Genomic DNA, 144,179 nt, shown 5'->3' with positions numbered 1-144,179 from the left:
GACGATCCTTGGTTTGCTGTTGAGGAAGTGGTTGAATAAAATTTGTTCAAAATTCATATGTATTGAATGTAGTGGCAGGTGGATGTGAAGGTTTTAAGTACTGGGACAAAGAGTCTGTCCCACACATGTTAGGTGTAGCCACTGTCGCAAAAAGGCTTTTTATACGTGTTGAGTAATATGTTATGAATTTATCCTGTATACTATTTGTCTTTCCTGATGTGAAGGTTTATAAGGAAATATATAATCATTGAAATGGAGATATACAAATTGTGTTGAGTGACACCCTAGGGGGTGTCAAAAGGGGGACTCTTAAATTTCCCTGAAATTTCTTATTAGAGTATGTTCACACCCCAAGGGGTGTGAAAAGGGGGATTGTTAGGGTTGAACTGGCTATTTGTATGCATAACTTATATAATATACTGGGGACGCTATGCTACAATATTAAGTATATGAACTACGGATAAATCAACTGTTGAAGACAAGAAGAACTACAACCGGCGACAGGAAGTGCGTCACTAGGCTGAGACCAGCCTGCACGCCAACGATAGGAGGAGCAAGTTTAAACCACGCTCCTCCTCCCTCTGACAGGCCAGCATTGAGCAGGAACTATCTCTGTCAGAGTATAAAAGCGAGAACAATAGGATGTGTCGTTCTCTTCTCTGTTTTACCCTGCGAGGCAAAACAGCGAGACCGTATATATACGAACCACACATATACCACGCACGTGTTTGCATTGATTAAAGTACAGCTAAATCAGAAGTTACTATGTGCTGACTATTTTGTTCTGTTACCAGAAAAGAACTGTCGCAACATTAACAATCTCCTCTTTCTACATTTCTAACTGATATTTTAATCTGTCACTTGAAACCGCTTGCTTTTGCAGTGCCCTTTTGACAAAGGTGTTTTCCCGCTAATTGCATTATGGAATGAACATTCATGCATAGCCTACTGCTTTGTGCACATTGCTACTGTACGCTTATAATGTGACAAAATAATAGTTTATTAACGTTTTAAGCTAAATGTTCTGATCTGTTGCATCAGACTAATTGCTTTTTAATGTTTTTTTTTTAATGTAGCCTAGGCCAACTGGTTGTATGAATTTGGGCTCTAACTTGACACAACTGTCCCAGAGTCTGTTTGGAATAGGCTATTTCTTGACAAGTTGACCAATAGAATAGGTTAGCTTTTCTACTGTGGGGGATAGTAGATTGACATAAGGCTAGTGATTTTGCTGTTCATTACTTGTATTGTTTGCTGTTTGTTACTTGTCTTGTTGGCTGAGGAAAAGTAAACGTGAACAGTTCTTCAAAGTGCATATCAGAATAAGTAAGAAGGACCGCACATCATTGCATCCTCGACTTGCATGTCCTGTTAAAGGGGAAGTTCATTATAAAACTTGACTGGTTGCTTGTCAGTACCCCAGACAGTTTTCAGGTCCATTGTTTGAGCATTTAGATTTCTGTATTTTTATATCAAAATGCTACACATTGCCCCTCTTTTTCTGACTGCGATGGAGCTTTGTGTCAGGCATGGCTGCAGGCCATCCAACATTCTGCTTACGGTGACACCTGAAGTCATTCATCAGCTGGAGTTGACCGTGCCCATTGATCACTTTATGGCCACTGACTACAATGAGGAGCAGTTGAAACCGGGTTCTTTTCCCACCGTTTTTCCACCATGGACGGGAAAGCTCCAACCATTCAAGGTATGTTGCTAGCTAGCTAGCTAAGTTGCTAACACCTGTAACTAGTCATCACAAAGTAATTTATAACGTTATTTGTTTGCCATTCCCTGAACTCATTTGTGGTGTTTTTAGCTTAGCAACTACTGTAACGGTAATGTTGTCCTGTCCTACTGACTGTTTTGTTTATTTTGCTTTGTGATATAATTCCCTTTTTCATGATAACGTTACTAATAAGAAATAGTATGGCATCACAGTTTTTTGTAGTGCTATTGATTGCATAAAATTGCTCGTCCTAGTTAAGGTCCATGAGTAGGACACAGCCCTAGCCAGAGCTACAGTACTGGGCATTCGGAAATAATTCAGACCCCTTGAATTTTTCCATATTTTGTTACATTATAGCCTTATTCTAAAATGGATGAAATAGTTTTCCTCCTCATCAATCTACCAGAATACCCCATACTGACAAAGGTAAAAAATGTTTTAATAGTGTGTGTGTGTGTGTGTGTTTGTTTGTTTGTTTGTTTGTTTGTTTGTTTAGAATTGAAGGCACACTTAACCAGCATGGCTAACACAGCATTATGCAGCGATACACCATCCCATCTGGTTTGCGCATAGTGGGACTATCATTTGTTTTTCAACAGGACAATGACCCAAAACACACCTCCAAAGGCTATTTGACCAAGAAGGAGAGTGATGGAGTGCTGCATCAGATGACCTGGCCTCCACAATCACCCGACCTCAACCCAATTGAGATGGTTTGGAATGAGTTGGATCGCAGAGTGAAGGAAAAGCAGCACTCAGCATATGTGGGAACTCCTTCAAGACTGTTGGAAAAGCATTCCTCATGAAGTTGGTTGAGAGAATGCCAAGAGTGCAAAGCTGTCATCAAGGCAAAGAGTGGCTACTTTGAAGAATCTAAAATCTAAAATATATTTTGATTTGTTTAACACTATTTTGGTTACTGCATGATTCCATATGTGTTATTTCATAGTATTGATGTCTTCACTATTATTCTACAATGTAAAAATTGTAAAAATAAAGAAAAACCCTTGAATGAGTAGGTGTCCAAACTTTTGACTGGTACTGTAACTATTCATACCCTTTACTCAGTACTTTGTTGACGCACCTTTGACAGCGATTACAACCTCGAGTCTTCTTGGGTATGACGCTACAAGTTTGGCACAACTGTATTTGGGGAGTTTCTCCCATTCTTCTCTACAGATCCTCTCAAGCTCTGTCAGGTTGGACGATGAGTGTCGCTAAACATCTATTTTCTGGTCTCTCCATAGATGTTCGATCGCGTTCTGTCTGAGCCACTCAAGGACATTCAGAGACTGGTCCTGAAGCCACTCCTGCATTTTCTTGGATGTGTTCTTTCGGTCGTTGTCCTGTTTGGAAGGTGAACCTTCACCCCAGTCTGAGGTCCTGAGCACTCTGGAGCTGGTTTTCATCAAGTATCTCTCTGTACTTTGCTCAGTTCATCTTTCCCTCGATCCTGACTAGTCTCCCAGTCCCTGCCGCTGAAAAACATCCCCACAGCATGATGCTGCCACCTCCATGCTTCACCATAGGGATGGTGCCTGGTTTCCTCCAGATGTGACGCTTGGCATTCGGGCCAAAGAGTTCAATCTTGGTTTCATCAGACCAGAGAATCTTGTTTTTCATGGTCTGAGAGTCCTTTAGGTGCCTTTGGCAAACTCCAAGTGGGCTGTCATGTGCTTTTTACTGAGGATTGGCTTCCGTCTGGCCACTCTACCATAAAGGCGTGATTGGTGTAGGGCTGCAGAGATGGTTGTCCTTCTGGAAGGTTCTCCCTCAGAGGATCTCTGGAGCTGTGTCAGAGTGACCATCGAGTTCTTGGTTACCTCCCTGACCAAGGCACTTCTCCCCCGATTGCTCAGTCTGTCGGGCGGCCAGCTCTAGGAAGTCTTGGTGGTTTCAAACTTCTTCCATTTAAGAATGATGGAGGCCACTGTGTTTTTGGGGACCTTCAATGCTGCAGAAAATGTTTCATACCCTTACCCAGATCTGTGCCTCGATACAATCCTGTCTCGGAGCTCGACAGACAATTCCTTCGACCTCATGGCTTGGTTTTTGCTCTGACATGCACTGTCAACTGTGGGACCTTTATATAGACAGGTGTGTGCCTTTCCAAATCATGTCCAATCAATTGAATTTACCACAGGTGGACTCCAGTCAATTTGTACAAACATCTCAAGGATGATCAATGGAAACAGGATGCACCAGAGCTCAATTTCGAGTCTCATAGCAAAGTGTCTGAATAATTATGGAAATATGTTTTTTTTTGTTGGTTTTATGTATGTGCAAAAATGTCTAAAACCTGTTTTCACTCTGACATTATTGTCAGTAGTTGCTAGGAGTGGTGGTAGGAGTCAGGCGCAGAGAGCAGAGGTAAGGAACTGTGTGTTTATTCAATAAAACACAACACGATCGACGCCAACACAACCGGCGTGAAAAATGCAAAATGCAAAGTGCCCAGAACAACAGGTGCACAGCATGCATAAAAATATAACAATAGTAGATCGCCAGCACATCCAAATACAAAACACAACCTGACGCTAAATAGTCCCGCACAAACCTGGGCGGGCTAACCAGGCTTAAATAACCAAAAATCAAGAGAACCAAATGAGGAACAGGTGCAAACAATAAGACATACCAAACGAAAAGGAAAAAGGGATCAGCGGCGGCTAGTCGGCCGGTGACGACGACCGCCGAGCGCCGCCCGAGCAGGCAGGGGAGCCACCTTCGGTGGGATTCGTGACAATTATGGGGTATTGTGTGTTTATTTAATCAATTTTAAAATAAGGCTGTAACGTAACATAATGTGAAAAAGTCAAGGGCTCTGAATACTTTCTGAATGCACTGTATATAGATAAATATATGGCTCTGGCCCTAGCTTGTGCATGAGTTGTAATGACAACAAACTAGCTCAACCTTTACATTATTTAAATTAAAACATTTGGAATATCAGCTCAGCTCATTGACATGACTGACTGTTTTATACCAGTTAACATCACCAATCACTTTTCCTGCCTGGGAGGGAATGGAAGAAGGAGAGGGGTGGTGGAAAATACATGAGGATAGGACAATGAACCATACTGTCTTGGATTTTATCTTTGTTCAATTTCTCACATCTTCTAGCTTTGTATCCTTTTCAAAGAGGGGAACCAATTTTCCTCCACTCATACCTCCTACAGAACATTTTCAGGAGGATGCAAGGAAAGACTAATTAGGACATATTTTTGTTTTGTTATTCTGTTACATATCTTTCAGGAGATCCGAGAAGCCGTGTGGAGTATTCCAAACAGGCCAAGGACTGGGTACAGAAGAGTATCTGAAGAGGAGACATTCAACTTTAGAACCCAATTGATCCAGCAGGCTGTCAAGCGGCGGGAAGATAAACAAAGACCCAGACTTCAAAGTTGACACACCAGACCTACCTTCCCAACACTGCCCCAGTTGAAAAACCAACCAAGGAGGAGCTAGTGGCAAAACTTTTCAGCCTAACTTTGCAACTAACTTTAGTTAGCCTATTGATGGCAGTGTGATGTTGTGGAATGCCATCAATAACATGCTATGCAATCATTGGTAGCTTTGTGCAGTGTGACTCCTATGTAGACCACCTGGAACAGCACTATTCTCCACCTTGGGCGTATTCATTCAGGTAAACTCATGGGCATAGAAATCAGAATGAGTAGAACAGGCTTAGAACCTCTAACCCTGGCAAAGGAAGCCAGGGTTAGAGATATTAAACCTCTAACCCTGGCAATTATATGTACAGGTAACCCTGTACATATAACTAGGAATAAAGGGACAGATAAATTTTACTTTAAATTTAAGTCATTTAGCAGACGCTCTTATCCAGAGCGACTTACAAAATGGTGCATTCACCTTATGATATCCAGTGGAACAACCACTTTACAATAGTGCATCTAAATCTTTTAAGGGGGGGGGTTAGAAGGATTACTTTATCCTATCCTAGGTATTCCTTAAAGAGGTGGGGTTTCAGGTGTCTCCGGAAGGTGGTGATTGACTCCGCTGTCCTGGCGTCGTGAGGGAGCTTGTTCCACCATTGGGGTGCCAGAGCAGCGAACAGTTTTGACTGGGCTGAGCGGGAACTGTGCTTCCTCAGAGGTAGGGGGGCCAGCAGGCCAGTGGTGGATGAACGCAGTGCCCTTGTTTGGGTGTAGGGCCTGATCAGAGCCTGAAGGTATGGAGGTGCCGTTCCCTTCACAGCTCCGTAGGCAATCACCATGGTCTTGTAGCGGATGCGAGCTTCAACTGGAAGCCAGTGGATAGAGCGGAGGTGCGTGATGACGTGAGAGAACTTGGGAAGGTTGAACACCAGACGGGCTGCGGCGTTCTGGATGAGTTGTAGGGGTTTAATGGCACAGGCAGGGAGCCCAGCCAACAGCGAGTTGCAGTAATCCAGACGGGAGATGACAAGTGCCTGGATTAGGACCTGCGCCGCTTCCTGTGTGAGGCAGGGTCGTACTCTGCGAATGTTGTAGAGCATGAACCTACAGGATCGGGTCACCGCCTTGATGTTAGTGGAGAACGACAGGGTGTTGTCCAGGATCACGCCAAGGTTCTTAGCACTCTGGGAGGAGGACACAAGGGAGTTGTCAACCGTGATGGCGAGATCATGGAACGGGCAGTCCTTCCCCGGGAGGAAGAGCAGCTCCGTCTTGCCGAGGTTCAGCTTGAGCTGGTGATCCGTCATCCACACTGATATGTCTGACAGACATGCAGAGATGCGATTCGCCGCCTGGTTATCAGAAGGGGGAAAGGAGAAGATTAATTGTGTGTCGTCTGCATAGCAATGATAGGAGAGACCATGTGAGGATATGACAGAGCCAAGTGACTTGGTGTATAGCGAGAATAGGAGAGGGCCTAGAACAGAGCCCTGGGGGACACCAGTGGTGAGAGCGCATGGTGCGGAGACAGATTCTCGCCACGCCACCTGGTAGGAGCGACCTGTCAGGTAGGACGCAATCCAAGCGTGGGCCGCGCCGGAGATGCCCAACTCGGAGAGGGTGGAGAGGAGGATCTGATGGTTCACAGTATCAAAGGCAGCAGATAGGTCTAGAAGGATGAGAGCAGAGGAGAGAGAGTTAGCTTTAGCAGTGCGGAGAGCCTCCGTGACACAGAGAAGAGCAGTCTCAGTTGAATGCCCAGTCTTGAAACCTGACTGATTAGGATCAAGAAGGTCATTCTGAGAGAGATAGCAGGAGAGCTGGCCAAGGACGGCACGTTCAAGAGTTTTGGAGAGAAAAGAAAGAAGGGATACTGGTCTGTAGTTGTTGACATCGGAGGGATCGAGTGTAGGTTTTTTCAGAAGGGGTGCAACTCTCGCTCTCTTGAAGACGGAAGGGACGTAGCCAGCGGTCAAGGATGAGTTGATGAGCGAGGTGAGGAAGGGGAGAAGGTCTCCGGAAATGGTCTGGAGAAGAGAGGAGGGGATAGGGTCAAGTGGGCAGGTTGTTGGGCGGCCGGCCGTCACAAGACGCGAGATTTCATCTGGAGAGAGAGGGGAGAAAGAGGTCAAAGCACAGGGTAGGGCAGTGTGAGCAGGACCAGCGGTGTCGTTTGACTTAGCAAACGAGGATCGGATATCGTCAACCTTCTTTTCAAAATGGTTGACGAAGTCATCCGCAGAGAGGGAGGAGGGGGGGAGGGGGAGGAGGATTCAGGAGGGAGGAGAAGGTAGCAAAGAGCTTCCTAGGGTTAGAGGCAGATGCTTGGAATTTAGAGTGGTAGAAAGTGGCTTTAGCAACAGAGACAGAAGAGGAGAATGTAGAGAGGAGTGAGTGAAAGGATGCCAGGTCCGCAGGGGAGGCGAGTTTTCCTCCATTTCCGCTCGGCTGCCCGGAGCCTTGTTCTGTGAGCTCGTAGTGAGTCGTCGAGCCACGGAGCAGGAGGGGAGGACCGAGCCGGCCTGGAGGATAGGGGACAGAGAAAATCAAAGGATGCAGAAAGGGAGGAGAGGAGGGTTGAGGAGGCAGAATCAGGAGATAGGTTGGAGAAGGTTTGAGCAGAGGGAAGAGATGATAGGATGGAAGAGGAGAGAGTAGCGGGAGAGAGAGAGCGAAGGTTGGGACGGCGCAATACCATCCGAGTAGGGGCAGAGTGAGAAGTGTTGGATGAGAGCAAGAGGGAAAAGGATACAAGGTAGTGGTCGGAGATTTGGAGGGGAGTTGCAATGAGATTAGTGGAAGAACAGCATCTAGTAAAGATGAGGTCAAGCGTATTGCCTGCCTTGTGAGTAGGGGGGGGGTGAGAGGGTGAGGTCAAAAGAGGAGAGGAGTGGAAAGAAGGAGGCAGAGAGGAATGAGTCAAAGGTAGACGTGGGGAGGTTAAAGTCACCCAGAACTGTGAGAGGTGAGCCATCCTCAGGAAAGGAACTTATCAAGGCGTCAAGCTCATTGATGAACTCTCCAAGGGAACCTGGAGGGCGATAAATGATAAGGATGTTAAGCTTGAAAGGGCTGGTAACTGTGACAGCATGGAATTCAAATGAGGAGATAGACAGATGGGTCAGGGGAGAAAGAGAGAATGTCCACTTGGGAGAGATGAGGATTCCAGTGCCACCACCCCGCTGGCTCGATGCTCTAGGGGTATGCGAGAACACGTGGGCAGACGAAGAGAGAGCAGTAGGAGTAGCAGTGTTATCTGTGGTAATCCATGTTTCCGTCAGCGCCAGGAAGTCTAGGGACTGGAGGGTAGCATAGGCTGAGATGAACTCAGCCTTGTTGGCTGCAGACCGGCAGTTCCAGAGGCTGCCGGAGACCTGGAACTCCACGTGGGTCGTGCGCGCTGGGACCACCAGGTTAGAGTGGCAGCGGCCATAATAAACAGTAATAGCAGTGTATGTGATGGGTCAAAAAAGTTGGTGCAAAAAGAGCAATACAGATAGTCTGGGTAGCTATTTTGTTAACTATTTAGCAGTCTTCTGGCTTGGGGGTTGAAGCTGTTCAGGGTCCTGTTCGTTCCAGACTTGGCGCATCGGTACTGCTTGCTGTGCGTGATGCAATAATTTCCATGGTTATGTGGAATGTTCATTCAAATGATGCTAACTAATGTGACTCATGCAATGGAATGTATTTTTTGTAATGTCAGTTGGGTTGATTCAACAAATCACAGCACAGATTGATGGGTACACGTCCTGATTTTACTTTACGTTTTTACTTCCGGCTTTGCTCCTATGGGTACTCTCGCAATGGCCGGCAGTCCACCAATTATACCATCATTGTCTTGAATGGGAACACCCGTTCTATTCAATGAGGGGATTCAATTTATCAAAACATACCCGGGAAGGTATGTTTTGCCCCGGGTGACGTTTTGGAACCCAGGCGTGAGCCAGCACATGGAGTAATGAGTCAGCTTCTCATCCAATGTGTTTTGAGAAAGAGAGAGGACACGAAGAGTATGCAATTGGGATCTTCCCTGTGTTTTACATAACCCCACGGTCCTAAAGGTTTTTAATCCGACCATAATCAAGCTCACCTGTTGGAGTGAAAACCTACAAGACGGTTGGTTGCTCTCCAGGAACATGTTTGTAAATACCTGGTCTAACTAATGCTGAGTGACACTGTGAATGGCATAGTAACTGTGTAATTGTTGTTTTATAAAAACATACAATTATTTAGAGTTAGTTTTTTAACTACAAAATATATTTCTTTAAAATGTTATTCGTATAAGACGCTATGAGCCTCCTCAACTTCCTGGAATCCAATGTAGCTGCTGTTGGGGTCAGGGTAGTTGGATGTAATTGCTGCCACCACAGAAGCTGGGAGTACCTGTCGTTGGCCTCGACCTAGATTTTCTCCCCTTAGCATCCACGCCAGGGTGAGCCGATAAGAAACCAGTCTGTATTTGGTCCCATGTTTTATGAGTTGAAATAAAAGATTCCAGAAATGTACCATACGCACAAAAAGCTTATTTCTCTCAAATTGTGTGCACATATTTGTTTACATCACTGTTGGTGAGCATTTCTCGGCAAGATAATCCATCCACCTGACAGGTGTGGCATATCAAGAAGCTGATTAAACAGCATGGTCATTACACAGGTGCTCCTTGTGCTGGGGACAATAAAATGTGCAGTTTTGTCACACAACACAATGCCACAGATGTCTCAAGTTTTGAGGGAGCGTGCAATTGCCATGCTGACTGCAGGAATGCCCACCAGAGCTGTTGCCAGATAATTGAATGTTAATTTCTCTACCATAAGCCACCTCCAACATCATTTTTGAGAATTTAGCAGTACGTCCAACCGCAGACCACGTGTATGGCGTCATGTGGACGAGCGGTTTGCTGATGTCAACGTTGTGAACAGAGTGCCCCATGGTGGCTGTGGGGTTATGGTATGGGCATAGACAGATTCTTTCACCTTTATTGGCTCGGGGATTTGACCAGCAACCTTTCTGTAACTGGCCCAAAACATTACCCGAAAGGCTACCTGCTACAGGACTATTGACAGCTCTCTTGGTATTGTATACGTCAAGACTGTATAGTGTTAGTGGTCAAGTGTGAGGCTGTTTCTCATCCTCTTGTGTGTGTGGGTTTACAGGCTAATTAGGATATTATTGGTATAAAAGCTAAACTGGCAATTGCAAGTAACATGTTCTTCTCTACTACCACTTGACTTTATACTTCTTACATGGTTTGGTAATAAAAATGATTCTTGATGTAGACCCAGACTGTGAAGTGTGCTTCCCACACATTCTATTTCTATTGCGCGCATCCATTCGTTCTAGCCTCTGTTTACCTAGCCAGTGTAATGGGATTTTTAATGATTGTCGCCTTTCTTATAACTAATTTATGTGTTCTATTCAGGTGATTTCAGACACCTGGGAGCCAGAAATCTTTCTGATTGAGAGGGGGTCAAATACTTATTTCCCTCCATTAAAATGCAAATAATTTTATAACATTTTTGACATGTGTTTTTCTGGATTTTTTTGTTGTTATTCTGTCTCTCACTGTTCAAATAAACCTACCAATAAAATGATAGACTGATCATTTCTTTGTCAGTGGGCAAACGTACAAAATCAGCAGGGAATCAAATACTTTTTTCCCTCACTGTATGGCTGGTGGCATTGTCATGCTGGAGGGTCATGTCAGGATGAGCCTGCAGGAAGGGTACCACATGAGGGAGGAGGATGTTTTCCCTGTAACGCACAGCGTTGAGATTGCCTGCAATGACAACAAGCTTAGTCCGATGATGCTGTGACACACCGCCCCAGACCATGACGGACCCTCCACCTCCAAATCGATCCCACTCCAGAGTACAGGCCTCGGTGTAATGCTCATTCCTTCAACGATAAACGCGAATTCGACCATCACCCCTGGTGAGACAAAACTGCGACTCGTCAGTGAAGAGCACTTTTTGCCAGTCTTGTCTGGTCCTGCGAGGGTGGATTTGTGCTCATAGGCGATGTTGTTTGCTGGTGATGTCTGGTGAGGACCTGCCTTACAACAGGCCTACAAGCCCTCAGTGCAGCCTCTCTCAGCCTATTGCGGACAGTCTGAGCACTGATGGAGGGATTGTGCGTTTCTGATGTAACTCTGTCAGTTGTTGTTGCCATCCTGTACCTGTCCCGCATTTGGGATGTTCAGATGTACCGATCCTTTGCAGGTGATGTTACACATGGTCTGCCACTGCGAGGACGATCAGTCCGTCTCCCTGTAGCTCTGTCTTATGCGTCTCATAGTATGAACATTGCAATTTATTGCCCTGGCCACATTTGCAGTCCTCATGCCTTTTTGCAGCATGCCTAAGGCATGTTCACACAGATGAGCAGGGACCCTGGGCATCTTTCTTTTGGTGTTTTTCAGAGTCAGTAGAAAGGCCTCTTTAGTGTCCTAAGTTTTCATAACTGTGACCTTAATTGCCTAACGTCTGTAAGTTGTTAGTGTCTTAACGACCGTTCCACAGGTGCATGTTCATTAATTGTTTATGGTTCATTGAACAAGCATGGGAAACAGTGTTTAACCCCTTTACAAGGAAGATCTGTGAAGTTATTTGGATTTTTACGAATTATCTTTGATAGACAGGGTCCTGAAAAAGGGCCGTTTCTTTTTTTGCTGAGTTTTATATCATAAGGCCTTACTTTGATGGTCAAGTTTCACCCTAACACAGGAGTTAGGAACCTCTTGGTATTTTTATAAACCAATTTCTGTGTTCATGCAAGTGGCTGACTGTACAAATCACCTATCAGTAGTTGAAATTTGGCAGTATGCCCAGTCCGTGTTTTGAGAACAAACGACCGGGTATTGAGGACAAACTAACGATATCTCAGCTTCAAGGTCTCTGCTTAGAGAGGAGCAGCCTCGTGAGGTGTTGGTCTGTCACATGTTATGAAACAGTATTGCTCGGTCACATGAATGAATCAAAATGCTAATGATTAATTAATTATGCTATATCGTGCAAATATAACTTGTCTGTGTATAGCTGTATATAAAACAACTGCTGGGACTGGGGGTGGGAGTGCTCCAGATTGACACTATGGTGCATTGAGTTGGTTGGAACCTCTCCAGCGCGATGACAAACAATGATTCATTTAAGATTGACTTCAAATGTCCCTGTGCAAGAAATTGCCACAACACCAGCATGTCATCACTATCAGGCAAACTTGTAGGTACATTATGGGGTGTAGGCAGGATACTCTGATATACAGTTGGAAGGGTGTCATTAGGTAGGCTATTTATTTTCATTTTACAGAGTAATATAAATATCCTGTGAGTAATATTAGCCAAAACACTTATGCTCAGCCAAACTGAGCAATCGGGGGAGAAGGGCCTTGTTCAGGGAGGTGACCAAGAACCCCATGGTCACTCTGACAGAGCTCCTGAGTTCCTTTGTAGAGATGGGATAATCTTTCAGAAGGACAACCATCTCTGTAGCACTCCCCCAATCAGGCCTTTATGATAAGTGGCCAGACGGAAGCCACTCTTCAGTAAAAGGCACATGACTGCCCACGTGGAGTTTTTCAAAAGGCACGTAAAAGACTCTCAGACCATGAGAAAAAAAGATTCTCTGGTCTGATGAAACCAAGATTGAACTCTTTGGCCTGAAGGCCAAGCGTCACTTCTGGAGGAAACCTGGCACTATCCCTATGGTGAAGCATGGTGGTGGCTGGGTCATGCTGTGGGGATGTTTTTTAGCGGCAGGGACTGGGAGACTAGTCAGGATCGAGGGAAAGATGAACGGCGCAAAGTACAGAGAGATCCTTAATGAAAACCTGCTACAGAGCGTTCAGGACCTCAGACTGGGGCAAAGGTTCACCTTCCTCCAGGACAACGACCCTAAGCACACAGCTAAGACAACGCAGCAGTGGCTTCAGGACCAGTCTCTGAATGTCCTTGAGTGGTCCAGCCAGAGCCCGGACTTGAACCTGATCGACCATCTATGGAGAGACTTCAAAATAGCTGTGCAGCGACGCTCCCCATCCAACCTGACAGAGCTTGAGAGGATCTGCTGAGAAGAATGGGAGAAACTCCCCAAATACAGGAGTGCCAAGCTTGTAGTGTCATACCTAAGAAGACTCGAGGCTGTTATCGCTGCCAAGGTGCTTCAACAAAGTACTGAGTAAAGGATCTGAATACTTATGTAAATGTGATATTTCATTTGTATTTTTGTTATACATTTGCAAACATTTCTAAAAACCAGTTTTAAATTTGTCATTATGCGGTATTGTGTGTAGATTAATGATGAAAAAAAACAATTTAATGCATTTTAGAATAAGGCTTTAACGTAACAAAATGTGGAAAACGTCAAGGGGTCTAAATACTTTCCGAATGCGCTGTATAAACTGCCCAGAATTGTTTTGGTGTGAACTTCCCCTTTTAATAGGAATTACCGTCATCTAAATGTGATTTGTGTCATTCTGAGCACCGTGGGTGGACGCCCTAACCATATAGGTTCGACAGATTTCTCAAGTGTCTGGTAAATAAAAATGTTGACAGTCAAAAATCTGCCGTCACATTTTCCCAACGGAAACTCTGCTCAGTAAAACCAAAGCAGCACACCGCCCAACACCCAATGGCCTTGGAGCAGGTCGATTTGAAGAGCAAGGTTGTCTTGTGTATGGGCTGGATTTATGTATGCATGAATGTATGATGTGAGCTCATCCACAAAGATCCTATATAAATCAGTTCTATATGTACAATAATTATATTAGCTTGTCTACAGTGGTGACATACTAATGGACGGTCATCCTTAGGGAGAGAATGTTAACTCTGTTGGAATTAGAATTTTCCTTTAGACCCATTTTGAGTGGGCCTTTCAGAATGTTCGATTAATGACTTCTAGTCACGTCACCTCTTGTAATCCAGTGCCTTTTGCAGTGTTAAACACATTTGACAATGTCATTCTTTAGTGTGTCCTTAGTGCGGACCGGTTATTTGCTACCAATATGCTAAATAGCAACAACAGTTGCAGTAATGGTTATATTGAGTGTCTCCAACGTGCTTCCATTTTAAATAGGGTGTACCTTGAAAATACATAGACCCAGGTGCAATGAAATGTGGTTTTAGCCCAACCCTGATTATCCAGGGCTCTATTCAATCTGTATAACTGAACCGTTACAGATTGTGTGATAGAAATGTAAAGTTAATTTCTGATTGAGCCGACATATGCAGCGTTTACCGTGAATGAGGTCTCCAATTAACGCGAGAACTTTGCCTTTAAAATGTAATTATGCTGTAATGCTAAACTTCCGTGATATGGATTGAATAGAGCCTGTAGTCAACTTTTAATTGCTCAGATTGATTAAAATAAATGCATTGCACACCTTATTTTCACATGTTTAGGTAATAAAACATCAACATGGTCATCAAGTTAATAGCTTATTACTCACATCATTCACTTCTCTGAGAAGGGGGACTGATTTCCCCATAAATATAGAAACAAATCTGTCAAGATGTTTTTTTGCTGACTTTATTTTCTCAATGTATATGTGGATGCAACGCAAATATGCAAATTCTGTCAACGAGTGATTTACTTATTCAAGCCTTTTCACCCACTTCTCTCTCGCTCTCTTTTGTCCTCTCTCTCTTTCATATGTGTATATATACTGTATCACAGGAGGTTGGTGGCACATAATTGTGAAGGACGGGCTTGTGGTAATGGCTGGAGCGGAATTAGTGGAATGGTATCAAATACAGTGCATTCAGAAAGTATTCAAACTTTTTCCACATTGTTACTTTACAGCCTTATTCTAAAATTGATGAAATAGTTTTTTTCCATCATCAATCTACACACAATACCCCATAATGACAAAGCAAAAACAGATTTTTTGAAATGTTTGCAAATTTGTAAAATATATATATTTTTTAATTGACATTTACATAAGTAATTCCGACCCTTTACTCTGTACTTTGCTGAAGCACCTTTTGGCAGCGTTTACAGCCTTGAGTCTTCTTGGGTATGACACTCTCTGTCAGGTTGACACGCTTTGTCAGGTTGGATGGTGAGCGTCGCTGCACAGCTATCTTCTGGTCTCTCCATAGATGTTCGATCGTGTTCAAGTCTGGGTTCTGGCTGAGCCACTCAAGGACATTCAGAAACTTGTCCCGAAGCCACTTCTGCGTTGTCTAGGCTGTGTGCTTAGGGTCGTTGTCCTGTTGGAAGGTGAACCTTCACCCCAGTCTGAGGTCCTGAGCGCTCTGGAGCAGGTTTTCATCAAGGATCTCTCTGTACTATTTTCATCTTTCCCTTGATCCTGACTAGTCTTCCAGTCCCTGCTGCCGAAAAACATCCTCACAGCATGATGCTGCCACCACCAGGTTTCCTGCAGACGTGATGCTTGGCATTCAGGCCAAAGAGTTCACTCTTGTTTCTCATGGTTTGAGAGTCTTTAGGTGCCTTTTGGCAAACTCTAAGCGGGCTGTCGTGGCTTTTACTAAGGCCCGACAGCTCGACAGCTGGAGCGCTGTCAGAGTGACCATCTGGTTCTTGGTCACCTCCCTGACTATGGTCTTTTTGCTCAGTTTGGCTGGGCTGCCAGCTCTAGGAAGAGTCTTGGTGGTTCCCAACTTCTTCCATTTAAGAATGATGGTGGCAACTGTGTTCTTGGGGACCTTCAATGCTGCAGACATTTTTGGTACCCTTCCCCAGATCGGTGCCTCGACACAACCCTGTCTTGGAGTTCAACGGACAATTCCTTCGACCTCATGACTTTCTTTTTGCTCTGACATGCACTGTCAACTGTGGGACCTTATATAGACAGGTGTGTGCCTTTCCAAATCATGTCCAATCAATTGAATTTACCACAGGTGGACTCCAATGAAGTTGTAGAAACATCTCAAGGATGATCAATGGACAGGATGCAGGGTCTGAATACTTTTATTTCTGTTTTAAATATTTATTACATTTGCAAAAACTTCTAAACCTGTTTTTGCTTTGTCCTTATGGGGTATTGTGTGTAGGTTGATGACGATTTTTTTTTAGGGCTAGGCCCTTTTTTCCCTTCACTTCCTGCCTGAATGACGTGCTCTAAGTAAACTGTCGGTAGCTCAGGCCCTGAAGCCAGGATATGCTTATAATTGGTACCATTGGAAAGAAAACAAGTTGAAGTTTGTAGAAATGTTTAAAAAATGTAGGAGAATATAACACAATAGTTATGGTAGGAGAAAATCCAAAGAAAAACCAACTGGATTTTTTTTGGGGGGGAGACCATCCTCTTAGAAATGCAAGAGAATGGACATATTGAAAATTAGCTCCCTGGCTGCAATTCCTTATGGCTTCCACAGCAGTCTATGGTCAAGGTTTCAGGCTTGTAACTTCAAAAACGAATAAGAAATAACAGTTTTAGTAGAAGGACACAGTCTTGGAAATTCATGTTTGGGCGCGCCATGAAGACATTATGCACCTGCTAAAGTCGGTTTCCTATTGAACATACTTCTTTCCGAAATAAATATTATAGTTTGATTACATTTTAGGGTATCTGAGGAGTAAATATAAACGTATTTTGACTTGTTGAAACAAAGTTTAGGGGTAGACTTTCGGATTCCTTTCTCTGCAAGTTGAACGAGTGGATTACTCAAATCGATGGAGCCAACTAAACTGACTTTTTGGAAACGACACTACGTTACAGCTGGGACCCTTTGGATGACAAATCAGAGGAAGATTTTCAAAAAGTATGTGAATATCTATTTGTTATATGTGAATGTATGAAACCTGTGCCGGTGGAAAAATATTTTGATGTGGGGCACTGGCCTCAAACAAACGCATGGCATGTTTTCGCTGTAATAGCTACTGTAAATCAGACAGTGCAGTTAGATTAACAATAATTTAAGCTTTCAGCTGATATAAGACACTTATATGTACTTAAATGCTTAAAATCCATAATATTTATGATTATTTATTTGAATTGTGCGCCCTCCAGTTTCATCGGAAGTTGTCCCTCTATCCATTTAGAATAAGGCTGTAACGTAACACAATGTGGAAAAAGTCAAGGGGTCTGAATACTTTCCGAATGGACTGTACATCAAACTCATGGTTTGATGCAATTCCATTTACCCTGTTTCAGCCATTATTATGCGTGTCCTCCCCTCAGCAGCCTCCACTGAATATATATATATATATATATATATATATATATATATATATATAGTACCATTCAAAAGTTTGGACACACCTACTCATTCAAGGGTTTTTCTTTATTTTTACTATTTTTTACATTGTAGAATAATAATGAAGACATCGAAACTATGAACTAACACATATGGAATCATGTAGTAACCAAAAGTGTTAAAGAAATCAAAATACATTTACAACGTTAGATTCTTCAAAGTAGCCACCCTTTTCCTTGATGACAGCTTCACACACTCTTGGCATTCTCTCAACCAGCTTCATGAGGTAGTCACCTGGAATGCTTTTCCAATAGTCTTGAAGGAGTTTCCACATATGCTGAGCACGTGTTGGCTACTTTTCCTTCACTCTGTGGTCCAGCTCATCCCAAACCATCTCAATTGGGTTGAGGTCTGGTGATTGTGGAGGCCAGGTCATCTGATGCAGCACTCCATCACTCTCCTTCTTGGTCAAATAGCCCATACACAGCATGGAGGTGTGTTAGGTCATTGTCCTTTTGCAAAACAAATGGTAGTCCCACTAAGCGCAAACCAGATGGGATGGCGTATCGCTGCAGAATGCTGTGGTAGCCATGCTGGTTAAGTGTGCCTTGAATTCTGACAGTGTCACCAGCAAAGCACCCCCACACCTCCTCCACCATGCTTCACGGTGGGAACCACACATGCAGAGATCATCTGTTCACCTACTCTGCGTCTCACAAAGACACGGCGGTTGGAACCAAAAATCTCAAATTTGGACTCATCAAACCAAAGGACAGATTTCCACCGGTCTAATGTCCATTGCTTGTGTTACTTGGCCCAAGCAAGTCTCTTCTTCTTATTGGTGTCGTTTTGTAGTGGTTTCTTTGCACCAATTCGACCATGAAGGCCTGAGTCACACAGTCACCTCTGAACAGTTGATGTTAAGACGTGTCTGTTACTTGAACTCTGTGAAGCATTTATTTGGGCTGCAATATGAGGTGCAGTTAACTCTAATTAACTTATCCTCTGTAGCAGAGGTAATTCTAGGTCTTCCTTTCCTGTGGCGGTCCTCATGAGACCCAGTTTCATCATAGTGCTTGATGGTTTTTGCCACTGCACTTGAAGAAACTTTCAAGTTTATTGAAATGTTCTGGATTGTCTGACCATCATGTCTTAAAGTAATGATGGACTTTCGTTTCTCTTTGATTATTTGAGCTGTTCTTGCCATAATATGGACTTGGTTTTTTACCAAGTAGGGCTATCTTCTGTATACCAGCCCGACCTTGTCACAACACAACTGATTGGTTCAAACGCATTAAGAAGGAAATATATTTCACAAATTAACTTTTATCAAGGCACACCTGTAAATTGAAGTGCTTTCCAGGTGACTACCTCATGGAGCTGGTTGAGAGAATGCCAAGAGTGTGCAAAGCTGTCATCAAGGCAAAGGGTGGCTACTTTGAGGCTACTTTGTTTTGGTTACTAAATGATTCCATATGTGTTATTTCATAGTTTTGATGTCTTCACTATTACTCTACGATGTACAAAATAATAAAAATCAAGAAAAACCCTGGAATGAGTAGGTCTGTCCAAACTTTTAACTGATACTGTACCTTGCGTTGGGTTGGGTTAAAAGCGGAAGTCAAATTTTAGTTGGACCTTTTGTACAATTGACCAATAAAATAATCTTAATCTTACTTAATCTTAGAAAAAAGATGAGAAGAGATGAGAAGGATTGAGACCTATATGTCTCCGGTAAAAAAAAAAGAAATACATATATAAAATGTCTTTATCTCCCTCCCTCTCCTCCTATTTTTCTCTGTCTCTCCTTGTTTTTAAGATAAAATAGGATTAATATTACTTTATTGGTGAATTGCAGTAAAGTAATATTAGGTCCAACTGAAATTTGACTTCCGCTTTTAACCTCTCCTTCCAGATGCTGGAAGCCCACTAATCCTACTCTCTTTTCACATGGATTTATTTACATAATTACTCTGCCAGTAAAATGCACACACACACAGACACACACACACAGCCTTTGGATGTCTAAGATACCAGTCCGTTGACTATGTAGCACAGCAAACAGCATGGACACATGTTAGTTCAAACAGTTGATTTGATTTCCTAGTACACTGAAAGCATATACTGTATTTGTGTTGGTTTTACACAGACTCTATGCAAATATTCTTCCACTTTTATGCACATATAGCATGCATATTTCCACTTGAATATAATTTTGTGGGCCTCATATTTGCAATGGCTCTAAACTGATTAATGTGTGCACTAGGAATGCAGTGTCATGACTTTCCCTCCTGGGTTCAAAGAGAGCCCCCCCCCCCTCTCTCCCACCACACCAGAGAGGAAGGTTTTTTTTGGGGGGGCCGGTCTTATGACTTTAATTAATGACCGGTCGTAAACTCTCTCTCTGGACATGCAGTATTGAACAAAGGAATCTGATGTGTGTAGAGAGAGAATCTCTTTCCAAAACTTCAAACAACAAAAGATTGGACATTGATAGTTTGATTAGTTTTCAAATGCAAATGTCTGGAATGGTTGGTCGGGATCCAAACAATAAATCCTGTCAAAGTGTATTGTTTTGTGATATCATTAAAGACGGTATGACTAAATAACTGTAACTCTACAAATGTATACTTCCCAGTTATCATATTTACATCTAAATGTTGTGAACTTATATGATTACATTTGAAACTATTTGTGAAAAAATAGAAAGGTGATTTTAGCCTTCTAAATTAGATAATTGTTGTTGTATAAAGTTTTACCCAGCCAGTAACCACGCCCACGTGAGCACAGACATTATGCCTACAGGATGGAATGCCCTTTTTCCAGAGTGTTAACCTGTTAGGGCTAGGGGGCAGTATTGACACGGCCGGATAAAAAACGTACCCGATTTAATCTGGTTACTACTCCTGCCCAGTAACTAGAATATGCATATAATTATTGGCTTTGGATAGAAAACACCCTAAAGTTTCTAAAACTGTTTGAATGGTGTCTGTGAGTATAACAGAACTCAAAAGGCAGGCCAAAACCTGAGAAGATTCCATGCAGGAAGTGGCCTGTCTGACAAGTTGTGTTTCATCTTGGCTCTTTTTATTGAAGACTGAGGATCTTTGCTCTAACGTGACACTTCCTACGGCTCCCATAGGCTCTCAGAGCCCGGGAAAAAGCTGAACGATATCGAGGCAGCCTCTGGCTGAAACACATTATCGCTTTTGGCAAGTGGCCGATCAGAGTACTATGGGCTTAGGCGCGTGCCCGAGTCGACCGAATGCTTTATTTTCTTTCGTCTGTTTACCTAAACACAGATTCCCGGTCGGAATATTATCGCTTTTTTATGAGAAAAATGGCATAAAAATTGATTTTAAACAGTGGTTGACATGCTTCGAAGTACGGTAATGGAATATTTAGAATTTTTTTGTCGCGAATTGCGCCATGCTCGTCACCCTTATTTACCCTTTCGGATAGTGTCTTGAACGCACAAACAAAACGCCGCTGTTTGGATATAACTATGGATTATTTTGAACCAAACCAACATTTGTTATTGAAGTAGAAGTCCTGGGAGTGCATTCTGATGAACAACAGCAAAGGTAATAACATTTTTCTTATAGTAAATCTGACTTTGGTGAGTGCTAAACTTGCTGGGTGTCTAAATAGCTAGCCCTGTGATGCCGGGCTATCTACTGAGAATATTGCAAAATGTGCTTTCACCGAAAAGCTATTTTAAAATCGGACATATCGAGTGCATAGAGGAGTTCTGTATCTATAATTCTTAAAATAATTGTTATGCTTTTTGTGAACGTTTATCGTGAGTAATTTAGTAAATTCACCGGCAGTGTTCGGTGGGAATGCTAGTCACATGCTAGTCACATGCTAATGTAAAAAGCTGGTTTTTTATATAAATATGAACTACATGCATGTATTGTATAACATAATGTCCGAGGGTTGTCATCTGATGAAGATCATCAAAGGTTAGTGCTGCATTTAGCTGTGGTTTGGGTTTATGTGACATTATATGCTAGCTTGAAAAATGGGTGTCTGATTATTTCTGGCTGGGTACTCTGCTGACATAATCTAATGTTTTGCTTTCGTTGTAAAGCCTTTTTGAAATCGGACAGTGTGGTTAGATTAACGAGAGTCTTGTCTTTAAAATGGTGTAAAATAGTCATATGTTTGAAAAATTGAAGTTTTTGCATTTTTGAGGTTTTTGAATAACGTGCCACGGGATTACACTGGCTGTTACGTAGGTGGGACGATTTGGTGCCACCTACCCTAGAGAGGTTAACCTGTTTGGGCTAGGGGGCAGTATTGAGAATTTTGGAAAAAATATGTGCCCTTTTTTAACTGCCTCCTACACCAACTCAGAAGCTACAATATGCATATTATTGTTCAGGTTTGGATAGAAAACACCCTAAAGTTTCTAAAACTGTTTGAATGGTGTCTGTGAGTATAACAGAACTCCTATGGCAGGCAAAAACCTGACAAGGTTTCATGCAGGAAGTGGCCTGTCTGACAAGGAGTCGTGCGTCTTGCATCTGTTTATTGAAGAGTAAGGATCTTAGCTGTAACGTGACAATTCCCAGGGCTCCAATAGGCTCTCAGAACCCGGAAAAAACCTGAACGATGACGAGGCAGCCTCTGGCTGAAACAGATTATCGCCTTATCCAAGTGGCCAATCAGAGGACCATTGAATGAGGCGCGTGCACGATTCGCCCCCGTGGAGAAATTTCATTCGGCTGTTTAGCTTATTGCAGATTCCCGGTCGGAATATTATCGCTTTTCTACGAGATAAATGGCATAAAAATAGGTTTTAAACAGCGGTTGACATGCTTCGAAGTACGGTAATGGAATATTTAGACATTTTTTGTCACGCCATGCGCCATGCGCACGACCGTTATTTACCATTCGGTATAGTGTCTAGAACGCATACGAACAAAACAGAGGATATTTGGATATAACGATGGATTATTTGGGACCAAACCTACATTTGTTATTGAAGTAGAAGTCCTGGGAGTGCATTCTGACGAAGAACAGGAAAGGTAAGAACATTTTTCTTATAGGAAATAGGATTTTGGTGAAGGCTAATCTTGCCGGGTGTCTAAATAGCTAGCCGTGATGGCTGGGCTATGTACTTAGAATATTGCAAAATGTGCTTCATCCGAAATGCTATTTTAAAATCGGACATATCGAGTGCATAGAGGAGTAATGTATCTATAATTCTTAAAATAATTGTTATGCTTTTTGTGAACGTTTATCGTGAGTAATTTAGCAAACTGTTAGTAAATTCCCCGGAAGTTTGCGGGGGGTATACTTTTTCTGAACGTCACATGCTAATGTAAAAAGCTGTTTTTTGATATAAATATGAACTTGATTGAACAGACATGCATGTATTGTATAACAAATGTCCTAGGTGTGTCATCTGATGAAGATCATAAAAGGTTAGTGCTGCATTTAGCTGTGGTTTGGGTTTTTGTGACATTATATGCTAGCTTGAAAAATGGGTGTCTGATTATTTCTGGCTGGGCACTCTCCTGACATAATCTAATGTTTTGCTTTCGTTGTAAAGCCTTTTTGAAATCGGACAGTGTGGTTAGATTAAGGAGAGTCTTGTCTTTAAATAGCTGTAAAATAGTCATATGTTTGAGAAATTGAAGTAATAGTATTTCAAACGATTCAAAAATCGCGCCACTGAATTCAGGTGGCTGTTACGTAGGTGGGACGAATTCGTCCCGCCTTGCCCATAGAGGTTAAAAGAACTGCTAACGAAATTTACATTAGACCAGAAAGCGTGGAGAGGTGGTTACACGTGGAAATGATTTAAAACTACAAGACCAGTATACGTCCAGCGCGAGCTGAATACGTTTAACCTGTTGGGGGTAGGGGGCAGTATTGACACGGCCGGATAAAAAACGTACCCGATTTAATCTGGTTACTACTCCTGCCCAGTAACTAGAATATGCATATAATTATTGGCTTTGGATAGAAAACACCCTAAAGTTTCTAAAACTGTTTGAATGGTGTCTGTGAGTATAACATAACTCATATGGCAGGCAAAAACCTGAGAAGATTCCTTACAGGAAGTGCCCTCTCTGACAAGATCTGGTTCTTCTTGTCTCTGTTTATTGAAGACTGAGGATCTTTGCTGTAACGTGACACTTCCTACGGCTCCCATAGGCTCTCAGAGCCCGGGAAAAAGCTGAATGATATCGAGGCAGCCCCAGGCTGAAACACATTTGCGCTTTTGGCAAGTGGCCCACCTAGCCCATAGAGGTTAATCACATAATAATTAAACATAGTTCATTTATTTGATAAAATATAATCACATTAATTGTAGTCACGTCACGACAGCAGTATTTTAACTTTATAATAAATCCAGGTAATAAAGCATGTATAATGGATTATTAAATTGTTTGTTTATCATTTATTAATCATTACTCCAGCATTTGTAAATGTTATTAACGTAGTTATTTACACATTTATAAACGTAAAAAATATTTAATGATGATTCATAACATCAATCATAAGATGTTTAATATAGGACCTTTTAAAACCAGGCGTCTCCAAAAGGATCTGTAGATTGTGAGCTACCAGTTGCTTGCAGCCCTCCTATGAGTATCTCACCAATCAATTCTGAAAGTACATGCATTTTTTTCATGTATTCCATCACAAACGGTCATAAAGCTCCCGACTACTATTCAATCAATGCCACATAGCCATTATCCTACCCATGGTTAAGCCAAACGTAACACAATATCTGCCATTTATTTTCCAGCAGTATTTCACCCGTCTGTCTGTTTGGTGCACAAATTTGTCTATCACTCTGCATGTAAACAGCTAGCGATGCTAATAATAACCGTCTTGTGGGTAGACCGAAAGACTTTACAACAGGTGTAGACAGTGAAATGTTACAGTGAAATGCTTACTTTCAAGCCCTTAACCAACAATGGAGTTAAGAAAATACCCCCAAAAAGTAAGAGATAATTAAACAACATAATTAAATTATTTAAAGTGAATTATAACAAATAATTAAAGAGCAGCAGTAAAATAACAATAGCGGGGCTATATACAGGGGGTACCGGTACAGAGTCAATGTGCGGGGGCACCAGTGTCGAGGTAAAGAGGTAATACAGTTGAAGTCGGAAGTTTACAGACACCTCAGCCAAATACATTTAAACTCAGTTTTTCACAACTGACATTTAATCCTAGTGAAAATTCCCTGTTTTAGGTCAGTTAGGATCACCACTTTATTTTAAGAATGTGAAATGTCAGTATTAAGAGAATGATTTATTTCAGTTTTTATTTCTTTCATCACATTACCATTGGGTCAGAATTTAACATACATTATTATTTGGTAGCATTGCCTTTAAATTATTTAACTTGGGTAAAATGTTTTGGGTAGCCTTCCACAAGCTTCCCACAATAAATTGGGTGAATTTTGGCCCATTCCTCCTGACAGAGCTGGTGTAACTGAGTCAGGTTTGTAGGCCTCCTTGCTTGCACATGCTTTTTCAGTTCTGCCCACACATTTTCTATAGGATTGAGGTCAGGGGTTTGTGATGGCCACTCCAATACCTTGTATTGTTGTCCTTAAGCCATTTTGCCACAACTTTGGAAGTATGCTTGGGGTCATTGTCCATTTGGAAGACTCATTTGCGACCAAGCTTTAACTTCCTGACTGATGTCTTGAGATGTTGCTTCAATATATCCATAATTTTCCTGCCTCATGGTGCCATCTATTTTGTGAAGTGCACCAGTCCCTCCTGCAGCAAAGCACCTCCACAACATGATGCTGCCACCCCCGTGCTTCACGGTTGGGATGGAGTTCTTTGGCTTGCAAGCTTCCCCTTTTTTCCTCCAAACATAACGAGGTTTATTATGGACAAACAGTTCTATATTTGTTTCATCAGACCAGAGGACATTTCTCCAAAAAGTACGATCTTTGTCCCCATGTACAGTTGCAAACTGTAGTCTGGCTTTTTTATGGCGGTTTTGGAGCAGTGGCTTCTTCCTTGCTGAGCGGCCTTTCAGGTTATGTTGATATAGGACTCGTTTTAGTGTGGATATAGATACTTTTGTACCTGCTTGCTCCAGCATCTTTACAAGGTCCTTTGCTGTTGTTCTGGGATTGATTTGCACTTTTCGCACCAAAGTATGTTCATCTCTAGGAGACAGAACGCGTCTCCTTCCTGAGCGGTATGACGGCTGCGTTATACCATGGTGTTTATATTTGCGTACTTTTGTTTGTACAGATGAACGTGCTACCTTCAGGCGTTTGGAAATTGCTCTCAAGGATGAACCAGGCTTGTGGAGGTCTACATTTTTTTCTGAGGTCTTGGCTGATTTCTTTTGATTTTCCCATGATGTCAAGCAAAGAATGCTGAGCTGTTGTCAATGAATAGCATTCTCATGTGTTCCTTTTGTCCAAGTGGGAAAGGGCAGTGTGGAGTGCAAAAGAGATTGCATCATCTGTGGCTTTGTTGGGGCGGTATGCAATTTGGAGTGGGTCTAAGGTTTCTGGGATAATGGTGTTAATGTGAGCCATTACCAGCCTTTCAAAGCATTTCATTGCTACAGACGTGAGTGCTACGGGTCGGTAGTCATTTAGGCAGGTTACCTTGGTGTTCTTGGGCACAGGGACTATGGTGGTCTGCTTAAAACATGTTGGTATTACAGACTCAGACAGGGAGATGTTGAAAATGTCAGTGAAGACACTTGCCAGTTGGTCAGCGCATGCTCAGAGTACACGTCCTGGTAATCCGTCTGGCACTGCGACCTTGTGAATGTTGACCTGTTTTGACCTGGTCTTACATCGGCTGCGGAGAGTGTGATCACACAGTCGTCCGGAACAGCTCATGCGCTCATGCGTGTTTCTTGCCTCGAATCGAGCATAGAAGTGATTTAGCTTGTCTGGTAGGCTTGTGTCACTGGGCTGCTCTCGGCTGGGCTTCTCTTTGTAGTCTGTAATAGTTTGCCACATCCGACAAGCGTCGGAGCCGGTGTAGTACGATTTAATCTTAGTCCTGTATTGATGCTTTGCCTGTTTGATGGTTCGTCGGAGGGCATAGCGGGATTTCTTATAAACTTCCTGGTTAGTGTCCCGCTCCTTGAAAGCGGCAGCTCTACCCATGTAATCCATGACTTCTGGTTTGGGTATGCATGTGCAGTCACTGTGGGGACGACGTCATCGATGCACTTATTGATGAAGCCAGTGACTTATGTGATGTACTTCTCAATGCCATCGTAAGAATCCCGGAACATGTTACAGTCTGTGCTTGCAAAACAGTCCTGTAGTTTAGCATCTGCGTCATCTCGCCACTTTTTTATGGACCGAGTCAATGGTGCTTCCTGCTTTCATTTATGCTTGTAAGCAGGAATCAAGAGGATAGAATTTTGGTCAGATTTGCCAAATGGAGGACGAGGGAGAGCTTTGTACACATCTCTATGAGTGAAGTATAGGTGGTCAAGAATTCTTTTCACCTCTGGTAGCACATTTAACATGCTGATCGAAATTGGGTAAAACTGATTTAAGTTTCCCTGCATTAATTTCCCCGGCCACTAGGAGCGCCGCATCTGGATGAGCTTTTTCCTGTTTGCTTATGGCGGTATGCAGCTCATTGAGTGCGGTTTTAGTGCCAGCGTCGGGTCTGTGGTGGTATGTAGACAGCTATGAAAAATACAGATGAAAAATCTATAGGTAGGTAGTGTGGTCTACAGCTTATCATGAAATACTCTACCTCAGGTGAGCAAAACCTTGCGACTTCCTTAGATATCGTGCACCAGCTATTGTTTACAAATATACATAGGCCCCTGCCCCGTGTCTTACAAGAGGCTGCTGTTCTATCCTGCCGATAGAGTGTATAACCTGCCAGCTGTATGTTATTCATGTTGTCGTTCAGCCACAACTCGTTGAAACATAAGCTATTACAGTTTTTAATGTCCCGTTGGCAGGATATTCGTGCTTTCAGTTCGTCCCATTTATTTTACAGCAATTGAACGTTGGCTAACCGTACGGATGGCAAAGGCAGATTAGCCGCTCCTCGCCTGATCCTCACAAGGCACCTCGATCTCTTTCCGTGAAGTCTCAGTTTCTTTCTCCAGCGAATGACGTGATGATGGCCTGTTCGGGTGTTTGGAGTACATTCTTCCCGTCCAAGGAAAAATAAATTCTTCGTCCAATTCGAGGTCAGTAATCGCTGTCCAGAAGCTCTTTTCGGTCAAAAGAGACGGTAGACTCAGTGACATACATGGTGTTGCCACGAGCAGCACTGCAGATATTGCAAGATGCAACACTTCGCTCTCAAACAGGCGCACACAGTATCTCCGCATGTGCATAGGCTTGCATCACTGTAGCTAGGACACCAAAACAGCAGAGAAGTTGAGACTCACGCTTTTGACCCACTATTCTGTTTACTTTCTGCATCTTTGTCATATACACATTTTAACCTGTTTGGAAAAGGCGTCCCGCTAGCGGCACACCTCGACAACATCCGGTGAAATTGCAGAGTGCGAAATTCAAATTACAGGAATATAAATATTTAACATTCATAAAATAAGTGTTATACAACAAAATAAAGCTTAACCTCTCTAGGGTCGGCGGGACGAAATCGTCCCACCTACTCAACAGCCAGTTGAATCCCGTGGCGCGATATTCAAATACCTTAGAAATGCTATTACTTCAATTTCTCAAACATATAACTATTTTACACCATTTTAAAGACAAGACTCTCGTTAATCTAACCACACTGTCCGATTTAAAAAAGGCTTTACAACGAAAGCAAAACATTAGATTATGTCAGCAGAGTACCCAGCCAGAAATAATCAGACACCCATTTTTCAAGCTAGAATATAATGTCACATAAACCCAAACCACAGCTAAATGCAGCACTAACCTTTGATGATCTTCATCAGATGACAACCCTAGGACATTATGTTATACAATACATGCATGTTTTGTTCAATCAAGTTCATATTTATATCAAAAACCAGCTTTTTACATTAGCATGTGACGTTCAGAACTAGCATACTTCCGGTGAATTTACTAAATTACTCACGATAAACGTTCACAAAAAGCATAACAATTATTTTAAGAATTATAGATACAGAACTCTTCTATGCACTCGCTATGTCCGATTTTAAAATAGCTTTTCTGTGAAAGCACATTTTGCAATATTCTCAGTAGATAGCTCGGCATCACAGGGCTAGCTATTTAGACACCCAGCAAGTTTAGCACTCACCAAAATCAGATTTACTATAAGAAAAATGTTATTACCTTTGCTGTCTTCGTCAGAATGCACTCCCAGGACTTCTACTTCAATAACAAATTTGGTTGGGTTCAAAATAATCCATAGTTATGTTCGTGCGTTCAAGACACTATCCGAATGGTAAAGAAGGGTGACGCGCACGACGCATTTCGTGACAAATAATTTCTAAATATTCCATTACCGTACTTCGAAGCATGTCAACCACTGTTTAAAATAAATTTTTATGCCATTTTTCTCGTAAAAAAGCGATAATATTCCGGAATCTGTGTTTAGGTTCAAAGACGAAAGAAAATAAAAACATGGGGTCGACTCGTGCACGCGCCTCAGCCCATTGTCCTCTGATAGAGCACTTGCCAAAAGCGCTAATGTTTTTCAGCCAGTGGCTGGAATTACATCATTCAGCCTTTTCCCGCCTTCTGAGAGCCTATGGGAGCCGTAGGAAGTGTCACGTTACAGCAAAGATCCTCAGTCTTCAATAAACAGAGCCAAGAAGCTCAAGGAATGGTCAGAGAGGGCACTTCCTGTACAGAATCTTCTCAGGTTTTTGCCTGCCATATGAGTTCTGTTATACTCACAGACACCATTGAAACAGTTTTAGAAACTTTAGGGTGTTTTCTATCCAAAGCCAATAATTATATGCATATTCTAGTTTCTGGGCAGTAGTAATAACCAGATTAAATCGGGTACGTTTTTTATCCGGCCGTGTAAATACTGCCCCCTACCCCCAACAGGTTAACTTCTTGTTAATCCAGCCGCTGTGTCAGATTTCAAAAAGGCTTTACGGCGAAAGCACAACATGCGATTATCTGAGGACAGCACCCCACTTAGAAAAGCATAATAAACATTTTCCATCCAAGGACAGGAGTCACGAAAGTCAGAAATAGCAATAAAATAATCACATACCTTTCAAGATCTTCTTTTGGCAATACAAAAGGTCCAAGCTACACAATAAATGGTTGTTTTGTTCAATAAAATCAATTTTTATAGCCTAACACGAACCATTTTGTAAACGGCTTGTGTCGTGAATTCCGTCTCCTTCAACTTTAGAAACATTCAATGTAATTACTCACACTAAACGTACGTTTATCCAGTCATGGTTGGTTTCATTGCAATCCTCTGGTTGTTAGTAACACAACCAGACTTCATGGTTCTTTTCGCGGGACGTATTGACCGAAAGGAACTGATTTGAACACACCAAACAATGACCTCATTGCGCACCAATGATATGACCAGTGCTTCATTGATTAACTGTATTTCGGCCCAATGACCACTGATCGTCTTGAAATCTAGCTTGGTAGATAGCCAATGAGCTGAGGTAAACGGCAATGTGTAATGGTTATATCCGGGAAGACTAGCCCTTGTTTGAAACTCGAGCGTAACGACAGACATTCGCCATTGAAAATTTTACCTGAAGCAGCCATGCTGGTTATGCATAGCAGTATTGTTTCGAGAGCATTTTCCGCTATTTTATCTGAAGAATTATGGCGACTAAATCTGGAAAATCAAAGGCCAAGTCTAGGTATATAGATCTACATGATAGCTGGATGTGTGGGCTTGTGGCACCATTTGGACCAACAGAGTGGGCTTTCCGAAAACCAAGGCGAATGACATGCCTAAGCGAGCTGATCGGGGTACCATGAGATGGATTCCCCAAGATGGCCTGCTCTTTGTGAAGTGGATGGATACCAGAGAGGTGGTCATGTGCACCACTATCCACAAGTCCTTCAGTGGCGATCACGTCGTCAGGCGTGTGAAGGACGCTACTGGGGCATGGACCACCAAAAATGTCCCCATTCCTGCAGCTATAAAGGATTACAACAAGGGCATGGGAGGTGTGGACCTGTCAGACGCGCTGATAGGTTACTACAATGTTCTCCACAAGACAATGAAATGGTACAAGACATTGTTTTATCATCTCATCGACATTGCTGTGGTGAATGCCTTCATCCTCCAGAAGGAAATGGCTAAGAGCTGTGGACAGCCCCCCATCTCACAGCTAGCCTTCAGGGAGCTGCTCATCCAGGAGCTTGCTAGCTACAGCAAGTCCGCTGCATCACCTTCTGTCCCCACTACCTCTACCTTCTGCTCCTTCAATCAGTGGTGTTCACTTGCCAAAATTAATCTCTGTGCCTCAGGGCAAAAAGGCCACCGTAGGAAGGTGTCGTTGTGCTCTTTGCCACATGAAACCCCCTGTCACCTGCACAACTTATTCGGTGACCCTCTGTTTTACACCAGAAAGAGACTGCTATGGGCTATGGCATCAGCAGCACAATATTGTGTAGAAGACTGAGGGTCTTCACAATATTGTACATTATACATAGAATGTGTGTAAATAGTTACTCTTGTTATTTTTAATTTTTTCAGATTTCAATAAAAAATTTTTTGCGTACATTTTTTGGGGTGTGTTAGAATAGCATTTTAGTATTTTGTATATAGTTATTTGCATCAAAATGTATCACTGTACCAATTCGGCCACTTGGGTACATTTGGGCAACTTGTGTGGGACACCTGGGTGACTTCATGCTCAATGTCATGTGGCTCGCTCATTCCTGAAGATATCTCTCTGACACTTTGCTCAAATACTGTTGCCCTCTTATGTTCTGCTTCGAAATTATCCCCAGCAAACATCTGAATGTTTGGATGTTCTTGTTCAGTTGAAAGATGATGCAACAACAATAAAAACAGAAAATGTATGTTTATTTCCTTGTATTTTCTTATACCAGATCTATTGTGTTATATTCTCCTACATTCAATTCACATTTCCACAAACTGCAGAGTGTTTCCTTTCAAATCATACCAGGAATATGCATATCCTTGCTTCTGGACCTGAGCTACAGGCAGTTAGATTAGGGTATGTCTTCAGGCGGAAATTGAGAGAAGGGGGGCCTTTCCAAAACAGGTTTTAAGGTCTCAAAATGCCCTCTAGAATACAGTGCATTCAGGAAGGATTCAGACCCCTTTTTCCACATTTTGTTACAGCCTTATTCTAAAATTGATTACATGTATTTTTCAATCAATCAATCAACACACATTACCCCAAAGCGAAAACTGTTCTTACGTTTTTCTTTGCAAATGTATTAAAAATATAAAACAGAAATACCTTATCTACATAATTATTCAGACCCTTTGCTATGAGACTCAAAATTGAGCTCAGATGCATCCTACGTCCATTGGTAATCTTTGAGATGTTTCTACACCTGTGGTAAATTAAATTGATTGGACATGATTTGGAAAGGCGCACACACCTGTCTATATAAAGTTTTGGGAATTGTCCGTAGAGCTCTGAGACAGGATTGTGTCGAGGCACAGATCTGGGGAAGGGTACCAACAAATGTCTGCAAAATTGAAGGTCCCCAAGAACACAGTGGCCTCCATCATTCTTAAATGGAAGAAGTTTGGAACCACCAAGACTCTTCCTAGAGTCTTCCTTCTTAACTGAGCAATCGAGTGAGAAGGGCCTTGGTCAGGGAGGTGACCAAGAACCCGATGATCACTCTGACAGAGCTCCAGAATTCCTCTGTAGAGATGGGAGAACCTTCCAGAAGGACAACCATCTCTACAGCACTCCACCAATCAGGCCTTTATGGTAGTGTGGACAGACGGAAGCCACTCCTTAGTAAAAGGCACATGACAGCCCACTTGGAGTTTGCCAAAAAGGCACTTAAAGGACTCTGACCATGAGAAACAAGATTCTCTGGTCTGATGAAACCAAGATTGAACTTTCTGGCCTGAATGCCAAGCGTCACGTCTGGAGGAAACCTGCCACCATCCCTACGGTGAAGCATGGTGGTGGCAGCATCATGCTGTGGGGATGTTTTTCAGCGACAGGGACTGGGAGACTAGTCAGGATCGAGGGAAAGTTGAACGGCGCAAAGTACAGAGAGATCCTTGATGAACCAGAGCGATCAGGACCTCAGACCATGGCGAAGGTTCAATGGGACAATGACCCTAAGCACCCAACCAAGACAATGTAGGAGTGGCTTCAGGTCAAGTCTCTGAATGTCCTTGAGTGGCCCAGCCAGAGCCCAGACTTGAACCCTATCAAACATCTCTGGAGAGACCTGAAAATAGCTGTGCAACGCTCCCCATCCAACCTGACAGAGTTTGAGAGGACCCTCCCTCCCTGCATGTCCAAAATAATCAGTGACGAAATTCCAAACATCAGAACTACCGCTGCTTGTTATCCTACGCATTTCATTCTATTATGACAGATTCTTTGGTTTACACACAGAATCTGTCCATTAGAGATTGAGGAGTCCAGACTGCTTATGAGATAAGGAAACAAATATCTGAATACATTATTTCGCTAAACCTTCCCATTACGTTTACAGTTACTACCTTTTAAAGGCCAGTAAAGGTGCCGCCAAACAAAGCCATTTGTGAAAATCGTCTGCCGTTAAAAGACGAAAGCACTGCAAGTGTTTAAAGGCTATACATGTAACATTTCTACCTGCAAATCATACATGTAACATTTCTACCTGCAAATCATACATGTAACATTTCTACCTGCAAATCATACATGTAACGTTTCTACCTCAATCACATATCAGTAATATTGAAGGAATAAACATCCGGTGAAATAGCATTTGACCTTGTGGGGACTAACAAAATGTCCCCAGTTGATCAAATTTTTGTTTGTTTACTATTCTTGTAGGGACTTCTGCTCCCCACAAGTATAGTTAAACACGTCCCCCTTCACTCACACACACACACAGTACTACTGTCTAGACTGTTGAGAGTACTGCCTCGGGGTGTACTGCATGCCTCTTGAGTTTGAAGCTCTCTCTCTCAGCAGGCCGTCGTGACTGACCTCTGTTCTCTCCACTCCATCCTCTCATCATCACCACCCCTCCATTTTCCCATCTTTTCATCTTCTTATCATCTGGCCATTCTGTGGTGATGGCAGATCTCGAATGACTCTGAGCCCTAATGCTGTGCCTCCTTTGGTGAAATGACCAGCTATTTACAAGGCTGGGAAAGGGCATTTACAGAGGACAGTTAATTGTTATAGTGTGTATGATTGTGGGTGTGTGTCTGTCTCTGTTTCTGTCTGTCTCTTTCTGCTCCTGTGTGTGCCTGTCTCTCTTTGTCTACATTTTTTAAAGAAAAATGATTCCATGTAAGACAACCAGCTGCAATAGGATTGGGAGTTTGCTCAAGATTTGGGTAGATACAGTGCCCTCTGTAATTATTAGGACAGTTTGGATCTGAAAGTGCATACTTTCAGCTTTAATTTGAGGGTACTTGATCCAGTGAAGCATTGCAATACTGCAAAATATTTGTCTGCCCAAATGTGCCGAATTGGTCAATTGATACATTTTCAACTACATAACTATAGAAAACATACAAAGATGATATGGTATTTTTTTTTAAGTTTACACACTCCCAGGAATGTCATACATGATGAATAATTAGCTTCCCTACAGAAAAACACTAACCTTCACACATCTAGATGGTCGGGTGGGGTGGATGTGGGTCCATAGACAGCAGGGGTTCAAACTGTAGAACCCAGTTGCTACATTTGAATATAAAAATTAATTTTATCAAACAAAACTATGCTACATTTTATCTTTGAGACCCTCAGGATGACAAATCAGAGCAAGATTACTGAATGTGAGTACATGATTTACCTTCAGAGGTGAATGTATCAAACCCATTTTTTTAAGAACTGTATTGTTTGATTGTTCCCCCATTTTAGGGGACCAAAAGTATTGGGACAAATTCACTGTGTATTAAAGTAGTAAAAGTATTTTGTCACATTTTCAGAACTTTTTTTAGTTGTTTGTTCATTTGTTCCCAATATAAATTCATGGTTAATCATTTATTGTCATTTTGGAGTCACAATATTATTTCATTATATATTTTTAAATGGTTTTTATTAACCCATCCATCACCAAAGCCCCCCCCCCTCAGGACACACACACACATATATATATATATACAAAAAATTTTAAATCACTTTCATTGTAAATAAGAATAGGCTCTGGGGAGGTAGATAAAGGTCTTCGTTGCCAAAATCCAGAAGTATCCCTTTAATTACGTATTGCAAACTGCTAAAGTGAATCCGTGTAAAAGGCCCTAGTTGACTCTAAAATGTTGTATTCTATACCCTTATAAAGAGAAACAAGCTATTCATGTGTTTGATAAGATTACAGATTCTCTCATGGGACCCTATTTACATTTCAGGGACCCCACATGGGTCTCTGAAGTTTGGGAACCACTGTACTACTAATCTGTTTCTAGAACCGCACCGCAATTGAGAATCGATTCACGTTTAGATGAAGTATTTGGCTGTTTTGGCTGCCAGAGCCAATTCACCTCTAAACAGAACATGTAAGGTCCTTGGACAATATGGACTAACGTTAGGCTCCTTTTGTCCACTATTTACCAGTTCTCAGAGATTTCGTTTTTTTACTTTAGGGGATGTCTGACACAGCAGGAGTTGAGGGACATAAAAAAATAGTGGTTGAAGCGAAATGTGGTTCAAGCGTTTGTCTGCCGATCCTTCAACGAGCTGACTTAGTGACCACCCTCTGTAAACATCTGACTAGCAACATTTTTCATGTAATTCTACATGTCAAATTGATGCGCACTCGGTTAGCAAATTATGTTCAGAGGTGCTAAGTACTCTTGGCCAAGAAACGCTATTGGTGTGTCTGAGCCCTTATGTTTGTCATCTCACAAGGCCACTGTCAGCAATATCTCTTTCTCTGCCACTTGCCAGCGTTGGTCTGGGCTGAGGTAATTTGTTTCACATCGGCCTGTGCGGTGAGTCGTAAATGAATGCGCTGCTAACACGGCAAGTCTGGGGGGAGCAGCCGAACATAACAAGCATACCTGAACCATGATTCCACTTGTTCGAAGTGGTAGGCTCAATTAGAACTCAGATCAAGAATATTAGAGTTTTGAGCGTTGATCAACGCTAGGAGCGCAATAATAAGTGGGTAAAGAATAATTAACCAAATAAAAAGGTGAGTAAATGCTATTTCACAAATAAGAAGGTACAACATTTACGTGCACTTACCCTCCACTAGATCCCTGATGATAATGTGGGGTGTGGTTTTGAGTGGTAGATCCCTGATGATAATGTGGGGTGTGGTTTTGAGTGGTAGATTGCTGATGATAATGTGGGGTGTGGTTTTGAGTGGTAGATCCCTGATGATAGTGTGGGGTGTGGTTTTGAGCAAACATACGGTATATTCATAATTTAACACAACAAGCTTACATTTTACATTTACGTCATTTAGCAGACGCTCTTATCCAGAGCGACTTACAGTAGCGAATACATACATTTCATACCATTTCATGCATTATTTTTTTGTACTGGCCCCGCGTGGGAATCGAACCCACAACCCTTGCGTTGCACACACCATGCTGGCGTTGCAAACACCATGCTCTACCAACTGAGCCACAGGGAAGAAATTCAGCTCATACGTACAATTGCAAGGTAACCAGCTGCAATAGGATTGTATGTTTGCTCAACATTTAGGCATATATACTGAACAAAAATATAAATGCAACATGTACAGTAAAGTGTTGGTCCCATGTTTCATGAGCTAAAATAAAAGATCGCAAAAATGTTCCATACGCACAAAAAGCTTATTTCTCTCATTTCTCTATTTTGTGCACAAATTTGTTTATCCCTGTTGGTGAGCATTTCTCCTTTGCCAAGACAATCCATCCACCTGACAGGTGTGGCATATGATTAAACAGCATGATCATTACACAGGTACACCTTGTGCTGGGGACAATAAAAGGCCACTCTAAAATGTGCAGTTTTGTCACACAACACAATGCCACAAATGTCTCAAGTTTTGAGGGAGCGTGCAATTGGCCTGCTGACTGCAGTAATGTCCACCTGAGCTGTTGCCAGAGAATGTAATGTTAATTTCTCTATTATAAGCCGCCTCCAACGTCATTTTAGAGTATTTTACAGTACGTCCAACCGGCCTCACAACCCCAGACCACGTGTTACCACGCCAGCCCAGGACCTCCACATCCGGCTTCTTCACCTGCGTCTGAGACCAGCCACCCGGACAGCTGATGAAACTGAGGAGTATTTCTGTCCTTTTGTGGGGTAAAAACTCATTCTGATTTCCTTTTATGAACTGTAACACAGTAAAATCATTGAAATTTTTGCATGTTGCATTTATATTTTGTTCAGTGTAGCTGAACCAGCATACAGTGTTGCCTTCCAAAGGCAAACAAGTAATTTGTAATTTGACTCAACAAGTGTTTATACATTCAGCTCACTGTGAGCAAAGTTTGTTGAGTTAACAAACGTTCACACATTAGCTCAATGTCTTGTCCTTCTGAAGTCCACCCAATTCACAGAATAACACTGACTAAGCAATTGGTTAAGTTGGCTTTTTATAGTGTATGAGTGTACGTTCGTAGGCGCCTTTAGCAGCTGCCAGTCAGTCAGTCAGTCATTCCTTCCATCTGTCCATCCATCAGTCAGCCAGTCAGTCGTCCATTCATCAGTCCCAACTGAATGTCAGACAGCCACTCTCCTGTCCCGCTCTAATAAACCAATCAAGGCTGAGTAACAGCCTTCCCTACCACTGCGTAATTTATGAAATACAATAATGTCCAGAGTGCATCATTGATTCGTTAACTCCACCATTAATAGAGACGTTCTATGCTCTCTTCCTCCGAGCCACTCATTACACACAACACACACACACACACACACACACACACACACACACAAAGTTGAGAGAAGTCATTACAGCCCAAGCTCATAGGACACCATTACCCAGACCGCATCATTAATCAATCTCTAAACACGCCGTAGTTACCTCTCCGCCACAGCCTCAGAGGATAGTGAGATGAAGGGGAGAACGGCACTGTGAATAATTGTGTTTATCAGTGTCTGACATCTCACACATATTGTGTGGAGATGTTACCTTGAGGCAAAGTGTCTGGTATTATTGCAAATGTCACAAATGCTCTGATTATGAGAAACCTAAAAGATGATTGCCAAGTGATGTTGAGGGTAAAAAAAAAAGGGAAATAGCAATTCCCCCAGAGTGCTTTATAGTCACGAATTACAGGTTACCCAGTCATCACAGATAATGACACCAAGGAAACGTCTTTATTGTATAAGATTAGGTTTATAACAATCCATACATCAAAATTGGAAAACTAGGTTAATATGCAATCTACGCCACCACTATGTCAACCTCCTGGCCCTGTTCTTTTTGTCAAACTGATCTTTGAAAGGAAAAGGTATTTGTTAACGTTTTCTCGCTCCCTTTCTTTGCAGGTTAAAAGGAGTCGAGTCACAGGTGGCAGAATAGACTCCACAATTACACAGCAGATAGGCCTGTAATCGCAATGCCCGGACAGCCACAGAATTTGAAGGTAAAATCTCAGCTGGGTGTTATAGAAAAAAGGTCAGCCCAAAGCCATATGGTGCTGACTTTTAGTATTACACCTCAGAGGCCCTGTATCAAAGTCAACACATGGGCTACAGCTGCTGCATATCACACAGGGATAATGTTGAGTGAATAATGCTGAATGTGACCGGGATAAAATATATAGGGATAATGTGATGAGATTGATAAATGTAAATGCATCAGATTTATTCTAGGAACAATATAAGACCTATAATATACATGTATTTGTAACTTATTCCTTGCCTCCCAGTCTGAAACTAACTGCAGCTATTTGTTAAGTGTTGCAGTAATTTCAGTTGCTGTAGTAGCTGACGTTGTCACGTCCCAGTATAGAGGATATTTTGTTATTGTAGTTTGGTCAGGACGTGGCAGAGGGTAGTTTATTTATGTATTACGGGGTTCTTTGGTCACTGGTCTATGTTTGTATTTCTATGGTATGTTCTAGGGTAGTTTTTCTATGTGTAGGTTGGGTGCTGGACTCTCAATTGGAGGCAGGTGTTTCTAGTTGCCTGTGATTGGGAGTCCTATAAATAGGTGTGTGTTTTGTTTGTCACTTGTGGGTAGTTGTTTGAGAGCACTGCTTTTGTTGAGCCTGCGTCTCTGTGCCTGTCGTTAGTTTGTTTATTGTTTTTCCTTGGTGTTTGCATTTTTTATAATAAATATGTTGAGCACGCTGCGCCTTGGTCCCATTCTCTCTTCCACGACAGCTGTGACAGCCGTGTATAGTGTTGAGTCATCCGGATGCATAGAGACACTGGCTTTACTCAAAGCCAGTGGCAAGTGGCATGTCAAATCAAATCAAATTGTATTTGTCACATGCGCCGAAGACAACAGATGTAGACCTTATAGTGAAATGCTTACTTACAAGCCCTTAACCAACATTGCAGTTTTAAGAAACATACAAACAAAAAAGAAATAAAAGTAACAAATAATTAAAGAGCAGCAGTAAAATAACAATAGCGCGGCTACTGTATATACAGGGGGTACCGGTACAGAGTCAATGTGTCGGGGCAACGGTTAGTCGAGGTAATATGTACATGTAGGTAGAGTTATTTAAGTGACTATGCACAGATAATAACAGAGAGTAGCAGCAGCATAAAAGAGGTGGGGGCAATGCAAATAGTCTGGGTAGCCATTTGATTAGGTGTTCAGGAGTCTTATGGCTTGTGGGGTAGAAGCTGTTTAGAAGCCTCTTGGACCTAGATTTAGCGCTCCGGTACCGCTTGCCATGCGGTAGCAGAGTGAACAGCCTATGACTAGGGTGGCTGGATTCTTTGACAATTTTTAGGGCCTTCAAATCAAAGTTTATTTGTCACGTGCGCAGAATACAACGGGTGTAGACCTTACAGTGAACTGCTTACTTACAGGCTCTAACCAATAGTGCAAAAAAGGTATTAGGTGAACAATAGGTAAAGAAATAAAACAACAGTAAAAAGACAGGCTATATACAGTAGCGAGTCTATAAAAGCACTGGTTGGTCGGCCCAATTGAGGTAGTATGTACATGAATGTATAGTTAAAGTGACTATGCATATATGATAAACAGAGAGTAGCAGCAGTGTAAAAAGAGGGGTTGGGGGGGGGGGCACACAATGCAAATAGTCCGGGTAGCCGTTTGATTACCTGTTCAGGAGTCTTATGGCTTGCGGGGTAAAAACTGTTGAGAAGCCTTTTTGGCTGGGGTCTTTTTTGGGCCTTCCTCTGACACCGCCTGGTGCAGAGGTCCTGGATGGCAGGCAGCTTAGCCCCAGTGATGTACTGGGCCATACGCACTACCCTCTGTAGTGCCTTGCGGTCAGAGGCCGAGCATTTGCCGTACCAGGCAGTGATGCAACCAGTCAGGATGCTCTCGATGTTGCAGCTGTAGAACCTTTTGAGGATCTCAGGACCCATGCCAAATCTTTTTAGTTTCCTGAGGGGGAATAGGCTTTGTCGTGCCCCCTTCACGACTGTTTTGGTGTGTTTGGACCATTCTAGTTTGTTGTTGATGTGGACACTAAGAAACTTGAAGCTCTCAACCTGCTCCACTACAGCCCCGTCGATGAGAATGGGGGCGTGCTCGGTCCTCCTTTTTCTGTAGTCCACAATCATCTCCTTAGTCTTGGTTACATTGAGGAATAGGTTATTCTGGCACCACCCAGCCAGGTCTCTGACCTCCTCCCTATAGGCTGTCTCATCGTTGTCGGTGATCAGGCCTACCACTGTTGTGTTGTCTGCAAACTTAATGATGGTGTTGGACTCGTGCCTGGCCATGCAGTCGTGGGTGAACAGGGAGTACAGGAGGGGACTGAGCACGCACCCCTGGGGAGCTCCAGTGTTGAGGATCAGCGTGGCAGATGTGTTGCTACCTACCCTCACCACCTGAGGGCGGCCCGTCAGGAAGTCCAGGATCCAGTTGCAGAGGGAGGTGTTTAGTCCCAGGATCCTTAGCTTAGTGATGAGCTTTGAGGGTACTATGGTGTTGAATGCAGAGCTGTTGTCAATGAATAGCATTCTCACATAAGTGTTCCTTTTTCCCAAGTGGGAAAGGGCAGTGTGGAGTGCAATAGAGATTGCATCATCTGTGGATCTGTTTGGGCGGTATGCAAATTGGAGTGGATTTAGGGTTTCTGGGATAATGGTGTTGATGTGAGCCATTACCATCCTTTCAAAGCACTTCATGGTTACGGATGTGAGTGCTACGGGTCTGTAGTCATTTAGGCAGGTTGCCTTTGTGTTCTTGGGCACAGGGAGTATGGTGGTCTGCTTGAAACATGTTGGTATTACAGACTCAGACAGGGAGAGGTTGAAAATGTCAGTGAAGACACCTGCCAGTTGGTCAGCACATGCCCGGAGCACACGTCCTGGTAATCCGTCTGGCCCCGCAGCCTTGTGTATGTTGACCTGTTTAAAGGTCTTACTCACGTCGGCAATGGAGAGCTTGATCACACAGTCGTCCGGAACAGCTGATGCTCTCATGCATGTCTCAGTGTTGCTTGCCTCGAAGTGAGCATAGAAGTGATTTAGCTCGTCTGGTAGGCTCGTGTCACTGGGCAGCTCGCAGCTGTGCTTCCCTTTGTAGTCTGTAATAGTTTGCAAGCGCTGCCACAAAAGACGAGTGTCGGAGCCGGTGTAGTATGATTCAATCTTAGCCCTGTATTGACGCTTTGCCTTTTTGATGGTTCGTCGCAGGGCATAGCAGGATTTCTTGTAAGCTTCCGGGTTAGAGTCCCGCACCTTGAAAGTGTCAGCTCTACCCTTTAGCTCAGTGCGAATGTTGCCTGTAACATTCTGGTTGGGGTATTTTTTACGTACAGTCACTGCGGGGACGACGTCCTCGATGCACATATTGATAAAGCCAGTGACTGATGTGGTGTACTTCTCAATGCTATTGGAAGAATCCCGGAACATGTTCCAGTCTGTGATAGCAAAACAGTTCTGTAGTTTAGCATCTGCTTCATCTGACCACTTTTTTAACTTCTATGGGCTAGGTGGGACGTTTGCGTCTCACCCTACTCAACAGCCAGTGGAATCGCGTGGCGCGAAATACAAATACCTCAAAAATGCTATTACTTCAATTTCTCAAACATATGACTATTTTACTCCATTTTAAAGACAAGACTCTCGTTAATCTAACCACATTGTCCGATTTCAAAATGGCTTTACAGTGAAAGCAAAACATTAGATTATGTCAGGAGAGTACCCTGCCAAAAATAATCACACAGCCATTTTCAAAGCAAGCATATATGTCACAAAAACCAAAACCACAGCTAAATGCAGCACTAACCTTTGATGATCTTCATCAGATGACACTCCTAGGACATTGTTATACAATACATGCATGTTTTGTTCAATCAAGTTCATATTTATATAAAAAAACAGCTTTTTACATTAGCATGTGATGTTCAGAACTAGCATACCCACCGAAAACTTCCGGTGAATTTACTAAATTACTCATCATAAACGTTGACAAAATAACAATTATTTAAAGAATTATAGATACAGAACTCCTTTATGCAAACGCTGTGTCAGATTTTAAAATAGCTTTTCGGCAAAAGCATATTTTGCAATATTCTGAGTACATAGCTCGGCCATCACAGGCTAGCTAATTTGACACCCACCAAGTTTGGGGCTCACTAAACTCAGAATTACTATTAGAAAAATTGGATTACCTTTGCTGTTCTTCGTCAGAATTCACTCCCAGGACTTCTACTTCAACAACAAATGTTGTTTTGGTTCCAAATAATCCATAGTTATATCCAAATACCTCTGTTTTGTTCGTGCGTTCAGGTCACTATCTGAAGGGTAGCGCGCGAGCGCATTTTGTGACCAAAAAATACGAAATATTCCATTACCGTACTTAGAAGCATGTCAAACGCTGTTTAAAATCATTTTTATGCTATTTTTTCTTATAAAATAGCGATAATATTCCAACCGGGCAACGTTGTATTCATTCAAAGGCTGAAATAAAAAAAATGGAGAAGTCTCGTGAATGCGCATCTCAGTCTCACTGTCCCCAGGCTGACCAGTTACAAACTCTGCTGCTGTACTTTGCCCAGAGACAGCAGACACCCCATTCCACTTTCTGGCGGCTTTAGAGAGCCAATGGAAGCCTTAGAAAGTGTCATGTTACAGCACAGATGCTGTATTTTCGATAGAGATGCAACAGAAGGACAACAACTTGTCAGACAGGGCACTTCCTGTATGGAATCTTCTCAGATTTTGGCCTGCCATATGAGTTCTGTTATACTCACAGACACCATTCAACAGTTTTAGAAACTTTAGAGTGTTTTCTATCCAAATCTACTAATTATATTCATATTCTCGTTTCTGGGCAAGAGTAGTAACCAGTTTAAATCGGGTACGTTTTTTTATCCGGCTGTGAAAATACTGCCCCCTAGCCCCAACAGGTTTTAAGAACCGAGTCACTGGTGCTTCCTGCTTTAATCTTTGCTTGTAAGCAGAATCAGGAGGATAGAGTTGTGGTCGGATTTACTCAATGGAGGGCGAGGGAGAGCTTTGTACACGTCTCTGTGTGTGGAGTACAGGTGATCTAGAATTTTTCTCCCTCTGGTTGCACACTCTGGGTGCCTTCTTCTGACACCGCCTGGTATAGAGGTCCTGGATGGCAGGAAGCTTGGCCCCAGTGATGTACTGGGCTATTTACACTACCCTCTGTAGCGCCTTGCGGTCGGAGGCCGAGCAGTTGCCATACCAGGCAGTGATGCAACCGGTCAGGATGCTCTCAATGGTGCAGCTGTAGAACTTTTGAGCATCTGAGGACCCATGACAATTTTTTTCAGTCTCCTAAGTGGGAAAAAGGTGTTGTCGTGCCCTTTTCACGACTGTCTTAGTGTGTTTGTATCATGATAGTTCATTGATGATGTTGACACCAAGGAACTTGAAGCTACAGCCCCATAGATGTTAATGGGGGCCTGTTTGGCACGCCTTTTCCTGTAGTCCATGACCAGCTCCTTTGTCTTGCTCACTTTGAAGGAGAGGTTGTTGTCCTTGCATCACACTGCCAGGTCTCTGACCTCCTCCCTATAGGCTGTCTCATCGTTGTCGGTAATCAGGCCTACCACTGTTGTGCCATCAGCAAACTTAATGATGGTGTTGGAGTCGTGTTTGGCCACACAGTCATGGGTGAACAGGGAGTACAGGAGGGGACTGAGCACGCACCCCTGAGGGGCCCCTGTGTTGAGGATCAGCGTAGCAGACGTGTTGCTGCATTATCAAAATTCTCACAATTTCACAGTATTTTTCCAACCTCGTGTGGAAATACATATAAAACAAAGTAAAATCACGTTTCTGACTCCACTGGGCCTTTAATTTAGCTATTTCGCCTTTATTTAACCAGGTAAGCCAGTGTTCTCAACTGGCCTTCCTGCTACAGCAACAGGAAATGTGAATTTTATGTGGATTATAATTAATATACATTTTTGTAGTGGTTGATACAAAGGGGAAATTACAAACTTCAGAAGCCCTACCTCAAATACACCAAAACATGTAATATAGCCCTGCATTGCAGGAAAGTTCTCCTGCAACAGGGTGATCAAATTAAGATCCAACTGAGCACAGAAGTCAGTTCAATGCCTAGTTTTGATTTACATTTGGTTGAGGTGTCAATTAACCTGAATACAACAAAAAATGTCACAATGTTATTGGATTTAGTGTCACGTCCTGACCAGTAAAGGGGTAATTTGTAATTGTAGTTTGGTCAGGGTGTGGCAGAGGGTGTTTGTTTTGTGTGTTTTGGGGGTTTTGGTCCTATTTTTCTATTTCTATGTTTCTTTTTCTATGTGAGGCCAGGTATGACTTCCAATCAGAGGCAGGTGTCTTTTGTTGTCTCTGATTGGAAGCCATACTTAGGCAGCCTGTTTTTCCTGTGTTTTTGTGGGTGGTTGTTTTCTGTATAGCCTGTATGCCTTACGGAACTGTTTCGTCATTTAGTTTATTTTGTTTGAGTGTTCTCTTTAAAATAAAGAAGAAAGATGAGCACTATACCCGCTGCATTTTGGTCACCGTTCATCGACGACCATGACAGAACCACCCACCAAAGAAGGACCAAGCAGCAGAGGAAGGAGCAGCAGGAGAAATATTTGGAGTCATGGACGTGGGAGCAGATCCTCGATTGCAAGGGTCCATGGAGCCAGGCTGGGGAGTACCAGCGCCCGAAGGCGGAGCTGGAGGAAGCAAAGAGGGAACGATGGCGGTACGAAGCGTTGTATCCTCCTATTCAGGAGGTGGAGAGGCAGCCCCCCCAATTTTTTTGGGGGGGGCATAAGGGGAGTGTTGCTAGGTCAGGTGGGAACCCTGACCTAACTTCCCGGGCTATTCGGAGAGAGCCGTGGAGCAAACCGGAGCTGAGAAAGGAGTCGAGCGCCGAGCTTGACGCGAGATTCCGGAAGGAGGTACTGGCAGAGAGGGCACGACTGAGCAGGTGTGCAGAGGGGCGAGCGATGCATTACGGGGTGATGCGCACTATCTCTCCCATCCGCATGCACAGTCCGATGCGGTCGGTTCGGGCTCCGCAGCGTTGCCGTGCTAGAGTTGGCACTCAGCCAGGAAGGAGTGTGCCTGCTCAGCGCATCTGGCCGCCAGTGCGTCTCCTCGGCCCAGCTTATCCTGCGCCTGCTCTATGCACGGCAGCCCTCATCCCCCAGCACAGCCCAGCTCGCCCTGTGCCAGCGCTCCGCCCGTGCCGGGCTACAGGGACCATCCAGCCAAGACGGAGTGTGCCAGCCCTGAGCTCCAGACCTCCGGTGCGCCTCCACGGCCCAGTATGCCTCGTGCCTGCTCTGTGCACCCAGTCTCCTGTAAGTCTTCCCAGTCCGGGGAGACCGGTCCCAGCTCCACGTAGGAGGGTTTCAGTGACGCTCCTCAGCCCGGAGCCTCCAGTGACGCTCCTCAGCCCGGAGCCTCCAGCGACGCTCCCCAGCCCGGAGCCTCCAACGACGCTCCCCAGCCAGGAGCCTCCAGCGACGCTCCCCAGCCCGGAGCCTCCAGCGACGCTCCTCAGCCCGGGGCCTCCAGCGACGCTCCTCAGGCCGGGGCCTCCAGCGATGCCTCTCAGCCCGGGGCCTCCAGCGATGCCTCAGCGCGGGGCCTCCAGCGATGCCTCTCAGCCCGGGACCTCCAGCGACGCCTCTCAGCCCGGGGCCTCCAGCGACGCCTCTCAGCCCGGGGTCTCTAGGGACGCCTCTCAGCCCGGGGCCCCCAGCGACGCCTCTCAGCCCGGGGCCCCCAGCGACGCCTCTCAGCCCGGGGACCCAGCGACGCCTCTCAGCCTGGGGCCTCCAGTGACGCCTCTCAGCCCGGGGCCCCCATCAACACCTCTCAGCCCGGGGCCTCCAGCGACGCCTCTCAGCCCAGAGTCTTCGGAACGGGAGCTACGCCCAGAGCCAGAGCCACCTCCGTAGTGGGAGGATTGGCGAAGTGGGGGTGTAGCACAGGAACCTTCGTTGACGGTGGCCACCCTCCCTTCCCTCCCTTTAGGTTTGGGGTTGGTTTTGTGGGAGGTCTGCACCTTTGGGGGGAGGGGGGTTACTGTCACGTCCTGACCAGTAAAGGGGTCATTTGTAATTGTAGTATGGTCAGGGCGTGGCAGGGGGTGTTTTGTGTGTTTTGGGGTTTTTGGTTCTAGGGTATTTTGGTTCTAGTTTTCTATTTCTATGTTTCTTTTTCTGTGTGTGGCCAGGTTTGGCTTCCAATCAGAGGCAGGTGTCTTTCTTTGTCTCTGATTGGAAGCCATACTTCGGCAGCCTGTTTTTCCTGTGTTTTTGTGGGTGGTTGTTTTCTGTATAGCCTGTATGCCTTACGGAACTGTTTCGTCGTTTTGTTTATTTTGTTTGAGTGTTCTCTTTAAAATAAAGAAGAAAGATGAGCACTATACCCGCTGCATTTTGGTCACCGTTCATCGACGACCATGACATTTAGATTAAAAGTTGTGTGAAATAAATATAAAATCCCCTTACGTTGATGACTTTTTTCAAATCCAGTCAGTTTTCCACATTGATTCAACGTCATGACATTGCATTTTTTGGTTGAAATGACATGTAACAACGTTGATTCAACCAGTTTTTGACTAGTGGGATCCTACATCTGTATGGCCTAGCAGCCCGGGGAGCACTGTATCATTCCAAACCACTCCTCCATGTTCAGCTAATTCAATTAAATAGAGCCTGCTGGTCTCCCTCTTGGGAGTTTGGGAGTTGATGAAAAGAAAATAACGAAGGCTCGAACCTAATTGGAATTCCAAATAAAGGTATAGTTGTATTGAGAGCGGACCGCTTGGATTTATAGTGTGCTTGTGTTGTCACAAAAACAATTGGTTTTAATCAGCTGTTAAGGCCATTAGGACAGGGTTGGTAAGAATGCAACCAGAGGAAAACAAACAATTAATATTTTATGGACTGTTTTGAGCGGAATTACTGATGCATATCCAAGGCTTATTATTTTGTGGAAACAGTTTCAAAGTTGTTGAAATTTTGGTAGCTTAAATATGTCAAACTTAGTAATTTAGAAAACTGCTGTGTCACCGTACAGAGCAGACTGTTTTCTGCTCCTCTCCTCCACCTTTTCTGGAAAGCACTCTTATTTTTTTCTTTCTTTCTTTCTTTCTTTCTTTCTTTCTTTCTTTCTTTCTTTCTTTCTTTCTTTCTTTCTTTCCCCCTCTCTCTCTGCCCCCAGCTTGCTCTCTCTCTCTCTCTGATACACCATCACTCAAACTTCAGTCTCTGATCTCTGACTCATGAATAAGAAATTAAAATGTCACACTTTTTCCAAAGAATATTAACCGGTTGCCCAAATGACATCCATACAGTCTGTATTTACCTCTGTGGAAGATAGAGATAATGTTATAGGTGGACGGTCGCACCCAGGTCAATCAGAAATTCAGTTTGGTTCCTCCCAAGGTTTCTTCCTTCCTGGTGTTTTTCTTCTTTCCACTGTTTCCTTGGCTTGCTTTTTTGAGAATTTTAGTCATGGGCTGACGTTAAGCACTTGTTGGCAAATGAAGTAGTAAAATTACCCATAAAAGATACAATCTGACTGATAGATTGAGATGTATCCAACAACCCAATCATCAAGCCTTCAAAAATTCTTTCCTGTCGACCCGAGTGAGTGATGTGAGTTATCAGGACTGTCAAGAATGCTTTCACACTTTTGTATAACTGAAATGACAGACATATCACCTTGCCAATCTTATAGGCTTTAGTTCTGTCCCACTCAACAGTATTCCCAGTGTCAAGGACTGGTATTCGTCAGCACAACCACAGCTCTGTATAGGCTGTTTCTCACTCAGAATGGGGCTGAAACACACCAGTCAGCACATTAAGGCAGAGAAGCTTTATATTACAGGGAAAACCCCTTCTCATTCAGCTCCAGTGGCCCCACTACTTCACTGAAGAAATTGTTCCTTGTTGAAATTTTCATGAAGGCTGCTGGTCATTAACAGTAACAAGGTGTACTACATCTACCCTGCAGTGACAGTCAATACAAGGTTCTGGATATGCAAAATATATTCAGCCACTCTTGAAATGCAACTGGAGGTTCAATAAAAATGGTGTCTTTATTATGATTTTTTTTGTGTGACTTAATGTCTTCGATGTATACCATGGTCCTCTCTTATTTCTTATTTTGATAGTTATTTTTATTTTCTTATTTGTTATAGTTTTTTATATTGAATACTGCACTGTTAGGCAAGGCTTGCAAGTTAAGCATTTCATTGTACTTGTGCATGTGACAAATAAAACTTGAAACTTGGTAATGAGAATAAGGATGGTATGGAATGTATAGCAGCTGTATTACAGGATCTTGACCAATTCAGCTATTTTCACTGTTTTTCTGCGCAGATCTTAACTTTTTTTGTACATAATGTTTCCGCCATAATTTCCTATGACCGAAAAGAGCTTCTGGACATTAGAACAACGATCACTAACCTCGATTTGGATGAAGATTTCTACTCCAACGGCTCGGCAACGCAGGATATACTGCTCACCGCGGACCTGGCCACAATTGCTGACACTCAGAAGAGAAGGAGACGGCGATATAGAGGCCGACGTGCTGGCTCCCTGATGAAACTGTGGCTTTGAGTAAATAAACCACCTCTAACCTCTGTTCTTTTGGCGAATGTACAATGACTGGAGAACAAAGTAAACGAACTCAGTTTCGAGACTATCCTGTCAATGGGACATAAAAACTGTTTCTCTGAAATTTGATAAGCTGTAGACCATACTATTTACCAAGAGAGTTTTCATCTATATTTTCGTAGCTGTCTATTTACCCACTCCAAACCGATGCTGACACTAAGCTGGCACTCAACGAGCTGTATAGGGCCATAAACGAACAAGAAAATGCTCATTGAGGCAGCGCTCCTAGTGGCCAGTGATTTTAATGCAGGAAAACTGAAATCCATCTTAACTAATTTCTACCAGCATGTCACCTGTACAACGAGAGGCAAAACAACTCTAGATCACCTTTACTCCACACACTGAGGGGCATACAAAGCTCTCCCTCGCCCTCCATTTGCCAAATCTGACCATACCTCTGTCCTCCTGATTCCTGCTTACAAGCAGAAGCTCAAACAGGAAGTACCAATGACACGCTCAATACGGAAGTGGTCCAATGAAGCGGATACTAAGCTACAGGACTGTTTTGCTAGCATTGACTGGAATGTGTTCCGGGACTCATCCAATGGCACTAAGGAGTTTACCACATCAGTCACCGGCTTCATTAATAAGTACATGGATGACGTAGTCCCCACAGTGACTGTCAATACATATCCCAACCAAAAGCCATGGATTACAGGTAACATCCGCACTGAGCTAAAAGCTAGAGCTGCCGCTTTCAAGGAGCGGGACACTAACCGGGATGCTTATAAGAAATCCATCAAACAGGCAAAGCGTCGATACAGAACTAAGATCGAATCCTATTACACCAGTTCTGACACTCGTCAGATGTGGCAGTGCCTGCAAACTATCACAGATTACAAAAGGGAAAAGCTGTGAGCTGCCCAGTGATGTGAGCCTACCAGGTGAGCTAAATGCCTTCTATGCTTGCTTCGAGGCAAGCAACTGAACCATGCATGAGAGCACCAGCTGTTCCAGACGACTGTGTGATCATACTCTCCATAGTAAGACCTTTAAGTGGGTTAACATTAATAAGGCCGCAGGGACAGACTACCAGTATTCAGAGCATGCGCTGACCAACTGGCAAGTGTCTTCACTTACACACCCAGTTTGTAATACCTACGTGATTCAAGCAGACCACCATAGTTCCAGTGCCCAAGGACGCCAAGGTAACCTGTCTAAATGACTATCATCCCATAGCACTCACATCTGTAGCCATGACGTGCTTTGAAAGGCTGTTGATGGCTCACATCAACACCATCATCCCAGACAACGTGGACCCACTCCAATTGGCATACTGCCCCAACAGATCCACAGATGACACCATCTCTATTGCACTCCACATGGATCTTTCCCACTTGGACAATAGGAACACCTACTTTAGAATGCTGTTCATTGACTACAGATCAGTATTCAACACCATAGTGCTTTCCAAGCCCATCACTAAGCTAAGGACCCTGGGACTGAACACCTCCCTCTGCAACTGGATCCTGGACTTCCTGACAGGCCGCCCTGGTGGTGAGGGTAGGCAACAACACATCCGCCACGCTGACCCTCAACACCAGTAATCCTCAGGGGTGTGTGCTTAGTCCCCTCCTGTACTCCCTGTTCACCCACAACTGCGTGGCCATGCACAACTCCAACAACATCTTAAAGTTTGCAGATGACACAATGGTGGTAGGCCTGATCAACGACAACGATGAGACAGTCTATAGAGAGGAGGTCAGAGACCTGGCAGTACGGTTCCAGGACAAAAACCTCTCGCTCAACATCAGGAAGACAAAGGAGCTGATCGTGGAATACAGGAAACAGAGGGCCGAGCACACCTCCATTCACATCAACCGGGCTGAAGTGGAGCGGGTCGAGAGCTTCAAGTTACTTGCTTTCCACATCACTAAGGATCTATCAGGGTTCAAACACACCAACACAGTCGTGAAGAGGGTACGACAATGCCTCTTCACCCTCAGGAAGCTGAAAAGATTTGGCATGGGCCCTCAGATTCTCAAAAGTTATACAGCTGTACCATTGAGAGCATGTTGACTGTCTGCATCACCGCTTGGTATGGCAACTGCTTGGCATCCGACCGCAAGGCGCTACAGAGGGTAGTGCGTACAGCACAGTACATCACTAGGGGTCAAGCTCCTTGCCATCCAGGACCTCTATACCAGGCGGTGTCAGAGGAAGGCCCAAAAAATTGTCAAAGACTCCAGCCACCCAAGTCATACACTGTCCTCTTTGCAACTGCACATCAAGCGGTACCGAAGCACTAAGTCTGGAACCAACAGGACCCTGAACAGCTTCTACCCATAGCCATAAGACTGTTAAAGAGTTAGTCCGGATGGCTATTTGGTTAACTATTTAATTATCTGCATTGACCCTTTTCTGCTGCTAGTTATATGTACATAATCTACGTAAATGACCTCGTACCCCTGCACATCGACTTGGTATTGGTACCCCTTGTATATAGCCAAGTCATCGTTACTTGTGTACAGTATCTATTATTACTTAATGTGTTTTACTTTTCTATTATTCTCAATTTTCTTTCTCTCAGCATTGTTGGGAAGGGCCAGTAAGTAAGCGTTTCACTGTTCGTCCACACTTGTTGTTAATGAAGCATTTGACAAATAAAATGTGATTTGAATGAATTTACACGTGTTGTTGTTGTTGTTTGTGTGTGTGTCCCTCCTTCGTCGCTTGGTAGCGATTTGAAATTGCTTCGAAAGACACAGTGCATTGTCTTCATATCCAAGGTCACAGAGGAGTATGTGTCACCCCACTTACCGTCTCACGCTTCAGAAAGACACACAGCTCCTTCCCTGATTCCAACATCACATCACACAGCTCTGACTGAGCCAAGTCACCCTGGATTAGACAAGTCAATAGATAATGTATCCATCTATCTCATGTAGACAATGCATTCTCAATTAGCCTTTATCTCTATTGGTTTGAATAGGAAGGTCACTTTTTCCTACCATAATTCTAGAATGAAGGGGAAACCTGAGTGAGGAGTGATGGACAAGGTGGTCTGGGGTGTGAAGATATACTCAGTCTTGGCTGGCTATGCCCAGGGACACCTTGTTGGATTCTGACAGGCCAAGTAATCCAAACTAAATTAATTTGAGCTCTTATAATATTTCACATGATGAATGTCGCATTTGTTTTCGTCCCTGGTAAAAGGCTGAATTTAATAGAGATTCAATGTAATAAGAAAAGTATATTGATGTGTTTTGATGTGATTTAAAAAATGGAACGGTGAAATATTTAAAAAGGGGTGGTGGCTGATTTTGCCTAATCAGGAGAGGGAATTGAGAGGGAGAGAGAGAGAGAAAGAGAATGAGACAGACAGGCAGAGTGTTAGAGGGAGAGAAAAAGAGGGGGACTGAGAAAGACAGGGAAAGATGAGAGATGGGGACAGAGGGGCAGAGTGTGATGGAGTGTCTGCTAAGATATAGTTCAGGACAGGTGAAGTCTCTGTAGATAAAATATAAAAGCTTGGTGGCTCGACCCAAAGCAGAGACAGATGAGAGATAGAGAAAGAGAGTGACAGAGAGAGAAAGAGACAGAGTTGGACTATCTGATCAAAGATAAAAGCTAGGTGGCTGGACTCAAAGCCGAGCCTGTCTGATATGTGACTGATGATAATCAGATTGCTGTAGAGAATGCTGCCACATTGGGAACTCTTCAATAGAAAAATAACACAAATGTAGAAATGGTGCCACATCTGTCTGGCTACTGCACTGAGACTGAGACAGGTGTGACATGTCACATGGGGACACTAGCTGGCTGCATTTCATTTCCAAAAATGTGTCCTCTCCCCTTCTGTCATTTTGGCTAATCTGACTGAGATGAGAGGATAACCAGCTCCATCTAGTTTCCAATGTACTTCTCTCATCTATCCAGACCATAGATTGACATAATTGAAGCCTATCAAATCAATGAAGGGGAGTGAGGTCAGATGGGAGGGAAAATAGCATCTCTGTGTATTGAGACATAGCCAGGATGAGGGTGTTCTTTACTGAACAAAAATCTAAACGTAACATGTAAAGTGTTAGTCCCATGTTTCATGAGCTAAAATAAAAGATCCCAGAAATGTTCCATATAGCACAAAAAGGTATAGATTAGGGCCTAATGAATTTATTTCAATTGACTGAGTTCCTCAACGTAACTCAGTAAAATTGTTGAAACTGTTGCATGTTGAGTGTATGTTTTTGTTCAGTATAGTAGCTGTGTGTTCTATTGACTATGTGTTCTACTGACTAACAACCGGTGATAAGATCAGTGATGAGTGGATTAGTGTGAGTCAGAACAATCAGTCTGACCCCTTTTGGGAGGCTCGCTGACCCGAGGTCCCCTTATCACTTCCGGCTGTGTGTGTGTGTGTGTGTGTGTGTGTGTGTGTGTGTGTGTGTGTGTGTGTGTGATTGCATGCGTGTGTGAGAGAGAGAGCGAGAGAGATGTCTTAAGTCCATCTAATTATGTGTATAGAAGACATCACGAGTGGTGCAGAGGTACAAGGCACTGCATTTCAGTGCTAGAGGCATCACTACAGACCCTGGTTTGATTCCTGGCTTTACCACAACCGGCCGTGATTGGGAGTCCCACAGGGCAGTGCACAATTGGCCCAGCGTTGTCCGGGTTAGGGTTTGTCCGGGGTTGGCCGTCATTGTAAATAAGAATTTGTTCTTAACTGACTTGCCTAGTTAGATAAAGGTGAAATAAAAAATAAAAAACTCCTGTCTCCTCTCAAACCCTCTCTGTGTATAACTAGTCGGTTTAGTCCTGACATCCACACATGCACTGTAAAGGGGTTGCCGTGAATAAAAGCCAGTGAGCTTTGCAAGTGTTCATTTAAAAAATGTATTTGATATTTTTCGATAATTTAGCAGACATTTTTATCACACTATAGTCCCATCAAAGTTCAGATACCAATGCCGCAAATTTGGGGTGATAGGGGGCCACGAAATTGTGAACTGCTATAAAAAGTGGTATAGAAAAGTATTTGATATTTTGAAAACACTAATTATAGCTCTCGACAGTATCGGGATACAAAATGCATTGGATTGTAGTTCAGGCCAGTAAAGCAGAAATTAGAATATACTCAAATGTGATTAAAAAGTATTTAAATACGTATTTCAAATACATACATGTACTGTAACAGAAATACTGCCCATCTCTGGTTGTATGTGTCACGTCCTGACCATGGTAAGCTGTTATTTTCTATGGTAGACTGGTCAGGGCGTGACAGGGGGTGTTTTTCTATGTTTTGTATTTCTTTGTTTAGGTTCTAGTTTTCTATTTCTATGTTGGGTTTGTTTGGGATGATCTCCAATTAGAGGCAGCTGGTCCTCGTTGTCTCTAATTGGAGATCATACTTAAGTAGGGTTTTTTTCCCCACCTGGATTTGTGGGATCTTGTTTTTGCACAGCTCTGTAAAGCCTGCAGAATGTGACATTCGTGTTTCTTTGTTTATTGTTTTGTATAGTGTTCTGAGTTAAAAATATTTATCATGAGCACTCAACACGCTGTACCTTGGTCTACTCCTTACGACGATCGTCACAGTATGGCTTGTGGTGCTGGGTGGCAGGCCTGTGTGGGCTGTATGGTGTTATATAACCTGTATTGGGTATTATCTGTGCTGGGTGCTCTCCATCACTAGCAGAACGAGGGTGATTACCTAGGCCCTTAATTTACCGCTCCTGGGCCCCATGGGCACTCCCCAGTAGGATCAGTCCTCAATAGGAAGACAATGGATTCTACAGTATTTGAACAAAGGCTGTGAAGTATTTGTAGTTAATCATATCAGTAATGTTAGTTTATCATATCAGAGCTGTAGTTCCGCCCACCGATGGAGCAGAGCATGCTCATCAGAGGAGAAAATCAGCTTGAGAGATGTCAACTGAGCGAAAGTTCCAGCCGTCCTTGTGTTTTCCCAACACTTAGTTTCACTGTGTTAGCCAAGGCCAGTGAGCGTCCTTGTTGATACGTAAGTACATATTTCATATCTTTCAGGTGTTTATGTCTGAAGATGCACTCTACGACCATAATGTAATTCTGCGAGCTTGCTATTGTGAGCTGGCTAGCTCTGTTTTAGTTGTCAGATCATTCCGGACATTTTAACCCTGTGTGTGTAAAGGATAATGTCCCCTGGTGCATTGTTTGTATGCCCTGTAATTATTATATGGGTATTACATTGTGCAAGTTCATTGTGCAGTTGTAGCCCTGTGCTGAAGTTGATGGTGCTGTGCTTTGTAGTACATGTGCGGTAGCACTCCTTTGATCTCAAATTAGTGTAGTCAGTCACATAGTACTGCGCTGTATGGTCCTGTATAGCATTAAGTTGTCATAGTCATGTTATAGCCATGCATATTGTCTATAAGAGATGTGAATTGGAGATTGTATTCTGTCATTCACAATTGTATCTTTATTTATCTCTTTACTTGCACGCATGCACACACACACACACACACACACACACACACACACACACACACACACACACACACACACACACACACACACACACACACACACACACTTTGGTTGAAGCAAGTTGCCAGACCAATACGTGCCTTAGCCCATCCATACTACATACACTGTGCGGTGCTGTCCGTGCCTGTGCATCTTCAGTGTTATTAAACCACCTCAACTGGAATCCTGTCTGTCATCTGTGCACTTACCAGCACACTGGAGCAAACACATGAAGTTAAACCTAACCTAAAGAATATACAGCCCTCACAGTATTTCAATTAAATGTTTCAAGGACAAAATACCATGTATTTAAGTATTTTTTGTTGTAGTGGAGTCAGTAATATTTGCAATCTGCAAAAATAAATACTTTAAGGAATTTTTGTAAATATACACACTACCGGTCAAAAGTTTTAGAACACCTACTCATTCAATGGTTTTTCATTATTTGTACTATTCATCTACATTGTAGAATAATAGTGAAGACATCAAACTATGAAATAACACATATGGAATCATGTAATAACCAAAAAAGTGCTAAACAAATCAAAATATATTTTATATTTGAGAATGTAGGGGGTATACAGAAGATATCCATTTTGGTAAAAGACCAAGTCCATATTACTGCAAGAACAGCTCAAATAAGCAAAGAGAAATGACAGTCCATCATTACTTTAAGACATGAAGGTCAGTCAATCTGGAAAATTTCAAGAACTTTGAAAGTGTATTCAAGCGCAGTCGCAAAAACCATCAAGCACTATGATGAAACTGGCTCTCATGAGGACCACCACAGGAATAGAAGACCCAGAGTTACCTCTGCTGCAGAGGATTAGTTCATTAGAGTTACCAGCCTCAGAAATTGCAGCCCAAATTGCAGCTATTTTACCAAGAAGGAGTGTGATGGAGTGCTGCATCAGATGTCCTGGCCTCCACAATCACCCGACCTCAACCAAATTGAGATGGTTTGTGTTTAATTTTTTTACCTTTATTTAACTAGGCAAGTCAGTTAAGAACAAATTCTTATTTTCAATGATGGCCTAGGAACAGTGGGTTAACTGCCTTGTTCAGGGGCAGAACGACAGGTTTGTACCTTGTCAGCTCGGGGATTCGAACTTGCAACCTTTCAGTTACTAGTCCAATGCTCTAACCACTAGGCTACGCTGCTGCCCCGAGGTGGACCGCAGAGTGAAGGAAAAGCAGCCAACAAGTGCTCAGCATATGTGGGAACTGTCGTGGACGAATCAGAATTAGTTGGGTAACATAGATATTTAAGATGTTTTATTAGTATAATATGCTTATTTGAGGTACTTGTCATTAGAAAGTGTCCATTGGACTCTGGTGTCTTTTCAGTTGCACGTCTACCTTAGCTGGGGCTCAGACACTTGGGGCCCAGAGAGGGGAGAGGTCAGACTTGTCGTCATGGGAATGTGTCTTTACCTATTTCTTAAACCATGTGAAGGGATGCGTGATTAATGGGGAACCAATGACTTGTCTCCACAATGTCTGTGAGCAAGTCACTCCCTCCTTTTCTTTATTGTGGGGAGGATTATGGCAGTAAATGGACCCTTGTATGTCCTCTCTTAGATCTCACACTTATCCTGTGATAATATATGGCCTAGAGGCTCACTCCCCAGTGAACCTGTCCAGGAGTGGGGTCAAGAGGGGGTTTGCTTGAGATGGGAGTATCTAGAGTTGACAATTGCTATATGCCATTGGATGAAATAGTTCTGTTCAATACCGTACCAGGGAGGGACGGTTCTAAGGAGACCAGATACTGGGCTATACCATTAATCCTGTTGACATAGCAGTTACTGTCTGATGTGTTTTATTGATATCTGTCATACAAAACTTAACCTTTGTGAACTGTTACTAAGTATCTGTGGTTTGTCAATGTACGTTGAAGGGGGTATCGTTGCTATAAAAGATCCCTGTAGCAATTCTGTAATCACCTTCCTGGTTCATTTGAGAGAATGCATTAGTGGGGTCAAGAACATTTGCAAAAGTATCTTAAGTATTAAAGATGTAGTTTTAACTCGGACTGGTGTGTTTGTAAATCCTCATTTGGTAATGCAGAAATTAGCCACCACAGAACTCCGTCAAGACTGTTGGAAAAGCATTCCAGGTGAAGCTGATTGAGAGAATGCCAAGAGTGTGCAAAGCTGTCATCAAGGCAAAGGGTGGCTATTTGAAGAATCTCAAATAAAAAATATATTTCGATTTTTTTTAACACTTTTTTGGTTACTCCATGATTCCATATGTGTTATTTCATAGTTTTAATGTCTTCACTATAATTCTACAATGTAAAAAATAAAGAAACTCTTGAATGAGTAGGTCTTCTTTTAAAACTTTAGACCGGTAGTGTATTTGAAACTAAATACATTAGTCAGTACATAATTACTTTTTAATTCTGTCATGGAAATAAATGTATTTCCTGTTACCAAGTCATTTACGGTTTCTATGCCTTTAGTTTTCCATGTGGACCAATTTTATTGTTGAGTTCTGAAAAGCTATGCAAGGATTGTTCCATAGGGTTGTATTTTTAGGGAGTGATATTGGTTCTTGTAGAATACGTTTCATTTTCTTCCATATTTGTATAGTGTTCTTAATTATGAAATTGTTAATTTTCTTTGCTTTATCCTTGGAAAATAGACATGTAAAACAATTCTGCGGATGAGCATGTGCATCTTCAATATGTACGCTGGGCCAGTAACCGGAAGGTTGCTGGATCAAATCCCGAGCTGACAAGGTAAAGGCCCCTAAGAAAGGCAGTAAACTCACTGTTCCCCGGGCGCCGAAAGACATGGATGTCACTGATTCAGAGGGGTTGGGTTAAATGCGGAAGACACATTTCAGTTAAATACATTCAGTTTGACAACTGACTAGGTATCTCCCTTTCCTTTCCCTTTACCTATTGTTCCACTTTCGTGCATTTAACTATATGTCGCAAGTTAAAGCCTTGGGTAGTGAGTTGACACAATGGGTTAAAACCACAATAGGTTAAAACCACCCTCAGACTTGGGGAGATGTAAAACTTTATTTTTTATTCTATGAATTGTATTTGCCCATGCTTTGCCATTTATGAATGTGTTATTAAATGCCTTTCTATGGGCTATAATTCAATATATATATTTTTATACCAACAGGGGTTCTAAAATTCCAAATCAAATGGCTAAATTATACATTTTATGACCATCTTAAAACAATTCCGTATGTTAGCTTAGTTGATATTGTGATTTAAGGGCATAGACCTACAGGGGTTTAATGGCCACATGTACTTTAATATCTCTACCTGGTGCAGCCAGAAGAGGATTGGCCGCCCGTCGGAGCCTGGTTCCTATCTAGGTTTCTTCCTAGGTTCATACCTTCTAGAGTTTTTCCTAGCTACTGTGCTTCTGACTCTGCATTGCTTGCTCTATTTGGTTTTAGGCTGGGTTCTCTGTAAAGCACTTAGTGACAACTGCTGATGTAAAAAGGGCTTAATAAAATCTATTTGATTTGAAGACATGAATGAGCCCAGCTCTGTCTTGGCTATCTGCATGTCATTCATCTTAGACACCAGCTCAGTCAGCATCTTGAAGATCACAACACAAGAGGCAGTGGAACAGGAATAAACAGAGCCCAATGTTACTGTTGTAAAGCTTAATCTCTGGGTTGACGCCCCCCCACGTGCCGTGGCGGAGATCTTTGTGGGCTATACTCGGCCTTGTCTCAGGATGGTAAGTTGGTGGTTGAAGATATACCTCTCGTGGTGTGGGGGCTGTGCTTTGGCAAAGTGGGTGGGGTTATATCCTGTCTGTTTGGCCCTGTCCGGGGTATCATCGGATGGGGCCACAGTGTCTCCTGACCCCTCCTGTCTCAGCCTCCAGTATTTATGCTGCAGTAGTTTATGTGTCGGGGGGCTAGGGTCAGTCTGTTATATCTGGAGTATTTCTCCTGTCTTATCCGGTGTCCTGTGTGAATTTAAGTATGCTCTCTCTAATTCTCTCTTTCTCTCTTTCTTTCTTTCTTTCTCTCTCTCGGAGGACCTGAGCCCTAGGACCATGCCTCAGGACTACCTAGCATGATGACTCCTTGCTGTCCCCAGTCCACCTGGCCATGCTGCTGCTCCAGTTCTGCCTGCGGCTATGGAACACTGACCTGTTCACCGGACGTGCTACCTGTCCCAGACCTGCTGTTTTCAACTCTCTAGAGACAGCAGGAGCGGTAGAGATGATCGGCTATGATCGGCTATGAAAAGCCAACTGACATTTACTCTTGAGGTGCTGACTTGTTGCACCCTCGACAACTACTCTGATTATTATTTGACCATGCTGGTCATTTATGAACATTTGAACATCTTGGCCGTGTTCTGTTATAATCTCCACCCGGCACAGCCAGAAGAGGACTGGCCACCCCTCATAGCCTGGTTCCTCTCTAGGTTTCTTCCTAGGTTTTGGCCTTTCTAGGGAGTTTTTCCTAGCCACCGTGCTTCTACACCTGAATTGCTTGCTGTTTGGGGTTTTAGGCTGGGTTTCTGTACAGTACTTTGAGATATCAGCTGATGTAACAAGGGCTATATAAATACATTTGATTTGATTTAGTGTAGGCTATATAACACTGACTATGTTTACATGCCTGCCCAAGATAATTAGAGTAAGGTGATTACATGACTAATGCCACATGGTCTATAGCCATAATCAGTTTTATATCAAATTATTAGTGTGCATGAGAAAGTTCTGACAATGGTCCAAAATCCAAATGTCAAACGTTACTGTTTAAACTCTTTATGAATCTCACTTAATGGACTCAATCACCAATGTTGATATCAATTTAATTTCTAGTTTAAAATTGTGTTTTTAAAATTAAGAAATGAAACTTTAAACTGACTGAGTTCAAATGGAATAGCCCTAAAGAGCCCTGTGTGTGTTGGGCTGACTTCTGACCTTTCAAAGATGGAGCCCACTCCAGCGGGCACTGCTTTAGCCAAGAGGATCGATCCCACCTTTCATCGTCACAGAGGGATGCGAGAACGAGGATATGAGCAGCTCTTTCCAGCCTGACAGAGAGATACAGTGACAGTTTAGCCTGGATTGAATACTTTATTGTGACAACTAGAATTACTCGGTTATCGAGTGTTGTGTATATGGGGGTTCCTGTATGTGTGCCTGTGTATGTATATAAGTAGGACGATGTGTGTGTGAGCATGCATGAGTACGTGTGCTATGGCGTGTGAGATGTGCTGTACCTGGTCATGGTAAGATGGTCGTCCAGTGGCAGCTCTGAGAAATAGGGGAACTTCCTGGCCCACTTCACTAGGGTGAAAAAGCTGCTCAATAATCAGCTATGACAGAGGAACACAGTGACAGGGCAGATACCCCAGATGTCTGTCATAGGGGATAGGCAAAAAATATCTGCAGGACATGTACAGTTGAAGTCGGAAGTTTACATACACCTTAGCCAAATACATTTAAACTCAGTTTTTCACAATTACTGACATTTAATCCTCGTAAAAATTCCCTGTCTTAGGTCAGTTAGGATCACCACTTTATTTTAAGAATGTGAAATGTCAGAATAATAGTAGAGTGATTTATTTCAGCTTTTATTTCTTTCATCACATTCCCAGTGGGTCAGAAGTTTACAATTAGTATTTGGTAGCGTTGCCTTTAAATTGCTTAACTTGGGTCAAAAGTTTCAGGTAGCCTTCCACAAGCTTCTCACAATAAGTTGGGAGAATTTTGGCCCATTCCTCCTTACAGAGCTGGTGTAATTGAGTCAGGTTTGTAGGCCTCCTTGCTCGCACACACTTTTTCAGTTCTGCCCACAAATTTTCTATAGGATTGAGGTCAGGGCTTTGTGATGGCCAATTCAATACCTTGACTTTGTTGTCCTTAAGCCATTTTCCCACAACTTTCGAAGTATGCTTGTGGTCATTGTCCATTTGGAAGACCCATTTGCGACCAAACTTTAACTTCCTGACTGATGTCTTGAGATGTTGCTTCAATATATCCACCTAATTTTCCTCATGATGCCATCTATTTTGTGAAGTGCACCAGTCCCTCCTGCAGCAAAGCACCCCCACAACATGATGCTGCCACGCCTGGGCTTCACGGTTGGGATGGTGTTCTTCAGCTTGCAAGCCTCCCAATTTTTCCTCCAAACATAACGATGGTGATTATGGCCAAAGAGTTATATTTTGTTTCAACAGACCAGAGGGCATTTCTCCAAAAAGTATGATCTTTGTCCCCATGTGCAGTTGCAAACCGTAGTCTGGCTTTTTTTATGCCGGTTTTGGAGAAGTGGCTTCTGCCTTGCTGAGCGGCCTTTCAGGTTATGTCGATATAGGACTCGTTTTACTGTGGATATAGATACTTTTGTACCTGTTTCTTCCAGCATCTTCACAAGGTCCTTTGCTGTTGTTCTGGGATTGATTTGCACTTTTCGCACCAAAGTACGTTCATCTCTAGCAGACAGAACGCGTCTCCTTCCTGAGTGGTATGATGGCTGCGTGGTTCCATGGTGTTTATACTTGCGTACTATTGTTTGTACAGATGAACGTGGTACCTTCAGGCATTTGGAAATTGCTCCCAAGGATGAACCAGACTTGTGGAGGTCTACAAGTCTGTCTTAACTGACTTGCCAAAACTATAGTTTGTTAACAAGACATTTGTGGAATGTTTGAAAAACGAGTTTTAATCACTCCAACCTAAGTGTATGTAAACTTCTGACTTCAACTGTAGGCCTATTTTACTGACATTTAAAGTTGGATAGAGAGAATAAAACAGACACCGATACATATGGTAGACAGAGACAGAGGTTTGTTGGACATACTAACAGAGTTTCCTGCGCTGCCTGGCCTCCATGTAGACTTCAGTCTTGGTGTCAAGAGCCAGTTCAGAGCTCAGTATCTTCTTGGATGTGGTCCTTGCTAAAACTACTGGTGGACTTCACCTGGCCCTGCTGACACTCCTTCTGCACTGCTGCCAAACACAATACACAGGGTCCAGGGGTCACACACATAGTTACCTACTCACACTCAGGAGTATCTTATAGCATGTGACACTGTAGTGTTTTATTTACCAGGAGTGTCCAAAGATGGGCTTCCTGAAAATGACTTCTAGGTGGAGTTCTACACCAAGTCGTGCCTCTTTGTTAAAAAGCAAAAAGACTGTAGGACATTTTGAGCAAAACATTTATATCATCATTGCCCCTATTTGACTATCATTGTAGCCTTGCAGCAAACATTATTCATTGTTGTAAGAATTCACAGAGATTAACTAAAATGACTCATTTTCTTTTGGATCATGACATATGCTTGTGAAACTATTTACAGACTGTGGTTTTTATTTAAAAATGTCATTCTATATTTGCAGAACACATATTTTGTTTGTGACTTACTACTTATATATTTAAAACATTTTGAAAGAAATCTCCATGCTCGGGAGCTACGAGGTGTGTGTACATGAATCCATGTTGATATAATGGACAAGTATGATACTGGTAGAAGAGAGGAAACGAGGGAAGAGGAGGAATTAGAGAGGAGATAAAGAGACTCATTAGCAGATCAGAGTGGTGCTAATGACTACACCCCAAACCATCCGCTGTACCTCTGGGGTTCACACTCCTGACCCAGATACACACTCTGAGAACAGGGGGCAGTAACAGTTTCCAGTTACCATCCGGCTGGATAAAAGCACAGAGAGACGGCAATTATAGGAGCTAGGCACAACTGTTGATTTGGGAGCATTAACCAATGTGCAGATTTACTTTTTTGTTCTACATTATTCTCTTGAGCCCAGAACCTGGGTAAAGTTTTGGTAACACTTTATTTGGATAGGCCATCTGTAGATGCTCTACAGACTATCAGTAATATTTCAATTAACTATCTACTAACCCTAACCCTCGCTCTAACCCTAACCCTTATTCTAAACCTAACCCGTAACCTTAGCAAGCAGTTGCTTATCAACATATGGTCATACAATCAACAAACTATCTGCAGAGAATCTACAGATCGAAAATCAGGACTATCCAAATAAAGTGTGACCATAAAAAATAAATACAAATTTTATGAGTGAGAGTGTCTATATAATATATACGTGTTTTTGACTGGACCTCAACTGGTGTTGGTTGATGCTCCAAAGCAGAGAGCATCACCCCCCGGGTGGAAATCTTATCATAGGCTGCAGCTCTCAGAGACTGAACATAAATCTGGGCCAGTAATGGTGTGGCACTATTCATAGATTATCTACAGTAAACCCAATCTTAATATTATATTAGAATTTGCAGCAGCAGATTATACATTATCCGTTTTCTGACCTCTTGCTGCTTTGAACTAGGAAATAGATTAAAGCCCTATTCGGACGGAACTAGCATTAGGCCTACTATAGAACGTCGGTAATGTAATTATTATCTCAGCATGTCCGTTTTTCCAGAGGACGATTTGGACAGGATTACTTTGACCAAATTGACCCCTGTAATTCTTTTTTTTTTCTCATTGAAAATTGACCGTTATGACAGAATCCTGGAGGCTGTTCTAGGCGTAAAGATATTTCAACTTGTCTGCGGATAGCCTTATATTGGCTTCCAGTTCAGAGAAAGTCATAATAATGCATTTCAATAAAGAACAATGTACTGTATGCAGACCTGTATGCAGAACTGTAATTATCTGACTTATTTAGCAATTTGATTAATTGGCACAATGTCACCTGCTTAAACTTTTTTTTAAAGTAAGAACTGGTAAAGTTGATGAGGCAGCACCTGTCAAACTCTGTAAATTCCTTCAAAACACAGGGGGATAACTTTCTACAATTCTACACATTTTGCCATAGGCCAAAGATAGTTTTATAGCTAATCTCATGCTATTCTGCACATTTTGCCATGAGGCTGAGAGACAATTTTGACAAAATACTGTTTGATGAGCTAGCTAAGTTAGATAGCAAGGTATACCAGTTATCAAAGAGGATGTTAGCTAGCTTAGCATGCATGGCAAGACCACTATTGTCAAAGATGGTAGACCGTCTCAGGTGTTGTGTCAACATTACAACCAGGATGGACTGTCCTATGGGACGCAAAAACGCTGGCACATACACAGATGCAGCTCTGATGCAATGCAATGATCTTTTATACTCTGTAGTTTATAGCAGTCAGTACATATACATTCACATAGCTATGAGTGAGAATGTTGTAAACTGTAAAGTAGCTATACATATCTCTCTCAACATATATCTCTACATTGCATATTTAGTCCACAATTTCTTTGACATTTGGCTCGTTGTTCTTGCACAGGAAAGAAATGGAGACAATTTTCAGGGACCTACCAGATCACAACAAACAGTGAGAGGGAGATAAAAATGATGGTTATGTAGAAATACGACCACTACTAGGTGTCATCGTATACCCACAAATCAAAATGATTTCAACACTACACCAGCTTGCTGCACTGGTATAAAACATTACGTTTCTGTGGGAGGTGCAGAGCTGTTGGCTGGGATAAGGGTAGCCAGGTGGAAAGCATGGTCAGCCGTAGAAAAATTCTTATTGAAATGATCAATTATCGTAGATTTATCGGTGGTGACAGTTTCCTAGCCTCAGCGCAGTGGGCAGCTGGGAGGAGGTGCTCTTATTCTCCATGGACTTTACGGTGTCCCAAAACTTTGAAATTGAAATTAGTGCTACATGATACAAATTTCTGTTTGACAAAGCCAGTCTTAGCTTTCCTAACTGACTGTACTGTATATTGGATCCTGACTCCCCTGAAAAGTTGCATATCGCGGGGGCTATTTGATGTTAATGCAGTACGCCACAGGATGTTTTTGTGCTGGTCAAGGGCAGTCATGTCTGGTGTGAGCCAAGGGCTATATCTGTTCTTAGTTCTACATTTTTTGAATGGGGCATGCTTATTTAAGATGGTGAGGAAAGCACTTTTAAAGAGCAACCAGGCATCCTCTACTGACGGGATGAGGTCAATAACTTTCCAGGATACCCAGGCCAGGTCGTTTAGAAAGGCCTGCTTGCTGAAGTGTTTTAGGGAGCGTTTGACAGTGATGCGGGGTGGTCGACCGCGGACCCATTACGGACGCAGGCAATGAGGCAGTGATCGCTGAGATCCTGGTTGAAGACAGCAGAGGTGTATTTAGAGGGCAAATTGGTTAAGATGATATCTATGAGGGTGCCCATGGTTACGGATTTAGGGTTGCACCTGGTAGATTCCTTGATCATTTGTGTGAGATTGAGGGCATCTAGCTTAGATTGTATGATGGCCGGGGTATAATTCATATCCCAGTTTAAGTCACCTAACAGTATGAACTCTGTAGATAGATGGGGGGGGGGGGGCAATCAATTCACATATGGTGTCCAGGGCACAGCTGGGGGCTGAGGGGGGTCTATAACAAGCGGCAACGGTGAGAGACTTATTTCTGGAAAGGTGGATTTTTAAAAGTAGAAGCTCGAATTGTTTGGGCACGGACCTGGATAGTATGACAGAACTCTGTTGGCTTTCTCTGCAGTAGATTGCAACTCCGTCCCTTTTGGCAGTTCTATCTTGTTGGAAAATGTTGTATTTGGGGATGGAAATTTCATAATTTTTGGTGGCCTTCCTAAGCCAGGATTCAGACACAGCTAGGACATCAGGGTTGGAGGAGTTTGCTAAAGCAGTGAATAAAACAAAGTTAGGGAGGAGGCTTCTGATGTTAACATGCATGAAACCAAGGCTTTTACGGTTACAGAAGTCAACAAATGAGAGCACCTTGGGAATAGGTTTGGTGCTGGGGGCAACAGGGCCTGGGTTAACCTATACATCACCAGAGGCAACAGAGGATAGGATAAGGGTAAGGATAGGATATGATAAGGGTAAGGCTAAAGGCTATAAGAACTGGTCGTCTAGTGCGTTGGGGACATAGAATAAAAGGAGCAGAATTCTGGGTGTGATAGAATAGATTCAGTGCATAATGTACAGACAAGGGTACGGTAGGATGTGAGTACAGTGGAGGTAAACCTAGGCATTGTGTGCCGATGAGAGCGGCTGCGTCTCTGGAGGCACCAGTTAAGCCAGGTGAGGTCTCCGCATGTGTGGATGGTGCGACAAAAGAGCTATCTAAGGCATTTAGGGCAGGGCTGGGGGCTCTATAGTGAAATAAAACAATAATAACTAACCTAAACAGCAGTAGACAAGGCATATTGACATTAGGGAGAGGCATGAGTAGCCGAGTGATCATAGGTTCTAATGAGCAGCAATAGGTGAGTCAGGGGGCCGTTCGGTCGTCGCTACTATGCTAGGCAAGCTGGAGACATGGTGACTCAGAAAGCTAGCGGGCCGTGGCCAGCGGATGGATCTTCGGCGACGTCGCAATGGAGAAGCTTGTTGAAACCACCTCGGATGATTACGTCGGCGGACCAGTCATATCCTGGATCGGTGGGGCTCCGTGTCGGCAATAAAGGGTCCAAGCCAATTGGCAAAAGAGTTATTGTAGCCCAAGAATTAGCTGGTGGACCTCTTGGCTAGCCGGGAGATGGGCTTAGCTCGAGGCTAGCTCGAGGCTAGCTCAAGGCTAACTGGTGCTTGCTTCGGGACAGACGTTAGCCAGGAGTAGCTATTCAGATTGCAGCTAGCTAGCTGCGATTATCCAGTGTAAAGGTCCAGAGCTTGCGGTAGGAATCCGGAGATGTTGTAGAGAAAAAGCAGTCCGATATGCTCTGCGTTGATATCGCGCTGTGCAGACTGGCAGGTATTGACCGAGCTGAGGCCGACTGGTGTCCGAGTTACTGGTAAAGACCGCTAGCAGTGGCTAACTGACTACTAGCTAGTAGCTAGTTAGCTGGCTAGCTTCTGATGGGGGTTCCGGTTCTAAAGTTCTAAAATATAAAAATAGCAGATCTGTACCACATTGGGTGATGCGGGTTGCAGGCGGGTTGCACTGTCACCACTGGTCATCTCTCTAGCCACATAGCTAGCAAGGTTGCATCCTAAGGTTGCATTATTCAATTGTACAAGAGCTTGCTAAGCTGGCTAGCTCGGTAGCTAACCCTAGCTAATTATCATTAAGCAGCCTATGTTTACTAGCGTCGCTAACATTAGCTAGTTAGCTAATGTCAATACACCATAGTCGTGGGTTTGCAAAATCAACCAAATGGTACATGAACTCATGACAAAATTATGTTTGACATTGTTTTGGCTATTGATGTTTTTGTCGTTTGTTTTTTGATTAGGAACATTGCAAAATATAATATTTTTGGCATTTAACTCTGATTTAACTACCGGTATCTAATCCTGTTTCGGCATGGCAAAATTTGTGAAGGTTTCGGCATGTGAAAATGTATGAAGTCTCAAATTACAATGCCTTCAGAAAGTATTCACACCCCTGGACTTTTTCTCGATTTTGTTGTGTTACAGCCTAAATGTTAATTTCATTAAATAAAATGTTGTCACTGGCCTACACACAATGCCCCATAATGTCAAAGTGGAATTTAAAGAATAATTTTTTATTTTTTTAAAGCTGAAATATCTTGAATCAGTACGTATTCAACCCCTTTGTTATGGCAAGCCTAAATAAGTTCAGGATTACAAATGTGCTTAACAAGTCACATAATAAGTTGCATGGACTCACTCTGTGTGCAATAATAGTGTTTAGAATGATTTATGAATGACTACCTCATCTCTATACTCCACTCATACAATTATCTGTAAGATCCCTCAGTCGAGCAGTGAATTTCAAACACAGATTCAACCACAAAGACCAGAGAGATTAGCACAGAAGGGCACCTATTGGTAGATGTGTAAAAAATGTAAAAGCAGACATTGAATATCCCTTTGAGCATGGTGAAGTTATTCATTACACTTTGGATGGTGTATCAATACACCCAGTCACTACAAAGATACAGATATCTTTCCTGAGGAAGGAAACCGCTCAGTGATTTGACCATTAAGTGACTGCTGCAATAAGGCACTAAAGTAAAACTGCTAAAAGAATTGCACAGGCAAAACCTGGTTCAGTCTGCTTTCCAACAGACACTGGGAGACAAATATAACTTTCAGCAGGACAATGACCTGAAACACAAGGCCAAATTTACACTGGATTTGCTTTAAATCAAATCAAATTTTATTGGTCACATACACTTGATTAGCAGATGCTATTGCGGGTGTAGTAAAATGCTTGTGCTTCTCGTTCCAACAGTGCAGTATATCTAACAAGTAATATCTAACATATTACACAACATATACCCAATACACACAAATCTAAGTAAGAATGAATTAAGACTATATACAATTATATGGACGAGCGATGTCAGAGCGGAACAGAATAAGATACAGTAGAATAGCATAGAATACAGTATATACATATGAGATGAGTAATGCAATATATGTAAACATTATTAAGTGACTAAGATACTGTAGAATAGTATAGAATACAATATATACATATGAGATGAGTAATGCCAGATATGTAAACATAATTAAAGTGACTAGTGTTCCATTCCTTAAAGTGGCCAGTGATTTCTAGTCTATGCCTACAGGCAGCAGCCTCTAATGTGCTAGTGATGACTGTTTAGCAGTCTGATGGCCTTGAGATAGAAGCTGTTTTTCAGTCTTCCGGTCCCAGCTTTGATGCACCTGTACTGACCTCGCCTTCTGGATGATAGCGGGGTGAACAGGAAGTGGCTCAGGTGGTTGATGATCTTTTTGGCCTTCCTGTAACATTGGGTGCTGTAGGTGTCCTGGAGGTCCTGTAGTTTGCCCCGGTAATGCGTTGGGAAGACCGCACCACCCTCTGGAGAGCCTTGCGGTTGTGGGTGGTGCAGTTGCCGTACCAGGCTGTGATACAGCCCGACAGGATGCTCTCAATTGTGCATCTGTAAAAAATTGTGAGAGTTTTAGGTGACAAGCCAAATTTCTTTAGCCTCCTGAGGTTGAAAAGTCTCTGTTGCGCTTTCTTCACCACACTGCCTGTGTGGGTGGTCCATTTCAGTTTGTCAGTGATGTGTACGCCAAGGAACTTGAAGCTTTCCGCCTTCTCCACTGTGGTCTCGTCGATGTAGATAGGGGGGTGCACCCTCTGCTGTTTCCTGAAGTCCACAATCATTTGCTTATCAAGAAGACAGTGAATGTTCCTGAGTGGCCTGGTTACAGTTATGACTCAAATTGGCTTGAAAATGGCTGTCTTGCAATGATCAGCATCCAACTTGACAGAGCTTGAAGAATTTTTAAAAGAGTAATGTGCAAATATTGTACAATCCAGGTGTGCAAAGCTCTTACCCAGTCTTTTTCATATAGACTCACAGCTGTAATTTTTGCCAAAGGTGATTCTAACATGTATTGACTCAGGGGTGTGAACATTTATGTAAATTAGATATTTCTGTATTTAATTTTCAATACATTTGCTAAAAGTTCTAAAAACATGTTTTCACCTATCATTTTCATTATTGTGTGTAGATAGTTGAGAAAGAAAATAAATGTAATACATTTTGAATTCAGGATGTAACACATCAAAATGCGGAATAAGTCACGAGGTATAAATACTTTCTGAAGGCACTATACTGCGAGATTTTGCACGCTCACAGATACGGAGCCTTAGAAATAAAATATCCGATCAATGATTAGGAGCCACTCCCTTTGAAATTACAAATCACAACTTTCATCTTGTTACAAAATATATTAGATTGTAGTTCAGGCCAGTGAAATAAAAATGATCAAATACAGTATTTCAAATACATGTAACAGAAATACTCCCCGTCTGTCTACATGCTTGGAGAGATAGATACAGATGGAGAGAGGGAGAGAGATATTTAGAGATAGAAAAGGGGATGGAGAGAGATGGAGGAAGGGAAAGAGAGAAATGGATGGCGACCAGGGGTGCACAAGCTTGGGAGAAAGTAAAAGGGAGTGAGGGAGAAAAAAGGATAAACAAATGCAGAAAGGCAGAGACCACCTCTGCAGTCTGATAGTGATGACTGATGACACACACATCCTTAGATTCACAGAGGGGGTCTGTTAGAAGCCTGAACAGGTGTGAGAAGGTGTGATGTGGAGGTTTGATCTTTCCCTTTCTTTGTCTCTCTCTCTTCCTCCCTTGATCCATCTCTCTGTCACACACAGCCAGCTGCTGTTCCCTGTCTCCTCCTCATTGTCATTCTGAGGCAACGCCCGCCCTCCAAATAAATCTCGAGGGGAGCTGGGCTCTTATAGTGATTACACAGGTCCTTCAGGACGACACACACACACACACACACACACACACACACACACACACACACACACACACACACACACACACACACACACACACACACACACACACACACACACACACACACACACACACACACACACACACCAGCCCGGCCCCCTCTTTTTAAATTTATCTATTCCAAATTGTGATTCACATATTGTTCTTGTATCTGGTCTCATATTGGTACGGCACTGTCCCTGTTCTAAATCAGAGTGCCTTTGGTGAAGGACATTGGATCCACATCACATTCAGCGATGTAGTGGTATACAGGAAGGTAAACACTGAGCGGTGAATAACATTTAGCCTCGAGCACACATTTGTCCGGGTTTTACCTCTTGATGAGAGAGTTTGTTTTTCTGAGTGTATTTGCTAAAGGGATTGTTTTGTTTCCCTTGTTTTGTAACCCAAATGAGTGTGTGTCCCCTTTATGGAAGAAATCACATGAATTTCAGGTGATAATTTATATTTCAGTCATTTAGCAGACGCTCTTATCCAGAGCGACTTACAGTAGTGAGTCCATAAATGTGTTATACTTTTTGGGGATAACATGTGACAACATGTAAAGCAACGTGATAACATGAAACTACAAATGTGAAAATGTGATCACGTGAAATTTCATATGAAATCATGTTTTTTTCTGTAAGGGTTGTCTCCCTCTCTCCTGTCCAAACTCTCTCCTACCCTCTCTATCCACCTCTACATCTCTCTTTCCTGCCCTCCCTTTTACCCTTGCTCCCTTCTGCCGTCCCTCTCTCTCTCCTGCCCTGTTTCTCTTCTGCCCTTAACCTGTTGGGGATAGGGGGCAGTATTTGCACGGCCGGATAAAAAACGTACCCGATATAATCTGGTTACTACTCCTGCCCAGTAACTAGAATATGCATATAATTGTTTGATTTGGATAGAAAACACCCTAAAGTTTCTAAAACTGTTTGAAATGGTGTCTGTGAGTATAACAGAACTCATTTGGCAGGCCAAAACCTGAGAAGATTCCAAACAGGAAGCGCTCTCTCTGACCATTTCATGGCCTTATTGATCATCTCTAACAAAAACAGGGGATCTCTGGCATGACGTGACATTTTCTAACGCTCCCATAGGCTCTCAGAAGGCGCCAGAAAGCTGAATCGTGGCTTTGCAGCCCATGGCTGAAAAACATTAGCGCATTTTGTAAGTGGCCGATCTGAGGACAATGGGACGGGGCGCGCGTGCTCGAGTCGACTCAATGTTTACTTTCTCTCTCTTTGAACGAAAACCACCACTCCCGGTCCGGAATATTATCGCTTTTTTACGAGAAAAAATTGCATAAAAATTGATTTTAAACAGCGGTTGACATGCTTCGAAGTACGGTAATGGAATATTTAGAATTCTTTGGTCACGAAATGCGTCGTGCGCATGACCCTTATTTACACTTCGGATAGTGTCTTGAACGCACGAACAAAACGCCGCTATTTGGATATAACTATGGATTATTTGGGACCAAACCAACATTTGTTATTGAAGTAGAAGTCCTGGGAGTGCATTCTGACGAAGAACAGCAAAGGTAATAACATTTTTCTTATAGTAAATCTGACTTTGGTGAGTGCTAAACTTGCTGGGTGTCTAAATAGCTAGCCCTGTGATGCCGGGCTATCTACTCAGAATATTGCAAAATGTGCTTTCACCGAAAAGCTATTTTAAAATCGGACATAGCGAGTGCATATAGGAGTTCTGTATCTATAATTCTTAAAATAATTGTTATGCTTTTTGTGAACGTTTATCGTGAGTAATTTAGTAAATTCACCGGCAGTGTTCGGTGGGAATGCTAGTCACATGCTAGTCACATGCTAATGTAAAAAGCTGGTTTTTGATATAAATATGAACTTGATTGAACAAAACATGCATGTATTGTATAACATAATGTCCTAGGTGTGTCATCTGATGAAGATCATCAAAGGTTAGTGCTGCATTTAGCTGTGGTTTGGGTTTATGTGACATTATATGCTAGCTTGAAAAATGGGTGTCTATTTCTGGCTGGGTACTCTGCTGACATAATCTAATGTTTTGCTTTCGTTGTAAAGCCTTTTTGAAATCGGACAGTGTGGTTAGATTAACGAGAGTCTTGTCTTTAAAATGGTGTAAAATAGTCATATGTTTGAGAAATTGAAGTAATAGCATTTCTAAGGTATTTGAATATCGCGCCACAGGATTACACTGGCTGTTGAGTCCAACCAACAAAATGGCGTATGACTGTCCGGTCAGCTAATTTTATCCACTCTTTTTATACCCTTAACCCTATGAGGATTAACCCTATGTGGTTTAATATTAATGAACTAATGCATATATTACTATGGGGGGGCCTAAGGATCAGACCTTGAAATATAACACAGTAAGGATCTTTCCTATATTAATGAACAATAATGAACCAATATAGGACAGAAAAATAAAAGGTTTCTTCAATGATATAATATAAAATCTATAAATCACTGAGATGTCTCATATTCTACACCATGCTGCTACAGTAAGAATACAGACAGTACACAGTGATTGCCCATGAATGTACAATAACGTTTTCATCTTTCTCTCACAGACAATACCGCTTAGATACAAAGAAGTTGATGACTGTCAAGAGAAGATGTGAAAGGTCCCATAATAACAATCTCCCCTTGTATTAAAGTGACTCAGAACACCTCACTGCACCACCCAAACACGCCACATGCAATTATTCCCTTTGTAGAACTGTAGTATTTATTATAAGCGTTAGTGGTATGTTTTTGTTCTACTATAAACAGTCCATTCGGAAGGTGTTTTGACCCCTTCCCTTTTTCCACATTTTGTTATGTTACAGCCTTATTCAAAAATGGATTCCATATTTTTTCCCCTCATCAATCTACACACAATACCCCATAATGACAAATGGAAAACAGGTTATTAGTATTTGTTAAAAAATGTATTAAAATAAAAAACTGAAATACCTTACTTTTAATTATTCAGACCCTTTGCTTTGAGACTCGAAATTGAGCTCAAGTGCATCCTGTTTCCATTGATCATCCTTGAGATCTTTCCACAACTTGATTGGAGTACCTGTGGTAAATTCAATTGATTGGACATGATTTGGAAAGGCACACACCTGTTCCCACAGTTGACAGTGCATGTCAGACAAAAACCAAGCAATGAGGTTGACGGAATTGTCCGTAGAGCTCAGAGACCGGATTGTGTCAAGGTACAGATCTGGAGAATGGTACCAAAAAATGTCTGCAGTATTGAAGGTCCCCAAGAACACAGTGGCCTCCATCATTCTTAAATAGAAGAAGTTTGGAACCACCAAGACTCTTCCTAGAGCTGGCCGCCCGGCCAAACTGAGCAATCAGGGGAGAAGGGCCTTGGTCAGGGAGGTGACCAAGAACCCGATGGTCACTCTGACAGAGCTCCAGAGTTCCTCTGTGGAGATGGGAGAACTTTCCATAAGGAAAACCATCTCTGCAGCACTCAGGCCTTTATGGTAGAGTGGCAATATGACAGCCCGTTTGGAGTTTGACAAAAGGCACCTAAAGACTCTCAGACCAAGAGAAACAACATTCTTTGGTCTGATGAAACCAAGATTGAACTCTTTGGCTTGAATGCCAAGCGTCATGTATGGAGGAAACCAGGCACTGCTCATCACCTAGCTAATACCGTCCCTCGTGTGAAGCATGGTGGTGGCAGCATCATGCTGTGGGGATGTTTTTCAGTGGCAGGGACTGGGAAACTAATCAGGATCAAGGGAAAGATGAACGGAGCAAAGAACAGAGAGATCCTTGATGAAAACCTGCTACAGAACGCTCAGGACCTCAGACTGGGGCCATGGTTCACCTTCCAACAGGACAACAACCCTAAGCACACGGCCAAGACAATGCAGGAGTGGCTTCGGAACAAGTCTCTGAATGTCCTTGAGTGGCCCAGCCAGAGCCGACTTGAACCCGATTGAAGATCTCTGGAGAGACCTGAAAATAGCTGTGCAGCGACTCTCCCCATCCAACCTGACAAAGCTTGAGAGGACGTGCAGAGAAGAATAGGAGAAACTCCACAAATACAAGTGTGCCAAGCTTGTTTTTTATTAATGTTTTATTTCACTTTTATTTAACCAGGTAAGGTAGTTGAGAACAAGTTCTCATTTGCAACTGCGACCTGGCCAAGATAAAGCAAAGCAATTCGACACATACAACAGCACAGCTTTAGTGATTTTTGCAGTTCGTTCCGGTCATTGGCAGCAGAGAACTGGAAAGAGAGGCGGCCAAAGGAAGAATTGGCTTTGGGGGTGACCAGTGAGATATACCTGCTGGAGCGCGTGCTATGGGTCGGTGCTGCTATGGTGACCAGTGAGCTGAGATAAGGCGGGGCTTTACCTAGCAGAGACTTGTAGATGACCTGGAGCCTGTGGGTTTGGCGACGAATATGAAGCGAGGGCCAGCCAACGAGAAAGTACAGGTCGCAGTGGTGGGTAGTATATGGGGCTTTGGTGACAAAAAGGATGGCACTGTGATAGACTGCATCCAATTTGCTGAGTAGAGTGTTGGTGTGGGAGTTAATGTAATGTAGCTAGGTGCAACTGCTAAGTTAATGTAATGTAACTAGGTACAACTGCTATGTTAAGGAAACACAAGAACAATGGTTACATTGGTTGCATCTGGACATACATTAGCTGAGGATATAAGTACATTGGTTGCATCTGGACATACATTAGCTGAAGTAAATACATAAGTACATTTATGGCAGCTGGACACAACTAATGGATGCATTATGTCAGGGCCATAAGTATATTTATGACAGTCAGACATACTAATGTCAGAAGGACACAGGAAGGAGGATGGTGGTAAAATGACCAACAGGTGAAATATAAGTATACAATAAATGTATTATTTTTTGTATGACATAAGGGGTCCTGCCACCATTATAATCTAACCAGAAGCAGAGATGGGCGTTACTGGGCGTAAACAAGCAAAGGACTCGGACTAAAAGATAATGGTGGCAGAATGACTAAGGGGAGTAACTGCATTTACATATGGGATGTACACATATGCTGTATGTGTATAAAAGAAAAGCCAGTGCTGAGGGAAGTCAATTGTTCCGCGGACCAGCTCGGCTTTGCTACTTTGTATTAAAGCCTATATTGAATTCACAAGTTCTTGTAAGAGTGTTATATTTTTGAGGCAATATTCCACCACATAATGGCGAGCTAGCCAGGAGCTGAATGGACCATCAGACAGTGACGGTTTTGACTGGTGACAGTTTTTCTGGGCGATCTCGCAAATGGGTGGCCACACAACTATATCAGGTAAGCTTGTTCTTACATAGTTGAATGTTTGTGCAGATTTCTTCAGAGATTCGGTCTCAGCAGGAGAGGCGTCACGTAGGTCTCTCCTTATAATTCTAAAAAACCTAGTAATGCTAAGAGCTTTTGAATTCAATAAATTGCATGCATGCTTAAGCTTTGGGGGTTGTTGAATGTAATTTTGCATGTACATTTGTGAGGGCTAGGTGTGTAGGGGGTTGTGGACCTTGCTGGTGTTTGGGGGGGGGCGCTTGCACTTGCGTTGGTTGGACCGTTCAACAGACCTGCATGTTTGGGCCGGTTGGGTGGGATTGTCCCGTCTGATTCTGCTTGTTCGAGCTCGACTGTTTCAGGACCTGTTTTGGGATGTGCGTTAACACAGCTCAATCAACCTGATCAGGCGGATCGTGTTGGGTGTGTGATTCGGATTGCCCCTCTCGCGGGGCCATTCATCTGGGGACCTTGTGTGGCCCGATTGGTGCGTTTGTTTGCTCTCCCTGGCAGGACTGCCTGGCCTGGTGTGGGGCTGTGGCTGTCTGGACATATTGTCAACACAAATAAAATAAAAGTCCATGATACTGCTCTAAAACAATTAGAAATTGATATGCCTGGGTGGCATGTTCACAATACTGCCCCAAGACGGGAGTCTGCTTGGGTGAACAGATAGGGTGCAGGAAAACGTCGACCCGATTAGGCGAGGTTCAACTGCAAAACAAATCCTGCGGATAAAACGCTCCGTCTAGCTAACGGGGGTCTGTAAATCAGCAGGTCACACCACGATACCGCTCTAAAGGAAAAAATAGAGGCCAGCACTAGGTGGGTGAATAGGATATGACGGGAGACTGACCCGATTAGGCAGAACTTCCGCCATACCATAAAATCCTGTAGAATAATGTCTCCTGTGTTGAGGAAGTGTATCAGGTCAGGCTAAAAACTATAGGTCGTTTTAGGTAAAACGTAGTGTGTGTGAACGAATGAGAATAAAAACCTGAATGAGTGGAAAATAAATACCTGAATGAAGTGAAAGTTTCTCTGTGTTGAAGAAGTGCATCAGATCAAGCTAGAAACTGCAGTAGAATAGTGTGTGTGTGTGTGTGTGTGCTGGTCCAGAGGAGGGACTGCGTGGCCTCTCTGTGACAGTTAATTGAATTAAGTTAAGAAGAGTGCATCTAACTCTCAACTGGGAAGAGAGAATAAAATCAATAAATAGTGGACAAAAGAAGCTATGCAAAGTTAGGACATTAACATAATAGTGTGTTAATGTGACCATTGCGGAATATATAAAACACGTTGAAAAGAATTAAGCAAGACACATAGCGGGGTGTGAAGTGGGAAGATAAAACATACGGATAAACACAAGCTAAAATAAATAGTGACAACGAATACATAAGGAACAATACCGTGGTATAGTCTATAGTACCGGCTAAGGATATTATAGTACTGTGAAGAACCACTAGGAGGAAAACAGTGGACAGATAAACACTCTGTAGCAACAGAACCCTCAGGAGATTAAAGTCTGAGGGGAGGACAGAAGTGTAAGGTTACAGACACTAGGAGAGAGTAGGCCTGGAGAAATTTTGTAAAATAGGAACAGGTGCTGAGAATAGACAGAGTAAATCAGAAACGAAACAATAAGTAACAAAAAGATAGTAAATAAAGAAATAAAGACAAGAAAGGATAGACATTACAAATAACTAAATTAGAAGGAAAAAGGGTATTAAATAGGATTTCCTACATTGAATAAAGTTAAAATCAACAGATTAGACAATTGATAAAATGAATAGAACACCAGTAGAGATCTTAGGGGCTAGATACCCCCTAAACAAAAAATAAATAATAAAAACTTCTATAAAATGGGAAAAACGCACAAGAAAGCTCAACACCAAATGGCCAGCGGTAGGGACATTGGATGTCTCTGTGTGTGAGGAAATGGAGACTTTGATAAAGAACCATGAACCAAATGACAAAAAACTGAAAAGGAAAAATAAACGAGAAAGAGAAAATGAAATACTGAGAATGTTCAAAGAAGAAGGAGTGGGTTTGTTACAAAGCATGAAGACAGCAAGAGAAACACTGAAGAAAGATGACGAAGCAAACAAAGGAAAAGCAGAATGGGTGGCTAAACCCCCACCTTATTCCAATGGGCAGTTTCCAATGATAACTGGACATATGGAAATAAAAGGTGAAGTAGAGATGACGGAAGAGGCTGTTACACCTGGTGCAATATGTGCACCCTCTCATTCAACAGACAAAGGCAAGACAAGGACTGTGAAGCACACAAGAACAGAGGAAGACAGTTTCAATTGCTATGGGGGCCTGAGGAAAGCCCTGACAGCAATGGAAACAGCAATAGGAGAAAGAGAGTCATCAGAGCCACATACAAGAGAAAAAAGAAGAACAAAAGACAAAAAGGAAGAGAACTTTAGGAAAGGCCTAAAAATACTAGCAGAATACCAAGCAGAACAGTCTCAGTGAAGCAAAAGAGGAAGAGGAAGAGAGGGATAGACTAGAAAGAGAAAGTCAAGTAATGGAACAAAAAATAGATGAGGAATTAGAATGGTTAAAATCAAAACGAGAAGAAAACAAGAAAAGGCAAGAAAGACAAGATGAGGCTATGGCCCGCAGTATGCATGAGGATATGAGGGATGAGCCTTCAGAAAACTACCCCAGGGCCCGTAGAGAAGGGTCAAGGAAAGAATATGGCTTTTATGGAAAACAGTGCCCAATCCTGATAAAAGGACATGAAGGACACTATATACCATGGGTTGCGCAGGACTTGGAAGGGTTGGTTGCCTGCTTGCCAGATCTCCATGAGGGAGCAGGGAAGTGGATCAGAACCTTTGAAGAACACACAATGGGGAAATTTCTGGCGGTGGGTGACATAAAGGCATTGTTAGCAAGGGTAACGAGCGTGCAGAGAATGGGAGAGATTATGCAGAGCGGTGGCATCAATGGCACAGAAGAGGAAGTGCTGATGGATGGACTGATGTTCAACAGATATAGACCCGCAATCTGGCGTGCATTAAGGACAGCGTACCCAACGAAAGTTGACCCCAAAGCTCTGAGAGGTGAAGCCATTGGAGCTACAGAAAACCTGGCTACATACCTACATGGCCAACTGAAAAGATGGAGGATGGAGACAGAACAAGATCCAAAGGGGAACGAACTAAGGACAACTATGTTCCGGACTTCAGTGGTGGAAGCCATGCCCCAGCCAGTAAGGAGCCGGCTGGAGGATGTGGTGGGACTTACTTCAAAACTTACAAGGAGTTCTGTGACTATGTGACTCATGCTGTGGAAAAACACAGGAAGGATGAACAGAGACAGATTGAACAGGGAAAAGACATTCAGAGAAGACTGACCCAGTTACAGCTGGATGAATTAACCAACAAAGGAAAGAAGAAAGTCCAGGCCCCAGTAACTACCCCTGTGCCCGAGATAGGAACAATGGCTGCTGTCTCCCCAGGAGGGCCGCAACCGTTAACCCCCGGGCGGGCCCAAATGCCTACCTCACTGCCAGTAGTAAATGTGTACACACTGCCCCAGAATTGGAATAGTGGGAATAAACAACAGAAAAATATACAAGCGGATCAGAGGAAAGGACCCAGGAACCCTCGAGGGCCACCTGGTGTTTATTGGGGCTGCCACCAATCAGGACACTCCAGACGAGAATGCCCTACAAACCCTTGGCAGGATCGGACTGGAGGAAACACAAATAACAAGCGACCACCAACAAACAACAATCCAGGTGGCTGGCACCCACCTGGTAATGGAAACCAGAGTAATTGGAATCCAAATGGTGGATGGCAGGGCAACCAAAACCAAACTTCGGGCCTTGTGAACCCATGGTCGGGGCCTAATCAAACATATTAGGGATGCCCAGAGAATCCTACAGGGGAGGGTCAGTTCTCAATAATAACCACAAGAGCTGACCAAGAATCTATGCTGCAGGTTCAAATAGAGAATAGAGGCTCACCCATGATGATAGATACTGGAGCCACTTACATGTGTGTAAATTCAAATTATGCCTCTCATCTCCCCATGTCTGTTAAATATGCCAAAACAATAGGATTCTCAGGAAACACGCAGCTAATTCCAATGACTGCTCCAGTTCGTCTGACTGCCGATGGTAAATCAGCCATAATTCCAATATTAGTATCAGATCAAACACCAGTTAATCTATTGTGAAGGGATGCTCTATGCAAAATGGGGATACAAATTAAATGTTCTCCTGAGGGGGTGATAATAGAAAAAACAGGACTACAATTACCAGTGGTAACTGCCGGAGAGACAGCTAATGTATATTGGTTAGGAGGCATTGAGGCAGATGTAGAAAGAACTGTAAGGAGATGGGGTAAATTTATTCAGGCCCAAAATACCTAAAGCAGTTAACCTGTTTAGGATAGGGGGCAGTATTTTCACGGCCGGATAAAAAACGTACCCGATTTAATCTGGTTATTACTCCTGCCCAGAAACTAGAATATGCATATAATTTTTATTTGGATAGAAAACACCCTAACGTTTCTAAAACTGTTTGAATGGTGTCTGTGAGTATAACAGAACTCATATGGCAGGCCAAAACCTGAGAAGATTCCATACAGGAAGTGCCCTCTCTGACCATTTCTTGGCCTTCTATAGCCTCTTTATGGAAAATAGAGGATCTCTGCTGTAATGTGACATTTTGAGAACAATGTCACGGGTGCGCGCGTGCATGTGAAGACTCCATTTTCTATTTTCAGTGTTTGAACGAAAACAAGGTCTCCCGGTCGGAATATTATCGCTATTTTACGAGAAAAATGTAAACAGCATTTGACATGCTTCGAAGTACGGTAATGGAATAGTTTGAAAAAACAAAACTACAGCTAAATGCAGCACTAACCTTTGATGATCTTCATCAGATGACACTCCTAGGACATTATGTTATACAATACATGCATGTTTTGTTCAATCAAGTTCATATTTATATCAAAAACCAGCTTTTTACATTAGCATGTTTTGTTCAGAACTAGCATACCCACCGAAAACTTCCGGTGAATTTACTAAATTACTCACGATAAACGTTGACAAAAAACATAACAATTATTTTAAGAATTATAGAAACAGAACTCCTTTATGCAATCGCGGTGTCCGATTTTAAAATAGCTTTTCGGTGAAAGCACATTTTGCAATATTCTGAGTAGACAGCTCGCCATCACAGGCTAGCTATTTTGACACCCACCAAGTTTGGCCCTCACCAAACTCAGATTTACTATAAGAAAAATTGGATTACCTTTGCTGTTCTTCGTCAGAATGCACTCCCAGGACTTCTACTTCAATAACAAATGTTGGTTTGGTTCCAAATAATCCATAGTTATATCCAAATAGCGGCGTTTTGTTGTGCGTTCAAGACACTATCCGAAGGGTGACGCGCCCGGCGCGTTTCGTGACAAAAAAATAAAAAATATTCAATTTCCGTACTTGAATGCATGTCAAACGCTGTTTAAAATCAATTTTTATGCGATTTTTCTCGTAAAAAAGCAATAATATTCCGGCCGGGAGTCGTTGTTTTCGTTCAAAGACTGAAAATAAGAACATGGAGTCTTCTCGTGCACGCGCCCCCAGTCTCATTGTTCTCTGATCGACCACTATCCAAATGTGCTACTGTTTTTCAGCCATGGCCTGCAAAGTCATCATTCACCGTTCTGCCGCCTTCTGAGAGCCTATGGGAGCCGTAGGAAGTGTCCCGTTACAGCAGAGATCCTCAGTTTTCAATAAAGAGAGTGTAGAAGGCCAAGAAATGGTCAGAGAGGGCACTTCCTGTAAGGAATCTTCTCAGGTTTTGGCCTGCCAAATGAGTTCTGTTATACTCACAGACACCATTCAAACAGTTTTAGAAACTTCGGAGTGTTTTCTATCCAAAGCCAATAATTATATGCATATTCTAGTTTCTGGGCAGGAGTAATAATCAGATTAAATCGGGTACGTTTTTTATCCGGCCGTGAAAATACTGCCCCCTATCCATAACAAGTTAAAGTTTAGAAGATAAACCAACTTCAAGCATCATTTGTTGAGCATTAAGACTGAAGCTAGTTTATCCAAATACACAAGATTATATAAACACCATTATATACATTACATATGTACAACAGCTAGCAATATCTATACTGTACCACAGTGCAGTTGTTAGCATACTAGGCATTCTATATTATACTACAACATCAGTCTGACTAAATATGGATGTTGTGTTGGTTGAATGTTCCAGGCAGGTACCTCAGCTGGTAAATATCTTCTTGTGTTGGGTAATGGCAGCTGGTTTAGCAGGCTTTGGCGCTGAGGCGATGTTGGTGGGGATGTTGGGTTTGGGAAGCTGTGACTCAGGTTCTTTGTAGACAACCGTCTGGTCCTTTCTGCACTCCCCTACCAGGTGGACCATTCTCTCGCACACTTTCTTCACCACTCACTGCTTCGACCTCTTGCAGAAGATTTGTTTGTATTGCAAGTCTTCTGGAAAGAAATGAAGACTGAGGATGTGTAATACATGAAGACTGATCATGAGGATGTGTAACCATACAATAAACCATGTTCATCTGTAAACAAAAAAGGGTACAGTAGACCGGTATGTGTTTTATTACACTCAGAGTCAATAATGGGGCATTGAGATGGGCTGTTAGCGAAGATGTGAAAAGTTTGAGGGGGGCTTGACTCGTAGACAGTCTAGTTGTGTATTGTTGTGTATCAGAAACTACAGTTGTTCTGTTGAGTAGATAAGCACTGCCAAAAATAGAGTGAATAGGCTAGAAGAGTATAGTAACAGTCCCCTTCTCCCCCATGCCAAAGAACTGACTGCAAGGGTGTGAAAAGTTTGAGGAGAGCTTGTCTTGTAGACAGTTTCGTGTATTGGTGATTTTGTTTTCTCAAGAGGGTATTGTGCTTTCATAAATACCTTTGGCTGTCCTGGCTAGTGTCAAATTCAGATGATTTTGAGCTTGAGTTTATTCCAGACTGAAAGCTTTCGTCCAATGGGTCTATAGGCTCTGTACTATTAAAGCTGGTGCCAAGGTCGTCGTCGTCATCAGCAACAGCAGCAGGATTAGTCTGTAGGACACATATTAATCAGTTATTAGTCTACATTCTACTACTTTGTCCCATCAATACACACTCAACCAAGGCATTACATCCACCATCCTCCTCATGTCAATAGGATCATGCATACTAACCTTCACACACAATACCCACCCCCAACGGACACGAGTTGGTCACTCACACCATCCGCTTCTTACTAGTACCTCCTTTTCTCCAATTTAGACTTAGCCTTGCATGAACAATCAACTAAGCCTTCATAATACAGAGAAAACTACAGTAAAAGTTGTAGTCTACTTGTAAACACACCAACTGTGACAACAAGACACGGACCATGTTTATGCCTAGCTCCAGTATATTTGTTTGCTTATCATGGAATCATGGAATCATGGAAAGAGTTTATAGGTTTTAGAAGGTGACTTACAATAATTCCTGCCGCTGAGCTTGGTGTTGATGCCTCGGCAGACGTTGATGGGATCGGACTCTAAATAGAACACACACGTAAGCTCTGCGGTAGTTAGTTTACTAGCTAGTTAATAGTTAGCTAATGTAACCTATCGACGCTAACGTCAGCTTGCAAAGTTACAAATCACATCACCAAAATTTGATCATATTACTCCAGTGCTAGCCTCCCTACACTGGCTTCCTGTTAAGGCAAGGGCTGATTTCAAGGTTTTACTGCTAACCTACAAAGCATTACATGGGCTTGCTCCTACCTATCTTTCCGATTTGGTCCTGCCGTACATACCTACACGTACGCTACGGTCACAAGACGCAGGCCTCCTAATTGTCCCTAGAATTTCTAAGCAAACGGCTGGAGGTAGGGCTTTCTCCTATAGAGCTCAATTTTTATGGAATGGTCTGCCTACCAATGTGAGAGACGCAGACTCAGTCTCAACCTTTAAGTCTTTACTGAAGACTTATCTCTTCAGTAGGTCCTATGATTAAGTGTAGTCTGGCCCAGGAGTGTGAAGGTGAACGGAAAGGCTGGAGCAACGAACCGCCCTTGCTGTCTCTGCCTTGCCGGTTCCCCTCTTTCCACTGGGATTCTCTGCCTCTAACCCTTTTACAGGGGCTGAGTCACTGGCCTACTGGTGTTCTTCCATGCCGTCCATGGGAGGGGTGTGTCACTTGAATGGGTTGAGTCACTGACGTGGTCTTCCTGTCTGGGTTGGCGCCCCCCCCCTTGGGTTGTGCCATGGCGGAGATCGTTGTGGGCTATACTCGGCCTTGTCTTAGGACGGTAAGTTGGTGGTTGGAGACATCCCTCTAGTGGTGTGGGGGCTGTGCTTTGGCAAAGTGGGTGGGGTTATATCCTGCCTGTTTGGCCCTGTCCGGGGGTATCATCGGATGGGGTCACAGTGTCTTCTGATCCCTCCTGTCTCAGCCTCCAGTATTTATGCTGCAGTAGTTTGTGTCGGGGGGCTAGGGTCAGTCTGTTACATCTGGAGTATTTCTCTTGTCTTATCCGGTGTCCTGTGTGTATTTAAATATGCTCTTTCTAATTCTCTCTTTCTCTCTTTCTGTCTTTCTCTCGGAGGACCTGAGCCCTAGGACCATGCCTCAGGACTACCTGGTATGATGACTCCTTGCTGTCCCCAGTCCACCTGGCCGTGCTGCTGCTCCAGTTTCAACTGTTCTGCCTGCGGCTATGGAACCCTGACCTGTTCACCGGACGTGCTTGTTGCACCCTCGACAACTACTATGATTATTATTATTTGACCATGCTGGTCATTTATGAACATTTTAACATCTTGACCATGTTCTGTTATAATATCCACCCTGCACAGCCAGAAGAGGACTGGCCACCCCTCATAGCCTGGTTCCTCTCTAGGTTTCTTCCTAGGTTTTTGGCCTTTCTAGGGAGTTTTTCCTAGGGAGTTTTTCCTAGCCACCGTGCTTCTTTCACATGCTTTGCTTGCTGTTTGGGGTTTTAGGCTGGGTTTCTGTACAGCACTTTGAGAATATCAGCTGATGTACGAAGGGCTATATAAAAATAAATTTGATTTGATTTGATACCAACTCGCTAATTACATTGATATGCTTTGGAATGTCTAGTCAGCGTATTATGACAGCTAGTTAGCTAGATTTTGGTTTAGATAAACAAATGTAGTTAGCTAGCTAGCTAACGTTAGCGATGTTACCTCAGCTTGACTTCATTTCTGCTGCTCTGATGTTGGCTGATCGGATGCCTTCCTCTTTGAAGTGAAGAAAATTGATGGAATAGCATCACCTTTCAACATTCAAACCCATGGAAACCCCATCAGTTGAGACTTCCTCTGGCTGAAAGTGGTTGCTACAGACATTTTGATATTTCTCACGTCAACTTGATACACCTCCTGAAATTGCTATTAATTCCAGATATTGTGGTTTTCTTACAACCAGGACATTTAGCTGGCCCATTTCTACCGGTGAGATGCAGAAACGCTCGTATTTTCATGTAGTCAGGAAATTCCCTTTCAATTTCCCTTTAAGAGACAAACACAGGGGGCCTCCCGAGTAGCGCAGCGGTCTAAGGCACTGCATCGCAGTTGCTCTAGCAACTCCTTGTGGCGGGCCGGGCGCTGTAAGCTGACTTCGGTAGCCAGCTGGACGGTGATTCGTCCGACACATTGAAGCGGCTGGCTTCCGGGTTAAGCGAGCAATGTGTCAAGAATCAGTGCGGCTTGGCAGGGTCGTGTTTCGGAGGGCGCATGGCTCTAGACCATGGCTCTCGACCTCTCCCGAGTCTATAGTGGAGTTGCAGCGATGGGACAAGACTGTAACTACCAATTGGGGAGAAAAAGGGGTAAAAATTAAACAAAGAGACAAACATGGTTGTGTATCTTTAATAATCAAGAGAATATGTGTTGATTAATGATGATGAATTATATCGCACTGATACTGATGTTATTTCACCATAAAGGCATCTTAAGTAATGAAACTAGAAGATTTACACCATCTGAGCAAGGGAATCAGGTACTGTACAGTCACCTCCACTGTGTGTGTGTCTGTGTCTGCGTATGTGTGTGTGTGTGTCTTTCCTTCTCTCTGTAGATGTTATATAAACCGCAGGCCAGGGCTGTGTTAATAGAAAGTGCATTAAAAGTCTTCGAAGATGTTGACTACCCACATGCTGTGACTCTCAAGCTCATGAGAAAACACTGGGAGAGAAAGGTAGGCGGGGTATTTGGTCTCTCCCTGTTCGAGAGTACATCACTCAGTCGGGGGGCAGAGCAGTCCTTGTGATGTACCAGGGTCGTATTCTACTGGCAGAAGTGGAATTGCACCCTCCTGAGCTGTAGTTCTGCAGTAATGCACCTGTCAGGCAGAGAAAAGAGGTACTTGTGTTTTTCAAAGCCCAGGCTGTCCTTGGTGAGTTCCTTCTGAAAATGGTGTTCTAGAGGTCTCCCTTGGATTGTCTCAGGCTGAGGACTGGGGCTTATTACTGCTTTGCCTCTGTCAGTCTGGAGGAGCTGAATAGCACAATATAACACTGCATTCCACCAGAGAGGAGAGGAGGATAGTCAAGTCTTTCACACAACCAGGGACTATTGTTAAAGAGAAGTATAGTTGTATGGGTGCATTCGATATTTCTCTGAAGAGTTATTCATCAGTGAAAACCCAAGTAGTCAGTATTGAAGCAATAACTCTGAGAGGCTGTGGGGTATTGTCAATGTTTTTACGACTAGGAGTTGTTAGGCAGAAGGTGCAATCAAGGAACTGTCCATTTTATAGCATGAACTCACATTCCCTAAGACCACTCAACAAAATGAATCCTGTTCCTATGCAGAGGAAGAAAACAACAAGCCCTTCTCTGCATAAAGCACCATAACATCCCAGAGTTGATATCATATCTCAGTCCGGGTTCATCTTTCTTTCTTTCTTTCTTTCTTTCTTTCTTTCTTTCTTTCTTTCTTTCTTTCTTTCTTTCTTTCTTTCTTTCTTTCTTTCTTTCTTTCTTTCTTTCTTTCTTTCTTTCTTTCTTTCTTTCTTTTTTTTTCTTTTCTTTTCTTTTCTTTTCTTCTTTCTTTCCTCTCATCTCCCTCATTAGCATATTCACTTGCCCTCTGACACCAGCCATGTGTCTGCGTACCCCGGAGATGCCAGGGAAATCATTAGGCGTCAAGGAGACAGAGGTTCAGCAACAATTGCAGATGACAGGCCATTCATCAAGCCCATGGTATCCGTTCCACCGCATGCAGTCATTCTCCACCCTGCGCTGCTCCTTCGAAGAAACTGTTAATTACAAGTAAGCAACACCACCGTATACAAATTCAATGGTTTTCACTCTTTTTGAACGATGTCCAGACTCAATAGAACAGAACATATTTTTGATAATGGGAATGTGTTGCTGGTGTTGAGGAAGAATGAAATGGAGAGTTAATTTTAGGAGGGATCATGTGATTGTTATCTTTTTGAGTGCCGTGTGATATTTATTCTGTTAATTTGTAATGGTTTGTGTTTCATGTGTGTGACTTGACTTTGTCTGCTTGAAATAACAAATACAGGAGCTCATCCACATGTACGCATGCACAGACAAAGAGTAACATTGGTATTCCCGTTGACAAGGGCCAAGCAGGTTAGAGTTCCCTCTTTTTTATAAAGAATCTTTCAATGTATGATTTCAATGTATGATTTTAATTAACTATCTTCATTCTCCTTCCTCCTATCTTTGTTTCTTTGTTAGTACTTTTATTTGATTATTTTATGATGTGAAGCACTTTGTAACTTGTATTGAAAAGTGCTATATAAATTAAGTTATTATTATTATTAGGGTGTGTATAGAGTGGACTGCAATCAATAAGGTTGTATTTTGCTTTTCATTCAAATAGACAAGGGTGTATGTGTGTGTTTGTGTGTGTGTGTGTGTGTGTCTGTGCCCCGCCGTCTGCTCAGGAACTTGGCAGTGAGGTGTGTGTCCTTGCGTCTGGAACTATGGTGTATATGTCATCTCAGGCAACTGTTGAGAGTTTGTATGTGTGTGTGTGTGTATGTGTGTGTGTGTGTGCACCTGAAGTAATGGAGGAGAAGTGTGCTCCTTTCCTCCTCTGTTCTGACCTACAGCGACGGCAGCAGAGAGGAAAATTAATGAACGGCAGTTCACAGATAAATAACAACATTAAAACCTGGGATTTATATGCCGCTACTGCCTGCCGACAGAGTACATCTGGTGTAAAAAGTTTCCCCTGAACAGTACTTTTTCAACAACATAACTCCGGTCAGATTAAATTACTGTACATCACTCTTTTATAGGGAAATAAGGAAATAGTGTCCCATGGCTAAATTAGCTTGGTTCAAGGCCAGACATTTTGAAAGAATTGGACTGTTCTACCAAGGGACAAAGTGTTAAACGCACCACAGAGTCATTAGAACACAATGACCCTGATCTAAACGGTCTGCGCCCAATTTATAGGAACACACTTTTTTGATGTGTGGGAAGTTTTTTTTTAAACAATTCAAAAAGTCTCTGCAAGCAAATACTGTATCAGCAAAATTAATAGTGAACATAGTTACTAAAGTGTGAATTCTGCTCTCTATAAGCATTAGCAAAGTTTGACTTATCTAATCCAACTGTAAGTATACACAGCAAATTCGCCAGTGTTCAATTTAACAATGTTCCAGTGTCTATACGGGTCCACACTTTTCAGTGTTAAATTAACACACTGCTTAGTGTAAAGCCTTATTTGCACATTTCCCAGCGTGCCTTTCTAGTGAATTGTAGAGTTACCACACATGACTGTATTTGCTAGTGACAGAGACATGGTTGTTGCATTCATTTTCAGTCCTGTGGCCTTCAACAATAGTGGAGCGGTTAAGCTGCAAAATTTGACTCAGTCGTTCACTTTGTGATAAAATACCAAATCTGGTACAGAGGTAGATTTATTTACCCTGAAAATATTGAGATATAGAACAATCGTAGATTTGGCCCCTAGGGGACGTGGCAGCCATTTTTCAAAAGGGTCCCTGACTGATGCACTATTTTACAATTCAGAAGGACTGCTTTGAGGTAAATGCACCAAATTAGTCACAGAGCTAGATTCATGGATCCTACTAAGCTAACATTTGGAATTATATATATTTGAGTAGGATACATTTAATTAATCAATCAATGTACATGCAAAAACATAGATATTGAAACAAACAATTCTAAAAATCAACCGGTAGCAGACCATGCTGGGAAATATGATAATGATGGTCATGATTTTGGTTGACAGTTGTTCTCAATTGCGTACAAGCAATTTTGGGATCTGTGTTGAAATGTATCTATAGCAGAACAGTAATGATCAAATACTCAAATACATTTACAGAATTGTATTGCCTTAGTACCTGACTTCCATATCTTAGACCACCCTTTGCAAAAATGTAAATACAAATGTCATCAGTGAAAACAAAATTCAATGTTAAGTGTTCTGTGCACAGAATATAAGAGATTGTCTTCATCAGAAGAGAAATGTGTGCAATTGTGTTCACGGTTTCTGGTCTTCTAAATCACCTCTTCAGTGTCAGACCATGTGCAATATATGTAAAGATTTAGGCAATGGGGACTGTCTATTTGTTATGCTTTTTTAATTGCCCATAATTCTGCACATTTGGGTAGTTGTACTTCTAATTTTGATCATCATGATTTAGTGACAGCAGATAAAATCTATTGATCTACACTTTCTGTGTGTACTGCTGGTGAGGGCAGGTTGAATATTTTTTGGTAATGTGGTTGTGAAATGTGTATGGCACTATATGTATTGCATTTTACTATGTAATGCGATTGTGTCAAATGTTTTGGTGGTATGCAATGCTTTTTTATGGGGTTGGGGGGTTGGCGGCTTTAGGGAGGGGGTGGTGTTTATGGGTAAGACAAAAAGTCTATATCTCTCTGTATCTCTCTCTCTCTGTGGTAGTAAATGTGGCTGTGGTATGCCTGGCAGCCCTTTCATCCAGCCCTGTGCAGAGGTCTTGGCCTGCCCACCATTACATTATTAAACCCTGCTCCCCTGCTCTGTGACACACTGCAATTAACTTCCATCAGCCTGTATACAAACCACCAAGCTAGGTGTGTGTGTGTGCGTGTGTGTTTGTGAGAGAGAGTGTATTTGTGTCTCTCTCTCTCATGTACGCACGTGTGTGTGTGTGTGTGTGTGTGTGTGTGTGTGTGTGTGTGTGTGTGTGTGTGTGTGTGTGTGTGTGTGTGTGTGTGTGTGTGTGTGTGTGTGTGTTAGACTAACGGAGCCAGACACATGTTCACCTCCCACTTTTAGCCTATTAGGCAGAGCAGAAAATAACAACCCACAGCCAGCCATTAGAAGGAACTGAACCAAACAACAACACAATAAATGGGATAGAGAAAGAGTACTGTAGATGTGGTGTATCTCTGTAGTATAGATGCATTCCTTTGAGAAAATGAGGGGGGGGGTCGCGAGAGGACCATGACTTCATTTCTATCTCGATCTGCATGAGACAAATGTGATGTTGGATTTCTGCTTGGGCTGCAAAATATTGTGTGTGTGTGTGTGTGTGTGTGTGTGTGTGTGTGTGTGTGTGTGTGTGTGTGTGTGTGTGTGTGTGTGTGTGTGTGTGTGTGTGTGTGTGTTTAAGCTTAGAGAGAAATGCTTAGTGTTGAATTCTTGAAAAAAAATACCAAATGCAGGAGCTCAGAGGCCAAAATGTTTTCATATCAACTTATGTCTAAGTTTTCTGTTGGTCTGGTATGAGAAATGTTATAACCTCCTCAAACCAGCCTGGCTAATGCATTTTAAATACACAGACCCAGAGAAGAACAGTATGTTCAGTGTTGGGAAAGAGAGTGTGTAGCTCAGAGGGAGCGCTACAGGTACCTGCCAAAATAAAGGAATCATCAACATGTCTTAAGGGGATTCTTCAGGATTTTGGTTAGCTAACATGATCTACTTCCCCAGACTCAGATGAACACAAACATACCATTTTTATGTCTCTGCATCCAGTATGAAGGAAGTTCAAAGTAGTTTTGCAAGCCAATGCTAACTAGTTTTATTGCAATGACTGGAAATCTACGGTATCAATCAAATGTATTTATAAAGCCCTTCTTACATCAGCTGATGTCACAAAGTGCTGTACAGAAACCCAGTCTCAAACCCCAAACAGCAAACAATGCAGGTGTAGAAGCACGTGGCTAGGAAAAACTCCCTAGAAAGGCCAGAACCTAGAAAAAAACCTAGAGATGAACCAGGCTATGAGGGATGGCCAGTCCTCTTCTGGCTGTGCCAGGTGGAGATTATAACAGAACATGGCAAGATGTTCAAATGTTCATAGATGACCAGCAGGGTCAGATAATAATAATCACAGTGACTGTAGAGGGTGCAACAGGTCAGCACCTCAGGAGTAAATGTCAGTTGGCTTTTCATAGCCGATCATTCAGAGTATCTCTACCGCACCGGCGGGTCTGGGACAAGGTAGCACGTCCGGTGAACAGGTCAGGGTTCCATAGCCGCAGGCAGAACAGTTGAAACAGGAGCAGCAGCACGATCAGGTGGACTGGGGACAGCAATGAGTCATCAGGCCAGGTAGTCCTGAGGCATGGTCCTAGGGCTCAGGTCCTCTGAGAGAAAGAGTGAGAAAGAGAGAGAGAGAGAGAATTAGAGAGAGCATACGTAAATTCACACAGGACACCGGATAAGACAGGAGAAATACTCCAGATATAACAGACCCTAGGCCCCCAACACATGAACTATTTCAGCATAAATACTGGAGGCTGAGACCGGAGGGGTCGGGAGTCACTGAGGCCCCGTCCGACGATTTATTGGTGGTGACAGTGTTTCCTAGCCATAGTGCAGTGGGCAGCTGGGAGGAGGTGCTCTTATTCTCCATGGACTTTACAGTGTCCCAAAAAGTTGTGCTACAGAATGCAAATTCTGTTTGAAAAAGCTAGCCTTTGCTTTCCTAACTGACTGTGTATATTGGTTCTTAACTTCCCTGCAAAGTTGCATATCGCGGGGGCTATTCGATGCTAATACAGTACGCCACAGGATGTTTTTGTGCTGTCAAGGGCAGTCAAGCCTGGAGTGAAGCAAGGGCTATATCTGTTCTTAGTTCTACATTTTTTGAATGGGGCATGCTTATTTAAGATGGTGAGGAAAGCCCTTTTAAAGAATAACCAGGCATCCTCTACTGACGGGATGAGGTCAATATCCTTCCAGGATACCAGGGCAGGTCAATTAGAAAGGCCTGCTCGCTGAAATGTTTTAGGGAGTGTTTGACTGTGATGAGTGGTGGTCGTTTGACCGCGGACCCATTACGGATGCAGGCAATGAGGCAGTGATCGCTGAGATCCTGATTGAAGACAGCAGAGGTGTATTTAAAGGGAAGGTTGGTCAGGATGATATCTATGAGGGTGCCCGTGTTTACGGATTTGGGGTTGTACCTGGTAGGTTCCTAGATCATTTGTGTGAGTGAGATTGAGGGCATCTAGCTTAGATTTTAGGACGGCCAGGGTGTTATGCATATCCCAGTTTAGGTCACCTAACAGTACAAACTCTTCCCCCCATTTATCTTCAATCAATTCGCATATAGAGTCCAGGGCACTACTGGGGGCAGATGAGGGTCTATGGCAAGCGGCAACAGTGAGAGACTTATTTCTGGAAAGGTGGATTTTTAGAAGTAGAAGCTCGAACTGTTTGGGCACAGACCTGGATAGCATAACAGGTACAGCTAAAGGCTATAAGAACTGGTCATCTAGTGCTTTTGGAACAGAGAATAAAAGGAGCAGATTTCTGGGCGTGGTAGAATAGATTCAGGACATAATGTACAGACAAGGGTATGATAGGATGTGAGTACAGTGGAGGTAAACCTAGGCATTGAGTGACGATGAGAGAGGTTTCGTCTCTGGTGGGACCAGTTAAGCCAGTTAAGCGATATTGCTCTGAGACCACGGTGGACTCTGGGGAAGTAGATAAAGGCCTTCATTGCCAAAAGTAGCACTTTAATAGGGCGTTGGGCCACAACAAGCCACCAGAACAGCTTAAATGTGCCTTGGCATAGATTCTACAAGTGTCTGGAACTCTATTGGAGGGATGCGACACCCTTCTTCCATGAGAAATTCCATAATTTGTTTTATAATAATAATTTAATTATAGGGTGACAGGTAGCCAAGAGGTTAGAGTGTTGGCCCAGTAACTGAAAGGTCGCTGGTTCTAATACCTGAGCCGACAAGGTGAAAAATCTGTCAATGTGCCTTTGAGCAAGGCACTTAAACCTTATTTTTGCTCCTGGGGCGCCGTACTACCATGGCTGACCCTGTTAAACGACACATTTCACTGCACTAATCCGGTGTATGTGATAATAAAACCTGTGGGGAGACACAATTCAGTCCCATTCAAAATCCTATTTTCCCTAACCACTAACACGTACCCTAACCTTAACCCTAACCTTAACCCAAAAACTTAAACAAAACCCTGAACCTAACCCTAGCTCTTAACCTTAACCCTAAAACCCCTATAAATAGCATTTGACCTTGTGGGGACCAACAAAATGTCCCCAGTTGGTCCAATTTTTGTTTGTTTGCAATTCTGTGCATTTTATACATAACCTTAAGCATGATGGGATGTTAATTGCTTAATTAACTCAGGAACCACAACTGTGTGGAAGCATCTGCTTTCAATATACTTTTGCATCCCTCATTTACTCAACTGTTTTCTTTATTTTGGAAGTTACCTGTATGTTGGCTGTCAGACTGACAGAAAGTATAAGTGTGTCTATATCAACCAATTGCGGTCACAGTGGGACTTGACTCAGTCCTCACTCCCCCATAGTCTCAATACACTCTACAAATGAAGTAGTCAAACTACACATGTGCTGGCTAGAGTTTGTCTAATGATTAATTAAATTAACATGTAGGCTAATGGATATACTTTGCTCTGTGAGCTTTCCTCTTTCATGGACTACTCCTAGTATTCTACCAGTTTAGTATGATTGGGACACCTACTTGCCCCAAGGCCCTAGTTTCAGTTCCTCCTCCCATGTAGGAGTGGCATCCTAAGAGAAATCTACGCTTCAGCTCCTATGTTAAATCTCTCCTCGCTGCCATAGCTCCTTATTTCATATGAGTGGCACCTCTACCCCACCCACCATAGCTCCCAGGTAGCTTCCGGGTATGAGCACAAAACGTGATAGGTCCACACTCAAAAAGATGTTGCATAAAGTTTTTTATTCGATTATTTTTGCATTAGGATACACTCTTACATGCTGACCACACCGGCTGCGTTGCGTGCTCGAGCGTTGCAAAAATAAATGTACACATAAATTACGTTATTCAATCATTTCATCAAACTGCTCGCGCTTATCAACGAGCGTCTGCATAGCCAGGCTCTGAAATAGAACATGGTTCTATGTTAGACACTTGATGTGCTGCAAGTCCTGCCTCTCCCATCTCCTCACTGGTTTTTAGGAGCATATACCCATGTGGGTGATTAAAAGATGAACAAGGTCCACACTCCAGTCCAGTTGGTTGATAACCTGTTGGGGATAGGGGGCAGTATTTGCACGGCCGGATAAAAAACGTACCCGATTTAATCTGGTTACTACTCCTGCCCAGTAACTAGAATATGCATTTAATTGTTTGATTTGGATAGAAAACACCCTAAAGTTTCTAAAACTGTTTGAATGGTGTCTGTGAGTATAACAGAACTCATTTGGCAGGCCAAAACCTGAGAAGATTCCAAACAGGAAGCGCTCTCTCTGACCATTTCATGGCCTTCTTGATCATCTCTAACCAAAACAGGGGATCTCTGGCATGACGTGACATTTTCTAACGCTCCCATAGGCTCCCAGAAGGCGCCAGAAAGATGAATGGTGGCTTTGCAGGCCCTGGCTGAAAAACATTAGCGCATTTTGTAAGTGGTCGATATGAGGACAATGAGACTGGAGGCGCGTGCCCGAGCCGACACCATATTTACTTTCTCTCTCTTTGAACGAAAACAACGACTCCCGGTCGGAATATTATCGCTTTTTTACGAGAAAAATAGCATAAAAATTGATTTTAAACAGCGGTTGACATGCTTCGAAGTACGGTAATGGAATATTTAGAATTTTTTTGTCACGAAACGCGTCGGGCGCATCACCCTTCTTTACCCATCGGATAGTGTCTTGAACGCACGAACAAAACGCCGCTATTTGGATATAACTATGGATTATTTGGAACCAAACCAACATTTATTATTGAAGTAGAAGTCCTGGGAGTGCATTCTGACGAAGACAGCAAAGGTAATCAAACTTTTCTAATAGTAAATCGGAGTTTGGTGAGTACCACACTTGGTGGGTGTCAAAATAGCTAGCCTGTGATGGCCGGGCTATCTACCCAGAATATTGCAAAATGTGCTTTCACCGAAAAGCCATTTTAAAATCGGACATAGCGAGTGCATAAAGGAGTTCTGTATCTATAATTCTTAAAATAATTGTTATGTTTTTTGTGAACGTTTATCATAAGTAATTTAGTAAATTCACCGGAAGTGTTCGGTGGGAATGCTAGTCACAAAGGTTAGTGCTGCATTTAGCTGTGGTTTGGGTTTATGTGACATTATATGCTAGCTTGAAAAATGGGTGTCTGATTATTTCTGGCTGGGTACTCTGCTGACATAATCTAATGTTTTGCTTTCGTTGTAAAGACTTTTTGAAATCGGACAGTGTGGTTAGATTAACAAGAGTCTTGTCTTTAAAATGGTGTAAAATAGTCATATGTTTGAGAAATTGAAGTAATAGCATTTCTAAGGTATTTGAATATCGCGCCATGGGATTACACTGGCTGTTGAGTAGGTGGGACGCAAGCCACTGGCCCAGACAGGATAAACCGCCATATAAAATTTACAGAAGAAGAAGAAGTCTGAACAAGGAGAGATTACTAGAAATTAGCTAGGTTTCCCCTTTTATCTATGGATTCATTATTGGAGTGGAGAACACACGATTTTGTGTCACTCAAAATGGGTCGATATTCTACAAAAATCCAGCAAAAAAAGGACCTTGTACATTTCAGGTAAAATTACAAACCAATGTTTATATCCCAGAACAAATTAGCTAGCAACAGCAAGCTAGCTAGCGAAATGTCGATGAATGTTTCACGTGTTTCGACCTGTCCCCAAATGAATATACTACATGACCAAAATTATGTGTGTACCTGCTTGTCGTATGTGGACACATCTCATTCCAAAATCATGGGCATTAATATGGAGTTGGTCCCCCCTTTGCTTCTATAACAGCCTCCACTCTTCTGGGAAGGCTTTCCACTAGATGTTGGAATATTGTTTCGGGGACTTGCTTCCATTCAGCCACAAGAGCATTAGTGAGGTTGGGCACTGATGTTGGGCAATTAGGCCTGGCTCGCAGTCGGCATTCCAATTCATCCCAAAGGTGTTTGATGGGGTTGCGGTCAGGTCTCTGTGCAGGCCAGTCAATTTCTTCCACACCAATCTTGACAAACCATTTCTGTATGGACCTTGCTTTGTGCACGGGGACATTGTCATGCTGAAATAGGAAAAGGTCTTCCCCAAACTGTTGCCACAAAGTTGGAAGCACAGAATTGCCTGGAAAGATTTCCCTTCACTGGAACTAAAGGGCCTGGCCCGAATTATGAAAATCAGCACCAGAAAATTCCTTCACACCGAACTTTACAGTTGGCACTATGCATTGGGGCAGGTAGCGTTCTCCTGGCATCCGCCAAACCCATATTCGTTGGACTGCCAGATGGTGAAGTGTGATTCATCAGTAGTGAATGTTGCAACCGAGGGCAGACGATTTTTACGCGCTACGTGCTTCAGCACTCAGCGTTCCCATTCTGTGAGATTGTTTGGCTTATCACTTTGCGGCTGAGCCGTTGTTGCTCCTAGATGTTTCCACTTCACAATAACAGCACTTACAGTTGACCTGGGCAGCTCTAGCAGGGCCGAAATTTGGCATCTGAGCTCTTCAGTAAGGCCATTCTACTGCCAATATTTGTTTATGTAGATTTCATGGCAGTGTGCTTGATTTTATACACCAAGGTGTGGCTGAAATAGCCAAATCCACTAATTTGAAGAGTTGTTGATATACTTTGTATAAATAGTGTAGTTGGTTCAGAGTTAATTTTGATATTTCAATTTGCGTGTCCTGATCACATCTGGTGTGGATGGACAAGATCAACATGCGCGTGGCCGGTGTAGTCAGCATGTTAGAAAAAAGGGATCCAAAAGGGTTCTTCGGCTGTTCCCGTAGAATAACCGCTTTTGGTTCCAGGTAGAACTCTTTTGGGTTCCATGTACAGTAAAACCCTCTATAGAACCCAAAAAGGTTCTACCTGGAACCAAAAGGGTTCTACCTGGAGAAGAGTTATTCAAAGGGTTCTCTTATGGGGACAGCCGAAGAGCCCTTCTTGGTTCTAGGTAGCACCTGCAATCTGATGTGCAGTTAAACTCTAATGAACTTATCCTCTGCAGCAGAGGTAACTCTGGGTCTTTCTTTCCTGTGGCGGTCCTCATGAGAACCAGTTTCATCATAGCACTTGATGGGTTTTGCGACTGCACTTGAAGAAACTTTCAAAGTGCTTGAAATTTTCCGTATTGACTGACCTTCATGTCTTAAAGTAATGATGGACTGTCATTTCTCTTTGCTTATTTGAGCTGTTTTTGCCATAATATGGACTTGGTCTTTTACCAGATAGAGCTAGCTTCTGTATACCACCCCTACCATGTCACAACACAACTGATTGGCTCAAACGCATTAAGAAGGAATGAAATTCCTCAAATTAACTTTTAACAAGGCACACCTGTTAATCGAAATGCATTCCAGGTGACTACCTCATGAAGCTGGTTGAGAGAATGCCAAACGTGTGCAAAGCTGTTATCAAGGCAAAGGATGGCTACTTTGAAGAATCTAAAATATTAAACACTTTTTTCTTACTACATGATTCCATATGTTTTATTTCATAGTTTTGATGTCTTCACTATTATTCTACAATGTAGAAAATAGTAAAAATAAAGAAAAACCCTTGAATGAGTAGGTGTGTCCAAACTTTTGACTGATACTGTAAATAGATTATTGTTTTTTTATTGTTGTACTTTTTGCCCCTTTTTATCCCCAATTGGTAGTTACAGTCTTTTCCCATCGCTGCAACTCCAGTACGGACTCGAGAGAGGCGAAGGTCGAGAGCCATGCGTCCTCCGAAACATAACTTTGCCAAGCTGCACTGCTTCTTGACACACTACTTGCTTAACCCAGAAGCCAGCCGCACTAATGTGTCGGAGAAAACACTGTACGAACTGGCGACTGTGTCAGCATGCATGCACCCGGCCCACCACAAGGAGTCACTAGAGCGCGATGCGACAATGGCATCCTGGCCGGGCAAACCCTCCCCTAACCAGGATGACGCTGGGCCAATTGTGCGCCGCCTCATGGGTCTCCCGGTTGCAGCCAGCCCAGGATCGAACCCGGGTCTGTAGTGACACCTCGAGCGCTGTGATGCAGTGCCTTAGATCGCTGCGCCACTCGGGAGGCCTAGATGATTTATAAAGCAAGGCACATTTAACAATTAGGCTATTAATTACAGACTTAATTAAATTGGTTTCCTCGCTCCTAAATTTTCGAAGACAATTAGGCTAAGGCAAGGGTTGCCTCCGCCGCATTGTTCTCAATCCCAATACAGTATGCTGGTTAATAAGGATCGGCCCCTTTTTTCAATTTTCGCCTAAAATGACATACCCAAATCAAACAGCCTGTAGCTCAGGCCCTGAAGCATGGATATGCATTTTCTTGGTACCATTTGAAAGGAAACACTTTGAAGTTTGTGGAAATGTTAAAGGAATGTAGGCGAATATAACACATTAGATCTGGTAAAAGATAATACAAAGGAAGAAAAAAAAACATTAAAAAAATAAAAATTGTAACATCATCTTTGAAATGCAAGAGAATGGCCATAATGTATTATTCCAGCCCAGGTGCAATTTAGATATTGGCCACTAGATGGCAGCATTTATGTGTAAAGTTTAGGCTGATCCAATGAACCATTGCATTCTGTTCAAAATGTTGTATCAAGACTGCTCAAATGTGTCTAATTTGTTAATTCACTTTTCATGTTCAAAACTATGCACTCTCCTCAAACAATAGCCTGGTATTCTTTCACTGTAATAGCTACTGTAAATTGGACATTGCAGTTAGATTAACAAGAATTTGAGCTTTCTGCCAATATCAGATATGTCTATGTCCTGGGAAATGTTCTTGTTACTTACAAACTCATACTAATCGCAGCCTACGTTAGCTCAACCGTCCCGCAGGGGACCCACCAATCCTGAAGAAGTTTTAACAAGGCCATTATGCACATAGCAAAATAGGGAAAGGCGCCAATTCTACAGCGCACTGAAGATTTATGTTTCAGAACCGCAGACAGTGACCGTATCCAACGCGGGAGAAAGCACATTTGTTATAAAATAATATTATATTTATTAGTGTTGCACCATTATCTTGACATAATATAACCATATAAAATGTCACTATCATATGTCTTAGAGTGATGGACTGTGCCATCCCCGTGGCCTCTACAATGGATTAGTCCCCTGAGACATGCAGAAATCAGATAGGTGTCTTGTGCACCATGACATTTTTTTATAAATGCAATTGTTCGACTAAAGAAATCTCGGTCGACCAAAAGCCCATCGACCAAACAATCGACCAGTCGACTAAATGGGGTCAGCCCTAGTAGGGACCTCTACCCTCTATCGCCAGGCCATAGCTCCTGAGTACCTCCCTGGTATGTGCCCCCCTCCCCCCCTTTCCCCTCATACCCATGCCGTAGCTCTTCAGTGGGCAACTGACTGAGCCACAGAGAGACAGCTGGCAGCTCGGAGCCACTGAAGAATTACATTAATATTTCATCTCAGCAGCTGGAGTATTTCCTTCTCTGATCTGAAGACATTGACTCCCCCCTCCCCTCTCTCCACCCCTTCTCCGCTCCTCCGCTCCTCCACTCTCCACCCCCTCCACTTCTCCGCTCCTCCACCTTCCACTTCTTTCACTCCTCCACACCCCAAACTTCTCCACCCTTCCTCTCCACCCCCTCCACTTCTCCACTCTTCCACCCCATCACTCCTTCACTGTTCCACCCCCCAACCCTCCCCCACCTCTCCACTCCTCCACCCTCCAATTCTTTCACTCCTCAACACCCCCACTCCACCCTTCCTCTCCACCCCCTCCACTTCTCCACTCTTCTACTCCTTTACTCCTCCACCCTCCAATTTGCCACCCCTTCCATTTCTCCACCACCTCCACTTCTCCGCTCCTCTACCCTCCACCCCTCCACCTTTCCACCCCTCCACTTCTCCACCCCTCCACTTCTCCACTCTTCTACTCCTCCACCCCCATACCTCTCCTCTTTTCCTCCACCCCCTCTAATCCTCCACTTCTCCACTACTTCACTCCACCACCCCCTCTACCCCTCCACTCCTCCACCCTCCACACCACTCCTCCACCCTTTGAAAATGAGATTGCTTTGATTTACATCAGCACTGTTCCCCTCTTTGTTCCCACGCCTCCTCCTCCTCCAATCCTCTTCCTCACTGCAGATTCCTCCTACATCTCATTCTTTTCAATAGTTTTCACTTTTCTCAAATTCTCTTTTCTAGGCTCAGTAAAAACCTAGAGAGAAAGAAGAGAATATATAGAGCAATTAAAATTGAATTCTCTATTGCATTTTTAAACACTACATTGTAATAATTGATGGTTATTTTCCCTTCTCTCCGATTACATTGTGGAATGGAGAATAGTGTGTTGGTTGATAACAAGGCAATAACTATTGTTATTTTTTTTATCAGGTAGCCTACACTTGTTTTATCAGACAATATCTATCCAGGAATTAGTATATTAATACAACTGTCAGAGGGAGAGAAATACAGGCTTTAAGTGTCAGAGAAAGTAAATAACAAGCAGAGGAGAGCATAGAGCACAGTGTCACGAGAAAGAGAGAGGGATGAAGTGAGCATAGAAAGAGAAATATGGAGAGAGCAGGGAGAATGTGGAATGGAAAGAGAGCATGGGGAGAGATAATAAGGGAAGAAACATCATAGAAAGAGAGATGGAGTGGGAGGGAGAACGAGAGAGGGAATGGAGAGATCACTGAGAGGGGGGATTGGTGCAGCCACATTAATACCCGAGCACGCAGGTCCAGGTTATGGTGGGTTGTTTTTAATCCCATTTCCTGGTGTCATTAGCGGGGTCTATGATTTGTCATCGATCACTGGTTGTCGCTGGGATGTAGGCAGCTAGCGTGCTGAGTGGGCAGCCGAGCCCAGACGCCACAACGCCACACCACGCTGAGTCTCTAATGGAATGATTCACTCAGGGAGGGGAGGAAGGGGAGGGACAGGGGGTAGTGGGGCATAGAAAGACGGGTAATGTAAGTGTTTGTGTGTCTTTATGTGAGAGAGAGAGTGAATGACAGAGGGGAAGAGAGGAGAGATGGGGAGAGGAATGAAGGAGAGAAAGGGAGAGGTGTAGAGAGGAGAAAACATAGAGGGGGTAGAGGAATGATGAGGGAGAAAGTGAGAGAGAGAGCAGAGAGAGGGGGAAGAGGGGTGACGCTGGAAAGAGAGAGATACAGAGAGGAAGAAGGGAGAGAGTGAATGAGAGAAACTAGAGCCCCACATCTGTCAGTCTTTAACGAATTTCACTGAGACAGATACACTTTACTGGTGGACAGGCTTTACAGTTGTTTCACTCACTCTCTATAGAGTTACTTTTTTTGCTGCTTGTCAGCTACTATTATAATTCACCAGCATAGTGACAGGAGGACATTCAGCGACTAACTGGTAAATACACTAGAGATCCAGCACCGGACAGTGTTAAATCCCAATAATAATACTCCACACCTCCTTAGCTGGCTGTGTAATACAGTACTGTGTGTGGTGTGTGTGTGCGAGATTGTCCCCTGCCAGCAGTGTCAGTCTCCACTCTATGAGCTCCTTGTTTCCAGGCCTGCCAGCCAGCGTCTGTTTTAGATAGGAGATAATGGGAGGGCACTAAGAAGCAACACAGTCTAGGAACCAACGACACAATCCATAACCTGCCATTTCTTACAGGACTGACAGAGAGGGGGGTGGGAAAGATAGAGAGAGGGGAATAGAGATAAGGGGAGAAAGCAAGAGAGGGGAAGAAACAGGGTGAGAGAGAGAGGAGAGAAAGAGAAGGAGAGAGAGAGAAAAGGAAAGGGAGGCAGGGTAGAGGTGTCACAGCAATGGGACTTGCCTGGCTATCGCTACCATCGTACATCATCATTTAATATAATTGGAGCCAGGGAGGTGAGAGTTTGGCTAAATATTACTCCATCGGCAACCAAGAGGGGTGGAGAAGCTGAAAAGAGGCTGTATATCTAACTCTAATCTCACCTGTCTGGATCAGCTGTCACTCAGCGAAGCAAGCCTCTGCGCGCGGCCACAGACACACACACACACACACACACACACACACACACACACACACACACACACACACACACACACACACACACACACACACACACACACACACACACACACACACACACACACACACACACACACACACACACACCACACACACTGACAGATGCATCTCTACGGTGTGCCAATAGAGTTACATTTGATGCTTTTTTAAAGACAAACCAGTTGATATCAAATCAAATTGTATTTGTCACATTTGCAGAATACAACAGGTGTAAACCTTAGTGAAATTCTTCCTTACAAGCCCTTAACCATCAATGTAGTTCTAAGAAAAACAAGTGTTATGAAAGCATTTACTAAAATAAACTGAAGTAAAAATTTAATCTAGAAAAAATAACTAATAATTAGTGAGGCTATATACAGGGAGTACCGGTACAGAGTCAATGTGTGGGGGCACAGGTTAGTCGAGGTAATTGAGGTAATATGTACATGTAGGTAGAGGTAAAGGGACTATGCATAGAGTAATGGTCGCCTCGCTTCGAGTTCTTAGGAAACTATGCAGTATTTCGTTTTTTTATGTATTATTTCTTACATTGTTACCCCAGGAAATCTTAAGTCTTATTACATACAGCCGGGAAGAACTATTGGATATAAGAGCAACGTCAACTTACCAACATTACGACCAGGAATACGACTTTCCCGAAGCGGATCCTCTGTTCGGACCACCACCCAGGACAATGGAGCTAATTCCAGTAGGCGATCCAAAACAACAATGCCGCAGAAGGGGCAGACGAAGTGACCACCTGGCTAGGTGCCGTAGACGTGCACATCGCACACCACTCCCGGGTATACTACCAGACAATGTCCAGTCTCTTGACAAAATTCGAGCAAGGGTTGCCTTCCAGAGAGACATCAGAGATTGTAACATTCTCTGTTTCACGGAAACATGGCTCTCTCGGGATATGTTGTCGGAATCGGTTCAGCCACCAGGCTTCTCCATGCATCGCACCGACAGAGATAAACACCTCTCTGGGAAAAAGAAGGGCGGGGGTGTGTGCTTTATGATTAACGATTCATGGTGTAATCATAACAACATACCACGCATACCAGTCACGCTTCAAGATTGTTTTGATCACGCTGACTGGAATATGTTCCGGTCAGCCTCAGAGAACAACATCAACCTATACGCTGACTTGGTGAGTGCGTTTATAAAGAAGTGCATTGGAGATGTTGTACCCACTGTGACTATTAAAACCTACCCTAACCAGAAACCATGGATGGATGGCGGCATTCGCGTAAAACTGAAAGCGCAAACCACCGCATTTAACCATGAAAGAGGTCTGGGAATATGTCTGACAGCCACCTCTAGGCAGAGTGTGGGTAGTTCCTGGGCCATATACAGCATTCCGCAAGGCAATCAAACAAGCAAAATGCCACTACAGGGACAAGGTGGAGTCGCAATTCAATGGCTCATACATGAGATGTATGTGGCAGGGTCTACAGGAAATCACGGACTACAAAAAGAAATCCAGCCACGTCACGGACACCGACATCACGCTTCCAGACCAAGTAAACACCTTTGCCCGCTTTGAGGATAATACAGTGCCACCGTCGCGGCCCGCTAACAAGGACTGCGCCCCCCCTCTCCTTCTCCATAGCTGACGTGAGTAAAACATTTAAACGTGTTAACCCTCGCAAGGCTGCTGGCCCAGACAGCATCCCTAGCCACGTCCTCAAAGAATGCGCAGACCAGCTGGCTGGTGTGTTTACGGACATATTCAATCTCTCCCTATCCTAGTCTGCTGTGCCCACATGCTTCAAGATGGCCACCATTGTTCCTGTACCCAAGAAGGCAAAGGTAACAGCGCCTCTTCAACCTCAGGAGGCTGAAGAAATGTGGCTTGTCACCCAAAACCCTAACAAACTTTTACAGATGCACAGTCAAGAGCATCCTGTCGGGCTGTATCACAGCCTGGTCCGGCAACTGCACCGACCTCAACTGCAAGGCTCTCCAGAGGGTGGTGCGGTCTGCCCAACGCATCACCGGGGGCAAACTACCTGCCTTCCAGGAGACCTACAGCACTCAATATTACAGGAAGGCCAAAAAGGACATCAACCACCCGAGCCACTGCCTGTTCACCCCGATACCATCCAGAAGGCAAGGTCAGTACAGGTGCATTAAAGCAGGGACCGAGAGATTGAAAAACACATTCTATCTCAAGGCCATCAGACTGCTAAACAGCAATCACTAACTCAGAGATGCTGCTGCCTACATTGAGACCCAATCACTGGCCACTTTAATAAATGGATCACTAGTCCCTTTACACAATGCACTCTAAATAATTCCACTTTCATAATGTTTACATATGTTACATTACTCATATCACGTGTTGTAAGGGATTTGTGCCCTGTTATTTAAACTATTGATCAGAGGTTAGTTAAATTGATCAGAGGTTAGTTTGTTTAATAAGGATTGCAAGCCAGATTGCAACCCGGAGTATACACTTACAGTAATTTGTAAGTAACACACTCAGCACAAAATATGGTGTTTTCCCTTTTTATCGCTTACTGAGGATCAACCCACCCAGGGTGATGTCCCTTAACTTTAATACCATATAAGCTCATAATTAATAGTTGCTAATACAAAGATGTGTCTGCTAGGCGGAGTTCAGCTTATTGTTATTTGCAGTTAGTTTCCCAATCCTTCTTCCTCCTATTGCTATCATGTGCTAGCAGAAGTAAGACTGGAACATAGTATCATCAGGAACTGAAAGTATAGTTTCAACACACAGACACAGACATCTGACTTTTTGTACAGTTGACCTCTTCATGCACTTACAAAGTCTCAACCACTGATTCTTAATCTCAAGCTAAAGCAAAACATGAATCATTGTACTTTTGTAATTACAGGTGTTCCTATAATGTGCATATATTATGAAATTCCTTTCAGTGTATATACTGTATTTTATACCATCTATTGCACCTCACCTATGCCGCTCGGCCATCGCTCATCCATATACTTGCATGTACATATTCTCATTCTCCCCTTTAGATTTGTGTGTATTAGGTAGTTGTTGGGGAATTGTTAGATTACTTGTTAGATATTACTGCACTGTCAGAACTAGAAGCACAAGCATTTCGCTACACTCGCATTAATATCTGCTAACCATGTGTATGTGACAAATAAAATTTGCTTTGACTTTGATTTGATTAACAGAGAGTAGCAGCGGGGGGGGGGGGCAATGCAAATAGTCTGGGTAGACATTTGATTAGCTGTTCAGGAGTCTTATGGCTTGGAGGTAGAAGCTGTTAAGAAACCTTTTGGACCTAGACTTTGCTGCTCCGGTACCGCTTGCCGTGCAGTAGCAGAGAGAACAGTCTATGACTAGGGGTGGAAGTCCCCTGCCACTAGGAGTGCCGCCTCTGGATGAGCATTTTCTTGTTTACTTTGGCCGTAAACAGCTCATTGAGTGCGGTCTTAGTGCCAGCATCGGTTTGTGGTGGTAAATAGACAGCTATCAAAAATACAGATGAAAACTCTCTTGGTAAATACTGTGATCTACACCTTATCATGAGATACTCTACCTCAGAAGAGCAGAACCTTGAGACTTCCTTAATGTTAGATTTCGTGCACAGCTGTTATTTACAAATAGTCACAGACCGCCACCCCTTGTCTTACCGGAGGCAGCTGTTCTATCTTGACAATGCAACGAAAACTCAGGCACTATGTTATCCATGTCGTCGTTCAGCCACAACTCGGTGAAACATAAGATATTACAGTTTTTAATGTCCCGCTGGTAGGATAGTCTTGGCAGGATAGTCCATTTTATTATCCAATGATTGCACGTTGGCTAATAGGACTCATGGTAGACATGGATTACTCACTCGCTGTCGGATCCTTACAAGGCAACCCAACCTACGTCCCCGATATCGCCGTCTCTTCTTCATGCGAATGAAGGGGATTTTGGTCTTGTCGGGTGTCTGAAGTAAATCCTTTGCATCCAACTCGTTAAAGAAAAAATCTTTGTCCAGTACGTGTAATCACTGTACTGATATCCAGAAGCTCTTTTCGGTCATAGGAGACTGTGGCAAAACCATTATGTAAGTTACAAATAACACAAAAAAACACACACAATAGCACAATTGGTTAGCAGCCCGTAAAATGGCAGCCATCTCCTCCAGCGCCATTATCTATGTATGATATGGTTTGTTTGTTGAGGGAATATAGACGCATCTATAGATAATAACAAAAACATCAATGGTGTACCATATATATTTTGATATATATGTTCTGTAAAAAGGAATTAGCCACAGAAATTGAATGATAATAGAGGGAACATCCTCTGTGTATTCTACAGCGTGGTGTATTTGTGGAATGACATTTCATCTCTTCACAGCACAATGAGCAAAATGATTCCATTAGCTCGTCTTAGTCTTTTCCATTGATCTGGCTGTTTATTGATAGCTAAAGAGGCCTGTCACAACAGGAGTATAGCTTGGCATGTCCTCTCCTCTCCAACATGTCTAGGACTACCAGTAATGAGGCTTTTGGTCTGCGCTCACAGCCAGCCGATTCCTTTGATGCTGTTATTTATCCTGCTTGTGTTGGCTTACCAAATGGAATTCATCATCTCTAGATACATCCACCTAAGCCTGGAAATTAGAATGGTGCGCTGATGATGATAATAATACGAGGGAAGAGAAATGAGGATAAGATCACAATGAATGAAAATCAACCAGGTATTGTGAGACATCGACCCTCATGTAAAACATCCAGAAAGGAATATGGCTCAATTTTAACAAACCTAGCACAATGGTAAATCTTAGCGCTGGTGGTAGCGCTATTAAATCAAATTGTATTTATCACATGCACCGAATACAACAGATGTTATTTTCTCACGAGCCCTTTCCCAACAATGCAGAGTTAAAAAGTAAGACAAATTTGCTAAATTAAATAACGTAATAGTAACACAACAAAATAACAATAACAAGGCTATATACATGGAGTACCAGTAATGAGTCAATGTGTAGGGGTTCGAGGTAGTTGAGGAAATGTGTACATGTAGGTTGGGTTAAAGGTGAGTAAGCAATCAGGATAGATAATAAACAGAGTAGCAGCAGCGTATGTGAAGAGTGTGAGCGTGTGTGTGTGTGTGTGTGGTGTCAATATGCATTTGTGTGAGTGTTTGTGTGTGTTGGGGTGTCAGTGTAGTATGTGTGTGGGTGAACATTTATAGAGCCAGTGCAACAACAAAAAAAGCAATGTAAATAATCTGGATAGCCATTTGATTAACTGTTCAGCATTCTTATGACTTTGGGATAGAAGCTGTTTAGGAGCCTTTTGTTACCAGACTTGGCACTCCAGTACCACTTGCCATGCAGTAGCAGAGAGTACAGTCTATGACTTGGGTGGCTGGAGTCTTTGACCATTATTAGGGCATTCTTCGGACGCTGCCTGGTATAGATGTCATGGATGGCAGGGAGCTCGGCCCCAGTGATGTACTGGGCTGTATGCACTACCCTCTGTAGCATCTTACGGTTGGATGCCAAACAGTTGCCATACCAAGCAGTGATGTAGCCAGTTAAGATGCTTTCAATGGTGCAGCTGTGATGAAGCCAGTCAAGATGCTCTCAATGGTGCAGCTGTAGAACCTTTTTATGTAGTCCACAATCAGTTCCTTTGACTTTCAGGGAGAGCTTGTTGTCCTGGCACCACACTGGCAGGTCTCTGACCTCCTCGCTGTAGGCTGACTTATCGTTGTCGGTGATAAGGCCTACCACTGTTGTGTTGTCGGAAAACTTAATGATGGGGTTGGAGTTGTGCGTGGCCACACAGTCGTGGGTGAACAGGGAGTACAGAAGGGGACTAAGCACGCACCCCTGAGGGGCCCCCGTGTTGAGGGTCAGTGGAACGGATGTGTTGTTGCCTACCAGTCAGGAAGTCAAGGATCCAGTTGCAGAGGGAGGTGTTTAGTCCCAGGGTCCTTAGCTTAGTGATGAGCTTTGTGGGTGCTATGACTACAGCTCAGCGTTCAACACCAATGAACAGCATTCTCACATAAGTATTCCTTTTGTCCAGGTGGGTGAGGGCAGTGTGGAGTGCAATAGAGATTACGTCAACTGTGAGTCTGTTGGGGCAGTATGCGAATTGGAGTGTATCTTGGGTATCCGGGAGGATGCTGTGGATGTGAGCCATGACCAGTTTTCAAAGCACTTTATGGCTACCGATGTGAGTGCTACGGGTCGATAATCATTTAGGCAGGTTACCTTCGCTTCTTTGGGCACAGGGACTATGGTGGTCTGTTTGTGTAACGGCTGTCTATGGAAGAAGTGGACCAAAATGCGGCGGAGTTAGGGTTCGTCATATTTAATTGAACGAACACTATGTAATTTACAAAAACAACAAAAACTGACAGCCAACACAGTCCTGTCAGGTGCAACCACAGTGACAAGAACAATTACCCACACCACACAAAGGAAACGTAGGCAACTTATGTGTGACTCCCAATCAACCACAACCCTCTACAGCTGTGCCTGATTGGAAGTCACACGGCCAAAATCAATGAAACAATAAAACACTCACTCCCTTCTGCCACGTCCTGACCCAACTACAACCTCTACTGGTCAGGACGTGACAGTACCCCCCCCTCAAGGTGCAGACCCCGGGATGCACCTAAAAAAGGAAAACACAAGAAAATCCCCAACAAAAAGGAACACCTAAACAATAAGGGAGGGAAGGGAGGGTGGCTGCCGTCACCGACGGCACTGTGCTACACCCTCCCTCCCCAACCCACCTATCCTGGAGGTGGCTCAGGTGCAGGCCGTTCCGGGCAGTCGGGCCACTCTGGCCGCTCGGGGCAGTCGGGCCATTCTGGCAGCTCGGGGCAGTCGGGCAGCTCGGGGCAGTCTGGCAGCTCGGGGCAGTCCGGCCGCTCTGGCAGCTAGGGGCAGTCTGGCAGCTCTGGCAGCCCGGCGGTTCAGGGCAGTCTGGCCACTCCGGCGGTTCAGGGCAGTCTGGCCACTCCGGCGGTTCAGGGCAGTCTGGCCACTCCGGTAGTTCAGGGCAGTCTGGCCACTCTGGCGACTGTTGACTGGCGGGCAGCTCTGACGACTGTTGACTGGCGGGCAGCTCTGACGACTGTTGACTGGCGGGCAGCTCTGACGACTGTTGACTGGCGGGCAGCTCTGACGACTGTTGACTGGCGGGCAGCTCTGACGACTGTTGACTGGCGGGCAGCTCTGACGACTGTTGACTGGCGGGCAGCTCTGACGACTGCTGACTGGCGGGCAGCTCTGGTGACTGTTGACTGGCGGACAGCTCTGGTGGTTCCGGCTCAGGATTCACCAGGCTGGGGAGACATAACGGAGACCTGGCTCTGGGCGCAGGCCCTGGACTCACCAGTCTGGGAAGACCCGCTGGATGCCTGGTTTGAGGAGGTGGCACAGGAGAGACCAGGGTGGAGAGACCCACTGGAGGACTGGTCCGTGGAGGAGACACGGGCTTGACCAGGATAGGGAGACCCACTGGAGTACTGGTCCGTGGAGGAGACACGGGCTTGACCAGGATAGGGAGACCCACTGGAGTACTGGTCCGTGGAGGAGACACGGGCTTGACCAGGATAGGGAGACCCACTGGAGGACTGGTCCGTGGAGGAGACACGGGCTTGACCAGGATAGGAAGACATGCAGGAGGCTTGGTTCTGGGCGTAGGCACAGGACGTGCAGGGCTGGGAAGACATGCAGGAGGCCTGTTTCTGGGCGCAGGCACAGTCTTTACCAGACAACCAGCACGCACCTCAGGATGAGTATGGAGAGCTGCCTCAGGTGACATAATTCCCACGACAAGCTCATTAGGGCGAATGCCGTACTTAATGCACCATACTAGCAGCTCTCTCATCTCTCTCTCTCCTAATTTCCCCATTAATCCCGTCACAGTCTCTGTCTCATATCCCTCGCTCACCTCCAATGTCATCCCGACTGGCTCTGGTTCCGACCTCAGCTCCACCGACTGTCCCGTGTGCCCCCCCCCAAAAAAATTATTGGGGCTGCCTCTCGCGCTCGTTGCGCTCTCTCTCCTCGTAATAGCGCCTCTCCGCTCTCGCCGCTTCAATCTCCCACTGCGGGAGGCGATAATCCCCAGCCTGAGTCCATGGTCCCTCTCCGTCCAGGATCTGTTCCCAAGTCCATTGGTCCATAACGCTGTACTCCTGCTGCTCCTTCCTCTTCCGCCGCTTGGTCCTGGTTTGGTGGGTAATACTGTAACGGCTGTCTATGGAAGAAGTGGACCAAAATGCGGCGGAGTTAGGGTTCGTCATATTTAATTGAACGAACACTATGTAATTTACAAAAACAACAAAAACTGACAGCCAACACAGTCCTGTCAGGTGCAACCACAGTGACAAGAACAATTACCCACACCACACAAAGGAAACGTAGGCAACTTATGTGTGACTCCCAATCAACCACAACCCTCTACAGCTGTGCCTGATTGGAAGTCACACGGCCAAAATCAATGAAACAATAAAACACTCACTCCCTTCTGCCACGTCCTGACCCAACTACAACCTCTACTGGTCAGGACGTGACAGTTTGAAACATGTAGGTATTACAAACTCGGTCAGGGAGAAGTTGAAAATGTCAGTGAAGACACTTGCCAGTTGGTCCGTGCATGCTTTGAATACACGTCCTGGTAATCCGTCTGGCCCCGCGGCTTTGTGAATGTTGACCTGTTTAGAGGTCTTGCTCACATCAGCTACTGAGAGTGTTATCACACAGTCATCTGGAATAGCTGGTTCTGTCATGCATGCTTCAGTGTTGCTTGCCTCGAAGCGAGCATAAAAGGCATTTAGCTCATACTGGTAGGCTCGCGTCACTGGGCAGCTTGTGGCTGGGTTTCCCTTTGTAGTCTGTAATAGTTTTCAAGCCCTGCCACATCCGATGAGCGTCAGAGCCGGTGTAGTAGGATTCAATCTTAATACTGCATTGATGCTTTGCCTGTTCGATGGTTCGTCTGAGGGCGTAGTGAGATTTATTATAAGCATCTGGATTAGTGTCCCGCTCCTTGAAAGCGGCATGTTGTCTGTAATCCATGGCTTCTGGTTGGGATATGTACGTACAATCACTGTGGGGACAAGGTCGACGATGCATTTATTGATGAAGCTGATGACTGATGTGGTATACTCCTAAATGCCATTGGATGAATCCCGGAACATATTCCAGTCTGTGGTAGCAAAACAGTCCTGTTGCGTAGCTTCCACGTCATCGGACCACTAACGTATTGAGCGAGTAACTGGTACTTCCTGCTTTAGTTTTTGCATGTAAGCAGGAATCAGGAGGATAAAATTATGGTCAGATTTGACAAATGGAGGGCGAGGGAGAGCTTTTTTATGCGTCTCTGTGTGTGGAGTAAAGGTGGTCTAGTTTTTTTCCTCTCTGGTTGCACATGTGTAACGGCTGTCGGAAGAGAGAGTAGACCAAGGTGCAGCGGAGTTAGTGTTCATCTTGAAATTTAATTCGAACAAAGAGAGCACTACAAAAATGAACAAAACATGACAGCAAAACAGTCCTGTTAGGAAACACTCTAAACAGAAACAATCCCCCACAAAACCCAAAGGAAAAACAGGTTCCTTATGTGTGACTCCCAATCAGCAACAACGAACTACAGCTGTGCCTGATTGGGAGCCACACACGGCCCAAAACAAAGAAATACAAAAACATAGAAAAATGAACATAGAACGCCCACCCAATGTAACACCCTGGCCTAACCAAAATAAAGAACAAAAACCCCTCTCTATGGCCAGGGCGTTACAACATGTGACATGCTGGTATAAATTAGGTAAAACAGATTTAAGTTCACCTGCATTTACCGGCAAGTCCCTGGGCACTAGGAGCGCTGCTTCAGGTTGAGCATTTTCTTGATTGCTTATGGCCTTATACAATGCGTTGATTGCGGTCTTAGTACCAGCATCGGTTTGTGGTGGTAAATAGACAGCTACGAGTAATATAGATGAGAACTCTGTGTTTACAGCTTATCATAAGGTACTCTAACTCAGGCGAGCGATACCTCGAGACTTCTTTAATATTAGACATCGTGCACCAACTGTTAAAAGAAAAATAGACACACACCCCCACCCCTCGTCTTACCAGACTTAGCTTCTCTGTCCTGCCGATGCACGGAAAATCCCGTCAGCTCAATATTATCCGTGTTGTCGCTCAGCCAAGACAACAACAAAAAAATCCAGTTTTTAATGTCCCGTTGGTAGGATAGTCTTGATCGTATTTCATCCATTTTGTTTTCCAATGATTGCACGTTGGCCAGTAGAATGGATGAAAGTGGAGGTTTACTCACGCCCCTACAAATTCGCAGAAGGCAGCCCGACCTCCACCCCCTTTCTCTCCGTCTTTTCTTCATGCAAATTACGGGGATTTGGGCCCATTCCCGAGAGAGCAGTATATCCTTCACGTTGGACTCGTTCAAGAAAGAATCTTTGTCCAGTTCGAGGTGAGTAATTGCTGTTCTGATGTCCAGAAGTTATTTTCGGTCATAAGAGACAGTGGCAGCAACATGATTTAAATACAATATGTTACAAACAACACAAAAAAACAAATAAAAATGCACTGTTGGTTAGCAGCCCGTAAAACGGCAGAAAATCCCTCCGGCGCCATGAAACTAAGTGCGAAAAAACATTATTTTTTTATGTTTCTAAATACGAAGTTTACGGCACAAAAAGCACATCCATGAAGGTAAAATAATGCCTTAGGCTACAACCATGTTAAATATGAGTTGCACCTGTATAATCAGTTTTGTAGTTGCAAAAATATTTGCAAACATGTAACTTTTGAGAAAAAAATGCAACAACACCTGACAACATATAAGTTGATATGTGAATAAATTCAATAAGATTTGCAAGCATGCAACTACATTTGAGAATGAATGTAACTCATTTACTAAACTTGCGACTGGTGAATCTTCTTCTGTAAATCCAAAATACATTTGCTGATGTCGAATCTGTGCTCTCAGAGTTGAGGCACTAATTTAGCGACTAACCTCGGCCAAAAGTTTTGTAGTTGTAAAAAAAAACAACAGCAGAGTAATACATGAGCTCTGGTGGACAGGGCATTGTTCGTCCGACCAATCAGGTCAGGTGTTGTCATTGTGGAACGCGCTTTCACATTTCCCAGCATTCTGGTCTGAAAGCATGCTTTCCACTGTGCTAAATATGGATCAAATTTGTAAAATTACTCACAGAATTTGAAAGCTACATCAAGGCGTTGGTGACGAAGATTAAGTAAAATGTTAAAACCAATGTTTCCACATAGCATAACCACTACAAAGCTGATGCTCGCTAGCTAGCCTCTTTCTATTGACATTACATGGCTTTATATAGTGGTTCTTACGTTGTGTAACAGAGCGATAGGTTTAGCTATGTACTTGTCATTTGGTTGAGACAAACATTCATTTAAAAAATGTAAAATATACAATGTTTGCTATGTGTATATTTGGTGTGTTGTTGGTTGGCTTTGCTAGTTAGATGTGCAGTTGCTTCATCTGGCTGATGCAGTGCCCAGATGACATGAGAGCTAACTGCTACAGAGATAGAATCTGAGAGATCTCACCTTTTTATCTTGATTAGCTAGCTAGATGTCAATGTCGAACCAATGCAATGATATTAATTGTATTGGCTTGCTATATGAGCTGCTTTTCCTGAAAATGTCTATCTGATATAGCTAGCTAGTTGTTGTTGTTCTAGTGTCTGTTAAATATTACAGCCACAACATCATGATCATGTAGTCATGCATCTGCAGACCAGCGAGGAGGAGAAAAGCCTTCTTGTGGGTGAGCTAGCTAGAACAACATCAACTAGCTAGCTTTAATATCAGATAAACATTTTCAGGAAACTTTGATGGAGCTAGCTACCTGTAGTAATTTTATTATTTTAATCCACCTCAAGCACATCATCTGTATCTGTGTTACATTCCATATTATGCATTAAAATATTTGTAATGCATTGCTATCCGCCTTCAGTTGTTCAAATCATCACCATGAAGAATACTGAATTGTGTTTGAGTTTTCAAGTGGACTGAATTCTCATTCAAATAATGTTGAGCCTCTCTTTCAGATCTGCTAAGCATATCTTCGTCTCTGCTAGACACACAACCACTGCCTCAGAGTGGTTCTGTAAGCCCCTTCCTGGCTGGCCCTTTCCAGGGGTGACATTGGAAAGGACCACAGTGTTTTCCAAGCCCCGTCTCAGTCCCCACTAATTATTCTGCAATAGTTTGTGCCGTGGAGCTAGGGTCAACTTGTCTTGTCTGGACCCGTATTCACAAAGCATCAAATCAAATTGTATTGGTCACATACACGTTATTGCAGGTGTATCGAAATGCTTGTGCTTCTAGCTCCGACAGTGCAGTAATATCTAACAAGTAATATCTAACAAATTACACAACATATACACAATACACACAAATGTACTGTAAGTAGAAATGAATTAAGACTATATACATATGGACGAGCGATGTCAGTGGAATGGACTAAGATACAGTAGAATAGTATAGAATACAGTATATACACATGAGATGAGTAATGCAAGATATGTAAGCATTATTAAGTGAATGAGATACCATAGAATAGTATAGAAAACAGTATATACACATGAGATGAGTAATGCCAGATATGTAAACATAATTAAAGTGACTAGAGTTCCATTCCATCCATTTCCAGTGATTCCTAGTCTATGCCTATAGGCAGCAGCCTCTAATGTGCTAGTGATGGCTGTTTAACAGTCTGATGGCCTTGAGATAGAAGCTGTTTTTCAATCTCGGGCCCAGCTTTGATGCACCTGTACTGACCTCGCCTTCTGGATGATAGCGGGGTGAACAGGCAGTGGCTCGGGTGGTTGATGATCTTTTTGGCCTTCCTTCCATCGGGTGCTGTAGGTGTCCTGGAGGGCCGGTAGTTCGCACCTGGTAATGCATTGGGCAGACCGCACCACCCTCTGGAGAGCCTTGCGGTTGTGGGCGGTGCAGTTGCCGTACCAGGCGGTGATACAGCCCGACAGGATACTTTCAAAAAATTTGTGAGGGTTTTGGGTGAGAAGCCACATTTCTTTAGCCTCCTGAGGTTGAAGAGGCTCTGTTGCGCCTTCTTCACCACACTGTCTGTGTGGGTGGTCCATTTCAGTTTGTCAGTGATGTGTACGCCAAGGATTCTGAAGCTTTCCACCTTCTCCACATTGGTCCCGTCGATGTAGATAGGGGGGTGCACCCTCTGCTCTTTCCTGAAGTCCATGATCATCTCCTTTGATTTGTTGACGTTGAGTGAGAGGTTGTTTTCCAGGTACCACACTCCCAGAGTCCTCACCTCCTCCCTGTAGGCTGTCTCATCATCATTGGTAATCAAGCCTACTAATGTTGTGTCATCTGAAAACTTGATGATTGAGTTGCAAACTTGATGATTGAGTTGGAGGCGTGCTTGGCCACGCAGTCATGGGTGAACAGGGAGTACAGGAGGGGGCTGAGCATGCACCCTTGTGAGGCCCCAGTGTTGAGGATCAGCGGAGTGGAGGTGATGTTTCCTACCTTCACCACCTGGTGGCGGCCCATCAGGAAGTCCAGGACCCAGTTGCCCTGGGCGGGGTTCAGAACCAGGGCCTCAAGCTTAATGATGAGCTTGGAGGGTACTATAGTGTTGAATGCTGAGCTATAGTCAATAAACAGCAATCTTACATAGGTATTCCTCTTGTCCAGATGGGATAGGGCACTGTGCGGGGTGATGGCGATTGCATCGTCTGTGGATCTATTGGGGCGGTAAGCAAATTGAAGTGGGTCTAGGGTGGCAGGTAAGGTGGAGGTGATATGATCCTTGACTAGTCTCTCAAAGCACTTCATGATGATAGAGGTGAGTGCTACGGGGCGATAGTCATTAAGTTCAGTTACCTTTGCCTTCTTGGGTACAGGAACAATGGTGGCCATCTTGAAGCATGTGGGCACAGCAGACTAGGATAGGGAGAGATTGAATATGCCCATAAACACATCAGCCAGCTGGTCTGTGCATGCTCTGAGGACACGGCTAGGGATCCCTTCTGGACCGGCAGCCTTGCGAGGGTTAACACGTTTAATTGTTTTACTCACGTCGGCCACGGATAAGGATAGCCATCGGTGGCACTGTGTTATCCTCAAAGCGTGAAAAGAATGTGTTTAGCCTGTCCGGAAGCAAGATGTCGGTTTCGGCAACGTGGCTGGTTTTCCTTTTGTAGTCCATGATTGTCTGTAGTCCCTGCCACATACATCTCGTGTCTGAACCGTTAAATTGCGACTCCACTATATCTCTATACTGACGTTTAGCTTGTTTGATTACCTTGCGGATTGAGTAACTACACTGTTTATATTCTGCCATATTACCAGTCACCTTGCCATTGTTAAATGCGGTGGTTCACGCTATCAGTTTCGCGTGAATGCTACCATCTATCCACGGTTTCTGGTTAGGGTAGGTTTTTATAGTCACATTGGGTACTACGTCTCCTATACACTTTCTTATGAACTCAGTGACCGTATTCGTGTATGTGTCAAGATTATTTTCGCACGCTACCCGGAACATATCCCAGTCCCCGTGATCAAAACAATCCTGAAGCGTGGATTCCGATTGGTCAGACCAGCGTTGAATAGTACGAAGCACGGGCACTTCCTGTTTGAGTGTCTGCCTGTAGGACGGGAGGAGCAAGATGGCGTTGTGGTCAGATTTGCTTAAAGAAGGGCGGTGAAGAGCCTTGTAAGCATCCCGGAAGTTTGAATAGCAATGGTCGAGAGTCTTAGTAACGCGAGTAGGACATCTTAGAGTATGAGTGCTAATCTAGGATCAGTTTTTACTTTTAGATCATAATGAATCAAATTATATTGACTGCTGGGACATGACCCTAGATCAGCGCTCCTACTCTTGTGCTGCATTTCCATACCAGATTTATCTCAGGCTCAGACTTTTCTGTTTAGATCTACACAGGCCGGCCTGTGTCTCACTGGGCCATGACTCCAGTGGACCTGCTCTCACTTGGGGCTAAAGCCAGGCCAATGGTACTTTTCAGCTGCATTTACATAACAATGGCTAACTGTGAACTTTAACATCTTCCCACAAAGCAACTGTTTTGATTATGCAGATGTTGTTTATTCTGCTCTTCACAAGTCCTCACTGCCAGCCCTAGCTATGGAAACAGTTTCCATACTATAATATAAGGGTGTATACACTAGTGTAACACTGACGTTACAGTGAAAAAGCAGCATTGGATGATTTGTGAATATGGGCCCTGGTGTAATGTTAGGCATACTTCCACTAACAGCCCCAGTCTCCCCTCCTGGAGGATCTGATCCCCTGGTCGTGCTGCTGTTCCAACTGCAGCTCTGTGGACCCCTGGCCTGATTTCACTGGGCGTGCTACCTTGTCCCAGACCCCTGCTGATCAAGTTTAGCCAGGTAGGAAAATAAGAACAATCCGAAATTTCTTTTTGATACTGTCGCAAAGCTAACTAAAAAGCAGCCTTCGCAAATGGAGGATGGCTTTCACTTCAGCAGTAATAAATTTATGAACTTCTTTGAGGAAAAGATCATGATCATTAGAAAGCAAATTACAGACTCCTCTTTAAATCTGGGTATTCCTCCAAAGCTCCATTGTCCTGAGTCTGCACAACTCTGCCAGGACCTAGGATCAAGGGAGACACTAAAGTGTTTTAGTACTATATCTCTTGACGCAATGATGAAAATAATCATGGCCTCCAAACCCTCAAGCTGCATACTGGACCCTATTCCAACTAAACTACTGAAAGAGCTGCTTCCTGTGCTTGGCCCTCCTATGTTGAACATAATAAACGGCTCTCTATCCACCGGATGTGTACCAAGCTCACTAAAAGTGGCAGTAATAAAGCCTCTCTTGAAAAAGCCGAATCTTGATCCAGAAATTATAAAAAACTATCGGCCTATATCGAATCTTCCATTCCTCTCCAAAATTTTAGAAAAAGCTGTTGCACAGCAACTGACTGCCTTCCTGAAGACAAACAATGTATACGAAACGCTTCAGTCTGGTTTTAGACCCCATCATAGCACTGAGACTGCACTTGTGAAGGTGGTAAATGACCTTTTAATGACGTCAGACCGAGGCTCTGCATCTGTCCTCGTGCTCCTAGATCTTAGTGCCGCTTTTGATACCATCGATCACCACATTCTTTTGGAGAGATTGGAAACCCAAATTGGTCTACATGGACAAGTTCTGGCCTGGTTTAGATCTTATCTGTCGGAAAGATATCAGTTTGTCTCTGTGAATGGTTTGTCCTCTGACAAATCAATTGTAAATTTCGGTGTTCCTCAAGGTTCCGTTTTAGGACCACTATTGTTTTCACTATATATTTTACCTCTTGGGGATGTCATTCGAAAACATAATGTTAAATTTCACTGCTATGCAGACGACACACAGCTGTACATTTCAATGAAACATGGTGAAGCCCCAAAATTGCCCTCGCTAGAAGCCTGTGTTTCAGACATAAAGAAGTGGATGGCTGCAAACTTTCTACTTTTAAACTCGGACAAAACAGAGATGCTTGTTCTAGGTCCCAAGAAACAAAGAGATCTTCTGTTGAATCTGACAATTAATCTGGATGGTTGTACAGTCGTCTCAAATAAAACTGTGAAGGACCTCGGCGTTACTCTGGACCCTGATCTCTCTTTTGAAGAACATATCAAGACTGTTTCAAGGACAGCTTTTTTCCATCTACGTAACATTGCAAAAATCAGAAATTTTCTGTCCAAAAATGACGCAGAAAAATTAATCCATGCTTTTGTTACTTCTAGGCTGGACTACTGCAATGCTCTACTTTCCGGCTACCCGGATAAAGCACTAAATAAACTTCAGTTAGTGCTAAATACGGCTGCTAGAATCCTGACTAGAACCAAAAAATTTGATCATATTACTCCAGTGTTAGCCTCCCTACACTGGCTTCCTGTTAAGGCAAGGGCTGATTTCAAGGTTTTACTGCTAACCTACAAAGCATTACATGGGCTTGCTCCTACCTATCTTTCCGATTTGGTCCTGCCGTACATACCTACACGTACGCTACGGTCACAAGACGCAGGCCTCCTAATTGTCCCTAGAATTTCTAAGCAAACGGCTGGAGGTAGGGCTTTCTCCTATAGAGCTCCATTTTTATGGAATGGTCTGCCTACCAATGTGAGAGACGCAGACTCAGTCTCAACCTTTAAGTCTTTACTGAAGACTTATCTCTTCAGTAGGTCCTATGATTAAGTATAGTCTGGCCCAGGAGTGTGAAGGTGAACGGAAAGGCTGGAGCAACGAACCGCCCTTGCTGTCTCTGCCTTGCCGGTTCCCCTCTTTCCACTGGGATTCTCTGCCTCTAACCCTTTTACAGAGGCTGAGTCACTGGCCTACTGGTGTTCTTCCATGCCGTCCATGGGAGGGGTGCGTCACTTGAGTGGGTTGAGTCACTGACGTGGTCTTCCTGTCTGGGTTGGCGCCCCCCCTTGGGTTGTGCCATGGCGGAGATCGTTGTGGGCTATACTCGGCCTTGTCTTAGGACGGTAAGTTGGTGGTTGGAGACATCCCTCTAGTGGTGTGGGGGCTGTGCTTTGGCAAAGTGGGTGGGGTTATATCCTGCCTGTTTGGCCCTGTCCGGGGTATCATCGGATGGGGCCACAGTGTCTTCTGATCCCTCCTGTCTCAGCCTCCAGTATTTATGCTGCAGTAGTTTATGTGTCGGGGGGCTAGGGTCAGTCTGTTACATCTGGAGTATTTCTCTTGTCTTATCCGGTGACCTGTGTGTATTTAAATATGCTCTCTCTAATTTCTCTCTTTCTGTCTTTCTCTCGGAGGACCTGAGCCCTAGGACCATGCCTCAGGACTACCTGGTATGATGACTCCTTGCTGTCCCCAGTCCACCTGGCCGTGCTGCTGCTCCAGTTTCAACTGTTCTGCCTGCGGCTATGGAACCCTGACCTGTTCACCGGACGTGCTTGTTGCACCCTCGACAACTACTATGATTATTATTATTTGACCATGCTGGTCATTTATGAACATTTTAACATTTTAACATTTTGACCATGTTCTGTTATAATATCCACCCTGCACAGCCAGAAGAGGACTGGCCACCCCTCATAGCCTGGTTCCTCTCTAGGTTTCTTCCTAGGTTTTTGGCCTTTCTAGGGAGTTTTTCCTAGGGAGTTTTTCCTAGCCACCGTGCTTCTTTCACATGCTTTGCTTGCTGTTTGGGGTTTTAGGCTGGGTTTCTGTACAGCACTTTGAGAATATCAGCTGATGTACGAAGGGCTATATAAAAATAAATTTGATTTGATTTGATTTGAGGTAGACACTGTGCTTCTTCATTGCTTGCTCTATGGGGTCTTAGGCTGGGTATCTGTTAATCTCTGTGACTGTTGATTAGGGCTGTCCTGATGTATGTGAGACAATAGTCATGCATTTGTAACAAGAACAGTTAGTGTGTGTTGGGGTTGTATATCCTTATTTAAATGTGAAAGTTTAGCTGATCTGGAGTGGACTACATTTGAATTTAAATTATTCGCTAGGATGATTAATAGACATCAGTATCCATGACTACCATCCACATGCAATCCACCACCACTTTTCTAATGAAGGAATTTAAAAAAAATGTATTTCTGATTAATATTCCCTTTTGTCAATAACAGATAATGGAAACATGCTTGAACATGTCTTTTTATGGAGGTTATGGGGGTGATGCTGTTGCCGAGCAGATTTCATGTTATGCCAAAGTTATCAATTAGGAAGATGGTGCTGTTCAGAATGACAAGTTAATGACTGTTGATGTTCATCGTACCGCCTGGCACGGCAACTGCACCGCCCACAACCACAAGGCTCTCCAGAGGGTGGTCCGGTCTGCCCAATGCATTACCAGGTGCAAACTACCGGCCCTCGAGGACACCTACAGCACCCGATGGAAGGAAGGCCAAAAAGATCATCAACCACTAGTGAGACATTTAAAAAGTTATCCTTTTTGGATAAAACTATACTAAATATATTCATGTCACCAAATAATGTATTAAAACATACTGTTTTGCAATGAAGGTCTACAGCAGCCTCAGCAGCACTCTGTAGAGTAGCACCATGGTGTAGCCAGAGGACAGCTTGCTTACAGTATGTCCTCTGGGTACATTGACTTCAATACAAAACCTAGGAGGTTCATGGTTCTCACCCCCTTCCATAGACTTACACAGTAATTATGACACCTTCCGGAGGACGTCCTCCAACTCATCAGAGCTCTTGCAGCATGAACTGACATGTTGTCCACCCAATCAAAGGATCAAATGAATCTATTACCGAAAGCATAAGCTACAGCTTGCTAGCACTGCAGTGTATAAAATGTGGTGAGTAGTTGACTCAAAGAGAGAGAAAGATTAATTTCTTCCAAAGTCAAGGAGAAGCAGAGAGAAAAAGAGAAAGCTAGCAATATTTCATAGTATATACAGTGCATTCGGAAAGTATTCAGACCCCCCCAGACCTTTTCCACATTTTGTTACATTACAGCCTTATTCTAAACTAGATTAAATCGTTTTCCCCCCTCATCAATCTACACACAATACCCCATAATGACAGAGCAAAAACAGTCTTTGAGACATTTTAGCAAATTTATAAAAAAGAAAACACTGAAATATCACATTTACATAAGTATTCAAATCCTTTACTCAGTACTTCGTTGAAACACTTTTGTCAACGATTACAGCTTCGAGTCTACTTGTGTATGACGCTACAAGCTTGGCACACCTGTATTTGGGGAGTTTCTCCCATTCTTATCCGCAGATTCTCTCAAGCTCTGTCTGTTTGGATGAGGAGTGTCGCTGCACAGCTATTTTCAGGTCTCTCCAGAGATGTTCGATTGGGTTCAAGTCTGGGCTCTGGATGGGCCACTCAAGGACATTCAGAGACTTGTCCCAAAGCCACTCCTGCGATGTCTTGGCTGTGTGCTTAGGGTCATTGTCCTGTTGGAAGGTGAACCTTCACCCCAGTTTGAGGTCCTGAGCGCTCTTATGAAGGATTTCTCTGTACTTTGCTCTGTTCATCTTTCCCTCGATCCTGACTGACATACCCAGTCCCTGCCGCTGAAAAATATCCTCACAGCATGATGCTGCCACCACCATGCTTCACCGTAGGGATGGTGCCAGGTTTCCTCCAGACGTGACATTTGGTGTATGCCTTTCCAAATCATGTCCAATCAATTGAATTTAACACAGGTGGACTCCAATCAAAATGTAGAAACATCTCAAGCATGATCAATGGAAACAAGATGCACCTGAGCTCCATTTCGAATCTCATAGCAAAGGGTCTGAATACTTATGTAAAGAAGGTATTTCTGTTTTTTATTTTTAATGCATTTGCTAACATTTCTAAAAACCTGTTTTTGCTTTGTCATTATGGGATATTGTGTGTAGATTGATGAGGAACCTGTTTTATTTAATCCACTTTAGAATAAGGCTGTAATGTAACAAAATGGGGAAAAAGTCAAGGGGTCTGAATACTCCCCGAATTCACTGTATGTTTTATTTACTTTCACTTACTTAGCTAGCAAATGCAACTAGCTAGTTTAGCCTGTCTGGGCTAGTGGGCAGTATTTTCACGGCCGGATGAAAAATGTACCCAATTTACTACTCTGGCCCAGAAACTAGAACATGCATATTATTAGTAGATTTGGATAGAAAACTACTAAAACTGTTTGAATGGTGTCTGTGAGTATAACAGAACTCATATGGCAGGCAAAAACCTGAGAAAATTCCAAGCAGGAAGTGGCAAGTCTGAGAATTGTAGTTCTTCTTTTGATTCTCTATCGAAACTACAGTGTCTGTGGGGGAAGTTGAACTTCCTAAGGCTTCCATTGGCTGTCAACAGCCTTCAGAAAGTGGTTTGAGCATTTTTCCTGTCACTGGGCAGATAATAGGAGCTCAGTCACTGAGTGGTCTGCCTGGCAACAAAGGGATTGGATATGCTCGGTCCCGTGAGCGCGCCCCTCCTTCTTTTTCTTCTTGAATGAATATGCTATTGTCCGGTTGGAATATTATAGCAATTTTACATAAAAAATACCATAAAGATTGATTTTAAACAGCGTTTGACATGCTTCTAAGTACGGTAATGGAACATTTTGACTTTTCGTCTCTCGTTCCGCGCTCGCGCGTTATGCCTTTGGATAAGTGATCTGTACGCACGAACAAAACGGAGGTATTTGTACATAAATATGGATTATTTTGAACAAAAACAACATTTCTTGTGGAAGTAGCAGTCCTGCGAGTGCATTCTGACGAAGATCAGCAAAGGTAAGAGAATATTTCTAATACTAATTCTGAGTTTAGGTTGCTCCGAACTTGGCGGGTGTCTGAATAGCTCGCCGTGATGGCTGAGCTATGTACTCAGAATATTGCAAAATGTGCTTTCTCCGTAAAGCTATTTTAAAATCTGACACAGCGGTTGCATCCAGGGGTAGTCTATCTAGAATTCTTTAAATAATTGTTATATATTTTGTCAACGTTTATGATGAGTATTTTTGTAAATTGATGTGTACATTCACCGGACATTTTGGTGGGAATACATTTTCTGAACATCACGCGCCAATGTAAAATGCTGTTTTTGGATATAAATATGAACTTTATCGAACAAAACATACATGTATTGTGTAACATAATGTCCTAGGAGTGTCATCTGATGAAGATCGTCAAAGGTTAGTGCTTCATTTAGCTGTGTTTTGGGTTTTATTGACACGTCCTTGCTTGCAAAATGGCTGTGTGATTATTTTTGTCTATGTACTCTCCTAACATAATCTAATGTTTTGCTTTCGCGGGAAAAGCCTTTTTGAAGTTTATCTTTAAAATGGTGTAAAATAGTTGTATGTTTGAGAAAGTTGAATTATGACATTTTGTTGTTTTTGAGTTTTACGCCCTGATATTTCACTGGCTGTGTCCCGCAGGCACCTAGCCCATAGAAGTTAGCCTACTCAAACACCAGTGTCAAACAGAGAGGGATGCTATGTTAGCTAGCTGGCTATGGCTATCCAACACTGGAACTCTTCCAAGTCAAGGTAAGCTTTTGGTTTTATACATTTTTGCTACTGGGGCCCGCCGGTGTTAGTGGTAAACTGCTGTACTGCATGATTGTAGCAGGTTTACTAACGCGTTAGTTGAAAAACGTTTCTTAAACAGAAGCAAACGGAACGAAACTGGGATAAAAATACCAGAATTTGTCCAATAGAAACTCTCGTTTGCAGCTGTTGGACTAATGATTTAAACTCAGATAAGCTAGATGCAGGCAAGAGTGTGCAAGGAGATATTGAATGAGGCACTGTCTGGCACCTTGATTACTAATAAGGATTGGACCCTTTTTAACCTGTTGGGGATAGGGGGCAGTATTTACACGGCCGGATAAAAAACGTACCCGATTTAATCTGGTTACTACTCCTGCCCAGTAACTAGAAAATGCATATAATTATTGGCTTTGGATAGAAAACACCCGAAAGTTTCTAAAACTGTTTGAATGGTGTCTGTGAGTATAACAGAACTCATATGGCAGGCAAAAACCTGAGAAGATTCCATACAGGAAGTGCCCTGTCTGACAATTTATTCTCCTTCTAGGGCATCTCTATCAAAAATACAGCATCTCTGCTGTAACGTGACATTTTCTAAGGCTTCCATTGGCTCTCAGAAGGCGCCAGAAAGCGGAATGACGTCTCTGCAGTCTCTGGGCGAAAAAAAGCAGGAGTTTTTGTGAGTGGTCAGGCAGGGAACAATGACAATGGAGTGCGCATGCACGAGACGACTCCATGTTTTTCTTTCAGTCTATGAATGAATATAACGTCGCCCGGTTGGAATATTATTGCTATTTTAAACAGCGTTTGACATGCTTCGAAGTACGGTAATGGAATATTTTGAATTTTTTTGTCACGAAATGTACCCGCGCGTCACCCTTCGGATACTGACATGAACGCAACACAGGGGCTCCTCAGGGCTGCATGCTCAGTCCCCTCCTGTACTTCCTGTTCACTCATGACTGCATGGCCAGACACGACTCCAACACCATAATTCAATTTGCCGATTACACAACAGTGCTAGGCCTGATCACCAACAATGACAAGACAGCCTATAGGGAGGAGGTCAGAGACCTGGCCATGTGGTGGCAGGACAACAACCTCTCCTTCAACATGATCAAGACAAAATGAGATGATTGTACGCCCCCATTCTCATCAACAGGGCAACAGTGGAGCAGGTTGAGAGCTTCAAGTTCCTTGGTGTCCACATCACCAACAAACTAACATGGTCCAAGCACACCAAGACAGTCGTGAAGAGAGCACGACAAAACCTGTTCCCCCTCAGGATACTGAAAAGATTTGGAATGGGTCCTCAGATCCTCAAAAGGTTCTACAGCTGCACCATCAAGAGCATCCTGACGGGTTGCATCACTGCCTGGTATGGCAACTGCTCGGCCTCCGACCGCAAGGCACTACAGAGGGTAGTGCGAACGGCCCAGTACATCACTTGGGCCAAACTTCCTGCCATCCAGGACCTCAATACCAGGCGGTGTCAGAGGAAGGCCCAAAAATTGTCAAATACTCCAGCCACCCTAGTCATAGACTGTTCTGCTGCCGCACGGCAAGCGGTACCCGAGCGCCAAGTCTAGGTCCAAGAGGCTTCTAAACAGCTTCTACCCCCAAGCCATAAGACTCCCGAACATCTAGTCAAATGGCTACCCAGACTAGTTGCATTGCCCCCCCCCCTCCCCTTCTTTACACCACTGCTACTCTGTGTTGTCATCTATGCATATTCACTTTAATAACTCTACCTACCTATACATATTACCTCAACTAACCGGTGTACCCGCACATTGACTCTGTATTGGTACCCCCCCTGAATATAGTCTCGCTAATGTAATTTTACAGCTGCTCTTTAATTACTTGTTACTTTTCTCTTATTCTTCTTATCCATATTTTTTTTTAAACTGCATTGTTGGTTAGGGGCTCGTAAGTAAGCATTTCACTGTAAGGTCTGTTGTATTCGGCGCATGTGACTAATACAAATTTGATTTGATTTGATTTGGGTGTCTGTGTGCTCTTTCATTAATTTTGTGTTTTTATTTATTTCTGGTACTCTCTTACCTGAGCGGAATGAGGCTTGTGTGGTGTCGCACTGTTAAAATCATCCCAGTGTGGAGATTCAACACCTGTGTGTTGCAAAGCCACATGCTCTACATCCTCTCTGCTCTACCTAGGTGTTTTAATGGGCTAATGTGAGTAATGCTAATACAGAAATAAGCATTGTAAATGTATTTTCTCCTCCTGTCACGGCTATCGTTGAAGAGAGAAGGGGACCAAGGCGCAGCGGGTTGCGTGCTCATAATTATATTTATTATAGCGAACACGGAAAAACAAGAAACAGAACGACAGCTAACAGATTTGCAGGCTAAACAAACAGCAGTGCAAATACAACTACCCACAAACAACCAGGTGAAAACAAGCTCCCTATATATGACTCTCAATCAGGAACAACGATGTACAGCTGTTCCTGATCGAGAGCCACACAGACCAACAAAGAAATACACAAACTAGAAAAACCTAGAATACCAAATCAAGAACATACACCAAAAACCCCGGAACACATAAATACAACACCCCTCTACATACACATAACCCCCGAACCACATAAAACAAATACCCTCTGCCATGTCCTGACCAAACTAAAATAACAAATAATCCCTATTACTTGTCAGGACATGACACCTCCTTTACCGCTTTTTGCCATTATGTTTACTACTTCAATGCCCTTAAATCTGTAGTTTGAAGTATATATATATATATATATATATATATATATATATACATATATAAAGCACTTTCTTTCACTATGTTACAAATTCAACAAGAAACATATCACGCAATACTTTACAAGGGTGTCTGTGATGATTCTTGCCATCCAATTATATTTGTTAGTCAACTATCTCTCCTGGTCAATTAAGTTTATATGTTTATGCTTTCAATAGTCAACTCCACTTCACATGCATACTTAATACACATCCAAGGTTGACGAATGCTAATTTCACTCAACAACTTTTATAAAAGGGTAATAGACATTTCCAGATCATAATCTAACCCAGAACTAATGACTGTTTCAGCAAGTAACAATAAAAAACACATCTTTGCAAACATTTAAAAAGGACATAAAATAATCGAAGTGACTTGACTGAATAAATATTTTACCTGTTGTGGGTAGGGGGCAGTATTGACACGGCCGGATAAAAAACGTACCCGATGTAATCTGGTTACTACTCCTGCCCAGTAACTAGAATATGCATATAATTATTGGCTTTGGATAGAAAACACCCTAAAGTTTCTAAAACTGTTTGAATGGTGTCTGTGAGTATAACAGAACTCATATGGCAGGCAAAAACCTGAGAGGATTCTATATGGGAAGTGGCCTGTCTGACAAGTTGTTCTTCATCTTGGCTCTTTTTATTGAAGACTGAGGATCTTTGCTCTAACGTCACACTTCCTACGGCTCCCATAGGCTCTCAGAGCCAGGGAAAAAGCTGAACGATATCGAGGCAGCCTCTGGCTGAAACACATTATCGCTTTTGGCAAGTGGCCGATCAGAGTACTATGGGCTTAGGCGCTTGCCCCAGTCGACCCCATGCTTTATTTTCTTTCGTCTGTTTACCTAAATGGATTTTAAACAGCGGTTGACATGCTTCGAAGTACGGTAATGGAATATTTAGATTTTTATTGTCACAAAATGCGCCATGCTCGTAACCCTTATTTACCCTTTCGGATAGTGTCTTGAACGCATGAACAAAATGCCACTATTTGGATATAACTATGGATTATTTGGGACCAAACCAACATTTGTTATTGAAGTAGAAGTCCTGGGAGTGCATTCTGACGAAGAACACCAAAGGTAATAACATTTTTCTTATAGTAAATCTGACTTTGGTGAGTGCTAAACTTGCTGGGTGTCTAAATAGCTAGCCCTGTGATGCCGGGCTAGCTACTTAGAATATTGCAAAATGTGCTTTCACCGAAAAGCTATTTTAAAATCGGACATATCGAGTGCATAGAGGAGTTCTGTATCTATAATTCTTTAAATAATTGTTATGCTTTTTGTGAACGTTTATCGTGAGTAATTTAGTAAATGTTTAGTAAATTCACCGGAAGTTTGCGGGGGGTATGCTATTTCTGAACATCACATGCTAATGTAAAAAGCTGGTTTTTGATATAAATATGAACTTGATTGAACAAAACATGCATGTATTATATAACATAATGTCCTAGGTGTGTCATCTGATGAAGATCATCAAAGGTTAGTGCTGCATTTAGCTGTCTTCTGGGTCTTTGTGACATTATATGCTAGCTTGAAAAATGGGTGTCTGATTATTTCTGGCTGGGTGCTCTGCTGACATAATCTAATGTTTTGCTTTCATTGTAAAGCCTTTTTGAAATCGGACAGTGTGGTTAGATTAACGAGAGTCTGGTGTAAAATAGTCATATGTTTGAGAAATTGAAGTAATAGCATTTCTAAGGTATTTGAATAACGCGCCACAGGATTCCACTGGCTGTTACGTAGGTGGGACGATATCGTCCCGCCGGCCCTAGAGAAGTTAATAAATTGAAAAACAATACATTATACTATAGACCTACTAAATTACTCGCATCCAGCATAAAATCCCAGAAACAGAAAGTAATTCTATATTTATTTTAGAAGATGCAACAATTGTTCCTGAAGCAAACATTGGATGACTTGGTGAAGGTGTGGTAGAGAGAAGCTGTTTTCCTCTCATTCAACATCAGTGGTGATCGGGGCAGTGTAAGATGAGGGAGCATGGCCTTATTTCTATTACAGCATATCAGATGACTGTTATTCATATTCCATTCACCCAGCTTAATAATGTAACATCAATAGGTTTAGGCTACTACTATATGATACTAAATTTTTCCCTATACCCACCATGAGGTTGCTACAACCTAGCCTACAAATTAAAGTTTACAACGTAGGTGCACAGGTCGAGAGAAATTAACCTCTATGGGATCGGTGTTTTTCCCACGGGACGGTTGAGCTAAAGTAGGCTAATGTGATTAGCATGAGGTTGTAAGTAACAAGAACATTTCCCAGGACATAGACATACCTGATATGGGCAGAAAGATACAATTATTGTTAATCTAACTGCACTGTCCAATTTACAGTAGCTATTGCAATGAAATAATACCATGCTATTGTTTGAGAAGAGTGCACAGTTCTGAACTTGAAAATGTATTAAACCTGTTAGGGATAGACATTCTGCTAGCAGAACGCCTCACCAATATCCAATGGTAGAGCGTGGTGCGAAATACAAATACTTTAAAAATGCTATAACTTCAATTTCTCAAACATATGACTATTTTACACCATTTTAAAGACAAGACTCTCGTTAATCTAACCACATTGTCCGACTTCAAAAAGGCTTTACAGCGAAAGCAAAACATTAGATTATGTCAGGAGAGTACCCTGCCAAAAATAAATCACACAGCCATTTTCAAAGCAAGCATATATGTCACAAAAACCAAAACCACAGCTAAATGCAGCACTAACCTTTGATGATCTTCATCAGATGACACTCCTAGGACATTATGTTATACCATACATGCATGTTTTGTTCAATCAAGTTCATATTTATATCAAAAACCAGCTTTTTACATTAGCATGTGATGTTCAGAACTAGCATACCCATCAAAAACTTCCGGTGAATTTACTAAATTACTCATGATAAACGTTCACAAAATACATAACAATTATTTTAAGAATTATAGATACAGAACTCCTTTATGCAATCGCTATGTCCAATTTTAAAATAGTTTTTCGGAGAAAGCACATTTTGCAATATTCTGAGTACATAGCTCGGCCATCACAGGCTAGATAATTTGACACCCACCAAGTTTGGGGCTCACTAAACTCAGAATTACTATAAGAAAAATTGGATTACCTTTGCTGTTCTTCGTCAGAATGCACTCCCAGGACTTCTACTTCAACAACAAATGTTGTTTTGGTTCCAAATAATTCATAGTTATATTCAAATAGCTCCGTTTTGTTCGTGCGTTCAGGTCACTATCCGAAGGGTGACGCGCGAGCGCATTTCGTGACAACATTTTTAAAAATATTCCATTACCGTACTTAGAAGCATCTCAAACGCTGTTTAAAATCAATTTTTATGTGATTTTTCTCGTAAAATAGCGATAATATTCCAACCGGGCAATGTTGTATTCATTCAAAGGCTGAAAGAAAAAAATGGAGTAGTGTCGTGGATGCGCATCTCAGTGTCACTGTCCCCAGGCTGACCACTCACAAATTCTGCTGCTGTTCTTTGCCCAGAGACAGCAGACACCCCATTCCGCTTTCTGGCGCCTTCTGAGAGCCAGTGGAAGAGTTAGAAGGTGTCACGTTACAGCACAGATGCTGTAATGTCGATAGAGATGCAACAGAAGGACAACAAATTGTCAGACAGGGCACTTCCTGTATGGAATCTTCTCAGGTTTTGGCCTGCCATATGAGTTCTGTTATACTCACAGACACCATTCAAACAGTTTTAGAAACTTGAGAGTGTTTTCTATCCAATTATATTAATGCATATTATATGCATATTCTAGTTTCTGGGCAGGAGTAGTAACCAGATTAAATCGGGTACGTTTTTTATCCGGCCGTGAAAATACTGCCCCCTGTCCCAAAGAAGTTAAAGTGAATATCAGGAGATAACCTATTTGTTTGAGCTCCTCTGTGAAAACCTGTTACAGAGTATAGCTTTACGTAGTGTGGCACTGTTGTTGACTGCCTTGTGAAGGGGAAGAATATGAGCACCATTGTCATGGTGAAGTAGAGTATTGTAGTGGCCACACTGATGATCTGCAGCTGGAGAAGTAGTGCATGTCGTAGACAAACAATTAGACTGTCATGAAGAGACTGATCAGGAAGAAATGACACCACCAGCGAGTCCTATAAAAAACCCAACACAATCTTAAGGTTCGGCTCAATAACATTTTTTGACACTGTATTGAGGTCTAAGTGCTGGGGATAAATGTAATGATATGAGAAAGAAACATTTGCATCATTTAGAATGTTTTCATTAAACTAAAATAGATTTACTGTTGACACGAGGACTTTACACTTGGTGGCTAAACATAACGGCACAGACAATCTGGCAAACTGGAAAGGTTAGAAATCTGTTTTTACAAGTACTACACACTGCATTTACATACAAAGAGAGAGAGCACAGTATGCCATCATTGTGATAACCAGATACATGTATTTATGGCTCTACCCACCTCTGCACACAAGTGGAAGTAGCACAGCAGGATGGTGGCCTGGGAGCAGGTGATGAGGAAAATGATGAACACCTGGAACAGGAACCCAAACTTGTAGGACATCTGGTGAGATAAAATACTCAACAATCAATCAAATTCAATCAAAGTCTCCTTGCTTAGGGGCTGAGTTGACCTTGGTTCAAATAAATTATTAGGGATTAATTTATTCATTAATGTGTAATTAACATCTACAATCTAATAATCAATGAATTACTTGTTTGTTTCTTTATGAATCATTATACAAGCACGACTAGGCTAATTCAAGCTCATGGTTGAGTGGCAGATTTGATTCTTGTTTTTACCAGATGCTGTTGAGAATGGAGAAGAGCTGGATGAAAATGCAGCCAGGGGTCAGGATGCCCCCCATGACGATTCCATGGGCCTGGTGAAGTAGGAATGTTAATGGATCTGCCAAGTGATCTTGTTGGTTCGCACCGGCTGCTCAATCGCCTGGAGCACAGAGAGCAGCATAGAAACTCATCAAGACATTGTTAGACCCTTGATAATGTGCTATGTTTTCTCTGACTTCTATGCCAGTGTGAAAGTGTGACCTGTAAGAGTTATTCATACAGACAGTGCGATTGATAGGTGAAACTCACAGGCTTCTTGAAGCCGAACTATGCTTAGCACCCACGAAGGTGAGGGGCACGGAGATGCTAAACCGCAAAGGCAAGATGGCCACTAGCGTGCCGAAGGGGATGGCTGCCAAGAAGCCCTCCACCCACAGGATCATGTTAATCAGGAAGAAGTCTGCAAACAAGATCCTGAGAGGGAGGGAGAGGAAAGGGGTGGGGGAGGGCAGGACCGTGAATATGTCACAGAAACAATGGGGAACATTATAACACAACAAATCTAAAGACATATTTAAATATTTTTTCAGTCACTATCTTCCAAATGGATAACTTTGACATATTGGCATACTATATTAAATCTGATAGGTAACAGCATCACCCCCATAAAGTCTATAGACATGCTTAAAGATTTTTCAGTCAAGCATGTTGCCATGATGTGTAGAAGCTGTTATTGACAAAAGTGAATATTAATAATTGTCATGACTTCTACCGAAGGCGATGCCCCTCCTTGTTCGGGTGGTGATCGGCGATCGACGTCACCGGTCTTCTAGCCATCATTGATCCATTTTTCATTTTCCATTGGTTTTGTCTTGTCTTCCTACACACCTGGTTCCAATCCCATTAATTACATGCTGTGTATTTAACCCTCTGTTTCCCCTCATGTCCTTGTCGGAGATTGTTTGTGGTTATGTGTTCGTGTATTTGTATAGGTGTGCGACGGGTATGTTTACCCATGTTTATTTTTATGTACGTTGGTTTTTTGGAGTTTGTTTTATAATATTAAATTACTACAGTTACACCAAGTTGGTTTCTCCTGCACCTGACTTCCCTGCCACCTACACACAGAACAATGACAATAATATATTCATAGAAAACGTTGTTCCGTGTACAACCGATTTGAGGAGAAATGTTCATTATAAAAGGGGTGGTGGATTGCATCCTAGCAAATAATTTAAATTCAAATGTAGTCCATTCAAATCAGTTCTTGTTACAAATGCATGACTGTTGGCGCCCCTCGTTGGGTTTGTGCCGTGAGGGCGATTTTCGTGGGCTATACTCGGCCTTGTCTCAGGATGGTAAGTTGGTGGTTGAAGATATACCTTTCGTGGTGTGGGGGCTGTGCTTTGGCAGAGTGGGTGGGGTTATATCCTGCCTGTTTGGCCCTGTCTGGGGGTATCATCGTACGGGGCCACAATGTCTCCCAACCCTTCCTGTCTCAGCCTCCAGTATTTATGCTGCAATAGTTTATGTGTCAGGGGGCTAGGGTCAGTCTATTATCTGGAGTATTTCTCCTGTCTTATCCGGTGTCCTGTGTGAATTTAAGTATGCTCTCTCTAATTGTATTTCTTTCTTTCTTTTTTTCTTTGAAGACTGAGCCATATGACCATGCCTCAGGACTACCTGGCCTGATGACTCTTTGCTGTCCGCAGTCCACCTGGTCGTGCTGCTGCTCCAGTTTCAACTGTTCTGCCTGCAGCTATGGAATCCTGACCTGTTCACCGGACGTGCTACCTGTCCCAGACCTACTGTTTTCAACTCTCGAGAGACAGCAGGAGCGGTATAGATACTCTGAATGATCGGCTATGAAAAGCCAACTGACATTTACTCCTGAGGTGCTGACCTGTTGCGCCCTCTACAACCACTGTGATTATTATTTTTTGACCCTGCTGGTCATCTATGAACGTTTGAACATCTTGGCCATGTTCTGTTATAATCTCCACCCGGCACAGCCAGAAAAGGACTGGCCACCCCTCATAGCCTGGTTCCTCTCTAGGTTTCTTCCTAGGTTCCGGCCTTTCAAGGGAGTTTTTCCTAGCCACCGTGCTTCTACACCGGCATTGCTTGCTTTTTGGGGTTTTAGGCTGGGTTTCTGTACAGCACTTTGTGACATCAGCTGATGTAAGAAGGGCTTTATAAATACATGTGATTGATTGACTATTGTCTCACATTAATCAGGACAGCCCCGATCAACAGTCACAAAGTGATTTACTGATACCCAGCCAAAAACCCCAAAGAGCAAGCAATGCAGAGGCAGAAGCACACTGACTACCTGGCTAAACTTGATCAACAGGGGTCTGGGACAAGGTAGAACGGCCAGTGAAATCAGGCCAGGGGTCCACAGCTGCAGTCGCAGTGGCAGCACAACCAGCGGCTCATGTCCTCTGGGAGGGGAAACACAGAGCGTGCATGCCTAAGATCACACATTACACCAGGGCTCGTATTCACAAAGCATCCAATGCTGCTTTTCCACTGTAACATCAGTGATACACTACAGTATACACCAGTGGAGGTTGGTGACTTTAAAAATTGAGGAGGATGGGAGACCCACGGTATAGGCGCGGAACGCACAGAGACGACAAAGTGTATTTCAAAAATCGTTAAAGACTAATTATTTTAACCTAAAGCATTTAATTAAGACTTTTAAAGTACAATATTATGGGGAATGGGAATGAGAGGGCTACTTACACCATGTTAGAAAGGGACCACAGCAGTGATTGAATGAGGGTATGAGGCATGAGATAAGGTGTTCAGATGCTTGACCAGTGCAGGACAGGATTTGACTGGGAAGACAAACTATAAGACAACACACTTCACAGTTAGACAAAAGAGCTAAGAATGAGTTAGTCCAAGCAAGGAGTAAAATCACTGATGTGTAATAATGTGATTGTGTAAGTGATTGTCTCTACATACGTGTTTCTACATCTGCATTGCTTGCTGTTTGGGGTTGTAGGCTGGGTTTCTGTACAGCACTTTGAGATATCAGCTGATGTAAGAAGGGCTTTCTAAATTGATTTGATACGGTAATGAGAGAAAATTGATAGGGGTACTCACAGTGCTTGGAGGGGGAAACGTTTAATGTGACATTGGATAAGCGGGCACATGAGACGTGGCTTCAGTTCATGTCAGGAGAAAGTTGACAATGTTAGTGGAGTGGAGTGGTCATCACCTCTTAATCAGAGAACAGGAGGGGACTTAGCTGTAAATACAAATAGCAGATACATTCCATTACAGCTGCACCATTGTAGGTTTGGACAACGAGTTTCTCCATGAACTTAAACTCAGACATTCAAAATTCATAAAGTCAAACACAGACTGCATCTCGCACACTTGACACATTAAAGTAGCCCAAGAAACGTTCCTGAATAAAGCCCTGATCATCCACATACCTGATGATAACTGACAACTGCAAGCAGACTGGTGCAGGTCCCAGAGCGGTGGGGCAATTTTTAACAGTTGATCAGACTGAAACATCGTCTCATTTTCATCCGATACAACATGTCAGCTTTCTAATGTTTAGGTGTAGCCTAGGCTGCTGCAACATTTATGCCATGATTTGTTGCTTGTGTCTGTCCGGAGTGATTATGTGTTATCATCTTCGCTAAATAAATACCGGAGGAAAGTGGAAAGCCTAGCTGAACGCACGCGAAAAAATGCGCTGCATCAACCTCTCTCTTTTCAATATAATTTTTAATGGATGAGGCAATGGTAGCTATCAAATCATTCAGTATTGTTTTCAACCTCCCAGAAAAGACAGTCGAAGGTCCATATGCTCAGCAAGTAAAGCATCATAACGTGCAAGTACCTCTGCGAGCTCCTTGTAGTTCCCCTTGTTAAAGGAACTTTCCCTCACGTCGTGTCCCCCATAAGCAAATTCTTGCATGCCCTGCTTTTGTTTTTTCGTTTAGCTGAACGATCAGTGTTCTTCAGGTCACTGCACCCACCTTTCGACCAAGGCTCAGACTTTCCAAAATGTAGGTAAGGCCAGCAATACAGGCGGCCTGATGAAAGGCTCCCTGTTAACCAGCTATACTTTTGATTCAAGTTAGTATTGAACACCCTCAACCTTTTCATCCATCTTCATGAAACTGATCTCAGGCAGAGATCGACCCTCGCTCTTAATTCATACATTTTCCGTGTACCCCAGAGAAAGAAATGGGTTCTTCAACAAAAGTCCACAACATTTCTGGCAGCATTGGCCATTCTACCATTCCGGCGGGGGGAAAACTCGTGCTAGTAGCTAGCTAACTACTGAAGTTAACAAAGCAAATGTAAATACATTTGTTCTAAAACCAAGAAAACGATTTATAATATTCCTCCTCCGTCTCCTGTAATTTGAAAAAACTAATTTGAATTGAATATTATCCCAAAAATGCTAAACTATCATTCTTCACTCATACTCTCTATCCAACAATGTCACCAAGCCTCTGAACACATAGAACCCCCATAATTATCTGTGGAACAATCCCAATACAAAAGAAAAGTCTGGCCTTTCAGGGAAAACACTTATGTAAATCCTGTATGGAAATGCACCACAAGAGCAGGAGTGCTGATCTAGGGTCATGTCCCACCAGTCAAAATAATTTGATTCATTATGATCTACAACTAAAAACGGATCATAGATCAGCGCTCCTACTCTAAGATGCTTTGTGAATAGGGTTCCAGATAAGACAAGCTGAACCTAGCTCCCAGCGAATAAATGAGTGGGGACTGAGACAGGGCGGTTGGGAGACACTGTGGCCCTATCCAATGTCACCCCTGGACAGGGCCAGCCAGGAAGGAGCTTACCCAACCACTCTTAGGCAGTCGTGTGTGGCTAGCAGAGGCAGAAGTGTGCTTAGCAGATCTGAAAGAGAGGCACAAAATTATTTGAATGTGAATTTAGTCCACTTGACAATTCAAACAGAAATCAGTATTCTTCATGCTGATGATTTATGACCCATTTCAGGAAACTAGGCGCATGTCGTACGTCATTACTTCACAGGAGAGGCATTTGAATGTAAACATGTATTTTTTTATCAAAATGTTTTTGGGCAGAAATGCCTTTTGGAACATGTGAACTTTCATGTGCCTTAATAACAAATTGTATTCCATCCATAAATATGAATAAAATTGTTAAATTACGAGCCTAGTTGGTTTAGCCACGGAAAAAGAGAGGAACCTTTCCACTAGCCATGATTGGCTGATATAATGGGTGGGCTGGACATGCCGGGAGAGGAGTTTGGATTGGTCTGCCATGTAGCATGCTTCTGTCTGTAACGTGAGCTGTCCAGTATGTGTTTTTGAAAGATGTAATGTTAGCCATCAAGAACTACACGAGTTTTGCTACTTTTCTCAACAACATTGATGCCCTGAAATTAGCAGGCGCTATCAACAGATCAGTTGAAAAAAGTGATGGGCTACTTTCTGTACACACCACGGTCAGTGTGTTAACTGGAGTGACTTTACACAACGATGGCCAAACAAGATGTAGCTACAAACAAAACAGAGTTTTCCAGTCTGCCGTGAAGCGTTCATCCATGTGTACGGGTAATAGTCCTGTAGCTACATTTTCCAGATATAAGTTTAAAACTTTGTCAGAAAGTCGTTTTTATTGCAAATTAAAGCGTACTGTTAGCTAGCGAACGTTAGCTTTCTAACTCGCTAGCTAACGTTACGTGTGTGATCTGTGTAGTAATATTATTCGAATCAGAAAACCATTTTCATTGCTTGTTATAGCCTAATGTTAGGTAGATAACATTGAACCTAGTTTGTTAGCTTTAGCTACCTGCAGATTCATACTACAGCTATGACAATGTTTGTATTGGTAGTAGTATGAGTTGGGATTATTCCGGTTCATTGTTTAGATAGCTATCTAGCTACCTAGCTAGCTACATGTCTAAACAAAAGACTCCACTTCGGCTGGATTGTTACATGACCCATCAAATTAGCCAGGTGTGTCTGGGGGTGATTACGGCCATCTATTGTATTTCATCAACATGTGTACACGTCTAGACAATAGTGACCCATCCACTTAGCTAGATGTGGCTTGGGTGGGGTTCTAGCATTTCCTTCACATGACCCATCAATTTAGACACATCAATTTAAGGCTCTATTTTAACTTCATACACATCTCTCTTGTTCCATGAGCCTGTGGGAACTGTGCGTCATGGCTGGATCGGCTGCGCTTCCTCTGTCAAAATCCATGCCATAGCCAACCGCATTACCGCTGAGACCAACTTTTGGTTGGACTTAAATCTCTCCTCCATTGCTGCCTGAAATTGGCACTTTGGCGCACGTTTGAGGACACATCTCAGATATTGCCACCCTTCTCACTTCAGCGCAAGCGAGTTCATATAAGACAAGTAAATTACCAATCCTGACGCAAGGGTTGGTAAATAGCACAACGGTAGCTTTAACAGGTTGAAATTCCCAATGAGCTTGCGTTTGAGAATTGCACTGGCTTAATGCCAGATGAAAATAAAGCCCATAGTATCCAATTTCCATCACCCCCTGACACTGACAGCCCACATGGATACTTTATGACCAGTCTACCCCGTGTGACAGGTCTCATCAACAAAAGCTAATGTGGACAGAATGGGTAAACTCATAGTGAGGAATATTTAATCAATACACTCTTAGAAAAATAGGTGCTATTGAGAACATACAAGGGTTCTTCGACTGTCCCATTTTTAGTTCCAGGTAGAACCTTTTTGGTTCCAGTTAGAACCCTTTTGAGTTCCATGTAGAATCCCAAAAGGATCTACCTGGAACCAAAAAGGGTTCTCCTACGGGGACAGTCGAAGAATGCTTTTGGAACCCTTTTTTCTAAGAGTGTACAGAAGGATGGATAAGAGAAGTCCTCCCGTAAAGACGTTCAGTAATGCCTGTGTGTGTGTTTGAACTGAATACTAATCTTGTCAGTGGCCTTTATCTCCTGTGCTCTGTGGAGACATTAAGAACCAGTGGGAGTCTCACTGCTTCTCTCCTTTTTCCCCCCCCTTCTATCGCTTTTCTCCATGCTTTTCTCTCCTCTTTCTGCATCTGCATTGCTTGCACTTTAGGCTGTAATTGTTGTAAAGCACTCTGTGACAACTGCAGATGTAAAAAGGGCTTTATAAAACAAATGGGATCGATTGATTGATTTTCTCATTTTCCACCCTAAAATGTTCCACTCCGAACTCCCAAGCCTGCTTAGTAACATCAATAATTCACTCCTTTCTCTCTCTCTCTCTCTCTCTCTCTCTCTCTCTCTCTCTCTCTCTCTCTCTCTCTCTCTCTCTCTCTCTCTCTCTCTCTCTCTCTCTCTCTCACATGCTCTCTCTTTTTTTCTCTGGTCTCTACTGGTTCCTCTGGTTCACGCTGTCTATTGTCCATGTATACTGAGAGATAGAGATGGAGAGAGAAAAGAGAGAGTCAAACCGTCACACTTGGGCAGAGGCTATCCCATTAGCCACCTCACCCCAGGAAATATGGATAGGTAATTATAGGAGAAGAGGAGAATAGTTCTCAATTTCCTGTGTCCTGAATGAAAAAAAGACGACAATACTCTGACAGCACAAAGGATGTATTGACATTTGAAGGGTCTACCTTTCGTATACATACAATATTGATAACACCATACATGAAGTATTTCCATATATGAACCACATTATAGTTTGATATTGTGTCAAGTATAGACCATGTTTTATAATTGACTTACATGGGTTACTATAGTATCCTTAGCTGCTAGCTAACCAATTCAATTTAGTGGACAATGGAATTTTTGACAACCAAGTAATTAATTGGGGTTGATCTGAGCTTGGAGCTAGATGAATGAGAGAGGGGGTGAAACTGGTTGAAACAGAACGCTCATTTCCTGGACAAATGGGAACAATCCTAAATTAGTGGAAACCTCTTCCAATCAAGGTATTAGCTTTTTCTGTTGTCTTTGTTAAATTGACAAGTATTGCAGGGGACAGTCAGGTTAATCTGGGAACAAATCAACTTGAACAACTATGGTTGGACTTCCTGAGGATTCCTCTCATCTGAATTAGTGGCTGTGTCTCAAACGATATCCTATTCCCCATACTAGTGTACTACTTTCGACCAGAGCCCTATGTGTCTCAGTTTACACCATATTCCCCATGTGTGGATAGGGCCAAAGTAGTGCACGATCCTAGGGATATCACGACCCAGGATAAGACCCAGATGCAGACAGTTCGAATCACAGGCAAACGACAGGTCAAGGGCAGGCAGAGGTCAGTAATCCAGGGCAGAGTCAGAAAGGTATAAAACGGCAGGCTCAGGGGATAATGGGGCAAATGGGCGACACCTGGAGGGGGGTGGAGACAAGCACAAGACAGGTGAAACAGATAGGGTGTGACAAGCGAATAGAGTATGGCTCTGTTCAAATGTAGTGCCCTGTGTAGGAAATAGGGTGTGATTTGAGATGTTTCCACAGATTAATAAAATAATCTGGAGAAGGTAAGAATGTTAGTAACCAGGGTTACCAGTACAGGGATACCAGTAGTCAGCTTACTCTGCTAGCTGGTAGACAAATGGATGGAGGGGATGGGGCTCCTGGGTAATTTGTGACTTCTCTAATGTGCCAAGAAAAGAGAGCAAAAAAACATATTTGATTGATTGTTGAGAATTGTAGCAAATTACTTACAGGTGGAGTGTCACAGAGGGATAAACCGTTCCCATCCCTTTCGTCCTGAAATGAAGATCCCACTGCCACTATCATCAGGGTGCTGGGATGTTTGACTGGAAATTAAGGTTTTTATTTTTATTGGGGGATTTTTGGAGCGTACAAAAGGGATTCCTTTAGCCCTTTAATTTGCATATATTGTACATGACCTGACAATAATGTAAAATAATACAAATAATATAAAATCAAAGAATATGAACAATATAAAATCAAAATACAAAAAAAGTATTTATGGATTTTTGTGTTGGTGGTGTACAAGGCTAAAACAACACCAAAACACACATTGGTGTAATACTGATAGCTTTGAGGAACAGTTCTTACTTTGTATATTGGAGCATTGTAATTCTGATGACGTAGTGTTCCCTGTAGCTCAGTTGGTAGAGCATGGTGTTTGCAACGCCAGGGTTGTGGGTTCGATTCCCACGGGGGGACAGCACAGAACTTTTTTTAATGAAATGTATGCGTTCACGACTGTAAGTCGCTCTGGATAAGAGCGTCTGCTAAATGACTTATATGTAAATGTGATATTGTTTGTACTTCCAGAGATCCTGATGACGGCAAAGCTCTACATTTACAGTACCAGTCAAAAGTTTGGATACCTACTCGTTCAAGGGTTTTTCTTTATTTTTACTATTTTCTACATTCTAGAAATAACACATAGAATCATGTAGTAACCAAAAAAGTGTTAAACAAATCAAAATATATTTTATATTTGAGATTCTTCAAATAGCCACCCTTTGCCTTGATGACAGCTTTGCACACTCTTGGCATTCTCTCAACCAGCTTTACCTGGAATGCTTTTCCAACCGTCTTGAAGGAGTTCCCACATATGCTGAGCACTTGTTGGCTGCTTTTCCTTCACTCTGCGGTCCAACTCATCCCAAACCATCTCAATTGATTTGAGGTCGGGTGATTGTGGAGGCTAGGTCATCTGATGCAGCACTCCATCACTCTCCCTCTTGGTCAAATAGCCCTTGTACAGCCTGGAGGTGTGTTGGGTCATTGTCCTGTTGAAAAACAAATGATAGTCCCACTAAGCCCAAACCAGATGGGATGGCATATCGCTGCAGAATGCTGTGGTAGCCATGCTGGTTAAGTGTGCCTTGAATTCTAAATAAATCACAGTGTCACCAGCAAAGCACCATCACACCTCCTCCTCCATGCTTCACGGTGGGAACCACACATGCAGAGATCATCCGTTCACCTACTCTGCGTCTCACAAAGACACGGTGGTTGGATGCAGAAATCTCTTCAGACCAAAGGACAGATTTCCACCGGTCTAATGTCCATTGATCGTGTTTCTTGGCCCAAGCAAGCCTATTCTTCTTATTGGTGTCCTTTAGTAGTGGTTTATTTGCAGCAATTTGCCCATGAAGGCCTGATTCATGCAGTCTCCTCTGAACAGTTGATGTTGAGACGTGTCTGTTACTTGAACTCTGTGAAGCATTTAATTGAGCTGCTTTTTTCTGAGGCTGGCAACTCTAATAAACGTATCCTCTGCAGCAGAGGCTGGTTGAGTGAATGCCAAGAGTAAGCAAAGCTGTCATCAAGGCAAAGGGTGGCTACTTTGAAGAATCTCAAATATAAAATATATTTTGATTTGTTTAACACTTTTTTTTGGTTACTACATGATTCCATATGTGTTATTTTATAGTTTGATGTCTTTACTATTATTCTACAAAAATAAAGAAAAACCCTGAAATGAGTAGGTGTGTACAAACTTTGACTGGTACTGTATATACTTATGTATATCAGTGGAGGCTCCTCAGAGGAGGAAGGGGAGGGAAATTATGAAACATTTCAAAGGTTATCCTTTTTATATAAAACTATACAAGATATATTCACATCACCAAATAATTGATTACAACATACTGTTTTGCATTTAAGGTCTACAGTAGCCTCAACAGCACTCTGTAGGGTAGCACCATGGTGTAGCCGGAGGACAGCTAGCTTCAGTCCTCCTCTGGGTACATTGACTTTGACAACCCCACAGACTTGCACAATAGTTATGACAACTTCCGGAAGACATCCTCCAACCTATCAGAGCTCTTACAGCATGAACTGACATGTTGAATGTAGTACTGAAAGCATAAGCTACAGCTTGCTAGCACTGCAGTTTTTACATTGTGGTAAGAAGTTGACTCAAAGAGGGAGAAAGGCAATAGTTAAACAATTTTAAACAAAATAATTTATTCAAAAATGAGAGTGAGAGAGAGAGTTAGCTATATTTTGTATATTTCTTTCACTTTCACTTACTTAGGTAGCAAATGCATCTAGCTAGTTTAGCCTACTCAAACACCCGGCTCAAATAGAGGGATGCTGTGTTAGATAGCTGGCTATGACTATCCAACACTGGAACTCTTCCAAGCTTTTGGTTTTACTAATTTATTGCCACCTGGGGCCGCTAAAATGCTGCTAAAATGCTTACGGACTGTACACTGATTGTAGCGGGTACTGTATACTAACGCAGTAATTCTATTAGCTATGTTGACTACGACATTACATTAGCTAATATGGTGACAACGATGTAGACTGTGTTTAGCGGTTATGATATGAAGGTTTGGCTTGGAAAGGTTTTTTCGCCTGGTCACAGACAGCTGATGTGTTGTGCACAAGCGAAGGGAAAAGGTGAGAGGAGGAGAGCACATAGATGTGAGAAGGAATACAATAAGCTGTTTGTAAGTGGCTATGAAAGTGAACTGTTTGCCTGTGATTAGTGGTGTATTCATTCTGCCGTTTCTGTTGAAAAAAAAAATCTTAAATGGAAGCAAACGGATGAAATGGGGATAAACATACCTGAATTTGTCCAATAGAAACTCTCGCTTGCAACGCTTGGACTAATGATTGCACCCTAGATCAGCTAGATTCAGGAAAGAGTGTGCAAGGTGGTATTGAATGTATCAATGTCTGTCATCTCAAATCTTTCTTTCGACTTATGTGCACCTATGTTGTAAACTTCATAGTTCATAGGCTAGGTTGTAGCAACCTTCATTCATATGCTAGGTTGTAGCAACCTTCATTCATAGGCTAGGTTGTAGCAACCTCACGATGGGCATAGAGAATATCATGCAGTAGCATAACCTATCAATTACACTGAACTGGGTGAATGGATTATGAATGACACTCATCCAATATGCTCTCATTGAAATAAGGCAATGCTCATAAAAAATATAATCGTCCTCCCTCATCATAAATGGCACCAACCAACACTGATTTATATATACACTGCTCAAAAAAATAAAGGGACCACTTAAACAACACAATGTAACTCCAAGTCAATCACACTTCGGTGAAATCAAACTGTCCACTTAGGAAGCAACACTGATTGACAATACATTTCACATGCTGTTGTTTAAATGGAATAGACAACAGGTGGAAATTATAGGCAATTAGCAAGACACCCCCAATATAGGAGTGGTTCTGCAGGTGGTGACCACAGACCACTTCTCAGTTCCTATGCTTCCTGGCTGATGTTTTGGTCACTTTTGAATGCTGGCGGTGCTTTCACTCTAGTGGTAGCATGAGATGGAGTCTACAACCCACACAAGTGGCTCAGGTAGTGCAGCTCATCCAGGATGGCACATCAATGCGAGCTGTGGCAAGAAGGTTTGCTGTGTCTGTCAGCGTAGTGTCCAGAGCATGGAGGCGCTACCAGGAGACAGGCCAGTACATCAGGAGACGTGGAGGAAGCCGTAGGAGGGCAACAACCCAGCAGCAGGACCGCTACCTCCGCCTTTGTGCAAGGAGGAGCAGGAGAAGCACTGCCAGAGCCCTGCAAAATGACCTCCAGCAGGCCACAAATGTGCATGTGTCTGCTCAAATGGTCAGAAACAGACTCCATGAGGGTGGT

This window comes from Salmo salar, chromosome ssa28 (genome assembly GCF_905237065.1).
Source record: "Salmo salar chromosome ssa28, Ssal_v3.1, whole genome shotgun sequence".
Taxonomy (NCBI): domain Eukaryota; kingdom Metazoa; phylum Chordata; class Actinopteri; order Salmoniformes; family Salmonidae; genus Salmo; species Salmo salar.
This window is presented reverse-complemented; position numbering follows the sequence as displayed.